General features: G+C 43.5%; 1 protein-coding gene across 2 annotated transcripts; it reads left to right on the top strand.

Moving 5' to 3' along the window:
• Nucleotides 1-36,577: 36,577 nt before the first annotated feature.
• RSPO2 (R-spondin 2) lies at nt 36,578-129,651 on the top strand. 2 transcript variants are annotated; one of them, XM_050941430.1, is made up of 4 exons: nt 36,578-36,762; nt 56,623-56,766; nt 60,864-61,052; nt 128,523-129,651. In XM_050941430.1, the coding sequence occupies exons 1-4, from the start codon at nt 36,681-36,683 to the stop codon at nt 128,630-128,632; spliced, it is 525 nt and encodes a 174-aa protein (XP_050797387.1). In that variant the 5' UTR covers nt 36,578-36,680; the 3' UTR covers nt 128,633-129,651. The 2 variants fall into 2 exon arrangements, with proteins under 2 accessions (XP_050797387.1, XP_050797386.1); XM_050941429.1 differs by having other exon boundaries at nt 36,586-36,762; nt 60,867-61,052.
• The last annotated feature ends 14,528 nt before the right edge of the window (nt 129,652-144,179 follow it).

Below are 144,179 nucleotides of genomic sequence, written 5' to 3'. Positions count from 1 at the left end.
AAGGTACTTAAAAAGACCCCAAAGATGTTCTAGCATTGATGGTTTACCATTATGTGGCATAGCAAAATTTTACTCAACCAGTTCTAAGGGTGTACATATGGAATCCATTAAAAACCTTCTTTTTTTGTGGTGTAATTCTGAATGGTTGTTTTATGCTACTTATTTAAAAAATGGATTGTAACCTCCACCACCAATTATTAAAAATCTACACATTGCATGTGCTTTATAAGATACAAACTCTGTCATCAGCACCTATAAACTTAACCTCTGTCCAGAAATGTACTTGTTAGAAAGTTACAATTCAGGAAAATTAACTGAGATAGGAAAGAAATCTGAGTCACATAACCTAGTCACTGATTCAGTCAAAGGCAGTATAGTGAGGCGGCCTGGTTCCCAGCCACCCGAGAGGAGGAAGAGCCCAGCCGGAGGCCGGACTGGGCGGAGCTAAAGAGCTCTGAGCCCGCCCCGCAAAGGGTCAGGCGCCGACCTGGAACTATAAAGGCCGGCCCTCAGAGCTCAGTTCAGCCCAAGCAGCTGGAGCAAGCAGACATCCCTCAGGGAGCTCGGGACTAGGAGACTCACGCAACCCAGGGTAGCCGCCCAGAGTGGCCGGAGCTTCCCCTCGCCCGCTACCCGGAGGAGCTGCCGGAGCTCCCCCAAGCCCGCTACCCGGAGGAGCTGCCGGACTTACCACCCAGCCCCAGCTGTGATGAACCCATGCACCTGGACCCTGTGGATGATGACCCCAGGATCCAGGTAGGCCCCGAGGGGGAGTCTGGAAGTAGCCCGGGGGCAGCCGACCCTAGTCTGGCTGCAGCACACCCTGAGCCAATGTCAGTGTGTTGTGACCAGGATCCCCACTGACACAGCAGCAGGCTGCCTGCCGCTGTTAGGGGCCTGGGCTGGGACGCAGAGGAGTGGGCGGGCCTGCATCCCCCCTGCCACCCCACTCAGGGGTGGCAGTCTCTCGCTTGTCCAACGCTCAGGCCCAGGAGCCTAGGCTTGTATACTGAACTGATTGCTCAGCCCCTGCCTGAGGGTCTGAGCCCTGAGCTGTCATCTGTTGCCTAGGTAGTGAGGCGGCCTGGCTCCCAGCCGCCCCAGAGAGGGGCAAACCCCAACCCTACAGGCAGACTTTCTAACCACTCTGGAATTTGGAGTAGAGGTGCTCCAACCATAACCTTCAAAAACAACTCCTCAAATACCACTTACATTTTAAAGTCATTGTTTGAAACACTTAACTATGCCTCAAACCCCATCCACTTCAGAATAAAGTGTGGCATGTATGTGTATTTTGTGTGTGAATGTGTCTGTGTATGTATTGTGACAAAGTTCCTCCTCTACCTTGGTGGGTCCTGCGCTTATTGGCAGATTTGCTCACCTCAGTGATCTCCCCCACAGTCTGGATCAACTCCTCCTGTGTCTGATCAGGAGTTGGGAGGTTTGGGGGGAACCCAGGCCCACCCTCTACTCCGGGTTCCAACCCAGGGCCCTGTGGATTTGCAGCTGTCTATAGTGCCTCTTGTAACAGCAGTGTGACAGCTACACCTCCCTGGGCTACTTCCCCAAGGCCGCCTCCAAACACCTTCTTTATCCTCACCACAGGTCCTTCCTCCTGGTGTCTGATAACGCTTGTACTCCTTAGTTCTCCAGCAGCACACCCTCTCCCTCTCCCTCTCCCTCTCAGCTCCTTGTGCCTTTTGCTCCCAGCTCCTCACATGCACTTCCTCTCCTCTGGCTCCTCCCCCATTTGACTGGAGTGAGCTCCTTTTAAAACCCAGGTGCCCTGATTAGCCTGCCTTGATTGGCTGCAGGTGTTCTAATCAGCCTGTCTGCCTTAATTGGTTCTAGCAAGTTCCTGATTACTCTAGTGCAGCCCCTGCTCTGGTCCCTCAGGGAGCAGAAGCCTGCTTCTCCTGGGGCCAGAGATCTCTCTTCTACCACTCTGCTGTAGAGGAAGGAGGGAGAGGGCTGCTGCTGCTGCTGTTCCTGCTGAGCGCTGGGCCCTCGCTGCTGCTGTTTCTGCTGCTGTTCCTGCTCCTGCTGCTTCCCTGGCTGGGCTAGACACCACCACCTACCCCTCTCTCTGCTGTCTGTTTGCTGGCTGGCTGGTGGTTCCCCCCCACCTCAGTTACTGCTGTTATTCCACCTACAGCCCCTTGGGGGGGGTGCTGGCCTGCTTCCCTGAGAGGAGGGGAGTGAGGGACCCCAGCTCTTGTTGCTAAGGACACCACCCTCTGAGCGGGGTCCCTCCTGCCTGGCCGCCAGACCACCACCACCTGGAGCTGCTGGGCCTACTGTGGATGTTGCTGGGGAGCTGTTGGTGCCCGGAGGAGGAGAGGAAGGAGAAGAGGACCGCCTACTGCTGGAGACAGTATGAAGACCACTGTGGAGGGGGCTTTTCTGGACTGAGTCTTTTTTCAAACTGTGCTCTTGTGGTGGGGGTTTGGACTGTGTCTGCTGGGGCACTGGGGGTGTGGCGTGGAGCCTGCCCCCAGTCCATCCATGTCCCCCTTCGCCCCCACCACCATCGTTGCCCCCTCCACCACCCCTGCAGGCTGTTTTCCTTCTGCTTTGGACTCCTGCCTCTGGGTCTGAGCTGCTCGCCTGGCTCACCACGCCCACTTCCACCATTTGGGCCTGCAGCAGCAGCAGCCACACATTGACTTTTTGGCACAAGTGCCTGTGGGTGCACCACGTCCCCCCTCATACTGGACTGACCCCCTCCCCTTTGCCACATTTGTCCACCCCACCTATTTCCCTCTGCTGCCTGATAGTTCTGCCCCGGTCCTGTAGCTGTCCCCGTGGTCCCTCTACCCCAATCTCAGCTCGCCCTTTCCCCCCACCCTGTGCTCCCCCAGCCCTGATCGGTTCCCCCCCATGCGCCCACGCCCCCTCTCAGGCGCTTGTGCCCTTCCCCATTTGGTTTCCCCTTGTTCACTGCACTCCCCCCTCTGCCGTTGCCCCCCGCTCCCCTAGTGCAACTGGAGGAGCCGAAACCCCCCTCTGGGTTGGTGCCCTGCAACAATCCTACCCTTAGTCCTTGGTTGCTCCCTACGCCCCTTTAGCCTTCCCCTTCTGGCGCCCTCCTCCCCTGCCTGCAGCCTAGCGGGGAAGGGTGGCCGCCTCCTCTTCTTCCCCTCCCCTCGCTGTTTGTCCCCCTCCCCGCTCTCGTTATGGCGGGGGATGCGGCGAGGGAGACCCCTCGCGATGCTCCCACTGCCCCTCCTCCACCTGCCCCCATGTCCACTGCCCAAGCCTCTACCTCGACCGCCGCTGCCGATCCACCTACCACCGCCCCTGCTGGGGCACCGGCGGCGGCGAGTACTGGGGAGACCTCCGTTGCTGCCACGTCTCTGGCCCCTTCTGATTCGGGGGGAGCCCCCCCCAGCCGGTGGGAAGGGTCGGGGTGGGAAGAAGGGTAAGGGCCCCGCTAGAAAGGCCAGGCCCTCCATGGCGGAGATTGCCCCTGCTGCCGCAGCCCCGCTACCGGCTGCGGCGTCCCTCCCCGCTGTTCCCTCCACCAGCTCTGCAGGTGTCCCTCCCCTGGCCCCCAGGGCGTACGCCCAGGTGGCGGCGGCCCCCCTGCCTGCCGCTGCTCCTCGGCCCGCCGCTTCCGCCAACATCTACAGCGGCCGGGGCCCCTTTCCCACTTTGACCAGGAAGCACGGCGTCCGTTGCCTCCTGGTGCCCGCCTCGCCCCACGTGGAGACCTACGTGCGGGCGTTGGCCAGGGTAGTGGGGCCCACGGCCATCGTGGCGGCCTCCAAAATGTACGGGAAGGTGGTCTTCTTCCTGGCATCGGAGGCTGCCGCCCAGGAGGCGGTAGAGACGGGCCTGGCGGTGGGGGGCGTGTTCGTCCCCTTGGAGCCGTTGGAAGACCTAGGGGTCCGCTTGATCTTGACCTCCGTCCCTCCCTTCCTGCCCAATGCCGCCCTGCTGCCCGCCCTTTCTGCCCTGGGACGCCCCATCTCTGTCATCAGCCCTCTCCCCTTGGGCTGCAAGGACCCCGCCCTCCGTCATGTTCTCTCGTCCGCCGGCAAGTGCAGCTTCAACTGCTGCCAGCGGCGCGTGGCGGGGAGGCACTCGAGGGGTCCTTTCTGGTCCCTTACCAGGGAGCCCACTACCGGGTGCATTACTCAACGGGGGAGGCCCGGTGCTACCTCTGCCGGGCGATGGGGCACATCCGGAGGGACTGTCCCTTGGCCCAGCACGGAGGAGCGTCCGGGACCCCCGAGCCCCGGCAAGGCGCCGGCCCTGTCATCGCCGGTCCCCCTAGCTGCCCGGCACCCGAAGCTGCCCCTCCTCCTCCTTCTCGGTCCACCTCTGTGGAGGAGGGTGTGGCGGGGGCTACCGCCGGACGTGGGAGAGGGCTCGTCCCAGGAGGAATCCTCCCCGGTTTCTGCTGTCCCACCACTGCCTCCCCGAGTCCCTGAGCCATTGCCCTTGCCCCCCCGAGCCGACCCGTTAGCCAGCCCCCGGATGATGCCATGGAGGGCTGGTCTTTAGTGCAGGGGAAGCGGGGCAAGCGGAAGGCTCGAGTTTCTTTACATCCTTCGGATTCGGAGGCCTCCCGGAAGAGCAGGAAGGGGGGCGCCGATGTCGAGTCTTCCGCCTTGTCCCCTGATGACTCCCAGTTTGTGGTGCCGGCTGGGGATGCCGTGGCAGCACCGGAAGGTGACACCGCCCCTCCTCCGGGGTCCCTTCCCATGGATGCCCCCGAGGGAGCCTCTCTCGCCCCCTTCCCACTTGGCGCCTCTGAGAGCGCCGCGGTGGGTATCGCCTCGGGTGCTGGCGGGGGAGGGCCCTGGGGTGGTGGACTGTGATCTCCCTCCCATCTACGCAGAAATTGAGGCCCTGGGTTTGACCCCGGTCACGCAGGGGGAGGACGACCCTCTGCCGGTGGGCCTCGATCTGGGCGACCTCACTACATCCCCCCTGTCCCCGGGTTCCCTTCCCCTACCCGCTGTTTCTGCTCCCACCTCTGAGGGTCCCCTGGAATCTTCCCTCGACTCGGCTGCGGGTGGCACTCTTTTGGTGGCTGCCGAGCCCCTTGGGGCGACGGCCAGTGCCCCGCTGCCGAGCCCCGCTTCCCAGGGTGTGTCCCTCTTGGGTGTGGAGGACCCGCCCTCCTTCCTCAGCGGGGACCCCATTGACCACCATCTCTCTCTGGATGCCGAGGCTGCCGCACGTGCCACAATGGCTGAGCCCGGCATCGTTAGGGGTCCCCTGCCCACTTCCCAGATCCTTGAGCCTGGCCAGGAGGAGCCACCTTCTGGCGTCTCACCTATGGAGGCTCCGGATCCTGCCTCTACCTCCTTCCCGGATTCTCTCCCTGATCCCCGCCCTACTGCTGTTGGCTCTGTCCTTGTCCCCCCCCACTTCCTGTGATGCCAGTGCCGCCCCTGGCAATACTTCCCAGGGAGCGGGTTCACTAGTTCTTTCCTGTCCCGACCCCCCAGGGGCTGCTGTTCTCCTTCCACTGCCCCTTCTTGAATCTGGGAGCGGGGCGGGTCGTGTGGCGTCAGTCCATCTGCTGCCACGTTGGGGATCTGCCCCCTGCCTACCCGCCTTGGTGGGCCACGGGGCTGTGACGGGGGCCCCACTGGGGGCCAGTCATCGATCAGTGACCCCCCCCCCCATGCGCTGAGGGAGGAGCTGCGGGAGTTCCTCGAGGACGTCCGTGGCTCCCGGAACAAAGTCCATCTTGCGCTCCAGCGGTGGGATTTCCATCAGGTCCTCCGGGCCGCGAGGGCCCTCATGGGGGAGGGTAAGAGGACCGGGAAGGAGGCCGCCGCGGCCTACCGGCGGGTCCGTGTCTTCCGTGACTCCTTACTCACCTTTGGGGTTGGTCACGGATTGCTGCGCGGCCTGCCGGAGGCCGTGGGCGTGTCTGCCAGCGAGGATCCCCCCCAGCCCTCCTCATGGCGCCGATCATCCTTGCCACCTTAAACACCCGAGGCTGTAGGATGGGTCTCCGCACGAGTCAGGTGCTCTCCTTCCTCCGGGAGGGGGGGTACTCTGTGGTTTTCCTGCAGGAGACCCATACGGATCCAGCCGCTGAAGCTAGCTGGCGGCTGGAGTGGGGGGACGAGGCCTACTTTAGCCACTTCTCTGTCTGCACGGCTGGAGTGGCGACCCTGTTCTCCCCCGACCTACGGCCCGAGGTGCTAGGGGTCGCCGAGGCTGTGCCGGGTCGCCTGCTGCACCTCCGGGTCCGCATGGAGGGGCTTGTAGTTAATCTCGTCAATGTTTACGCCCCGATATCGGCCCCGGAGAGGCTATGTTTTTATCAGCAGGCATCCGCCTTCCTCGGCTCCCTGGATCCTCGTGAGTGCCTGGTCCTGGGAGGGGATTTTAACACCACCCTCGAGGAACGGGACCGCTCAGGGACCGAGCAGTGCCCGGCAGCTGCGGACGTCCTCCGGGAGATTGTCGACCGCCACTCCCTGGTGGACGTCTGGCGCGACCACCACCCAGACGACGTCTCGACGTTCACCTTCGTCCGGGTGGAGGCCCATCGGTCGTGCCACTCCCGGCTGGACCGTATTTACCTGTCACGTTTCCACCTTTCATGGGCCCACTCCTCCAGCGTTCGGCCGGCCCCCTTTTCGGATCACCACCTTGCCACCGTGACGGCCTCTCTCTGCGCGGAGAGGCCGGGGCCGGCCTATTGGCACTTTAATAATAGTTTGCTGGAGGATGCGGGATTCGTGGCGTCCTTCCGGGAGTTCTGGCTGGCCTGGCGAGGGCAGAGGCGCGCCTTTTCCTCGGCGCGGCGGTGGTGGGATCTGGGGAAGGTGCGCGCCCGGCTCTTCTGCCGTGACTACACTAGGGGTGCCAGCCGACGGAGGGATGCGGCGATAGGGCAGTTGGAGCGGGAGGTCTTGGAGCTGGAGAGGCGTCTGGCCGTCAACCCCGAGGATCCATCCCTCTGCGGAGCGTGCCGGGAGAAGCGGGAGGAGCTCCGGGCCCTCGAAGACCATCGGGCCCGGGGTGCTTTTGTTCGATCCCGCATCCACCTCCTTCGGGAGATGGATCGCGGCTCCCGCTTCTTCTACGCCATGGAGAAAAGGAGGGGGGCCAAGAAGCACGTCACCTGCCTCCTGGCGGAGGACGGCACCCCCCTCACGGATCCGGCGGAGATGTGCCAGAGGGCCAGAGCCTTCTACGCCACTCTTTTCTCCCCGGATCCGACCGATCCTAACGCTTGCAGAGTGCTCTGGGACGAGCTCCCGATGGTCAGCACGGGCGACCGGGACCGGTTAGAGCTGCCTCTCACTCTGGCCGAGTTCTCGGAGGCCCTCCGTCACATGCCCACCAATAAATCTCCGGGCTTGGACGGGCTGACCGTGGAGTTCTACCGCGTGTTCTGGGACGTCCTCGGCCCAGACCTGGTCACCGTCTGGGCCGAGGCTTTGCATAGCGGGGTCCTCCCTCTCTCGTGCAGGCGAGCCGTGCTGGCCTTATTGCCGAAGAGGGGGGACCTCCGCGACTTACGGAATTGGCGTCCCGTCTCGCTCCTCAGTACGGACTACAAAATTGTTGCGAAGGCCATCTCGATGCGGCTAGGGTCCGTGCTGGCGGACATGGTCCATCCAGACCAGACCTACACCGTCCCGGGCCGCACCATCTTTGATAACTTGTATCTGGTCCGGGACCTTCTGGAATTGGGGTGTAGGGATGGTCTGTCGTTCGCCCTCCTGTCCCTGGATCAGGAGAAGGCGTTCGACCGGATGGATCACGGGTATCTCCTGGGCACTCTGCGAGCGTTCGGCTTCGGACCCCTGTTTGTGGGTTTTCTGCAGGTGCTGTACGCTTCTGCGGAGTGTCTGGTCAGGCTCAACTGGACCCTGACCGAGCCGGTCAGCTGCAGGCGGGGAGTGCGGCAGGGGTGCCCCCTCTCGGGCCAGCTGTACGCTCTGGCGATCGAGCCCTTCCTCTGTCTCCTCCGCAAGAGGTTGACGGGGTTGGTGCTTTGGGAGCTGGGGCTGCGGCTGGTCCTGTCGGCATACCCTGACGATGTGCTCCTCGTGGTCCAGGACCCGGGCGACTTGGCGCGGGTGGAGGCTTGCCAGGCTGTGTACTCGGCGGCCTCCTCCGCCCGGGTCAACTGGGTCAAGAGCTCTGGCCTGGTGGTCGGGGACGGGTGGCAGGCGAGCTCCCTCCCACCTGCGCTTCAGGCCATCCGGTGGAGCGCGGGTCCGCTGCTCTATCTCGGCGTTTACCTTTCTGCCACGCATCCGTCTCCGCCGGAGAACTGGCAGGATTTGCAGGGCAGGGTGACGGAGCGGCTCCGGAAATGGACAGGACTACTCCAGTGCCTCTCCCTTCAGGGGAGGGCACTGGTGCTTAATCAACTAGTCCTGTCCATGCTCTGGTACCGACTCAACACCCTGGTCCCGGCCCCGGGTTTCCTGGCCAACCTCCGGACGGTGATTCTGGAGTTCATTTGTCCAGGGATGCACTGGGTCTCTGCAGGGGTCCTCCACCTGCCCCTGGAGGAGGGGGGGCAGGGCCTGAAGTGCTTACGCGCTCAGGTCCATGTCTTCCGCCTCCAGGCCCTGCAGAGGCTCCTGGTTGGTGCGGGTAGTCCGGCGTGGAGCGTATTGGTGCACGCCTTCCTCCGCCGCTTCCGAGGGCTCCGATACGACCGGCAGCTCTTTTACCTCCATCCGAGAGGTCTTCCGCGAGACCTCTCCGGGCTGCCGGTCTTCTACCAAGACCTCCTCCGGACCTGGAAGCTCTTTTCAATGACCAGGTCCGTGGCGGCCACCGTGGGGGTTGACCTCCTCGCGGAGCCCCTGCTACACAATCCCCAGCTTCGTGTGCAGGTGGCAGAGTCCCCCACGGTATGCCAGAGGTTGGTCTCGGCGGGAGTCACCAGGGTCGGAGACCTCCTGGACTACGACCGGGGAGACTGGCTGGATCCCCTGACGCTCGCTCAGCGCATGGGGCTCTCCAGACCTCGTACTCCCCAGCGCGTACTTCAGGAGGTGAAGGCCGCTTTACTGCCCGCTGCTCGGGCTTACCTCGAGCGGGTCCTGCGAGAGGGCACGCCCCGCCCACCCTCCACCCCAGGCCCTGTGGACATTTTTATCGGGCCCCTGCCCTGTGGACCCAATCGGCCCCCTCACCCTTTCACTGCCAGCCGGCTGCATGATCTGCAGCCGGTTTTGTTCCAGACCGTGCCACGGAAACATCTGTACTCGCTTGTGCTCCATACCCTTCACTACCTCACCCTTGCGTCCCGCCCCGATACCAAATGGCAGGACCTCCTGCCGCCTCTCGAGGGTGAGGAGCCCCGGTGGGCCAGCTTGTACTCTGCCCTGGTCCCGAGGCCCGCCGGGGATATCAGTTGGCGGCTCCTTCACGGAGCCGTGAGCACAGGCATGTACTTGGCGCGGTTCACATCTGTCCCTAGCACCTGCCCTTTCTGTGGTGAGGAGACCTTGGCGCACGTTTATTTGGAGTGCGCCAGGTTGCAGCCCCTGTTCCGGCTCCTCCTGAATATTTTCCTGCGTTTTTGGTTGCACTTTTCCCCTCACCTTTTTATCTACACGCTCCCCATCCGTGGCCCCACGAAGTCACGGGATCTCCTTCTCAACCTCCTCTTGGCCCTGGCCAAACTGACCATCTACAACACCAGGGAGAGGAGGTTGGCCGACGGGATTTCCTGCGACTATAGGGCCTATTTCCGTTCCTCCGTCTGCTCACGCATCTGGGCAGAGTTCCTCTGGGCGGCGTCCACTGGCTCCCTTGACCCCTTCGAGGAGCAGTGGGCGTTGTCCGGGGTTCTCTGCTCTGTGTCCCCATCGGGTTCCCTTCGTTTAGCCCTATGACCTCACTCCCGATCCTGTTTTTTTCATTAGTTGTCCCCCGTAATTATTTGGCGTCCCAGAACTGTGGGTCCTCCCCTTAGGCTGGGGGGAGGCCCTTTAGAAGTGGGCGGGCTTTGCCCGCCCAGCCCTGCTGGATGCCAATAGGACCAGTATATTTGCCCTCTACCAGACTCCTGCACCCCACTGGCCTGGGTCTGTCATAGTATGTAATATGTGTATATATAGTATGCTTCTTTTCAAATTTTGCATTGCAAATATTTTGTATGACACTTTGCTGCTCCAGATATTACCTATGGGCATCCCAAATGGCCTATTGCTAAACTGACATTTTATGTGAAGAATTGTTGATGTTACTGAAACTTTTGGGGGGGGTTTGTAAACTTTTTTTATTCTACATTTTTCAAATCAAGCTTATGATCCCATGAACTATTTAGATTTGCCCAAAATGAAATGGCTCAATTTGGAATCCTGTGATTTTTCCTTTTCTATTTTTTGACCAGAACTAGTTCATGGCCTCTCAGCCAATCCTTGTGTAGCTAATCCTCCTGCCAGAATGAATAGGTTCAGTAATTCTTCAAGTGTACCTTCCACCCCTTACAAACCCATGTGTATGTTCACACCTCTGCACGTGAGTGCTACCCATTGCGAACCTCCTCCCTGCTGTGTGAAGAGTTTTGAAGCTAACATCCACCTAAATTTCTTCCTGTACCTTTCCTACAGTAGCGCCTGTACCCTTCGTGCATTAGTAACCTTGAGGAGAAATTGGCTCTTCCCTTGGTTTTAGTCTTCATCATTTTGACCAGAAAATCTGAAGGAGACTGTGGCTTTAGTTTGTGGCTGTAGTTCTGCCCCTGATATTTGCCGTGACAGTGGCAGGGAGCTCTCCTTCCCTCCCGGAGTGTCAATAGGCCCTCTTCACAAAAGTAGTAGGGGTAGCAGCAGAAAAAAACCCTGCTCCACCCCTGATTCTGAAGTGTATCTGATGGGGTTGGTGTTGGGGTTCCCCCAAAATAGTGGGTCTTGTCACCCCACCGATGCATGGGGCAATTCACACTTCTGGGAATTGCTATATCTGAATTACTCAAGCAGTTTTCACTGCATTGGGTCACATTTTCAAGCTTTTCTTCACAATTGGGAGGACTGGAAACTTAGTTTTCATTAAAAAAACAAAAAAAGGTTCTCATATTATCACATTAATCCTGGAGCCAGGGCTTTGAGAAAAAGGTAACATATTTCCAGACTCAGGATAAAAATGAGAGAGTTGACAACACTATCTCACACTCATCCCTTTAGCACTCATCCCCATTTGGATGGTAGCTGGAACTAATTAACCTATGAGGGCTGATCCCCACATGCATCTTCTTAGAAAGCTTGTTTGCTACTGGAGGGGAGGGAATGACACAGCTGAGAGTCAGAAAAGGTAGATGGAGCTCCCTTCTTCTCTTGGTGGGTTTTTTCTTTGGCCCCCATTCCTCACCCCCCTTAGAAGTCTGGTGATAAATTACTTAGTTTCTTCTCAACTCAGATTTAGAAATAGGATAGGCACTCCAGAAACAAACATCCTTTCATTCTTTGAGATGTTGGAGTTTAATACATACTCCCAGCTATTTTGTACACATATGTAAAACATTCTACCATTTTTATAACACTGATTACAAATAGCTCTGAAATAACTTCCATGCCTTTCAGCTATAGCCCTATAATTATTCATTATATCATCATTTTTATTACACTAAAAGTGAGTTTCCCCCCATGAATAACATTGTAGATGGGGTGTCTTTGCTCTCATTATTTCAGGGTTGTACAATGCTGCTATGCAGTTAGATCTTCTTTGTTTTTAGAGAAATGTGATGGAGTGAGACAACCATTCCATGAATGCCAGTAATTAGATACATGTAATTAGATTCATGTTTAAATAATGTGTGGGCAAAAAACCCTGCAGCTTCCTATCTTAATTCTTTTTTATTATCTTCATGTAATCTGAGTAGATTCTAACTGAAAATTCTCTGAGAATTTGGGTAGCTGGTTTTATAGCTAGAAGTTAGGCATAACTATACATATCTCTGACAATTCACCACTTCCTGTTATGTGTTTGGGACATAAAAGACAAGGAGGTTGGAATGATAATTTTTTTTATCAAAACTAATTCTGATTCTTCTCCCTGCCCCACAATATTTAAAATAAAAAAATCTAAGGAGGTTACACTAAACTAACAAACTACTTGTAATCTGGCACTAGTTTAGGACCTAATTTTAGGTGGCTGCATATATTAAATATTTATCTTGACTTTGTTCTTTTGATGAACTAATTAAACTTAAAAATGTACTACTATTTTTATTGAACATAAAGTGTGCAAATATAATATGAAGATGCAGAGACATGTTTTTAGCTTCAAAGTGCACTCACTGTAACTGTTTTAGTTCCAGAGCATCTGATTTAGATACTTGTGTGTTCACTTCTTATCTAAAGTGAAAGCATATTGTTTCGTACAAAATGCCATGTTTTTTAATGTTATTATCTGATCCTCATGCATTTGAACTTGGGTTTCAATGACAAAGACACAGTTGTTTGTCTGCTGATTGACTTTAACAAGAAGCTGGTGTTGTCTGGGCAACAGTGCCTCATTTCCTTTAATGTAACAGTACAGTAATGCTGAAATCACACACATCCAAAAATGCACTACCACCACCAAAAAGGGGGAGGGGGCAAAATATCTTATGTCATCAAAAACCAGAAATTTTCAAGAGAAACTGTACTAAACGTCAGTCTGAAAATAAATCATTTACTATTGTGGTTAACATGTTTTGAACATAATAAAGAGAAATGCAGTAAAAAAGAAGCTGTGTGGTATGGGCAGGCTAAAGATGGACAGTAGGAATTCAAATGAATGGAGTGAGTGCAGTGCAGTTTCTTGTTGAAATGTATGACAAAATGGAAGACTTCCTAAGCTGTTGTAAAGTAATTAACAACCATCCACATCCTCTACCCTGTATTTTACAGCAACTTTGAAAGTCTTCTGTTTTGTCAGGCCTTCAAATGAAAGCTGTATTCTTTGTGCCATAACCTGCATAATTACACTACTGGGAAGTATCAGCAAGGACCTGCCTACGCTCAGCTATAACTAGTCAAGGGAAGAGTATCGGAGGTAGCCGTGGTAGTCTGTAGCCACAGAAATAACAAGGAGTCCGGTGGCACCTTAAAGATGCATCTGAAGAAGTGAGGCTTTTTTCCCATGAAAGCTTATGCCCAAATAAATGTTAGTCTTTAAGGTGCCACCAGACTCCTTGTTGTTTCAGTCAGGGGAACTGGTTACAGTTTAAGCAAGTTGTAGTGTGGACAGGATGCAAGGGTGCCACACACATAAAGCTAAAACCTTACACTGTTGTAGATTTTAACCCAGGTATGAGGATATGGTTAGCATTTTAATTCAATCTCAGTCCAGGTGGCCACTGAAATCAGACTCTTCTATTAAAAAGAAGTATGTATTTTAAAGTAGTTTTGGAAAGTAAAATTCTCAGATGTACTACCTTCTAAATCTGGTTCTCTTCCTTCTACATAGTGGGCTCAGTTATTAACTAGTTACAACTTTAACAAGAAAAACAGCAATATTCTTTTTGCCCTGTTAAACCAAGTACCAGCTTCTATCTCTGCCCCAATTGCTAAAGGAAACCTTGTGGTTACTTCTGTATTTCTACTTGGTTCAGAAAATGTGTGTGTGCGTGTTTTATAACAAGGGATACTTCTTTCAAGGATCAAAATGTCCCTATGCAGTCCTTCATATTTCCAAATGTTTGACCAGCAAAGGCACATCAAAGCTTTCATATACTGCAAACTTTGACATTTGCAAAGATAATCCTGATCCCCTTTTCATACTAATCAGCTAGCAGCATTTATTTGACAGAAATGGTAACATAAAATTTGAACAATTGTCTTTCTTCACTAGAGTTAAAGCAGATCACTCTTTAAAGCCTTTTTTGTAAATCATGTTAGTGGAGATTCTGATGCTCTGATAAACTGAGCTCCAGAATTACTTAAAAAACACTTAGATTAGAATGTTCTGCCAAAATCTTTAATCATCGTATTCCAATCTTTGTGCAGTGGTATTAACCTCTTTATAAAATTCTAAATGTGTGAATAAGTGACTTGTTCTGCCTGGGTCTCCATCATTTTAAGATAAGTTTTATTTTGTTTTGAATCTTATTGATTTTTATATTTGCACTAGCTTGTTGATTGACTCTTATCTCTTGTTTAATTTCCAAGTATTTTTTCTGTATGATTTTAATAGTTAATCTGTCTTACTGATCACATAATTTTGTTGTTAAAAATGTTCTGTTATTGACTCAGAGAGGAAAGAGACAACACTGAAAAGTAAGAGCAGCCTAATATACTCCACATAAAATACAATACCAAACACTATGGCAGTTTCTATAAACTGTCAAAGTCTACACCAGGGTAAAGTTTATATTTGCAATAGGACTCCAGGGAATGTGGGGCATTTTTCTATCAACACTAAAAGAGTTTGAAAATGTGTTGAAATCTTATATGTATTGTATTTGTTTTGTCTAAATAGGAAAATGCTTCTGTGTGACCTATGCTTTCTTGATGTTCTCTAGAACTGACCCTACTGGTAGTTTTAAGTCTCCTGTGTTGATCTAAAGAGGTTTTTGAAGTGTTTTTTAGGAGCTCTGGTCTGACTTGTGTTTCACAGGGTTTGGAGGATTTTCTGTAAAGAGTGGCTAAAACAAGAATCTTTTCTATGGGGAGCCATAATTTTATGAGTTTTTTATATCTTGGAGTGTTAGTCTTTTTTTTAATAGAACAACAACAAAAAAAGACAACCGTTTAAAAGAGGGTTCATCTTTTATATGTATGTCCTTATAAATGCCCCACTTCAGGTGTGCATGAACCCCATGTGCCTTGGGCTGGATATTTTACATAGCAATGCCCATTTGGCCTGTGCATGCTCTCCACTCTGCCTTGTCCACTGCACTGTGGCTATACAGAGCTATGTGGGTGAACCAGCCTCGATTCCTTCTCAACTACCTCAGCCAAAGACAGATCCTCAGCAGTGTCCAAGTCGAGCATATACCTCAATTGCAGTTTTTCTCATAATTTTACTTAGCTTAGTTAGTTATAGTAGTAGAAGTTAGTTATAATTAGTAGTAGTTTAGTTAAAAAGTCGTAAGGACCATTGGTCTTTCTGTTTTTCCCTGCAAGGAACTTTAGATTGCTGGGAGGCTGGTATGCCTGACTCTCAGTTTTAAACGTTACCTTTCATGCTGAGAGACTATCCAGGTGAGCGACGGACACTCCAGGTGTGTCCATTGCCTTGGGGAGTCACATATCCCCCAAAGTGTAATTTTTGCCTGGCCTTAAAATTGAGATCCAGAAAGAACAAGGATATTAAATTGCACCTCCTTTTGATGGAGAGCCCCTTCTGTCCACCTTCTGATCTAGGCCATGGGACCCCTCCATACACTAGCCTTTGAACAAGTTGACCGCCTCAGCTATTTTGGTATAACACTACTCTAGAGCTTCAAGAATCTTCTCAAAAAGCTTGGGTTCCCCAGGTTGGGAATCTACCTCAAAGAAACCCTGGTCACCAGTTGAGACAACTACTTTGGCACCTGCTCATCATCAGCTGCAAATTCCTCAGGTACTGTGAGCACCAGTAAACCCAAGGATTCTAAGGGTTCCAGTGCAGGAAGATCTTTGATACCTTCGGGGGGTTGAGGTGACAAAGAGAAGATGACTACCTCCTCTAAGTCAGTACTGGTACCTCAGAAGACCAGACTAACATCTAGCAGACACTCTTTGGAGCACATAAAGCCTACAGTACTGTCCGCTCCCTCTGCCCACAATCACTTCTGCTCAGGTTTCTGCCTCAGTACCAACCACCATGTTGGTATCTCAGAAGTTTAGATTTTCAAGGGACCTTGCAGTAACAGAGATGACTGACATTCTTGGTACTAAGGACCCCCATGTCTCAGGACATTGACCTGATAGTCAGGGGCGGCTCTAGGCATTTTGCCACCCCAAGCACAGCAGGCAGGCTGCCTTTGGCGGCTTGCCTGCAGAGGGTCCACTGGTCCCATGGCTTCGACGGACCAAGCCGCAGGACCAGCAGACCCTCCGCAGGCACGCCCTTGGTGTGCTGGGGCCTGGAGCTGCCCCTGCTGATAGTGACAGGGTCCCCACCTTTTTCTACGGGTGCTCAATATGCTTCAAAGTGACTTTGAATATGATGATAGGGATTTCTCATTGGTCTTTGAAATTTCACTTCAGGACTCTGCTCCTCACTATTAGATGAGTATTTTTCCAGAGACTTCTAGAGGTATGAGCACTCTTCGGTGCCTCCACATATACCATATGGGCCATGTAGTGGCCTGTAGTTGTCCCTCCCTGTCATGCTCTGAGGGAGGCCACTGTGCCTCACTACAGGCCCCTTCGTTGGCCATAGTAGGATTCACGAGTGGCATGCTACCAACAATTCTATAGGACTCCTAGAATCACTCTTTGCCATGACAAGGGTAGACAGTCCTCCCCACCTTAGTCCTTTCTCTTAGAAAGTCCTCAACCACAAGAATATCCTTTCAAGGAGGAGGTGAGAGTGGACAAAGAGGTCACCCCGCTGACCAACATCTCTTCTTCATCCCCTGACAAAGCAGTCATGCCTCCCCCACCATCTCTGGCTGATGACTTCAAACAGTTCCAGGACCACATTAAAAGGCTAGCAGACTCCTTACAAATTACACTTGAGGAGGTTAAGGAGTCACAACACAAACTGCTAGATATTCACTACCTATTAATGAGGCTCTGTTGGATCCTGCAAAAGTAAATTGGCATACCCCAGCAACAGTACTGTCCACATTATCTCACATCGAAAGATTTGTTTTCTCATCCCTCTCCCAACTCTCTAGTTGTCGAGGCTGTAAATGAATGTGGAAGGCACACCAAATCAACTCCATATAATAAAGATCAGAAGTGTCTCGGTTTATTTGGTCACAAATCATATTCATCTGTGACTGTGCTGTTTAGAATTGCCAACTACCAGGTGTCAGGCATTGATGGTGGAATGTAATCACACCAACTGTTCAAAGTTCAGTTCATTTATTGAGCATCTACCACAAAAACAGAGGGACCAATTCCAGGCAATCATTACAGAGAGTTGGCTCCTTGCCAGAACATCTCTTCAGGCTTCTCTGTATGCCACTGACACAGCTGCTCACTTTATTTCTATGGCAATGGTCATGAGAAGGGCCTCTGGGCTTCACCTTTGAGGATTTCTGATGGAGGTCCTTCCCTTCAATGGCTTCAAACTGTTTGCGGAGAATACAGACATGTCTCTGCATACATTAAAAAATCCAAGGGCCACTTTGCGTTCTCTGAGAATTTACACAGCGGTGCATAAAAGGAAATTTAGTTAATCCCAGACAGCACAGATATCTCATTCTGCTCAATTCTCTGGCTTCCAGAGACTTTATGAACCTCAGTGAAAGAGGCAGAGGTTCCAGAAAAAGAGATCATCTGCTACACAGGCATTGACCTTGCAACTCATCATCAAAGCACCAATTTGGTAGTGTGGTCAAGATTCTGAATTACCTCTTGTCTTCATCTGACCAGCTGCAGTGGTTCATGTGCCTTCCTTGCTTTGTGGACTGCCTTTCTTACTTCCATCAAGCTTGGGAGCCTATCACCATGGACATATGGGTTTTGGAGATCATATCAGCAGGATACTCCATGTATTTTACCTCCCTCCCTTCGTGCCACTCCCTTCTCTATCCCTCTTCAGGAACTCCTCTCATGACCATCTTCTAAAGCAGGAAATAGACTCCTTCCTGAACTTAGGCATTGCAGAACCAGTTTTTGTACAACGTAGAGGGAAGGGGTTTAATTGCAGGTACTTCCTGGTTTTAAAAAAGAATGGTAAGTGGAGCCTGTTCTAGTTCTAAGGCTCCTCAACAGGTTTGTGAGGATACAGAAGCTCAAAATGGTAACACTTGCAGCAATAATACCATCATTGGATTTAGGGGATTGGTTCTTGGCCCTTGACCTACAAAATTCATATTTCCATATAGCGATCCGCACTTCCCACAAAAGGTTCTTATGTTTCATTCCAGGTCAAAACAACTTTCAATACAGAGTGCTTCTGTTCACTTGCTCTTCTGCTCCTAGTGCTTTCAAAGATTCTGTCAGTGGTAGCAGCTTACCTTTGCAGAAAAGGAATCCTAATATTCCCAAATATTGACAATTGGCTGCCAAAGGGATGCTCGTACCATGAGAACTCAGTGGCCACTCAGAAGTCCATAGAATGGGACTGCAGTTAAACATTCAGAAATCCACCTTGACCCTGGTACAAATATTGGCGGTCACAGGGACTTACCTTGATGCAGTTGTGGCCAAAGCCTACCTTCTAACACACAGGTTTACAGCCCTATTGAATTTAGTCACTACAGTCTAAATCAGCCCCAGAAATCAGTCTCCAGTTGTTGGGCCATATTGCAGCTGGAAATTTTATGATAAACCATGCAAAGTTGCGTGTGCGCTACCTCCTGGAGTGGCTCAGAACTGTTTATTTGCTAGGCAAACACAGCTTGAACAAACTACTCTCAGTTCCTACTGTCCTGAAGAAGTCTCTCAACTGGTGGAAAGACCCTCACAAGTGCCCTTGGCTCCACCATCTCTGATGAGATTAATAACAACAGATGCATCCCTGTTGGGATGGGTAGTGAATCTCAACAGTCACACTGCTCAAGGTAGGCTGTAGTATCCCAGATAACTCTACACATCAACTTGCTGGAACGTAAGGTGGTCAGGAATGTATGTCTCCATTTTATGCCATTGATTGGGGCAAATATGACAGACAATATGTTGTACATGTTTTATATCAACTATCAAGGGGGGGGTGAGTGCTCCCTCCCTCTGCATTGAAGCAGTGAGACTCTGGAATTGTTGAATGCAAAATCATATCAACATCTTAGTGGCTTATCTTCCGGGCATTCAAAACATCACTGCATCATCACTGCAGATACCCTCATCAGGTGTTTCTTTCAGGATCACAAGTGGAAACTAAATCCCATTATTCTTCACTACATATTTCAGTGTTGGGGCATCCCCAAGATAGAAGTGTTCACCAGAGCCAAAAACAAGAAGTACTCCTACTTCTGCTCAAGAGGTGGACTGGGTCTCCACTCCTTGGGAGGTGCCTTTATTGGATGTTGGGTCTGTATGCATTTGCTCTAGCTCCTCTAATATCCAACGTGCTATTCAAGATAAGAAAAGACCGGGCCAGAGTTATTCTGATGGTTCTTACGTGACCAAAACAGACATGATTTCCTTGCTTCATCAAGATGACTGCTTGTCAACTGATTGCTCTCTAGACCATCCCCATCTTCTCTCTCAGGATGTTTGTCAAATTCTTCACTCCAACCTCATTGTTCTTTGCCTCAAAGCATGGCTGATTGATGATTCACAGGGTTAGAATCAAGTTGTTCCGAGGAAATAAGAAGAATATTGTTAAGTAGAGTAGTCTACACATAATACTTACATAAAAAAGTAGAGGAGATTCAGCCACTGACGTGATCTAAGACACCTTTCACCTGTGTCCTCTTCACTGTCAGATACACTAGAGTACACCCTAGAATGGAAAAATTCAGGTTTGTCTTTGAATTCCATTAGGGTACATTTGACAGCCATTACAGCCTTCCATTTCCCGGTGGAGGGTTTTTCAGTGTTCGCTCATCCAATGAGGGTGAGGTTTCTCAAGGGACTGGGAAATCTTTTCAAACATCCTACCCCAGTTTAGGACCTCAACTGGGTGCTTAGATGCCTTATTAGACCTCTTTTTGAGCTAGTGACAACCTGTCCCCTTCTTGACTTATCTATAAAAATGACCTTCCTGATAGCCATTACTTTTGCTCAAAGAGTTGGGGAGACAGGGCTGTGATGGTATATTCCACCCTTCACAGTATTTTTCAAGGACAAGTTTACATTGTGACCATACCCCAATTCTTACTGAAGGTGTCCTTTGATTTCCACATTAAACTGTCTATTCATTTTCCAGTTTTCTTTCCTAACCACTCCTGACAAAGGAGGATGCAGTATTACACACACTTGATGTCAGAAGGGCATTCGCCTTTACTTGGACAGAACTAAGCCATTTGGAAAATCTCCACAATTGTTTGTATCTGTTGCAGACAGGTCTAAGGAATCTCCAGTTTCCAAGCAAAAATTCTCTAGATGGCTATCTGGCTGCATTACCTTTTGTTATCAGTCTCAAGCTCTGCAGCCTTCTTCTAGAGTCGTAACCTATTCAATGAGACCTTTTTCTACTTCAGTAGACTTTCTCAAGAACATTCCCATTGCTGAAATATGTAGAGCCTTAACTTGGACTTTCATACACACCTTTTCTGAATATTATGCGGTAATTCATGACAGCTTCTGGTGCTGTGTATAGCTCTACTGTACTGTCTTCAATTTTGGTCTCCGTTCTCGAGCTCCCCCTCCTTAGAGGATATTGCTGGATAGTCACCTGATATGGAGCACTCATAGGGACACTACTTGAAGAAGGAGATGTTACACACCATGTGCAGTAACAGTAGTTCTTTGAGATATGGTGCATCACTACATTCTCTCCTTCCCCTCTGCTTTGGAATTCTCTGTGATGGAGATTTGTGGTAGAGAAGGAACTGTGCACAGTTCTCCCATGCAGCTTTAGATAGCCATGGTGCAGAGCATGAGGCAGAGTAGAGTGCATGCGCTGTCTGAACACGCACTTCTACTTAAAATCTCCAATCAAAGGTGCATGAGGAGCATGTATTACTGATGTAGAGCACCCATAGGAACACACGTCTCTAAGAACTACAGTTACTGCACAGAGTATCCTATCCTTTTTATTTGGAACTGATGTCTAGTTCATTTTCTATATTTTAAGGTTTTACAAATTATTTAGGGCCTGAATGGGTGTATGCAAATACCATAACTGCATACAAAATTGCCATGTATAAGTGGCCAGCTAGAAGTATAACTAGCAATGTGCAGGTTTAAATAGCTGATTTACATGCACTCATGTATTAAGTTAGGTTCTAGAGTGGAGAATATGGCTGAATTACTATTAGATGTACTGAATGAGAAGCTTTTTCATTTGCATGTGTCCCCCTCCTGCTGAAGAAGGTATAGCTGCTTGCTGTTCTCCCAAAAACAAAATTTGTACTTCCATTAGTATCACAGAGTCAGTACAGCTATGATAAGATGAGTGGGAATCTCCCCACCACATATGTTATTAGAAGATTGTTGGCTGACAGGTCTCTTGCTGTCGGATGAAAGAATAGGGCTTGGCTTTTAGGTCCCAACTTGAATTTACAGATACAGTACAACCATGTCATACTGAGAATCACTTTTCTGAATATAACCTCATTTTCCAGGCAGCTTTAAAAGTGCATACAGATGCAAATAATTTTAAAAAGCTTTTTAAATGCTGTTAATGTCAAACTTATATGAAGGCCAAATAATATTATATTGTTTTATATTTTCAGGTTGCTGTGCAACCCTTCACTCTTTCTTACAACACCCTTGTGTGAGGGTCAAGTGAGGAAGCCAATGACAAGACTCTTACTTTACACTAGAGCAAATGAAACTGCAACTGAGTAGTCTGGCATCGTCTCCTTTTTAGCTATCTCTCGGAAAAGGTGTTTTGCTCCTTTTCCCTGGAGTATGCTATACTAATATTACTGTATAGTATTTCAAGATGGGAGATTTGACTGAAACATGCTTGAATCTCAACTGACATTTCAAGCTGACCTTCTTGGGTCCAAGAAGATTTAGTTAAATTTTCTCAGTTGTATGCCAGTATTTCACATTGCACACGTCCACACTTTCTGGATTTGGCCAGAATTTGAAGTATCAGGGTAACATAAGACAGCCTGTTCTCAGTTGGATTTTAGCCTAATATTGATGCCAAAGAGTCTTGGATAAGTCTGGATGAGCATTTTAACTTTTGGATGCATTGTTTGTTTGTTTTGACACTGTCGCTTTGTTGCTAGTGATATCATTAACAAGAGAGATGTGCCAAGACTGAGATGAAGCATAATCCTTAGTTTTAACGATTAAAGGACTAAATTGACACAGTAATTACGCAGATTGTTTTAATAGTAAGAATTTATTCAGCAGTTAAAAAAAAATATAACTTAACTACTGATCACCCACAACTGAGAAGGGGAAACTGAGAAACAGGTTAACTGATTTGTCCAAGGCCACAGAGGGAGTTGGTGTCAGAGTCAGGATTTCTGATTCCAAATCCCATGTCTAAAATTACTGGAGCACATTTCTTTCTTCTGTATAAAGACCATGTCCTTAGAGATGACACTTGTATTCTTGGGGAGTTGATGTTCAGGCCTTTATCTAGTCAATCCTGACAGAATGCAGAAGTGTCAAATATCAGCCAGGAGCTAGAATGAGATTAAGGGTCAAGAGAGTATATTTTAAAGCTTTTAAATACTTGATTGGATTTTTATGGAGTACAGGATTTCTGCAATAATCAATATTTAAATGTTGGAATCCTGTCAATTCTGCAGCTGTGAGCAAGATGTCTAGGACTTTTCATACTGGCTGATTTTAAATATTAATAAAACCTCTCTTTTAAACCTTGCCTCACTGTTAATTTCCCCTACTCCTTCCCAAAAGAGCTTTGTTATAAATCCTCTTCTCCCACGCACCACCATCCCCAAGAACCTTTTTCTTGAGGGGTGAGGAAGTGGTTTCATATTGGAAACAGATGCAAAAAAGCATCCCCGATGTAAAATGAGTCTAGCTTTCTCATTTTCAGTTTTGATGGTGATGGAAGCAGCAGAATTGTTAAACTAAATGGCAAGCCCCTAATGTTTAAAACTTCTGTGTGCAAAGTGACTAAATTAACTTAATACTGATTATGATTCTAGTTGCACAGTACCAGGGACGGCTCTAGCTTTTTTGCAACCCCAAGCACAGCAGGCAGGCTGCTTTTGGTGATGCACCTGCGGGAGGTCCACCAGTCCCACGGCTTCAGGGTACCCCCTGCCGAATTGCTGCCGAATCTGCGGGACCGGCGGACCTCCCGGAGGCAAGCCGCCAAAGGCAGCCTCACTGTCACCCTCACAGGGACTGGCAGTGTGTCCCCTGCGGCTTGCCACCCCAGGCACGTGGTTGGAGTGCTGGTGCCTGGAGCCGCCGCTGCACAGTACAGAATAAAAAGTGAAACAGAATGCTGTTCTGAAAACAACATTGTGATTTTAGAAATAAAGGAAGGTTGGGGGTCACTGGTGGAGAAGAGACATAGAAGAAATGTTAATTCTCAGAACAAAGTAAGATTTCGCTGCCAGTCAGAAATCAGTCATGGTCTGATACAAGGCTATAAAAATGACCATATTTTTCTTAGTGTACAGCATAAAGAGCTCCACTGGTACAAAATGCAAATGTAGCAACACAGAAGCTTAAATTAGATTTGAATTTTTGAGTACACTTATTTTATTTAGCAAGCAAATGTATTTCTTCAGAACTTTAAGCAGATATATCCCTACCTGGGATATATGGTTGCTTTACAGTATCTTATCAGTTGTCTCTGAGGAGAGTGGATGGGTGTGCAGATGGTCAGGCTGCAAGCAAACATGCAAGTTCTTCAGTTTCCTTTTTCACTCTCTTCTCTTCCTTGATTTTCCCCTATACACACCTGTCAGATCCTCTTCTCCCTGCCAACGTATTCTGAATCCCCATGCACACACTTTGGCAGATATGGCATTTTCCTGCATTATCCTGGACAAACCTTATTGAATTATGTTGAACCAAACTGAATTAAGTTTAACTATCTTGAGGTTTCATTGTATTAAAAATGCAAAGAGGACAGAACTAATGTAAACCCTGGGCAATATTATGAGCTTCAGAGGAGTTTTAAAACCATGAGCCAGACAACACTGAACTTGTAGCTTATTAGCAGGCATATAGGTTCTTTTATTGTTTTAATCTGATTTTGCTGTAATGCTTTTACTTTAAGAATAAACATGCTTGCTTAGGAAGAGCTGTGTGATACTTTATAACTGGGGGCAATTACGCCATTTATAGCCTCTGAGGAGAAGGAAAAGCAAGGCCTGCTTAGCCAGTCTGACTGGTTGGGGCTTTCGCAATGTAGGCAGGGAACAATGCCACCTGGAATAACCCCTATCGAGAGAGAGAGAGTGAGATTTTCTCCCCAAGAGGGGTGATGGCTGAGGAGCCCGGAGTCTAGACTGGAGCTGGACCATAAGGGGAAAAAAGCAGGTGCAGTTGCCCTGAACTGTAGCACACATGTTGGTTCTTCTCCAATGTATCTCTTCAGCCAGCACCAGCGTCACACAAGTCTGCAATGTAAGTTGGAGCTGGCCTACTTCTCCACTGTAGTCCACCTTCGAGCTGAACACGTGGTGTAAGCATCTTCAAGTGGCTCAGTTCACTTCCCTGCTGCTATGTCTAAAAGTAGTGTAAGACCTTCCTGTAACTTCAGTGGGGCGCTCCTGTGTTCCCATGCTAGATCAGAGGTTGGCAGTCTCTGGCACATGGCTTGTGTCAGGGTAAGCACCCTGGCGGGCCAGGCCAGTTTGTTTACCTGCCACATCTGCAGGTTCGGCCAATCACAGCTCTCACTGGCTGTGGTTCACCGCTCCAGGCCAATGGGGGTTGCGGGAAGCAGTGCAGGGACGTGCTGGCTGTGGCTTCCTGCCACCCCCGTTGGCCTGGAGCGGCAAACCACAGCCAGTGGGACCCGCGATCAGCCGAACCTGCAGACGCAGCATGTAAACAAACTGGCCCGGCCTGCCAGGGTACTTATCCTAGCGAGCCGTGTGCCAGAGATTGCCGACCCCTGATCTAGCATGGGAACACAGGAGCTCCCCACTGAAGTTTAATATCTAAATTAAGATACTATACCTCAGATAGGAAAAGGGAGACCTTGGCTTGATTATACCATAGTTGGATGATTCCAGAAAAACATGGCACCCAGCTCACTGTCAGGCATCATACCTTTTGTCATTTGAGCCACATTTCCTGCACCACTCATCCAGCAATCTATGGACAAGAAGTCCATCCTTCAAAAGAGCTTGGGTCAAAACCGCCACCAACTTGGCCATGAGATAGCGTAGACTTGTAGGATGGTAACTAAGGGCAGAACATGACCCACTGTTTTCAGAAATTGTGGCAAAAAAACCTGATAGTCCAGTACTATCCTCTCTGCTCTCACAGTTCATGTATTTTTTTGAATATAGTAGGATAAATTCTGACCCTAGGTACAGCCCTGCAATCACACTGAGTTTGTTAAATACCTATCTAAATCATTAAAAGTAGCAAATGAATTAGGTATATTTTAAACCTATTTTAACAATTAGTCATAGCTTAATGAGACTCTAAACTGATGCTAAAAATTAGGCTACAAAATTATCCATTAAACTTCAAAAATGACAAGTAACACTGACAAGGAATAGAACACTGCAAAGTTCCCAGTTTACATGCTGCTATGTTGCTTTGCCAAACACCAAGTTTCTTCGTGTACCTTTTCTATTTTTGTATTGTGAAGTGTGCCTTGATAGTTGATTTTTCTATAGAACAGAACTTCACTAATTCATGTACTTTATGATCTATACAGAAAATCTGGCATGCTCCCCACCACTTAAAAGTGGAGGTAATCACTAGTTACAGTGTTCCTAAAAATGTATGCTAGAGATCATTGACTAGTACAGTACCTCAAGAAGTATTATCAGAAATTACAGAGCGAGTTCTACTGATTAAAATAAATGAACAAAGTAAAGATCATGTTTTATCCTTGCTTTCTTGTTATGTTGTTCACGTACTCAAAATTCATATACTTTTGCAAAATAATAAATGTTTAAGGCTCAAGAAAAATTTGCAATTCTAGTTCAATACTTGGTTAACTCCTAATAATTTTTGTTTCCTTCATGTCTAAATTCTCACTTACTCACATAAGCTTTTTAGTAATAAGGGATCTGGCTGCAATTTTATTGCCAAATGTGTTTGGGAAAGGCATCATAAATTAGAAATAATGCTTTAAAGTTTATTCATCTGGGACAAATCCAAGCACCATATTTACATTTTGGTCTAAAATTAACTCATACTTTTTAATATGAAACAAAGTGAGGTGTGTGTTTAGTGAAAGTAAAGTATCTATGCTTCTTGACAAAATTCTTAACTTTTTAAATAGTTCTCATCTTTTGGAAAGGCACCATGTACTTCACCTAATTACTGGCAATAAAACTAAGTAAAGGATTTAAGACCTATGAGTATTACAGCTGGAGGAAACTATAATTAAGGCTGGCAAGACTCGTTTCCTTTAGGAAATAGGGACTTTAGATGACTTTTAAAAGGGAACAGTAATTATTTTTGTTCCTATTTAGCTTATATGTGTTAATAAATACATGTTTCTTAGTCTTGTACCTTGGAGTAAAGTAAATTGCAAATAGCGGCTCAATTAGTTTTCTAAAACATGCTATTTTAGATCAAAAGTACTTTTCTAATGGTAATTATAATTTCTTCTGACTGTGAGACTCAACGATGTTACATCCTTTAATTACGTTTTACTGCTGGTGATCATGAGAGGTAAGTAGTGCATTCAAGTTGATAGATATGGTTAAAAAGCAAACTAGTTCTAAGGAATGACACGTGTGTAGATGGTATTGTACTTCAAAGCAGCAATATTTGTTTTTAAGTGTGAAGGCTGGGAAGGCCAAAAGCACCCACTGTTGGCCTAACTCTGCTCCCATTGAAGTTGATTTGGTTCCATGCCCAATGGCAGTCACTGTTGTGGGGGAAGGGGTGTGCTACTGGATGTAATCTTGCTGCAGGTAGTTGGAGCCAGTCAACAGTCTCTGTATGCAGAAGCCGGCCAGGAACATCTGAATGGATGAGGAAATGAGAAGGTTCTCCCCTGGCAGGTACTTAATGTATGGAAAAGTTATAATTGTCCTATGCTGGGGTGGGCAAACTACAGCCCGCAGGGCACATCTGGCCCGCCAGCTGTTTTAATCCGTCCCTCGAACTCCTGCTGGGGAGCAGGGTCTGGGGCCATTCAGTGCGACTCCCAGAAACAGCAGCATATCCCCTCTCCAGCTCCTATGTGTAGGGGCAGCCAGGGGGCTCCAATTCACATGCTGCCCCTGCCCCAAGTGCCGCCCCCGCAGCTCCCATTGGCCAGGAACTGCAGCCAATGGGAGCTGCAGGGATGGTGCCTGCGGATAGAGCAGCGTGCAGCAGAGCTGCCTGGCCACGCCTCTGTGTAGGAGCCAGGGGCGGGGGGCATGCCACTGCTTCCAGGAGCTCAGCCCTGATCCCCCCCCGACCCCGCTCCGAACCCCTCGGTCCCAGCTCAGAGCACTCTCCTGCATCCCCAGCCACTCATTCCCAGAGCCTGCACCCCCAGGCGGAGCCCTCACTCCCCACCCCCGGTGCCCCCGCCCCAGCCCTGATCCCCCTCCTGCTTTCCAAACCCCTCAGTCCCAGTCCAGAGCACCCTCCTACACCCCAACCCCTCATCCCCAGCCCAGACCCCACACCCCAAGCCAGAGCCCTCACTCTCCCCATATATCCCCCTCTCTGCCCCAGCCCAGAGCCCACTCCTGTACCCTGAACTCCTCATTTCTGCCCCCCTGCCCTGCACCCCAACCCCAATTTAATGAGCATTCATGGCTCGCCATACAATTTCCATACCCAGATGTGGCCCTTGGGTCAAAAATTTTGCCCACCCCTATTTTATGCCATAGGGTTTTTGAACTATCATATAGATTCTGATAAGGGTTCTCTATCCCTGCTCTATAGAATGTGTTTTTTTTTTAAAAAAAAAACTATAGAAAGGATATCTGTATGTACTCAACTATTCAGGGGTTCTGAGTAACTTTTAGATAAAAAGCTGTTGGTAGGATATTTTCCATAAGGGTTGAAAAATGGAGGTGAGTGGTACTGGCAAAATTGGTGTTCCCTGAACCAAGCTCCTTTTCTCAGCTGCCAGGACTTTCAACCTTCTGTTTTAGATCATTCCCTTAATAAATCTGCAGCCTGAATAGATAGTAATTGTGGATAATAAATAGATAGTAAGTATGGATAATAAATCGTAAATACAGATACTAAGCTGGGAGGAGTTGCAAGTGCTTTGGAGGATAGGATTATAATTCAAAATGGTCAGGACAAACTGGAGAAATAGTCTGAAGTAAGTAGGATTTGTTTAGTCTGGAAAAGAGTACGTTTCTTGGCCCGTGCCGCTTTCAGCAGCTCCCATTGGCCTGGAGCAGTGAACCGCGGCCGGTGGGATCCGCAATTGGCCGGACCTGCGGACGCAGCAGGTAACAAACCAGCCCGGCCCACCAGGGGCTTTCTCTGTACAAGTGGTGTCCCAAGTTTGGCAAACACTTACTCATGCCATGACTGGACTAGATGATTTCTCGAGGTCCCTTCCAGTCCTATGATTCTGTAATAGCGTGACTTCTATTGGTGAGACGGTCCATGAAAATCAGTTGGCTTTCCAGCATATAAACTGACTAGTTATTCTCTGTGTATCAGCTTTGTAATCCAATGAACTTGCTTCAATTGTACCTAACTAGCATCATGTGCAGATTCACCATCAGTTAAAGTATAGTGAAAGTGAATTGTAACTTTTTCATGCACTTTCTTGCCTGTTCTCTCAGATAAGTTTTCAGTAAAGTGTCTTTAAAAAAACCAAACCAATAGGTTTTACACTGCCTGAGATGAAGCTATGGTTAAGCATTGTGCAACCTTTTTTCTGTAGGTATGTGGCAGTCTGACATGTTTTCCCCTTCTTTTTTGAGGCAGTTTTTCAAGAAGCGGAAAACAAAGGAACTGCTGCTTGTTAGTTTGCAGGTTTGTAAATTTTGGCACTTGGGTTATTTTCCACATTCAAGTTATCAGTATTTTCCCCAAACAGCACACAACTGTTTTGTAAAATGACTTTCCAGGTCACAAGTTACATTTTCAACCAAACTTATTTTGATGTGGCACCTGCTAATGCAGGGGTTCTCAAACTGCGGGTCATGAGGTTATTACGGAGGGGGTCCACAAGCTGTCAGCCTCCACCCCAAACCCTGCTTTGCCTCCAGCATTTATAGTGTTGTTAAATATATTTGAAAGTGTTTATAATTTATAAGGGGCAGGGGTTGCACTCAGAGGTTTGCTATGTGAAAAGGGGTCACCAGTAGAAAAGTTTGAGAACTGCTGTGCTAACGCCTCTGCAGTTAGCAGTCTGTCAGCATTTCCATCGGGAGTGGGCTGTCAAAAATATGCTCCCAGCCAACACCTGGCATGCAAATCTGCATCCAAGAACTATTAAATCAACAACAACAAAACCTAAAACACACTTGACAGCCTTGAAATTAAAAGAACACAGACAAAATTGGGAAATGTACTACTTTAAATATGTGCTGTGCTCCTGAAAGTCAGGAAATTGACAAATGTAATGTGTAAGGTGGATATTTTGGTGTGGGTTTTTATTGGTCACAGAAACTGCACTGTACCAAGTTCTAGAGTTACAGATGGATGGTTTTGGTAAATGTGGACGGTTTTATCTTTACTTCTTGGTTTTTTATTTATCTTTGACTATCAATTCAGCACGTCTGTGCTTTTATACATACTTTTATCCCTGTCTAAGCCTCTTGTTCAATAAGTCTTATTCTCCTAATTCATCATAACTTTTGGTAGCTCCAACACTCTTCTAGTTTGATACCTTCCTGACTTGCCAACTGGGCTCAGCACATAGCCCTAGTGCACCAGGAAGGCTTTGTATCAGGTGGGTCTGGGGTTAATGACTGTTGGAAGGTGATAGAAATCAGATGGTTATGGGAATTGTAGAGGCTGAAGACTGAGTTTAATGACTGCAGGAGGATGCTAAGCAGTGGGAAGCAGGGGTACAGAGTAAGTATGGGGGAGGTGCCCTCATCTCATGTTAGCTCCTCCCATTAATTTTCTCTCTGTGAGACACCTTGTGTCATCCTGGGCTGATGAATCTTCTCTGCACTGCCAGACTGCTGTTCCTGTCTGGAGAACTACAGAAGGGTTGCTGGTGGGAGGAAGCTGTTTGAGCAGTAGGACTGGTGGATCTGCTCACAATAGACCTTTCAGCACCCAGTCTCCCTGTCTCCTTGCCCCCTTATCAAAAATAAGTCTATGTGTATGTATGTTCATATACATATATAACTGGATTGTATTATAGCTCACAGATAAACAGAATTGTTAGCTAATTTCCCACTGCAAATCCAAATTCTGCCCTCCTTGAGACCCCTGCATCACTCCTGCAGGCAATGGGTTTGGAGGGAAATTGTTTATAAAGCACACTAGAAATTTTTCTTCAGAGCCCCACCTCCTCCATGCGTACACTTTCAACAGCCTATACAGTGAGCCTTATTCATTCCCAATCAAAGACCCATTTACATTTTGGAAAGCTTTAGGCTCAAATCCACTCCTCTCTGCAGGTGGAGGGACCTCATGAGCACATCCTTTTGCACAATCTTTAATGTAGTTAGCCTCACAAAATGCCTGTGAAGTGGGGCAGTGCTGTTATCCTCATTGTACAGTTGGGGACCTGAGGCACAGAAAGATTAGATTTGTCCAAGGTCACAGAGGAATTCTGTGGCAGAGCAGGGACTTGAACCCTTAACCACTGAGCCATCCACTCTCTCATGTGTAACTTTTATTTTAAAAATGGTTTATTTTTATTGTAAACTGAATTTGTATGCGGATTTAAAAAAAAATTTTCTGTTCCTTGCTCTTTTCTATCCTTTTAGGCATTGCTTCATAAGAGAATTTAATGAAAGAGTGAAGTATCATACATTGCTTTGTATGTCATACGTTGTTTTTTCATCTGAGTGTCATGGATCTTCACCTTTTCAGTTTTAATGTTTCAGATAATGTTTTTATCTTCAGCAGTTTGGGTGGATCTGGGTTTGGAGCTATGTTTTTGTTGGAATGCTGTTATTTTGGATCCCTGCAGTTTTCAAGGCTTGGAAAAGTTAAAACTTATAATAAAAGACAAAGTAAACACACTATCAAAGGGGGAAAAATAAATCTCTGTTTATTCACCTGCATGTTGGAGGTGCATCTATGCACAGCAGCAAGCGGAAATACTCTAGATATTAAATTGGCCAAAAATAAATTTGTTTAAATGCCTGAGACTTTGTTCTGATTGGATTTATGCCCCAGATTGTTACTGCAAACCAGCTTACATTGTGGCATGCAGCATATACGTGGGAGGGAGAGAGATAAGCATAGATAACGACAGACAGAATAAAGCTGTTAGTGCACGCGCCTGTGTGCGTGTAATTAAGAAATATGCTGTGACAGCCAGTGCATTTCTCGGTGATTATAGCATGTCTGTGATGTGGAAAGGCATGAGGCTGATGTCCAAGTGATTATAACCACCCAAGAAGTGCAATAATCCCCTAAAAAGTACATGGCCTGCAAAGTCCTATGGACAGGCTCCCTCCCCACCTTTAGGATTTTTGGGTCAATGAGATAAGTTGTTGGAGGGTAGGAGGTTGTTGGTTCACCTCCAAGCAGTAAGCATCACTTTTATTTAAGGCCTGAGTCTGGGGTGTGACATATTTCTCTGGAAGGAGACCTGCTGTCTCTGCTGTACTAGAAGTGCAGCCTGGCCACTTGCATCAGGGTCCATGTATACTTGACAAATCTAAATATGTAAGGGGACAGTTCTCTAAATGTACTGGGGAATTTGGGAACTACCGTGTCATCAGCTTTCCCTCTCCCTCTGCTCCACATTACTCTGCCTCTTTTTTTTCTGCCTCCACTTCTCCCCTGGCTGCTCTCAAGGGCTGGTGTTTTGTGGTTAGGTTCCCTCTTTATCCCCTTTCTTTCGACTGCCAGTTGGTAACAGAGCAGGCTCCTCCCCTTGTGGACAAGGGCCATGTTGATTTCCCAGCAAAGGAAATAATGTGGCTGCATGAACTATCAGAGGATGGGAGGAAGTTCAAAGTCACTCTGTTACTTTCCTTGCCACACAATGGTCCAGGGAACTGATGACAATAGGCTTTGTGGGATATAGCATAGCTGTGGGGCGGGGGGGGGGAGTGTGACTAACCTGGGAACATGGAACCTCTCTTTGGCTCTCTTCCAACCTTAACAATTAGTGAAGGCAACCTTCACAAATACTAGGGCAAGAAACTTTATCAGTGTTGCCAAGGCTTGTGATTTTTTTTGTATTTTTCATTAAAACCCCAGTTCCTGGAGTCATGTGATTAAGTGAGAATCTGTTTTTCTTGTGTTTTTTTTTTTAAAGGTACATTTTTAACTCAGATAAGTGTCTAGAAAAGCTTGAAAATAAAACCTAAATCCCCAAAGCCAGAAGGCAAATAAAAAGAACCAGCAGCAGGGTGGGTTCAAGTCCCTCATCTGTATCAGGCTAAATGCCCTAACCACTGGGCTATTGGCTACTCTCTGGTTTTGATCAGAAATTCCATTCTGGACCAGAGAAACGTTTCCTCAAAACAAATACACTTCCACAAAAACGTATCTATTTAAAAGATAATATCTCATGATTTTTTTGAGGTCTGACACATAGGGTACGTCTATATTACCCGCCAGATCGGTGGGTAATGTTCGATGTGTCGAGGATCAATTTATCGTGTCTCGTCTACACGTGATAAATTGATCCTCCAAATCGATGCCTGTACTCCACCTTGGCAGGAGGAGTAAGCGGAGTCGTCAACTCGCCGCCGTGAGGATGGCCAGGTAGGTCAAACTAGGATACTTTGACTTCAGCTATGCGAATAGCGTAGCTGAAGTTGTGTATCTTAGTTCGAACCCCCGCGTTAGTGTAGCCCAGGACACATAATTTTTTAATTCTTGGGGTAGTCATACTGTACGAATCTTTTGGGGCATTAAAGGAGACCATTATATACAAATTAATGATTATGAAGTCTTCCTTTTCACTGCAATATATACAGCATTATTTAGGAAGATAAGAAAAGATATGACATGAGCATAGGAAGGATATGACTCTATCTTCCTACTTGAAAGATTTTTCTTTTTCGGTCTGGCAAGTATTCTACCTTTCTCCTTTATATTGCCTCTTAACTCCCCCTTTCACATCCCCCTTTCACAACATATGAGTGGAGTGCTTCTTTTTGGTGCTATTTGGAAGTATGTGGGGGAGGGTAGAAGACAGTGAGGGAGGAATGTGGTGTGCAGATGTGGGAAGGTGAGAGTAAAGCTTATCGGCTACTGGTTCCAGGGCTGTAGGGTTTTTTTTCATCTATTGGTGAAGTCCACCATTGAACAATATCTATTAATCCTTCTTGTAGGATAAAAGTACCTAAGCACATTATGGCTGAGTGTGGGTATTTTTCATTTTAAAAAAATATGGCAATTTAATGTAATCCTCATGCTCCTGGCAAGTTGCCATCATAGTCTGCTGGGCTGAAAAACTTTTGACACCCCAAAAATCTTTTCCTTCTTTTGCATAATGTTTCTCTTTGTTTTCAGTAAGCCAGGTTTGAACTGGCAAATTTCAGTCAAGTCCTGTGGCCAATTTAATATTTAAAACAGACTTTTCAAGACATTCTCATTTCAGAAGCCTCTAAAGCCATCCTTCCTCTGCTAACCTGCTGTGTTGAATCAGTGCCTGGGAAATAATTTTGACAGAGGGTGGTGTTTTTTGTGCAGCTGGGGAGAGGCAGAGTGATGAAAGCTGGCATGGAGGTAGGAATGGTGCAATAAAGGCTTTTCAGAATCGCTTCTCCTAAGATGTGTAAGGAGTGGAGATTGAGAACAAGAGGAAGCAGATATCCACTTGGTCATGTGATGCCTTCTTTTGGCATTCAGGCAGGAACTGAGTTGCTAGATTTATTGCATCATAATTTTTATTGTAGAAAAAAGAACATAAATCTGATAAAGACACAGCAGTTGGTAGTGACCTAGAATTGTTACACTCAACGTTGTTTGCTGGCCCATGTGGAGATAAATTGGTTTCAGCCCCTTTAAGTAGTAATTAGCAAGGCTAAAAAAAGAATTTGAAGAACGATGACCCAAAGACTCAAAAAGAAACAGTGAAAATGTTTAAGTACATCAGAAGCAGGAAGTCTACTAAATAACAAGTGGGGCCAATGGATGATCAAGATGGTAAGGAAGAACTCAAGTGGGATAAGGCCATTGCAGAGAAACTAAACAAATTCTTTGCATTGGTCTGTGAGGGATGATTCCCCAACTTCAGTCATTCTTTTTAGGGGGACAAATCTGAGGAACTGTCCCAGATTGAGATGTCATTAGAGGAGGTTTTGGAACAAATTGATAAACAGTAATAAGGCACCAGGGCCAGATGGTATTCACCCAAGAGTTACGAAGGAACTCAAATGTGAAATTGCAGAACTACTGACTGTGGTATGTAACCTATCACTTAAATCAGCTTCTGTGCCCGATGATTAATGTGATGCTAATTTTTTAAAAAATACTCCAGAGGCAATCCTGGCAATTACAGGCTGGTAAGCCTAACTTCAGTACAAGGCAAATGGTTGAAACTCTAGTAAAGAACAGAATCATCAGACACATAGATGGACATGATTTCTTTGGGAAGAGTTAACATCATTTTTGTAAAGGGAAACCATGCATCACCAATCTACTAGAATTCCTTGAGGGGGTCAACAAGCATATGGACAAGGGGGATCCAGTGGATATAGTGTACTTATATTTTCAGAAAGCCTTTGACAAGGTCCCTCACCAAAGGCTCTTATGCAAAGTAAGCTGTCATGGGATAGGAGGGAAGGTCCTCTAATGGATCAGTAACTGTCTAAAAGACAGAAAATGAAGGGTAGGAATAAATTATCAGCTCTCAGAATGAAGAGAGGTAAATAGCTCTGTCTTCCTGGGGTCTTTACTGGACCAGTCCTATTCAACATGTTCATAAATGATCTGGAAAAAGGTGTAAACAGTGAGGTGGCAAAATTTGTAGATGATACAAAACTACTCAAGATAGTTAAATCCAAAGCAGACAGCAAAGAGTTACAAAGGCCCTCACAAAACTGGGTGACTGGGCAATAAAATGGGAGATGAAATTCAATGTTGATAAATGCAAAGTAATGCACATAGGAAAACATAATCCCAGTTATACATATGAAATGATGGGGTCTAAAGTACCTGTCACCACTCAAGAAAGAGATCTGCGAGTCATGGTGAATAGTTCTCTGAAAATATCCACTGAATGTGCAGTGGCAGTCAAAAAAGTGAAAAAATGTTGGGAATCACTACGAAAGAGATAGACAGTATGACAGATAATATATTGCCTCTATATAAACGCATACTATGCCAACATCTTGAATACTGCATGCAGATTTGGTTGCCCCATCTCAAAAAAGATATATTGGAATTGGAAAAGGTATAGAAAAGGGTAACAAAAATGATTGGGGTATGGAATGGCTGCCATATGAGGAGAGATTAGTAAGACTGGGACTTTTTAGCTTGGAAAAGACACGACTAAAGGGGGGGATATAATAAAGGTCTGTAAAATCATGACTTTTGTGTGGAGAAAGTAAATAAGGAAGTGTTATTTACTCCTTTTCATAACAGAAAAACTAGGGGTCACCAAATGAAATAAATAGGCAGCAGGTGTAAAACAAACAAAAGCAAGTACAGCTTCACATAATACACAGTCAACCTGTGGAACTCTTTGCCAGAGGATGTTTTGAAGGCCAAGACTGTAACAGAGTTCAAAAAAGAACTAGATAAGTTCATGGAGGATAGGTCCATCAATGCCTATTAACTAGGGCAGTTAGAGATGCTGTCCCTAGACTCTGTTTGCCAGAAGTTGGGAATGGGTGAGAGGGATGAATCACTTGATGATTACCTGTATTGTTCGTTTCCTCTGAAGCACCTGTCAGAAGAGAGGCTACTGGGTTAGATGGACTTTTGGTCTGACCCAGTATAGCCGTTATTATGTTCTTAGATATTCGTGACTCAAAAGCTCCATCACAACTGGCCACGAATTAAACTATTGTTGAGATTTTCATCAGAGAGACCAAGAAGTGACTTTACAGAAACCGCGCTACCTTTGTACCCCAAGAGTTGGTCTCTTCAAGCAAGACAGATATGTGGGGAAGCTTGCACTGCCATTGTCTGTACTGTATCTGTTGTCTAGATGGAGGACTTCTGTGCCCTCAATCTGGACGTTTCCATGAGTCATATAAATGCATGTCAGAACACTGGCATCTGTGTCCTTTTAAAAATATTTCATTGGCATTATAGCTAGATTTCTAGAGGAAATGGCACTTGCAGAAGTCCTGCAGGATGAACTCTGTGTGTGTCTGTTTCAGGATACCGGTCTTCTGCTGTGCACTACTGCTCTCATGGGCTTGCATGCTCAGGTTGAAGCTATATTGTGGTCCATGGATTTTACTTGTGCTACTGTGACTAATTTGATTTCTCTTGGACTCTAGTTGCATGTAAAATCATGCATTTCATTAATCTGGTGTGTAAGTTTATCAAATAGAATCACACACTAATGTAAAAAAATGGAGATTGCATTTCTAATAAGTATTACTTAGACAGACGCTTCATTTTCCACTGCAGATGTGTTAAAATCTGCACACTCTATTGTAAGTTTTTTTCCTTCCCAAACTACTTGTATTGATGCAGTAGATAAACAACATTTTTGTGTGTGTTTTCCAGCAAAACCATTTCCAAAACTATTAAAATTTATTGTTTTATTTTGCAGCTAGCTATGGACCAAATCCAATTTGCAAAGGTTGTTTGTCTTGCTCAAAGGATAATGGGTGCATCAGATGCCAGCATAAATTGTTTTTCTTTCTTCGACGAGAAGGAATGAGGCAATATGGAGAATGCTTGCATTCCTGCCCATCAGGGTACTATGGACTCCGAGCGCCAGATATGAACAGATGTTCAAGTAAGTTTCTGTTCTATCTTTATGACTGTTTTATTGATAGACCATAGTTCATTCATGGGTGACTCAATTTTTAAGATGATGTATTGCAAAATATAACAATGATATTTTCACAGATGTCTCAAGATCATCATAAACATTCTTTCCTAAAGGAATCCTCAGTTAACTCATACCAAGATGTACACCGTTCAGCACAATCACTGCACTGTTGCCCAGTGAATTATTACCGTTTTGTTCCCTTAGTTGGGGGATGAACAGAGAGAGAATGAGGTAATGTGGATCTAAACATTGCTCATCTTAATGAGCAACTTCTTAATACATTACATTTAAAAAGGACTAAGAATTAATTTAGTAATGCCTCATGTACTTTCTAGCCTAAGATATGTACATGTAGACTGGTGGGCAGAACAGATATAATATAATCATAAGACTATAAGAATAGTCATACTGGGTCAGACCAAAGGTCCATCCAGCCCAGTATCCTGTCTACCGACAGTGGCCAATGCCAGCTGCCCCAGAGGGAGTGAACCTAACCGGTAATGATCAAGAGATCTCTATCCTGCCATCCATCTCCACCCTCTGACAGACAGCTAGGGACACCATTCCTTACCCATCCTGGCTAATACCCATTAATGGAACAATCATATGACTGGAAGGGACCTTGAGAGGTCATGTCATCCAGAGCTCTGAGCTGAGGCAAGACCAAGTGTACCTAGATCATCCCTGACAGGTGTTTGTCTAACTTGTTCTTAAACCTCCAGTGATGGACTCCTCAGCCTCCTTTGGAGTCCTGTCATATGCCTAACTCTTATAGTTAGTTTTTCCTAATATCTAATGTAAATCTCTCTTGCTGCAGATTAAGCTGATTACTTTTTATCCTACCTTCAGTGGACATAAAGAACAATTGATCCCCATCCTTTTTATAACAGCCCTTAAAATATCTGAAGATGGTTGTCAGGTCCTGGCACAGTCTTCCTTTCTTAAGACTTAACATGCCCAATTTTTTTACATCTTTTCCTCACAAGTCAGGTTTTCTAAACCTTTCCTCATTTTTTTCTCTCTTCTGGACTCTCTCCAATTTGTTCATATCTTTCTTAAAGTGTGGCACATAGAACTAGTCACAGTGCTCCAGCAGAGGCATTATCAGTGCCAAGCAGAGAAGGACAATTACCTCCCATGTCTTAAGTACAACACTGCTATTAATACATTCCAGAATGATAGTAGGCTTTTTGCAACTGTGTCGTGTTGTTGACTCATATTCAATTTGTAATCCACTATAAAACTCAGATCCTTTTCAGCATTACTACTGCCTAGATGTGTTCCCCCAGACTGATAGCAAACCATTGATAACTGCAAGTATAGTCTTTGTATATTCAGCTTATAGTGATTTCATCTCATTCACATTTCCCACGTTTGCTTATGAGGCTGTCATGTGGGACTATGTCAAATGCTGTACTAAAATCAAGATATATCACATCTACAGCCTCCCCCCATCCACTAGGCCAGTAACCCTGTCAAGGAAGAAAATTAGGTTAGTTTGCTATGATTTGTTCTTGACAAATCCATGTTAGCTATTATTTAAACCCTATTATCCTCTAGGTGCTTACACATTTTTTGCTTAATAATTTGTTCCACTATCTTTTCCTATATCAGAGTTAGGATAACTGGTCTATATTTCCCTGGGTCCTCTCCCCCACTCCTTTTTAAAGATAGGGGTGTCCTTTTTCTCCTCCCTGCTATTTGTTCCCACACAAAATTCAGGTGACTGAACCCTCACTCCAGACTTGTCACAACATGTGAGTGTTGCTACTTTAATAAAACAGAGGTACCATTTATTTAAAAAAAAGGCTTTAACATTTAGTTACTGTTTTGTTTGAGATTTTGCAGCCCACTGTTATACAACACGATTCAGATTTATGTGTTTGGGCTTGGAAACACCAGTGTATTTTAAATACATGGGCACAAGTAATTGCACCGCTATCTGCTAGTTGTGGTTATTCATGTAGATTCTCTATATGCTTATGCCAGGCTGTTATACAGTCTGGCCATCAAGTCTGTCAATGTGTACATTGATCCCACTACTGCCTTGTGTTTTTGATTCTGTCAGATTTCTGTCTAACCAGAATTAGGTCACCAAACCACTAAGAAAAACCTTTTGTGCTTCTTGAAATGAGATTGTCACCAAGTACGTGGCACTCGTCCCTTAGAGCTGAACTAATGCAGCGGTATGGTGTCGAGGTCCACTATGCTTGTAGAATGTGGTGCTATCTTTCAGGTGAGACAAAAACCCAAGGTCCACCTGAGGTCATTCTGTGGCACTTTTCACAAGAATAGAAGCATTAACTGCTTTGGCCAGATTCCAACTCATGAAATGACATTCTGCCTGTTCTTCTAAATTCCCTGTGCTGTTTCAGTTGGATATGTTATTTTTCACTTCTTGCTCCCAACTGTTATGTAATGTTGCTGAGTGCTGCCTAATATTTACCATGTGGCTACATGGAGGATTAAATGATCCCAGTGTATATCTAATATATCCCTTTTATAAAGTGTGTTGGGATCTTGGCCTTCATTTGCATAGTTTAATTGTGAACTCAGCAACTTGTCCGCTTTAAATCTTTTTTTATTTAAACTGGGGCTGTAAAAATGTGTCCATTTTGTTCAAAAACCATTTCCATTGTGGTTATGGGAAATATGTCCTAACATAACTGTTAGGCATGTAAGTTTGTTTCCCAGCAGTAACGTAATAGCAAGGACTTTCTTGAGTTAGGTAAGGGTTAATATGTCTGTCATTCAATACTTTCTTCAAGGAAAAAAAAATGTTTGTGGGTAGAGTACGGCGTGAGAAATTACTTGAACTTCCTTCCACTACATGATGTACACAAGGTAATTTTTAGCTGTGGCAATGTTCTTAATCCTGAATTAAGGGGCAGATTCTTCAAAAGCACAAATGTAAATTAAGTGCCTGACTTCCACTGATATTCATTGACAGTTGGACACCCGCAGTGGTGCTGGAACAACTTATATAGTGGGGGTGCTGCAAGCCATGAAACAAAACTATAAATCCTGTATATGATGGAAACCACTTCAAGCCAGCGGGTGCTGCTGCACCCCCATCACCCCTAGTTCCAGCAGCCCCGGGCACTCAACTGCCCTTTTGTACCTTTGAAAAATCTTTCCCTTGAGATTAATGATGCAGCTGTATTTGAAGACCAATTCTGGTTCCTCTCAAGTGATTTCTGTGCAAAGATTATGTTAAAGAAAATCACCAACTGATTTATATTTATGTCCCAGCTTTGTCTTTGTTTGGTGATCCTGTGACATACATAGAGACATAGCTAGCAATTGTATTCTTTAGAGGTATTCAAAGTAAGGTAAGATAAATAAGAAAAAGTATAAAATTCTTCTTACTTCATGTAGGATGTACTTTCTGAGTCTATCACCTCTTGGTTTTATTGCTCAGATAGTATTTTCTCAGTTAAAAATATCAAAAATGCAGGCTAGGTTAAAATCCCTTGTGGGAGTTTCAGGGGTTGATTTGTATTAGTTAAAATGATTTCTGTCCTATTGTCTTTATAGGCACAAAAGCAATTTAATATTTTATTATTGGAACATTTGCCCATTTGTGCTAGAGGAGCAATAGAGCATATTTTTATAGAAAATGTTGACATTGTTTTAAAAGCATCAGTATTGCCAAACATAACACTGTAAATGCCACAGCCAAATGTAACAGCTCCAAAATTATGAATGTTGTGAATTTCAAACTAATTTTCTTTGCTAGATGCAACTGATTTATGCATTTTGAACTTGGAAGGCTATTTTAAAATTTTTCTGGTCACAGTGAGTCGTGTAATTCAAGGATGGTTTGTGTACAGGAATGGACACAGTTTCTGGTGGCGGGGAGACAACTAATCTCACTTTAAAGTGACATGAATTCTTTCTTGAATATTTGAGGTATGAATGAACAATATATTGAGGAAATAAAGCTGAATGGTTCTGTGTAATCTTTGCTGTAGAAAAGGAAATACCCAAGAGAGGAATGATGTTTTGTTTTTCTCCCTAGCCTCTGAATAGAAGAATCTCAGAAGGAAATAAGCTCCCAGGAAAGTCTACTATTTGTACTGGGGAATAAAATGAAACCCATCACCTAAGTTTATTGGTTCTACATTAGGCTGACTAAGACAAGCCCCTCCTGAATCTTTTAATTTAACCTGTGCCTAAACTGACCTTTGCCATTCCCTTTTTGGAATTTACAAGAGTGTGGTGACTCACCATTCTCTTCACCTTTGACTAGGTACTCAGACTATTACATAACTCCTCTTTCCATCTCATAAGTCAGGTTCCTTCTCACCAAGGTGCAAATAGCAGCATCCCCAAAGTTGTCATCGTCAGAGTGTAGGGCTACTGCATCTGTATTTCCTCTCCTTGGTTCACCAAAGACACACTGTAGGTCCCCACTTCCTTAGCCGTCACCTCTCTTGGTCAGAAACCTGCATCTCTCTCCCTCCTGATGGGTTTTTCCCCTCATGAACAGATCCTCGCCTACATTGTAATATCCCCAGCAAGCCAGATGGTCTGAACAGGTCACCATCTGCACTTCACTTTCTCTTTGAAGGCTATAAACAGCTGTAAATGCCAGCAGTTAGAAGTTACCATACAGCTCTTTATAAGCTAGTACATTTAATCTTAAGGTGAAAGCATTACCAAGAAAACATTTTATATATATATAATAGTTCCTATGTACATGATAAAAGCTTACCAGAGGTCATCCATCAGTCTTATGGGCCCTCAGTAGGCCAAAGGTCTTTCAGCCCCTACCAGGAAGCACTGGCTTCCCCCCTTGAACAGAAGGTCCTGTCCGTTTGCTAGATCAGGAAGAAGGCCCTGAATTAGTTTAAAGTCAGGCTGTTTATCCAAAAATCCTTTCTTTGTCTGTTGGGCTCTGGAGAATCCTGTTTGAACTGGTATGTGCACACCTCTCCAGGTGATAGTACTTCCCTGGAGCAGTTATAATGTGAGTGAATTTGTCTAATCATCAGCCTCTCTCCCTCCCTTCCCCCCACACCAATTCTAAGTTCCTGGAGGACCTGTGGTCACTCTCCCTGTCACAGGGTCCACTTACCCTATGTGGCTGCATCTGGAGATTAGCCCTGCCCTGTCTGACACTCCCTTCCTTCATTCACGCAGCAGCTCCCCTTGCTCTCTAGGTGTAGCAGTACTTCCTCTTCATGGCCTGGCCTTCCAGCAAAGTCACTATACAGTTTTCCTTTTGTGGGATAACAAAGTCTCCCCTGACAAGCTGTCTGGGTGCCATTCCAGGCAGTCTTCCATGTCAAGACTGTGCCATTTTCTCAGTGACTGGTAGGGGAAGCCAGACCCACTTTCTGCAGCCAAGATCTCCACTGTCTCAATCCCCTCTGCCATTTACCTGGGCTTCTTCCTATTTTGCCTTCTGTGGGCTTTCTGCTCCACCTCTTCCCCCCCTGCCCCCGGGGTAAACCCCCCATCAGGATCAGAATCACAGGGCTTCTTCTCCCCTGCCCCATGGGTTTCCTCCTCTCCTGATTAGGCCCAGGGAGTGACTGCAAATTTCAACCCTGCAGCCCTCTTCTGCTCTCACCTTCAGGCTTTATACAAGCCCTGCCTACTCCTACTCAGATGGGCTCCATCTTCAGTTAGTGCTTGTCAGTCAAGTCTGCCTCGTCCCTATGATGCAGCCTACATACCCTTTCTGAGACACTTCACCCCATTCAGGGGTGGTGTGTTGTGAACACTCCATCAGACCTCCTCACTGAATTATGTACAATCCTTAGCCCACAATGATTCATACATTTAATATAGAAAGATCTCCCAAAGATATTGCAGGATATTTCCATATCTGTCACAATCAGTCCCATCTGCCTTATATAAAAATAATGTTTAGCACAGAGTAGACATTAACGAGCAATCACAAAATAAACAAGTGTTTAATAAACATATCTAGTTAATTTACTATATTAAGAAATGCCTCCCAGTATGAGCTTGTGTTGCAAAATATCAAAACTTTACTTCAAATAGAACAGCTAAGTTTCTTGGCTAATGCTTATATAGAATAGCCCATGGGATGCTATACTAAATTCTCCTGAAATCTATATAGCAACTACAACTCCTAGCAAGACATCAGCAGATGCAGTGACTAGTGGAGGAAGCAGTCAACTTGAAATTAACTCAGTGTTTTTTAAGTTTGTAAAAAGTAGTTTTAGGTACTTTTGTTATTGTTGCCTTTAATTCAAAAAAATGGCTTTTAATTTAAAAACTGAAAAGAGGCGAGTCTAGTATGTGGTCTAAAAAGTATTTGGGATTTTGAAAATAAAATTTAACTGCCAGGAATCTGAGGTTTAGATAAAATCTACTTTGCAGGCGCCTTATTTTTTTCCCCAACAAAGGATGATAAGCATTTGGACATGTCCTTCTTATTTTGTAACTTATTGGCCTAACTCTGTATCATTTCAGTAGGGCTGCCATAGATCTGTCTCGAAGCTAAAAATCCTGGCAATGATTTAAATTAAGATTCCTGAATCTGTAGTCAATTTAGATTTAAGAAGACCATTGTATATTTGTAAAATACTAATTTATGTCTGAAAAGATACTTATTGTGGCTTGGCAAGTATTTAAAAGATGCCTATTAATAATGAATCCATGTTTTAACATAATAGAGCTATATTACTAAGTGTTAAAGAATTCTCACAATGGCAAAATTCTCATTCTTCTAAAGCTCTCCCAGTGAAGCAGTAGGTCCATTTTAATCCCCAGAAACTGATGTATCCACTGGGTTTGCACATTCTTCAACAAGAGACTGCTGTACAGCCCATAGGGTGTTTAGATTTGTATCTTGAAGAAAGAGCTGCAGGTGCCTAAGCCATTTTTACTTAACAGTTTAAATAGACCCCCAGCTTTTAAAATTTTTAGCCTGAGGTTTAAGTTAAGCTGGGAGCTTCAGCCTCTGACCTCCTTTCTGTTCACTAAACTTTCCGGTTCTCATTTAGCTCCTTGCTCTTTGCAGTTTATTTTTTGTTCATTTCCGTCTCCCTCCAAAACCAGCCAGAGCTCACAGCCCTCTTCCCTTTCTTGTCCTCTCTCCCTTCCCAAAGCTACACTACTTAATCTTCCTCCATCCCCCTCATCAGCTTCTCCTTCATTCCCCAATTTCTTGTCGGTCTGGGCTAGTCTACATTAGAAGCGCAACATAGGCGCAACTGCACCAATGCATCTGCGCTGCTGTAGCGTGTCTGGTGAAGATGCTATGTGCTGATGAAAGAGGGTTTTGTGGTATGGGAGAGGGCTCAGAGTTAGGGCAGAGGGTTGGGGTATGAGGGGGAATAAGGCCTCCTGCTAGGGTGTGTGTGATCTGGGGTTGGGCCAGGGATGAGGGTTTTGGGGTGAAGGAGAGGGATCTGAACTGGGGCTGGGGGCTGTGGGGTGCCAACTCTGGCAGGGAGTTTGTGTGTGGGAGGGAATTCAGGGCTGGAGCAGGGGGTTGTGGTGCGGGAGGAGGTGAGGAGTGCAGGCTCTGGGTGGCACTTAACTCAGGCAGCTCCCAGAAGTAGCTGGCATGTCCCGCTGGCCAGCCCCATAGCTCCCATTGGCTGTGGCTCCTGGCCCATGGGAGCTGCGGTGCCACCACTTGGGGCAGATGCAGCGTGCGGTGCCCCTGTGGACACCTCTGTGCCTAGTAACTGGACACCCCAGCCACTTCCAGGAGCTGCGCAGAACCAGGACAGGCAGGAAACCTGCCTTAGCTCTGCTGCACCACCGAGCAGACTTTTAGCAGCCTGGTCAGTAGCACTGACTGGAGCCGCCAGGGTCCATTTTCGACCAGGTGTTCCAGTTGAAAACCAGACACCTGGGAACTTTAGCTACAGCTTAAGTACAGGCCACCACACTTGGGTCTGGAAAGTCTGCAAATAGTATCCCACAGTCCTCTGAGCTGTACTTCCCAGCCCTTCAATTCCAAAACTCATCATTTGCTTCCCAGGAACAGGAAGCAAACTCCTGGTTGAAATGCAGCTGCTTGGCATTTAGCCCTTCATTTCCACGTGGCCTGCTCAATTGGAAAAATAATGAGTGCTTGGAATTAAGTTAGAGAAAATGATCACCAAAACACAGACTCCACGCACTGGGATCTGGAATTAACTTAAGATCTGAATTTGTATTTGAATGTCTCCTCTCTTGATTCAGTCTTAAAAAACGACAAACATTATCAGTCCCTTAATGCTTGTTGTCTTTTAAAAGCAGACTTAGCATTTTAGTATTAGAGACAGGAAGACAAAATAGATCGGAAAAATTTATTAGTAGCACTTTGGTTCCTCTGTTTGTTTAGTACTCTTGAATGCCACTGTAATTTGAGCATGATTTGCTAATACAGCCTTTGCTCATCACAATTTTTTAATGCCCCATTTATGTAATTGTCTATGAATATTAATTTTATCCTCCTTGGATTTACTTTCTGGCCTTCAAATAAACTGACACTGAAAATTTAGGTCAGTGTTAATGGGATTATGAAGGCTGAACTCTAATATTTTATAACCAGGATCTAAGGATATTTCTCACAGCAGCAGATCAATTTGTCCTAAAGCAGTCATATATGGAACAGAATGAAACTTGTCAGGAAACACTATCCCCTTTGAAAAAAATGATGAATTTTGATATGCAAAGGACTGTGGATAAAATTTTCAAAAACACCATAGTCCCATTTTTTAGAAGTGACTTGGGCACTTAGGAGCATAAATCTCACTGACAGGACTTTGGTTCCTAAATCACGTAGCAGGTTTTGAAATTTTACCTTGTGACAGTACTACAAAGTTAGACGGTCTTAAGTTTCTGTATACAAGCTCTTCCCTGATTGTGATTTTATCTTCCCTTCTGCTGGTTCTTCCCTTTTGAAAAAGGAGAGAATTCTGATCTAATGAGATGAGTCAGAGTCTCTGCTCTTATAAATGGGTGAAACACCATTGAGGTCAATGAAACTATGCCTATTTATACCAACAGAGAATCTGGTCCTTTAACTCCTAGAACCCTCTGAGGTGGGAAGGACCCAGGGCTTGGGCTGCAGACTGGGCCGGGAGGCCTACACTGCAATTAAACAGCCCCCCGGCCGAGCTCCATGAGCCTGAATCAGCTGGCATGGGATAACCATTTTTAATTGCAATATAGACATACCACTGGAATTCCAGGTCCTTGCAGTTCTGTCATGATGAATTAAGAGATTGCATAATGTGATTTGACCGCACATTGGAGAAGTTTGAAGTGGTGATTTTTTTCCCTTTTTAAGTGTGATTTTTTTTTAAAAAAAAAATTCTGCTCTGTAAATTAAAATATCAGCTTTTACGAAGGGAGAAGTTTTCTAACTTTGTTTTGCCTAAGCAATGGGGTACTCCAGGAAGAGGTAGGGAACCACTTGATCCTTTGAGGAGCCAGAAGGGAGTGCTAGTGCACAAGCTAGGGAAGGTGTACTGCAGTGGAGCACTCCTCTTACAGAGTCTTAGGGGACCTCTTCTCAAACATCAGACAGACTGCTCACCCAAGTTCCTGAGAAGCACCTCAAAGGATTAAGTGGCTCCCTACCTCTTCCTCCTCCTGTACACAGCTCCCCATACCCCACGTAGTCCCACCTCACCTCCATGCCCGCCATTCCCTCTAGCTCTGGCTCACAGGGCTCCGGCTGTGGGGCTATTACATTGCTGTGTAGACTTCTGGGCTTCAGTGCCCACCCCACAGGGTCCCAGGGCCCAGGATCCAGCTCAAGCCTGGAAGTCTACACTGCACTGAAAACAGCCTCGGAGCCTGAGTCCTGCAAGCTGGAGTCAGCCGGCCTGGGCCAGCCATGGGTTTTTCTTTGCTGTGTAGACACACCTCAATTCTCCTCCAACTAGGCTATCCTGCCACTCTTCTCCCCTGCCACTTTCCCTCTGCTCCTGCTCCTCACACCCCCCATGGACTTGTCGCGTTTGTGCTCCTACTCTTCCCAGCTCTAGTACCCCTCAGGCAGTTGTCTTTCTGTGTCTGGAAGCCCACAGTTGAGATCATTTTCCATTGACTTCTGTGGCAAAAATTATGAAAAATGTAAATACCTTGCCTTCCCAGCTTTATTTAGAAAGGCTCCTATGTCAGAGATCTTAAAACTGAGTTCTCTAAGTTTGTGTGATCTTTTAGCCTGTGGGATCAGAGGAACTCTTGAACCAAAAATGCTAAATTTGGCAGAAGCTTTGCAATTAGATCCTGGTCCCTGCTCAGGCCCTTTGCTTGATTACTGGAATAGACTAAGATATCATCTGGATATGCCACTACAAACTGGTCTAGGATATCTTGAAAAATGTTGTTGATCAGATGCTGGAAAGTGGCAGCAGCACTGGTGAGTCCAAAGGGCATTACCGAAGTTTCAAAGTGTCCATACTTTGTTCTAAAGGCTGTCTTCCACTCATCTCCCTCCCTGATTCAAACTAGATTATGTGCTCTTCTAAGGTCCAGTTAATACCTATCCAGGAGCAGTGAGATTAATGGTAAGGGGTACTAGTTATATTTAGTTATTTGGTGCAGTACCCAGTACTCAGTGCTTAATTTGTAATGAAAGGAGTGCCAGGACTCAAGCAATTTTTTTTACATTCATAACTGATGCAGCAAGCCCAGAGGTGCTGGGGCTATGAACTGCCAACCCTAGAGGTGCTGGGGCTCAGCCCTGGCACAAATTAAGCACTATGTAGTCTTTTTCTTCTTCACCAAAAGTACAGAAGAGGTACAGCAGCAGCTGAAACCTTTTGCTAGGTTTTCCTGGAGGTACTCTCTTAACATTGCTAACTCTGCTTCAGACCTTGGTTCTGGGCTAAAGGTCAATAGGGCAATTGTTAACACAATGCAGGGGTATTGAGTCTGTTTCATTTTTTAAAGGTATCATGATAGTGTTGGTATTTTACAGTAAGATTTGATTTATTGTGCAGGGATGGAGTTTCTAGGTCCAACAGGGTTGCTGCCATGTTCAGGGAACATCTGGGTTACAGGAATGGAACCCTCTGGCTTTATTTCTAGGGTTTCAAGTTCTTGAACGAGAAGGGAATTGTCCCTATGGAAGCTTGATGGAAAGGCAGTAACTCATTGAGACCACAGAATATGGGGATTGTGAAGAATAAGCTGCAGTGACCCTAAAAAGTCCAAGGTGAAATGTTAGGAGGAAATAATGTTAAACTGTAGGACTTTGAGGTGATCTCCAGTCACCACTTCCAGTGGTGCGGTCTCTGTGTAACCAGGCCTGATGCCAGTTGAGACTCATGTACTCTTTCTACCAGGTCTGGTTACCCTTGGGTTATATTGAGAGACTGATGGCCCAGCCCACAAAAAAATCCATAAAATTGTCCCCTGTTCCTAAATCAGTCAAGGCCCATTCTATTGGAAAGTCCTGCTCTAACTGCACAATCTGCAACTGCAGTGGAGATGGAGATATGGAAATGGATGAGAAATTCTTGAGTTAGCATAATTTTGGGGTTTCTCCCTCATGGTACCCAGACTTGACTGGGTGTGGTGTTAGCCTCTTCCCTGTCATCAGGTTAGTAGGGGAATTGAAAGGACACTTACATACTGCATGCCCTGCTCCTCCACAACAGAAGCAGAGGTTCTCCTGTCTTCCTAGTCTCATTCACTTGGGGATAGGCAGGGCCATTATATGTCAGCTGGTATGGACTCTACCCAGGGAAGACTCGCTTGGCCCTGAGCTTTGGCTAAATGCTGGAAGTGGATGGTCTCCTCCTTTGTTCCAGTTGTTGGTCGTGCAGTCTGGTTTCTATCTGGATACAGGGGTCCATGAAGGTCTATAAACTGGTGGGGTGTGTTTGTCAGTGGGACCATCTGTGCCAGCTTGTCTTTTAATTCTTTGCAAAGCCTGAGCCAAAACTGATGGAGGAGTGCTGCATCATTACAGATGATATTTATGGCCAAATGTCTGAATGGGATGACATAGGAAGAGGCTGACCCCAGGGTTTGCTGAAGCTTTCAGAAGGCAGTCTCTGCCATGTGGGCTTTGTGAGGGTGATTGAAAACACTGGCAAACGTTTGTAAGAATGAGTCCCAGTTGGTCAATACTAAGTGATTCTGTTCTAAAAAAGCAAGAGGCCCATGCCAGGACCTTCCCAGTAAGCAAGCTCAGTACTAACCACACTTTAACTTGGTCTGTGATGTACACCTGGGGCTGGAGCATAAACAGGAGTCTGCACTGGGTAAAGAACCCATTACTCCTGAGGGCATTCTGCACCAAAAAAAATATTAAAAATTCTGCACACAGTATTTTAAAATTCTGCAAATTTTATTTGTCAAATAAATGTGGAGGCATGGCATTGGGGAGCACAGGCTACTGGCTGCACAGGGGTGGGAGATCACTATACAGCTCCCCCCCACCTCCCAGACATGGACTCAGCAGTGAGGCTGCACCTAACCCTGACACAACACAAGGACTGGGCCTGCCACAGAAACACCCCAGGATCCTGCTCCTCCATGCCAAGTGCAGCTGGTGAGGCCAGGCAGGCTCAGCAAGGCAGGATCCAAGTGTGGAGGGGCTTAGTGTGGGAGGATCTAGGTATGAGTGGAGAGGGTTCTGTGTGGGCCAATCTGGGTGAAGGTGGTTGGGGCTCAGTGGAGGGGTCTGGGTGTAGGGAACTTAGTGGGGGGGCAGATGCTGGGGGAGTGGGGCTCAGTGGGGTGGGGATCCAGGTGAAGCTGATTGGGGCTTGGTAAGGTGGGGATCTGGGTGCAGGTGGCTTGTTGGGGTGGTCCAGGTGCAGGAGGAGTGGGGCTTGTTGGAGGGGAGTCTGGATGCAGGGAAGGGAGTGAGGCTTGGTGGAAGGGTCTGGGTATGAGGGGGTCTGGATGCATGCGAGTTGGGCGGATGGGGGAGCAGCTCCCTGAACAGTGATCCCTCCCCCTTCAGCTGAGGAGTGATGGGTGCAGGAAGCGTAGGATGGGGGGCAGTTTGCAGAGCTTCCTACAGCCAGGGGAGAAATCTGGGGGTGGGTTTGACACAACCTCGGATGTCATGCAGGGGAAGAGGAAGTCCCATCCTCCCCAGCCCAGGCAGGATTAGCAGCTGAGCCTGTTGTAGGGTATGAGGCACCAGCCATGTCTTTCCCCATCTTGCCCTCTGCCCTACAGTGATTTACCTCTCTGCCGGCTGCCCTGGACACCCAAAACATACTGCTGGGGAGGGTCCTATGATCACTCTTGTGGCTTCCCTTTGCTTCTCATCAGAAAGTCATTTTTCTGCAGAGAAGCAAAGAAATCTGCAGGGGACATTACTTCTGAGCATGCACAGTAGCGTAGAATTCCCCTATGAGTAACCCATGAAAATTACTGAGGGTGCCATCATATCTGTCTGGCAAAGGAACTCTGGGGCCTATCTCCTGAGCTGGTGTCATAAGAGATGATGAGTGATTACCCACAGCTGGTCTGAGTACTGTGGCTTGCTCCTGAAAGGAATGATTTCCCATCTGCAAATGTCATACTGGATTCCTCAGTTTCTAGTTCTCTGCCTGGAGGGCAGTGATTTGCATCTGAGGGCTCACAGGGCCCTGGGATGATGGCAGGATGGGAGCCCCACTAGTGTCCATAGTTGGTCTGGGGGCTCAATAATGAGTCCCAGAGAAGACCAAGGTTGGTCTGAGCAAGCTGTCAGGGCCCATAATGTGGGCTGTCTGACAAAGTGGTTGGATCCAGGAGTAGAGTCCCACCAAGGGTCAAAGCCAGAGTCAGTCAGAAGCCATGCTAAGCGTCTAAGACAGAAACAGCAAGTACGGTCAGGGCTAGGAAGCAGGACAACGCATGGTGACAAGAACTGGGATGAGGTGTGGTAGTAGGAGCAAGATGAGACAGCAAGAACAAGGAGCAGATGAGGAAGATGGGAATTGGTCTCAGAGGTCTGAGCAGCAACAGGTCTAGCAACTAGTTACTCAGACAAGGGATGGGACAGGAACAGGAAGCTTTATACCCACTGGTGCCCAATCAGCAGTCTTCTGTTAGTCATTTGAGCCTACTGAGTCAGTGAGTGTAGCTTCTGGTGGTTGGGTATTAACAGCAATTCCTTTATCATGAGCCAGTGCAGTGGATAAGGCTCATGCTTGGTGGGCCTGGGTTCAAGACCTCTAGTAGCTGACTTGTGTAGAGGATGTGCTGTGGCTGCATCAAGGATGAGGAGTGGTCACTGTGCACTACTCTCTGGTGGTCCTTGGCTGCTGATGGCCCTTTTGGGGTATTATAAATTATGGTGAGGATTTCACCCCAGCAATCCTAAGGCTCATGGGAGTGTACTGTGCTGAGTGGCAGTGTGACACAGCTGAGTATCTGGGTCTTAGAACTCTTAAAATAGTGCAGAAATGTTTTTTTCATTATCTTTCTCCCCCCCCCCGCCCGCCCAAATTGAATCTGGACGAGGTTACATGGTAAGAGTCTGGTAATCAGAATCAGTCATCTTCATCAGAAAAAAAAAGAATATGAACTGCTCTAAATGGAAATCTCAATTCACCCTTAACTATGGAGCTGCTACCGGTGCCTTCATAATATAATTATAACATTGGGACTTTGTGGTAATACAATAAAACAAAAACTCAAACCAACCAAACAAAAAACCCAACAAATCTGAACTGCCAAAAAAGGGAAAAGAAAGGATGGAAATAAGATAGGAGTTTTGAATTATGATCCAGAAACCAAAATAGAATAGAATTATTAATTTATTTTTTAAACGTGCTCTTTGCATATGTTCTGTTAAACCAAACCAGGCAAGGTTTTAAGGGAGTTTCCATAAAGTCAGGTGAAGTGAAAATTCATCTAGCAAGAATATAACACTTTTATCAAAGGGTGCTTTTAGCAAGTGATTTTTCATTTAAAACAACAGTACATAAATGAGTCATAATTTTAAGGCCAGAAGGAACCACCAGATCATCTAGAAATGAAATCAACTTCAAAACATGTTGTTCCCTCCCCGTTTTGGAAGTAAATAATTAATGCATTATTTCAAGTGTACATTTGCGTCACTTGGATGTGAGGGAGGGTCACATGATGCTAATTTCTTTTCATGTTCTGTTTTGCACCTCATCATTGGACTAAATTATTTGGAAAAACCTTGATGTCTTTTCAAACTGTCTTGCGTGGGTGGGCAAGAAGCAAATGTTTTTATGAATATTTAAACATACTGGACATTTGATTCAAGCATTGCAATTAATGAAATATTTGCAATGCATGTTGACTATAACAAACGTGCATTGCAATTAACTGTTGCAGGACTATCACCAAAGCAAGTCACCTTATGGCCCCATCTTGAAAGTGCTTGCTAACCTGGGAGAGAGTTTGCAGGGTCAGGCTCTTAATTTGCTATCCACATGCATTGTAGATTAAGTATTAAGGGCCTGGTCCTTAACCCAGACAAAATTCGTGCCATTATTAGTTAAATAAATATTTCTGTTATCTTCCAACCAAGGATCTCAGTTTCTTCTGTGGACATGAAGCAATTTAAGTTGACTTTAACAGGAGTTTTGCCTGAGTAAGAACTGTGGAAATCTATTTCCTGCAGGGAGTAGCTAACTCAGGATCAGGGTTGATGGGTGGAAGCTGAAACATGTTCTCACTGGCCATCACTTCCTAGCCTTCTCCCCATGCACAGATGCTGGGCCCCTAGGAGATCCATTCAGGCATAAAAGTAGAGGAAATGATACAGCAGACAGCTAACTAGCCCCTTTTTGGCAACTAAATTTTGGGTAAGCACCCAAACCTTTGGGCTTTATCTAAACAAAGGATCTGAATGTCATTTTGAGGCTCCCCTGGGACTAGTACTAACAGCAGACTACGCACATAGAAAGACTGAATGGTCAGGGGTTGGGGGTTAGCCTGGGATCTGGAAGACCTATGTTCAATTTCCTGTTCTGCCACAGACTCCCTGTGTGACCTTGGGAAAATCACTTAGTCTCTCAGGGTTCCAGCTGTACAATGGGGAGATGCACTTCCTTACTTCACAAGGATATTGTGAGGATAAATACGTGAAAAGATTTTGAGCATCTCAGATACTACGGTAACGGGAGCCATGAGGCTATGTCTACACTGAGTTATGGATGTGATTCCTCTGCCCATGTACGCATACTTATGCTAGCTCTCATTTAGCTAGTTTGGGGATACATAGTAGTGCAGCCAGGGTAGTGTGGGAAGTGGCAGTGGATGCATGTCTGAGCTGTGCCAAGTATATATCCATGGGTTTCAGGCAAGTTTTACTTGGCATGGCTCAGGCGTACCGCCGCTACCACCACCAGTGCTACCGTAGCTACACTGCTATTTATACACACACTAGCTTTATGAGAGCTAGCATGAGTTTGTGTACACAAGCAGGGGAATCACACCCCTAGTTTATAGTGTAGACATAGCCTAAGATAGATAGAGCCTGAAGAGCCGTTGCTTCCACGTGGCAGCTATATTATTACATATAGTATGTTGAAGACCTCAGTAAGCTAATTCTGAGCTCTGCATATTTAACCTTAGGGGGGGCTGGAGTTCACTTCATTTCCTGTCTCCAGTGGCTTAAAGAAAATAATCCAACTCCCATAGAAAGTAGCTGGAGACCCAGAGATCAGTCTCCAAGGATTTTCAGCAAGGATTGTACAGGGTCAGCCTCCCCATATTCAAGTCCCAAAAGGAACTAAAGAAATAATTTAATTAAATAACATTATAAAATCTTATGATAAACAAATACAAATCTAATGTTTACAGCATGACATGGCTATTTTATAATCCACAGACATTACTTTCACAGCAAAGAGTCCTGTGGCACCTTATAGACTAACAGAAGTTTTGGATGCATGCTTCCGACGAAGTGGGTATTCACTCACAAAAGCTCATGCTCCAAAACTTCTGTTAGTCTGCAAGGTGCCACAGGACTCTTCGCTGCTTTTACAGATCCAGACTAACATGGCTATCCCTCTGATACATTACTTTCACCGTTATACATGCTCACCTCAGTCCCAGTTAGAGTCTTTGATCACCAAATCTATACAGTATGCTGAGTCTAAAACAACGTCTTCCCTCCACTTGCTTGTAGGAACCTTCAGCTGGAATCCCTGCAGACTCTTCCTCTGGTGAAATCACTGCTGCCAGTCAGCTAACTAACCAATCACTCAGTTAAGTTTATAGATTTAAAGAAAACCCTGTTTCAAGAAAATACAAAACTTTCCCCATTACTGCATTTAAAGAAAAGTTGGTGAATCAGACTACTTGAGACAATTTAACTAGAACAGTTTGGCTAAAATCAAAACAACATTCAAAGCATCCAATTAAAATACAAGTTATTTTCCCCTTCCAGTTTCCCCTTGCTATAATTAGCATTGTCCATGCTTCCCTATTAGAGGGTTAACAATATCACTAACCTGCTGCAAAATGCTTCACAGTCTGACCCCAGCAACAGGGAACCAAAACTACCACACCCAATTCCAGAAGCTTCTGGATATGGAGTGCTAAATCTGTCTAGCAACAATGGCCTAGACACAACTCACTCTTACTTCCCCCAAATGGGTCTCTTAAAGAGATATTTCCCTATTAGGCACCTGGGTTACACATAATCACAAAGGGGTCCCAAAGATCAAATTACTTTTCCTGTGAAAACTGCCTACATTATAGTTCAATGTCACAATAGAGAGTTGCTGTAAAATACCTTGTGTTTCCCTAACTGCTGCAGAAGATAAAATGTCTCATCAATTTAAGTGGCTCTACTGTAACTTTTGGCCCTCTAAGGTTTAAGAATAAATACTAAAGTCCTTGTATTTAAAGAATTTATAAACTTGCAAAGTTCTTAGAGGAATTTACAAATAGCTATTTCAGAAGTACCACACTGGATCAACTTGCTCCTTTGGAAAGAGTGAAAAAGAAATGCATGACATAAGTAACCACAAAAACTAATACAATGTTGCATAAAATGAATTCCAAATGCTTTCTGATGTAACTTCAGACGCTAAGGATGGATATATTGATGCAATTTATATATTTTAAAAAGGAATAAAATATTTCAAATAATATTCATGATTTATAATGTGTGTGACTCTTATTTTATCAATGGATTTTTCTGTTATATTTTGAACATTTTGCCCTGGCGTGTGTGTGTGTTGAGACTTTGCTAATCAAAATCTTGCAGAAACAGCAATACTATTATATTTAATTATTCCATAACATAGCCTTTTAAGTATCCCTAGTTTTCAGACCTCTGTGTGTGTTTGTGTAGATCTAAATTTCTCTCTCTCTAAATCACCTATCCCTCTTTTCATGCGTGATGGCTCATTTACAAACCAAGAAGTTATATTCCTGTTTTATATACTAACTCAATGTCTGACTTGTCTATCTTAAAGGTTTTCATGGTGACTGATTTCTGAATGTTTACCTTTCCTTTTTCAAGTAATAAACACCCATAATCATCATTTTAGTAATAGCTCTACTATCTGTATCAGAAAGCTAATATTCTAAAGGTCCAGTGAAAGTTTAGGAAGCACAAGAAGTGGAAGATTGGCCCCCAGATGTGTTACTTTAGGAAGCAGAAGCCTCATCCCTTCCAGCATCCTGCTCTGTGCATAGGACTGGATTAGAGTCCTTGGAATGACGGAGAGTCTATACTTTGTCTTAGCTTATATCTCCTCAGCAAAATTAGGTTTAGTTACCTTTTTCCTATTTAAAACAGAGTGCGTGACTCATATATAAACTGGGTCATATGATGTCTTATAAACAGAAGGCTGAGAAACAATTTCTTGAGACCTTAACAGATTGGTCCTTGAACATTGCTTCTGGAACACACAAGAGCAGTAGACCTAAGTAACACAAAGGCATCAGCTTGATATGTAACTATAGCTGAGTAGTCAGTAAAAACAACCAGTATAGAATAGTTTCAGCATCCTCAGCACAGATAGCACTGTGACTCTATATTTTAGAAATGGGGAGAAAAATCTAGTCAGCAACTGAGGATATAAATCAAAATCCTGAGATGCCACATGGAAGCTACTTACACATGCTGTAGAAGAGATATATGGCATGTATATTACTAACAAAAAGAGAAGCAGAAAGTCAAGATACTGGGTGCTAAATTCTATTTGCAAATAAAATCTGGAAGAACTATGTATCTGTACCATAGCATATGGATTCATATGTGAGTTTAGAAATCAAACATAGCATAAGAAATCATTCTCAGGTGGCTGCAAATATTCTGTTCATGGTCAACTAATGGAAATTATTTAGACACTATATGCAATGATAGGCAATAATGATATATGTTAGCACATTATCTGTTCTTCTTTCTCTAAATATCTCCCTCTCCCCCTTTTCTCCCACAAATGTGTTTAAATACAAGTGTGTATGTGTGTATGGGGAGGGGAACCACAACAAAATATAGTTCTATTAAACCCAATGTTATCCCACACAGGAGGATAATCAACTCCAAAGTTGCACTTTTAAAAATTTTTATTGTACCTACTGTTTAACATCTAAGGCAAGAGAAAAAATAGATATTTCAACTTCTTTTTGCATTTGGCAGCACTTTGTGCATAAGCAACTTCACAATTTCCACTGTTGAGTCAGTTTCTGTTGTTTGGGTGTATCTTTAATACAGCAAGAGGGAAGGGAAAATATCTATTTTTTAAAAACAGGAAAATGTAGTTCTAGAATCACAGAAAATAGGGTTCTGGGGCAAATGTGGTAGCCAAAGGTAATTTTTTTTTTTAAATACTGGGTGGATTTCAGTTTGACGGCATCTCTTTTGTTTAACTCTTCTATTTTTGCTATTTAATTGCTTTCATGTTTGGCCTTATTCTAACTGAAAACTTTTAAAATATGTCTCAGGATGCAGAATAGAAAACTGCGACTCTTGCTTTAGCAGAGACTTTTGCACCAAATGCAAAGCTGGCTTTTACTTACACAGAGGCCGTTGTTTTGAAGAATGCCCTGATGGATTTGCATCCTTAGAGGAAACTATGGAATGTGTGGGTAAGTGTCTTTGCACAACTCTATCGTAGCAGTTATTTTAATATCTGTATCTTTATGAAATGCCTGCTCGATTTATTCTGCACTTCTGATTCTAAAATGTCTTATAAATTGGGATATAAATTTAAAATAGTCTTGTGTTGACATTTTGAATTCTCTAGATATTAAAGTGGACAAGTTCAAGTAATTACATCGTACAATATTTTTTCTTGCTAACATTGGTGTATATATACTAGATGAAACTACTAATGTAATCCAGCTGTCTTTTTTTATCTCATTAAATTAGTCACTGTTCTCAGAAAAACATCACTCTCTCTAACATTGTAACTTTCTGTAGATTTTTAAACAGAGTTTGGTCCATTTTGTTACATCACTATCATCAGGGTCTTATACCTTGGCTTTTTAAAAACCTCATTCTCCTGAAAACTTATAAATCAGGCCTTTAAATTAAATATATAATATAATATAATATAATTAATATAATTAATTAATTATAATTAATTATGGGGTTGGTGCACTCCTAAGTCTACCCACACAATATCTGTTGTCCAGCCATAGGGCTGGCTGAGTTCATACTGAGCAGGGAATTTTAACTCTGAATTCATTCAGCTTTTTCTGAAGCCCTCTTTCTTTCCCATGTCACATGAGTAGAGGGCAGGATGGGAGCAGAGAGGATTTGTCTTTCCAGCTTCTAGTCCTTGCTGGGTGGCCCTAGTAGTGCTGCTAATCCCAGTGTGTTCTCTCTGCCTCTCCCCTGTATCCCCAAGATGTCAAAGGGAAAACTAGGAGCACATGAAACCTGGCAGGAGGTTACTCCTGTGAGGCCCGACAGCCAAGAGGAAATGTACATGTGCTTCTACATCCACACTCACAGGTCACCTGGGCTAGGATTAAAGGACAGATATAGGAAAACTGAATTCACCTCACCATCTCCCAATGTCTGAATCACTCCCATCTGCAAGAGTACAGTGAGTACTAATTGCAGATTCTGTAAAGCTACTGAACTGGATTACTACCATTGCTTTGGATTTACTTCAGAAAGGGAGTGATTCCCAATTTAAAACTTATAAAGTTTATAAAACTGAGCCAGCATTGCTGACGCCTGAATGAATCTCATGATATTTGATATTTTTGTTAAAGCTCCAGCTCGTAATGTGAGGCGCTGTCTCCTGATAGTCATGCCTAGTGGTCACAGCAGAGGTTGAAGCCAGATGTCAGGGCGGGCCCGGCCTGAGGGTAGCGCTGGAACCGAGATGCGAGGACAGGCTGGGGTCAGAACCAAGATCATAGTCTGTAGACAAGCCAGAAGTAGTACTGTAGCCAGAGTCCAGCTGCAAGCCAGAGGTTGAAGCTGGATGGTTAGAAACCAAATCAGTACTACACCTCGAGTTCAGATACAGGCCAAAAGTCACAGCTGGTGAGAGTCAGAGTCCCATGGGGTCAGGAGGTGTAGGCAAGGCCTGGAGCAAGGTCAGAGCAGGGCAAGGATAAGACTGGAACAGGGCTTGGGCCAGGTTGGGGCAGGAGCAGGCTGAGAGAATCTGATACACTGGGAGATAGCAAGAGGGTTCCTGGACAGGTAATGCTGTTGTACAGACTGATCTACAGCTCTGGCAGGACTGGGAAAATATCAGAACCTGGGGGGTCATCTGACCCAGGCTCCACTCAGGGATAGGTTGCTGCCACATGCTTGATGGCTGAGTCACTGCAGGCTCTGGGAGGGGTAAGTCAGTAAAGCTGGGTTGTTGCTGTATGCCGGCATGCTCACTACAGTTCTGTTGGAGGGGAACCCATTGAGGCTCTGAGGATGGGCAGGTGTGCAGCATAAGAGGGAGGAGGCACCAGACCCAGGCATCAAGTAATGACAAGGGATAGCAAAAGAAAAAACGGATGGCAGTGAAGGTCACAGGCAGGGTCAGCTCCAGGCATCAGCGCAGCAAGCTGGTGCTTGGGACAACCCATGGAAGAGGGCATCGCCGCCGAAGACCCGGACGTAATTCGGTGGCAGGTCCCTCAGCCCCTCTCAGAGGGAAGGACTGGCCGCCGAATTGCTGCCGAAGAATGGAGCCGTGCAATAGAGCAGCCGCCAAACTGCTGCCGATAGTGGTTTGTTTGTTTTTTCCCCATGATCGCTGCTTGGGGTGACAAAAAAGCTGGAGCTGGCCCTGGTCACAGGGATGAAATCTGGGATCCAAAGGGAGAAACCAAGCAGAGAACCTCGGATGGCACTCACTGCTTCTCCAGGGAGCCAGTGGACACAGCCCAGAGGAACTTTGTCTGGAGATGTGACTTGAAAAAGGATCAGAAATAGGCTTCCAGTCGCAAAGCCCCTCCTTCCCCCAATCCAGTTTCCTCTTCCTGGTGTGGGAGAGGGCCACCTTGGCCAGCACCAGGAAGAGGTTGATGAATTCATAGGATCACAGACAGGGTGTGTATAAAACAAGACATGTGGGGAAAAGTGCAGCCAGAACTTAAGGAGGTTTTGGAGGAGCTGGATGAAGGGCTTCTCCAGTCTGATGCACCCTTATAAATGTGCACCAGGGTCTCCCTCTCACTGCAGAAGGGTCAGGTGTCAAGGGAGGAGATGGTGAACTGTTCCAGGTACACATTTGTGCTCACAGCTCCATGAAGGAGCCACCAACTAATATCCCCAGCGGGCCAGGGGATCAGAGTGGAATATTTACCCTCCTGGGGTGGTAGGAGTTCCCTCCAACTGGTGTCAGGGTGGAACGTGAGGGCAAGGAAATGCAGGGTGTGGAGCACTAGTGCATACTGATGTTTCCTGAGGGCGATTCAGAGGCAGACTGGCTGCATGTTGTTCAGGTGGTATGTCAGGGGTGGCTGGGGAGGTGTGCAGGGCAGAGGCCTGATGGTGAGGTGCAGGTAGGGAGTATCCTCCTGCAGGACTTGAGGAAAGTGTGATAGGTGGGCAGTAAGGCTGCACATACCTCCTGGAGCACATGATGGGGAACACAAGGGTGGTGAGTCCCATGCACTGGCTGAGCACTAGGGAGTCCACCGACTCCCTTCAGTCATAGTCCAGGAGGTCTCTGATCCTGGTGGTACTAGCCAGGACCAACCTCCGGTGCACCGAGGGGGACTCCACCACCTGCACACCAAGCAGGATGTTGTGTAGCAGGGGGTCTGCAAGAAGGTTCTCCTCCTCAGTGGCTGCCACAGACCTGATCGTTGATATGTTGGAGAGGCAGCTGAGTGAGCAGCCCTGGTTTGGTTGTGGATTTGCCTCACACCTGGAATCATGTCTTGTGAGACTCTGATTTTATTTGAAAAACTGAACCTTTATGACTGAGGAAAACATGAACCTAAAGGCTCAAAAAACATGAACACATGAAGAGAACCCAGCATTTTAATTACATTATTTTTTTTCATGATTTTTAAGCTAGTCTCATGATGGGGGCGGGCAGGAAGGCTGACTCATTCTTTATGAATGGTTGGCATTGACAATGCTACTATACCTATGCTTTTGTGGATTAACCATATAGTTTTGTGTTTTATTTCTTCTGTCCTTTTCCAACTCCTTATCTTGATTCTTTAATTCATTTATTCATTCTGCTAATAACACTATGTGAACCACACTCTCAGAATGTGCTCACCAAGCAAAGTTTCAAAAGACCATTCTTTTTGGTACAAACACTACTTTGTACACTGCTTGAGTAGAAGACACAGATTGTAACTTCTGGATGAACATTTTTAGTTTCAAAGGATAAACAGCCTAAAAATACAAGTTAGAATCTTCTGGATACAATAGTATCAAATATAAAACAGGCACCAGTTGATGAGAGAATTGTTACAAAGCCATGAAAATAATGAAAGCCATGTAGAGGGAATTGTTACAAAGAATCTGTGGTTGGCTAGTTGTTGTTTGTGTCAGTGTTTAGGACAATTCATGTTTCTGACACAATTGCCTTGTAAAAACTGCAAACTAAGATCATAATCTGAAATTTCACCAAACAATAAATTTTACAAGCAATAACTTCTAATTCAATACTCTTGCTAATTAGAGTTGCCATGTATTGTGAAAGAAAGATACACAGATACAGACAAAGCCCACTAATTTATGACCTGTTTTGCTTTATCAGAAGGCTGTGAAGTGGGTCCCTGGAGTGAATGGGGAACTTGCAGCAGAAATAACAAAACCTGTGGATTTAAATGGGGTTTGGAAACAAGAACAAGGCAAATTGTGAAAAAGCCGGCAAAGGACACAATACCTTGCCCAACCATTGCAGAGTCCAGAAGATGTAAAATGGCTGTGAGGCACTGTCCAGGAGGTAAGAACGCTCCCCGCAAAACAATTTTATGGGCCTTTTCTAATTTAAGTCCCATTTATAACTGGGAAAACAGAGCTATATAGTCCAAACAAGAGAGAAAATCCTGCCCTTACTCTATCTTCTGCAGTTATGCATGGGCAAAAAGGCAATAGAACCACACTACTGCACACAGAGCCAGTCCACTGGGGGGCAGGGGTGTGTATATGCAATCTATAGTGGCACTTTTGCTTCTCCCACCACACAGGGCCAGTGCAATGAAGTTTCGCACCCTAGGCAAAACTTCCACCTTGCGCCCCCCGCTCCTCATTCCCAGCCCTGCAGCAGCTCCTCGCCCCCCATTTGGCCTGAGGCGCCCGCCCTGTGGCAGCCCCACCCCAGGGGAGCTGGGCAGCACCTCCCCACCCTAGCTCACCTCTGCTCCGTGTCCTCCCCGAGCATGCTGCCCCCGCTCTAATTCTCCTCCCCTCCCAGGCTTGCGGTGCCAAACAGCTGATTGGTGCTGCAAGCTTGAGAGGCAGGAGAAGTGGAGCAGCGACTGCGTGCTCGGGGAGGAACCGCTGTAAAAAAAAAATTAGGGGCACCGCTTTTTGGCTTCCCCAAACCTTGGCACCCTAGGCAACCACCTAATTTGCCTTAATGGTAGCACTGGCCCTGCCCCCACACTCCTACCTATCTCATCCTAAAGGTTTAAAATTTCTCTCTTGATGCAGCGTCTTCATTTATTGTATGTACAACACATACAATATGTTTATGCACCAGGTAAAAATGTTCAGCTCTTTAAACCACATTAAACAAAACTACTAGCTACCCTATGTCTTTTTTTAAAAAGTCAGGGCATACTGAACAAGTCAAGCATTATTGCTTAGATTTAGCTAATTTTATCTTTTACCACCCTCATTTATGGCTGATTGTTAACCTATTCTGTTAGTAAACCATGAAACTCAATACGTTATATCTATGCCTGACAACAGCGCTTTATGTGATCCAAATTTTGAATAGATAGAAATATATATACTACTTGAAACTCTACTTTGCTTGTAAATCTAAGCATTATTTTTACACAAAGTTAAAATAAGGGAATTTTGATCCACTGTTTACCGGGAGGAAATGTGAGGCAAATCATTTTTACTTTCAATATAATAAATCAGTAATATCTGACGAATAGCCAATGCATATTGTCATATCAGTACAATATTTTATACCAATATACCTGTTTATCAGGTGGTTAAATACTTGTCACCCTATAGTGTTCATTCCAAACTACTAATGTTTTGTTTACACAACTAGCAGCAGAACACTCTTTCCTTTGGAAAATAATTGGATACCATTTTGTCAGCAATTTAAATGTAGCCCAAACAAGAAGAAATGATAAAGACTCCTGATACTGCTTTAAAATTAGTTGTACTATACTTTAACATACATCCAGTATTAATCTTTTTTATTATTTATGTGTTTATCTACAATTTGTAAAGCCCTGCATTTGTTTCAGAGTTGGACTTTCCATTTTCCATGACTTTTTGAAGAGTAATTAGCTGACACATTAAGAAAGGGGAAAACTTTGGATGAATATCAGGAAAAAAAAAACATTCTGGGAGTAAGATCTGTTATGGTGTGGAGTGATGAAAGCCCTGCCTCCTGAGACATTTAAACTAAACAGGGGGGAAAAACTACTAGGAAATGCACTGGGGAGCAGTTCTGCATTGGTGGATATTTGGGCGGGGCGGGGAGGGAGGGAAAGAGGAGGCAGGCAGAATCAGAGGTTGAATTGGGCTGATTCATGGTAGGTCAGTGAGCTGGTATTTTTTCCTGGATGCTGCCATCTTGTGCCCCAGAGTCTATTCTTGCTAAGTCTTTAATGGTCCTCTATAACTTTCAGAATGCAAACGACATATCATGTTTGCTTGCATTTCCAGACAGCCTGAACTAATAGATGAGATCTGTAAACTGGCCTGTTTATTTCAGTAATGTGCTAATTCTGAGGTCCAAAAGTGATAACGATGAGAGCTGATTTCTTAACTATTTTTCTGCTGGTACAAAATAAAGGAAGGGGATGATCACATTATGAAGATCTGTACACTGTACTTTGAGTTACTTCTTGTTTTGAGGCCTCCTTTTGGTGTTTCTGGTGGATGGAAGTTAGTTTATAGGTTGGAGTTTGGGAGAATACTAGATATTTTTTCTCCAGTTCAGACTCTAGATAGGACAGATACAACCTTATAGGTTTCCACCCCAAGCCCTTCCCCCGTGTGATTTGAGACCCAGGGGTGAAGTTGTGTATGCAGACAGGAATTCATGCATGTAATGTCCAGTTATGCAAGGATGCAAGAACAAGTTGCATAGTGGGGGTGCTGGGAAGCATTGAACAAAACTGTAAACCCTGTATATGATGAAAAACACTTCAAGCCAAAGGGTGCAGCAGGACTCTCAGCACCCCTAGTTCCATCCCCTATACAGTTATGTTGAGAGTTCCCTGAAAATGGATTTTTACAGGTGTATTTTCAGTTAAATTCCTGATAATTTGGTCCATAGAATCTGCTATTGACCCACAGTATTCATATGGGTGCATTAGTGCAGAAGCAACCTCATTTCAGAAATGTTTAATATCTGGGTCTATAACTTTTGTCTGTCTGAGTTTTAAAAGAATGTGAGAAACCTTGTCTAGGCATCCAGCCCATGGATTTGATCCTTCGTCTCCTCTGTGTGACAGGAATCCTGAGGCAGGAGCTGACCCAGTACCCTATCACTTAAATCTCCACAATAAAGATTAATTGGGACCTAAATAGAGGATCAATTAACACCTGCAGCCAGAGTTGAAGGACTAATTAGAGGGAGAAGCAGCCCCAGCAGCTGGGAACAGATAAATAGAGAGGAGGGAAGCCCTGAAAGGGGTAGAGACGCTGAAGGAAGGTAGGGCTGGCTGCTGCTGCCACCTTTACCCCAGAAGCAAGAGGGGGAGCTGGTTGGGATGTGTAAATATGTAGACAGCACTACAAGTAATGGCTTGCTAGAACAGTATAATAAAACACAATGGTGATGGAAGTGGCCTGGAGTGAGTGTGGTCTGTATCTAAGGCAAGAAAGAGTCACAGAGGACCCCCCCACCATGGCACTATTTAAATGTAAGGCAGCTATGACTCATACTGAGTCAAGAAATTCATGGATCATGCCCAAGTTAAATTCTTTGATAACATATTGAAGATTTTATTCACTAGTCAGTGGTTCTAAACCTTTCCAGATTACTGTATCCTTGAAGCCTGTGCCCCACCATGCAGGGCTGAAACATGTAACTTAGCTTTGTGGGGCCTCCTGTGGTGTGGTTGCCACCCCCTAATGCCAGACCTGCACTTGTGACCTCCCCCCCAGGTTGAGAAACATTGATCTGGATGAGTTGATGTACCTCTTGGAAGACTTCTGTGTGCCCCCCTGGGCTACACATACCCTTGGTTGAGAACCCCTGCACTAGGTGACCAAGAAATATACTGTAGGCAAATGCAAGAGTTCCATTCAGTGTGGGAGGCCTGCAGTATTGACTGTGGTTGTGAAACCCTACTATTTCCAAGCAGCTTATAGCTACTCAATATAGCTGCTATCTCTTGGCCTCCCACTTCATGGAGATTCCTGCTTGCCTTCCCAGAGTCTCAGGATTAAAGGCTCATCCTGAAGGTTTTCCTTCCCTGAACGGTTTTGTACAGAGTGCTTATGATAAGTGAATCCTGGTGTGTGATCCTATAGAACTCTGGACAGTGTTGAAAAGTACCCTCTCTCTCAAGAGACAGTGGATGGAAGGATGTGGCCTTTTCTCTGTCCAACATGAGTTCAGCTCCAAAGTTGAATCTGACTCTTTGCTGTGTCTTTTATATTTTAACTGTTTGCACAATAGTAGTTGCAGTGTTTGTCTACATAGAATACCAGGGTTGGAAGGGACCTAAGGAGGTCATCTAGTCCAACTTGCTGCTCAAAGTAGGACCAATCACCAGACAGATTTTTGCCCCAGATCCATAAATGGCCCCCTTAAGGATTGAACTCACAACCCTGGGTTTAGTAGGCCAATGCTCAAACCACTGAGCTATCCCTCCCCCCAAGTTGGAAAGTTATTGTGCAGCAAGCCAGGGTGTGAATCTATAGTGCACAAGCTTGCTGCACCAGAATGTTCCATTTGGACATTGCTGCATCACACTGAAAGTCCCAGTGTGGGCATACTGTGCCTTCAAGTAGTAATATGCTAAGCTTCACTTTAGCACTTTTACTGAGTTGCAGCAGTGTTCACATGGAACTTTACTGTGTGGTAGGCTGTTGCACTGTAGATTCACACCCTGGCTTGTCGTGCAGTAACTTGCCATGGAGATAAGTGCTAAGGTACCACTATTTGATCATATTTTAGTATGTTAGATGATTGGTCACCAGAAATGTTTAATCCAACTGTAATATTTTGGGAAGCATGAGATCAAGTACAGTCTGGCTTGGAGAGAATAGAGTCAGTGCTCTTTGCAAATATGGCATTGTCCTAATGTTACACATGTTCTGAGTTTTTAACTTGGGGAAATAAAGGAAGCTGTAAGGGAAATAATATTTAGTGACTTTAAGAATCATAATCTCTGTAAATATCTGTTAAGAGGGTTTGATAATAAAACCTTTCTTGTAATGTTCTGAGTGTATAAACTCACAGCAACATGTGGGATAAGTATTAGATTATATAACTAAAGACAGTTGTAGATTGTGATGGATTAAACTGAGAACAGGAAATAAGGATATTTTTGGTGAAATAGGGTCAAGTAAATGTGCTTTTGACATATGTTTTCTATTTCTGTACATTTAGTTTACATTTCAGTTACTATTTATGTGGTCTGTATTGTACATGATAACTTCAGAAGCATTTTTTTCTGATTTTATAGATCCTTGCAGGAGTAGTAGAGTTGCATTTACCTTTCCTATTAACTACTTCAGTTCCATATTTATGATTACCTGGGATGTTACCCATCTGTCTGTATGGCTATGCAACACATATAACTTCTGAAGAACCCTTCATCTCTTCCTCAGTGTTTGCAGATATAGGCTGGGCTGCAAGTAAGAGATGGTTTCACAAAGGGCCTCAGTTCTTTCCTGCTTTAAAGTAGGGTGATACACTAATGACTTCAAACAGGTTATCTGATAATATTTTGATTGTCTGTTCTATAGATTAAACTATTATTTCCAATTGGAAATGTCACATTTGTATTCTGCTAAATGGTCTATATATTACCCTGTTGCATTGGTGTAACATGTCTCATAGGATCACAGGAGTTACAGATGAGAAAGATTATTCAGTTCATTCAGTCCACCCTTCTGCCAATGCCAAGCTGTTGTCTACAGTAAACTTTTTACTGTTTCATCTAATCTAACTATTAAGGGTCCCAAGTGCTGTGACTTCCACAGATCCCTAGTTAGAAATATTCCACTGGCAAATATTTGGAAGTTCTCTCTCAAATTCAGCGTAAATGTTCCCTTTCATCCAATTAGTCATACTTCTGTCCCCTGTGTACCTCTGTAAATTATTACTCTCCTTCCTTAATGTTTACACCCTCCATATATTTGTAGACTGTTCTCACATCCCCCATTAATCATTGCTTGGCAAGCTAATCTTTCATTGTAAGTCAGTCCCTCCAACCTTTGAACATGTTTGTTGTTGCTCTCAGAACTCCTTCCAGTTTGTCTGTATCATTATAGAAACAATGACTGCCATTTTGTGACTAATTATTCTGTAGGCGAGAAAGGAGACAGGCCCAAGGGATGAGTGTCATATTAAACTCCTGAGCTTTAAGGGGAAAACTCCAAAGTTTGAAGGGGGAGGAAGTTGTCTCTGTGACATAGATGGATAATTGGAGGGAGGAGGACTTCAACTTCTGCGCTGTTTGAGTTGGATTTTGGAAACTGGTTTTCCAGTTATCTCAGAATTTCAAAGACAGTGGAATAGTATGGGTATAACTTGAGGGTATCTGGCCTGCAGAACCTTAGTTATTGGCTGTGAAGCATTAGGAAGTAAAAACCCACCTTGACTTTCATATCTCAGATTGCATTTTCACAGCTGATAGAAAAAAAAAAGTCGTTTGTAACCTGAGCATGCTTTATATGGAAAGTGTCAAGAATTAACAAACGGACAGCTCATGATTCCATGTTTACAAAGGTAATTTTCAGAGGAAAACTATATATTGGTGTCTATGAAGATATTGCCTCTATATTTAACAGCTTCTAATTATCCTTCAATAATAATATAACTCTTATAGAAACAACTCCATTTCTTCCATGAGTACAAATCTAGATATCTTTGTTTTCATATTTGCAGTGATATTTTGTGTGAGAAAGTTTGTGGTAAAATAATTTGACTTTCACTCAACAAATTAGTCATGGGTAGAGCTGGTCAGAATTTTCTTCCATAGAAAATTTCAATGCGAAAAATGGAAAATTAATTTATTTGAAAACTTTCCAGGAAGTTGACTTCATCAAAAATTGGAAGTGTTCCATTGAGCGAATCCAAATGAAATATTTCAGTTTGTTGAACCAAATAAGTGTTTTGTTTCAGGGCAGTTTGACATTAATCTCTCTACCTGAACTTCTGCGGTGCCTCCTGGGAATTGTATTTCTTGTCTCATGCCCCCATTCTCTCACAAGGACTGCGCTCCTTTTTGGGACTACATCACCCATTATTCACCACAGTCTCCCTTGTTGCTGACTCATTGCAATGCATCATGAGGGTCACACGGCTGTGGTGCGTCGTAAGAGTTCTAGTCTAGCCCAGTGAGCCCCAGGCACGTAGAGTGGAACAGAGTTCTGAGGCACCAGAACTACATCTGTCAGGAGGCACTGGCAGTTCTGGAGAACACAGTGCAATATTGAACTGAGCTGAAATGAAACATTTCAATTCAGGAAAGTCAGACTATTTAATTTCAACTGAAACATCAAAATGAAATGTGTTGTCTGTCACATCCCAGTTGTCCTTCAAAAAACAGTTTATGGAAATTTTTTGATCAGCCCTATTCAGAAGTGTCTTTAAATGATATTGATAAAAAGATAAGTGGCTGTTTAGCTGATTTAGTTAAATACCTTTCCAGCTACTCTGGAATCTTAAGAGCTAATGGTCCTGGATGTCATCCAGTATCAGATTTTTCTTGGGAAGAAAACATTTTAACAGGATTAATAAGTTCAGCTGAACAGGGCTATAGCTCTGGCTATTACAGAGCTCCCAGATGGTTCTGTTCTGGCTACACCATGAAATAAGAGTTCTGATGTGTCTTTGCCAACAGATGACTCTGAGTGTAATCGAAGCTCAACCATTTTTCAGGTGGCAGAATATATCTGATGATTAAAGTTTAATATATGCAGATAAGGCATTTTATTGTGGTATCATTACTTAACATGTAAAATTCACAATTTTTAAAGGTTTACTATCTACCTTATTCTAAAAGCAGACATTTAGAATGAAATATTGCCGTTTGATTAAGTATATTTTATTGGGACAGCTGTAACAAGTATTTGGAAACTTCTGTAATGTCTTCAGCCACATTCTGATTATTTGAGTGGTTAGTTCTTAAGGAGAAATAGTTAGCAGCATCTATTTAAGTCACGTTATTGGCATGTGGAATTACTGCTTTAGATTCACTTTTCAATTAAATATGTTCCTGTTATTTAGGAAAACAGTTTTGAAATGCCATGTGTGTTTCAACAGTTTTGTAGTGTGGATCTGCACCTTCCTAGGTAGAGACAGAGTTACATCAAGAAAAAAAAAAGTTACACCAAATGTTAGTTGTACATCAACACTTACTGTTACCCCAAGAACACACTCAAGAATCCCAGAGTAACCCTCCTATTGCTGACTTCTGGGTTCCCAAGATGTTGATCTATTAATTTGTTCCTGCAAGGTGAAATGAGGGGGCCTCCTTACTAGAATTGCCAGGGTTTACCAAGGATCTCCGTATGTCCTTCAGGAAACTCCCCAGAACAGACTAGATCTGTTCACCCCAGGACACGGATACAGCCCTCCGCTCAAAGGATTGACACCTAGGCAGTACTTTTCCAAAACAAAGTATTTTCTTTCCTAATGCAATTAATCTAAGCCTAAATTTAAACATAAATCCCTTAGCACAAGTGTACAAATTAAACTACCCAAGATCCGTAATGTCATAGTTGGAATGGTTTAAGGGATTATATTCTCCACATATCAGTCCTATGCAGGACACTGACAGCAATCTTAATAAACTCTAAACTTTATTCATAGTAACGTAAACATACACACCACAGACACTCATTTTTATTATCCAAAGCATATACATTAATTAACCCTATTTCTATCCTAGATCCTATTACCATGGGTTCTCAAACTTCACTGAACCGCGATCCCCTTCTGACAACAACAATTACTAAACAGGGCCGGCTCTAGGTTTTTTGCCGCCCCAAGCAAAAAAGAAAAAACAAAACAAAACCCAAAAGTGCTGCCCCTTGAAAAATGCTGCCCCAAGCATATGCTTGGAATGCTGGTGCCTAGAGTCAGCCCTGTTACTAAATGACCACAGGACGAGGGACCGAAGCCTGAACCCACTCACGCGCTGCTGCCCCAGGAGGGTGGGCCAAAGCCAAAGCCCAGTGGCTTCAGTGCCAGTTGTGGGGACCTGTAAACTGAGCCCCAGGACTGTGGGGCTCAGACTTTGGTCTTAGGCCCCAGCAACTCTAATACCAGCTCTGGCAACCCCATTAAAATGGGGTTGCGACCCACTTTCGAGTCCCAACCCACAGTTTGAGAACCATTGTCCTATACTATAGGTAACATGTTTACTCTCTGTAGGCTTCTCTTTGCTCTGTCTAAGGTTCTTTCTTCTCTCTCTCAGCAGCACTGCTGCTGTCACCCTGCAGTTGCTTCTGCTTCTGCTGCTTCTTCTGATTCCTTTGCTCTTTTAGGTTCTTTCTGGTTCTCCTGTTCCTGACTTGACTGACTTTTGCTTGCTTGGTCTGTTCTGATTGGCTTGTTTGCCAATCCTAGTATGAGCATACCTGTTGTCCAATCACCATCAGACTCTCTCTGATTGGTCTATAAGTATGGACCAATCATAAATGCTAAGTCTAACTGTCAAATAAAGACTTAGTATTATGGGATGTTTACTATGGGGTCTGGGGACTCTTACCTAGTTTTGGACTGAGCATGTCTGGCTGACCCCTCACTTCAGTTTTGGAGTGACCGTTACCTGACCTCAGTCCTTACTCTGCCTCCCAACGCACCAGCCATAGGCCAAACTGCTTGAAACTGCCAATTCACTGTCCTTGGCTATGTGCCAACATTATATGCACACTTAAATTACCAAACTTTTAAACTATAAACCATCACCTTATTTCTTTTAGCATATATGCTTAATTGTTAACTTGTGCACCTTATTGTCAGAGTCTACTCCTGCCACTTCATTTTTTAAAACCAATTTTAGCTAATTTTATTTCAGTTCTTCCCCTATTTTCAGTTAATAGTGGCAAAGCAATGTTTTCAGTACTGTGCTTAAGAAACAAAATACAGCAGCTCAAAATCCTTTTGTATCATTACAGGGTCTCCTACACTCCCCCTCCCACCCAAAGTACCCAATAGCATTATTGGGTGATGGTTTCTGAACAAGAAAAGAGAGCATATCTTCTCTTGTATTTTTGGATGAATAGCTTACTGTATTGCTGCACCTCTGACAAGTGATAGTAGATGTCTAGGGTCTTTCAGACTGGCTTCCAGTGGAGGAGGAAATGGTGATACATATTCTTAGGACTTGTCTGGACTTAAAACAGTACTGCTGCACCACTTCTGTGGAGATGCTGATTAGGCTGATGGCAGGGCTTCTCCTGTCAGCAGTGGCATTCCACCTTCCCAAGAGGCTGTAGATGGGAGAACTTTCCTGTTGACCTAACACTATCTATATTGAGGATTAGGTTGTTTTATCTGTGTCACTTAGATTAATAGATTCACAGATTCTAGGACTGGAAGGGACCTCGAGAGGCCATCGAATCCAGTGTTCTGCCCTCATGGCAGGACCAAATAGTGTCCAGACCAGGGGTCTCAAACACGCGGCCTCATGTTGCCCTTGTGGTCATTTGAGTTTGAGACCCTTGGTCTAGACCATCCCTGATAGACATTTATCTTAGGTCTGTGGAGTTTTCATTCCCCTGAGTGATATAGTTATACTGAATTAATTTCCTAGTGTAGGTCAGGCCTAAGAGTAACTAGTTTTATTTACACACCGTACATCAGTCCTGGAACAGAGGTGGGTAGACAGCATATAGGGCAATCCCTTCTTTCAGGAATCTCGGTACAACACCAATACCCAGTTCCCAGAGAGTAACTGCCTCAAGACTTGACCAAGACAGAGAGCACACCTGCCGCTTGCACACCCTGCTTTCAAAGATCTTTGAAGACTATGCATAAATATCTGCCATATAGTTACATTGGTGGTAATACAAAAAGCTTTCAAGAAGATTGCAAGTGTAGTGGTGTAGGCTAGTAAATGATGTGTGTAAGAACAGTCCTATTTTAATGAGAAATGCAAAGGTTTTTGCTCCTGCCTCACCAGGCTTCATCATTTTAGAATCTGACCAGGAATTGTGACTAGTATTGTATCTTGCACATGTTAAATCTTACTCCACATGACTAGATGCTCTTCTGAAAACTGTGGCAGCATTGCAGGGAGGAGGGCTCCCCTTGATATTGCAACCAGGTTCTAATTGGTCACAGGAGTTTAAAGGGAATTTCTGACAAGTCTAATTGCAGGGAGCATCTCTTTATGCTGTGTTTATATTCCCCCTTCCCAGAGAATGGATTTGGGAGATCCTTACAGTGGAAAACCAGTCTCCTTGATGTGTTCCAATCTATAGTGTATTCTGTAGAAAGCTCTCTTAAGTTTATGTGCATTCTAGACTGAAAGAATCCTGAAGCTTTTCTGTGTTGACTTTTGCTGCTATCTGATAGCTTTCTGTTTAGAACTCTGGCTACAGAAACTTTGGCTGGGGGAAGCCTGATAAGACAACAATCTATCCAGATTCCTTCTGTTCTAGGTTCTACTGCTCTGGCCATTCCATCATATTGATGCTAGGTAATAAAGAATAGAAATATGTTTAACAGTTCTTGTGTAAAGCTAAACTCCAAAAATACACAAAATGCCAATTAGCAGCTAGACCTCCACTAACGAGAACCAAACTCAAATTTTTTTTTAAAAAAAAGTAGGTCTAAATTTACTGGGTATACGATCCATTATTTGGTCTATTAATTTAATAATCTCTGGTGAAGGCCACAAATTAGTAGTTCCAAAATCCTTCTATAATAGCTGAAGAGTATGTACCCTATATATCTCTAGCTTACAATATGTTTTAAGGACAATAGACTGACTAAGAAAATATTTTTAAGAACAGTTCAGATATTGTAGAGATACAGGTCATAAATTGTATATTAATTTTAAAGTTGCTTTGATTTATTTAAAAAAAATCCAACCTCAAATAGGAATCCAGTCTAACTTGTTCAGAATTTTAGAAACGTAAGGGTTCCATTCCATTATTTAAACCACGCCTTAGACGTCCATAGCACATCACAGGCAAAAGACAATGATCCTGCTTTGAGGAGATTACCATATAAGTTGAGATATGTGTTAATGGTGTAGGTTGTGAGAGAGTTAAGATTTTCAGCAATAAACTTATGCTGTTGTTTTGGTTGGTAATGCATGTGTTCTGAAGATTTCAGAACATTTTTCTGGTGCTGTTACTAAGTTAAAACTAGAGTTTATGGGTCTCATCAGCATTGTAAGTGGAAATGTGTACATGGAGTTGCAATAACATAGCCTAGATGTCTACTATCGTTTCAATATTGGAATGTGGGATCAGTGGACCAAGTCTGGACGTTTTCTGAGTTTTTTAAAAATGCTTCTGAACACAAATCTGATCCAGGTATGAGCCATGTATACATTTATACCTATAACTAGTTAGAGGGTGAAAACAGAGAATGTAGCTCTGAGTAGTGGCAATTTTGAATACTTGATTTGTATATGTAGAGGTATCACTTCTCAGACTTGCCCCCATAACTTTATGGGTGCCAACTGCATCCAGAAACAGGGAGGTCTGGCTTTAGCATGGCTGAAAATATACGCCATAATTTTCAAATACAGAGCATGATGCAAAGAAGCATGCTGGTTTTTAAGAGGCAGAAAGGAAGTACCAATTCAGCAGCAGCAGATAGTCTTTAAGAAGTAGACTCCACCAAAGACACTTTGCATTTTACAAGTGAATTCAGATTGGTTGGGACTGAAATTATAATGAGCAAATAAATATTTGGCTATTTTAGCAATGCTCATTCTGAACAGTTTGAGCAGGAACTAACAAGTGGGAGCAAGAAGGGACAAAATGAGGCTATCCTGGAGAGTTTCCAGAAAACAAGATTTTTTTAGTATGGCTTAACCAATAAAGCCTGGCATGCTTGTTAGTGCATTTAGTTCGGGAACATGCTTTTGTCAGATGCTAAATCTGATTATCTGGACTATCAGCATATCAACATCTGCTTTAAATGGAGAACGTTGTACTAAGTTTTAAAATGTGTTTCTTCTCTTTGCTAAAAGATAAAGTTTAGGAATGATAATAGTGCTGACTGCTACAGAGAAACAGCCACTAAAAAGAGTCTACAGTTTCTCCCCCTGGCACGGGAAATGCCTGCTCTTGGATTATGAGGGTTTTGAATTAAGTCACAAATAAATACTATACAGCTATGTTGTTTGTAGTCTCCATTTCAGCATTCAGCTTCAAAAAGAGCATAGATATTCCTATTTCTGTAGGATCACGATGGGCAATCTGTAGTGTCACTCTACCAGTCTTCAACACTGAAATATTTTCCTGTGTATTATGCACAGGATTAATCCTTATTCTGCATACGCACCAGTTTAATGTGTGCCCCATTTGTAAAAAGTGAACAGCTAAATTATAGGGAAAATAATGCAGCAAAGAATCCTGTGGCACCTTATAGACTAACAGACGTTTTGGAGCATGAGCTTTCATGGGTGAATACCCACCATGCTCCAAAACGTCTGTTAGTCTATAAGGTGCCACAGGCTTCTTTGCTGCTTTTGCAGATCCAGACTAACACAGCTACCCCTCTGATACCAGGGAAAATAATGTTGTTCTTCACTTTTGCAGTAAGGTAGCAAAGTGCACAGTAAATTATAAATCTCATTTTCATGACTGTGGTGTGAATTGTGGAAGGGGCTTTGAACTCTGCAAACTTAATATTTCAGTTTGTTTAATATTTTTCTTGAAGTTCTTCAGTGCATTTGAAGAGCAATATTGGAGCCCTTCTCTAGCAAACTGAACGCCTGACAGGGTTGATCCATAAATTGATCAGCATTGCAGTGCTGAATTTTTAGGCAACAGGCCACCTAGAGGAATCCATAGCCCTGAGTTGGATGCCCAGACTCCTTATACAATGCATTGGGAGAGGTAGGCATCTTATGGATTCTAAGAAGCCAACAAATTGCGGAGGGAGCTGTCTTACCTAGACAATAGGAAATGCTGAGCAGATGGGTGTGGTCAAAGCCCCACCCCCTCAAAGGCACCTCCCTTCACTCAGGATTCATAGCTGTGAGCCTTCTTCTGGAATTAAGTGCCTAAATCAGGTCAGCATTGGTGCTGCCAACCTCCTTTCTTATACTCTTTCTTATACCCAATAGCCCCATGGTTGGAGTTCTTACCCAGGCTGTGAGAGACTCAGGTTCAAATCACCACTCTGCCTTAGAAAGAGCAGGGACATGAACCTAGGTCTTTCACCTCTCCGGTGAGTTACCTAATTAATGGGCTATTTATGGTGAACTTTGATGTCCTACTCTAAAGTTGCCCTTATACTTAACATGTTTCTGTTGACTCTGGATAACAATGGTTCTGGAGCTAATCTCAGGTACAGATTAACCAGTGTACCTGCAACGCACTTGACATTGTGGGCCCTGTTCAGGGGGACCCCTGAACACCTGGCTGATTATAGCCAGCATAGCTGTTTTTCCCTCTGTGATGCTAGTTGCAATGTGCCAGGTTGGTTTTCACTGGTAAATTACAACAGGAACTCATCTCCTCCCACTCCCTGGCCTATTGCAGCTGACAGTCATTGCTGCATGCAAAGGCACTGGTGGCTGCTTCCACTACTGTGTGAAGGCCACATGGCCACTGGGAGCACTGCTGCATGGCACCCAGGTCCCGCTCCATGTGCAAGATCCTCAGCATGCTGATGCAGTGGTGGACACTCCTGCCCTTCTCTGCACTGGAAAGCCATATGGAGTTGGGGCTTACCAGCAGGGAGGAGTAAGGAGGAGGAACCAAGGTGGAGAGGTGCTCCCTGAACTGAGGCTCCTGGAAGGGGGTGGCTTTAGGGAGTCATGGCTCAGGGAAGAGGTCAGGCTGGTGAGGAGGCAGTGGCCAGTTTTTCTATCTCTTGGAGGTGGCAACCCTTCTTGGGTCCTGACCAGGTTTGGCTTGGTCACTACCCTGAGTCATGACTTATGATGAGGGAGCTGGGTGGGCCACACTTCAGAGAGTAGCACTGCAACCTGGCACTTGGGATCACAGCGTCACTCAGGTTTGGCACCCTAGGCAGATGCACAGGCAGTTTGCTGAGCAAAGACCCATCTGTCCAGGGCACCAATGTCCTGGATGGCCACGGCAGTCAGAGCCATGTAAGAGCAGGGGGGCTTCTGGAATGGGTCTGGTTTCTCAGGTCTCTTTTCATGGTTCAGCTCATTCTTGGCTCATTCTGCCTCCTTGCTGGGATTGGTGTCATTAGCTATCAGAGCCAGAGTGTTCTCTTCAGGGTCCAGGTAGCTGGCCATTATGGTACCCGAAAACACCCTTCTTCCAAAGGGGAAGCTTTCCTGCTTTCTTGGCTTCTGAAGTTCAATCTCACAATCAGTGTCTCAGAGTCAGTCCCTTATTTGTATTGGTCTGGATCAAACTTGTGTCCAGAACCAGCTGAGACTCAGTGGCCCTTTGTCAGTGTCTTTGTGAGGGGCTTGAGGTCAGATTTCTGGGCCCAGGTCAGCACTAGAGGTCAGAACATGTCAGGGTTCCGGGTCCTGATTGAGGCTCAGAATCCAAGGTAGAACCAAAGTCAATGCCAAGAGTTCAGGAGAAGAAGTTGGTTGTGGCAGCTTGCAAGGATCTGCATTGTTGCCTGGACATTTCCTGGTATGCCCTGTGAGCTTCTGTGGGTCCCACGGGCCAATCAAGAACCAGATGTCCTGATTTTATAGGGATAGTCCCTATTTTTGGGTCTTTTTCTTATATAGGCTCCTATTACTCCCTACCCCAATCCCGATTTTTCACATTTGCTGTCTGGTCACCCTATCCCTCCGTCGCTTGCTCTCCCCCACCCCCACTCATTTTCACCGGGCTGGGGTGGGAGTTGGGGTGAGGGAGGGGGTGAGGGCTCTAGCTGGCGGCGTGGGATCTGGTGTGGGACCAGAAATAAGGGGTTTGGGGTGCAGAAGGAGGCTTTGGGCTGGGGCTGAAGGGTTTGGAGTGTGGCAGGGGATGCGTGCTCTGAGAGGGAGTTTGGTTGCAGGAGAGGGTTCCAAGCTGTGGCAGGAGGTTGGGGTGCAAGATGGGGTGGGGGCTCTGGGGTGGGGCTGAGGGATTTGGAGTGCAGGAGGAGGCTCCGGGCTGGGGCAGGGGGTTGGGGTGTGGGAGGGGACTGGAGTAGGGGGTAGGGGTGTGGGTTTCGGGCAGCGCTTACCTCAGGCAGCTTCTGGAAGCTGCTGGCATGTCCCTGTACCTCCTTTAGCCTATCTGGCAGGTAAATATCTTGCGACACCAGTTACAACAATGCCATACAAATACCTGTTCTCACTTTCAGGTGACATTGTAAACAAGAAGCGGGCGGCATTATCTCCTGAAAATGTAAAAAAAACTTGTTTGTCTAGGTGATTGGTTGAACAAGAAGTAGGACTGAGTAGACTAGTAGACCTAAAAGTTTTGCATTGTTTTATTTTTGAATGCAGTTATTTTTTGTACAGAATTCTACATTTGTAAGTTGAACTTTCATGATAAAGAGATTGCACTTCAGTACTTGTATTAGGTGAAGTGAAAAATATTATTTTTGTTTGGGTTAGCTGTGCTCCTAGTGTGCTGTATATTTTATTTGGCAATAGACTTGTGGGATTTTACCTTTATTATCTAACTTCCTCTTCAGGTCAATTCTGGGAAAGACTGTTATAAATGCCAGTCTGCAGAGCTATAATTCCTCACAAAGTTCTTACTTGCAAGTAAAGATGAGTGACACTTCTTTTATAGGAAAAAATAAGCATGGCTAATGGTTGGATCACATCTAAATGATAAGGCTATAGGGAAAAGAAGGATCTGCTCTGGCACAACAGTCTATCCACCACCTCCAGGGGTGGCTCCAGGCACCAGCACGCCAAGCGCATGCCTAGGACGGCAAGCCATGGGGGGAGCTCTGCCGGTCGCCGTGAGGGCGGCAGGCAGGTTGCCTTTGGCGGCATGCCTGCAAAAGGTCCGCTGGTCCCGCAGCTTCGGTGGACCTCCCGCAGGCTGCCTCTGAATTCGCAGGACCTGGGACCTCCCGCAGGCAAGTTGCCGAAGGCAGCCTGCCTGCCGTGCTTGAGGCAGCAAAATACCTAGAGCCACCCTGACCACCTCTTTTCTCTTTTGTGTTGATGACCCTCATTAATTGCATAATCTACCATAGGATTGATTAATCACAGAGCAGGTGATGACTGCAGTAATTAATTGATGTTATGGGGCTTTATGAAATAGCAATGTTAGAATGTTAATAAAATGAATGGCCTCTTTAAAGAGAAATAGCTGTGACCATGTTTCTTTTTCTACTAGATTTGTTCTGAGGGCTTTGTGTATTACAATCAGCCTCAATAACTGTAATTATTCATCAGAAAGGAATATGTCTATTCAGTGTATGTCTTGATGGCCAAAATCCTGCCTTCTGTGAGCGGAAGGGAGCCAAGCCAGAAGTAAAGTGTGCCCCAGAGCCATCCTGTTTGTTCAGGGCAGGTTTTTATTATTGTCCATTAATTATTTGTACTACTGTAACACTTAGGAGCCCTAGTCATCGACCAAGACCCCATTATGCTAGGTTCTGTATAAACATAGCACAAAAAAATGGTCCCTGCCTTAAAGAACTCACAATCTAAGTATAAGACAAGACATGACAGATGGATACAGACAGACAAATGGAGGAGCACAAAAAACAATGAGACAATATTCATCAGTATGATAGGCAGGCTGTGGTCTCAGCACACCAACAGTCTCGGTGTTGTCAATTTTTTTCTAGGCATAATTGAAAATGAGCATTTTAAGGAGGGTTTTGAAGGCAAATACTATATTAGTTTTGAAGATGTTTATGGGAAGCTCTTCCCAAGAATGAGGGACAGCATGTGAGAAAGCACAAAGGTGTTTGCTGGAAAATTTAAAGCATGGGGAATGGAGGCTGGTATTGCAGGTCAATTGGAAATCAGTGTTGGCATCTCAAATAGTGAATGAGAGGTGTAAGGTAAGTAGGATGGGGATAGGCCATGAAAGAGAAGAGAAGTAGTCTGTTTGACACAGTAAAGAAGGGAGAGCCTGTGAAGGGATGCAAAAAGAGGGATGATGTGGTCAAAGTGATGGGCAAGGAGAAAGATCTTTGCAGCAGCCTTCTAAATGGATAGAGTAGGACAAGGTTGCATTTAAGAGCAGAGAAAAGGATGTTGCAGTAATTGAGACATGAGATTATGAAAATTTAGACAAGGGTTTAGTTGTGTGGATGGATAGAAAAGGTCATATGTTAGAGGTGTTATGAAGAAAAAAATCTGAAGATTTAGACATAGCCTGGATGTGAACACCTAGAGAGAGGTCCAAGTCAAAGACAATGCCCAGGTTATTGGCCTGAGTGACAGACAGGATGGTGGTTTTGTCAAAATCAAGAAAGGAATTTTGGGGGAAGATAAGGAGCTTTGTTTTATCCATGTTATGCTTGAGCTGATGGCTAGACATCCGTGAGGAGATGTCAGAGAAACAGACTGAGATTTTAGTCTGGGAATACAGAAACAGGCATGGAGCAGAGAGAGGTAGATCTGTGAGTTATCCACATAGAGACTGTGGCTGAATTTGGGTTTGAAGATGAGATTACCCAGAGATAGGTGTAGAAGAGAAAAGATGGGAACCAAAGACAGAATGTGGAACCCCCAATGAAAACTGGAGGGGGATTGAGGCACATCCATTGAAGAACATGCTGAAGAAGTGATTGGAGAGGTAGGAGAAGAACCAGGAGATGACAAAGTCATGGAAGCCACAGAAGGACAAGATTTCAAGAAGAATAGCATGGTTGACAGGGTTAAAGACAACTGATAGGTCAAGGAGGATGAGGATGTAGTAGTGGTTGAGTTTTGGCCAGGAAGAGATCAGAGACTTCGGTGAGAGATGTTTCAGTGGAGCACAAGAGACAGAAATCAGACTGGAGAATGTGTAGAAAACAAATGGAGGGGATAAACTCCAGACAGTGATTGTAAACAGAATGTTTAATGAGCTTAGAAATAAAAGAGAGAAGGGAAATGGAGCGCTAGTTGGAGAGGCAAGTGGGATCCAGTGTGTGTGTGTGTGTGTGTGTTTTTTAAGGTAGGAGTATCTAAAGCATGTCTGTATGGGGAGAGAACAGTTAGGGAGAAGAGTAAGGGGAGGGGATGAGTATGGGAGCAAGGGAGATTAGCACATAAAAAACTTTCTCTAAGATCATATCTACCACTTTTCCCCAAACTGCTCCTGCTCCTGGAGAGATTTCAAGCTTCAGTGGATTATTTCAGCTCTGCTCCTGATTATATGAGCTACCTATGCCCATTCAGGAGATAATAAACAATTATCAGCAAAAGCTTAGGGTTTGTCTACACAAATATTTAGTTTGCAGTGCGCTGCACTAGCTTGCTGCATACTAACTGTCTGTGTGCACACTGCTGATTCTCATTAGTAGTTCATAAGTGTGTTTTAATCTAATCTATTTCAAACTGGGGTAGACCAAAACGAACTAATGCACAGCAGTAGGGCCCACATGGACAGTTAGCAATGGCAAGCTAAGATTCACACCCCAACTTGCCACAAACTAAATGTTAATGTAGACAAATCCATAGTTTCAAATAGCAAGTATTGGATAATAGCAGTTCACTGTTTGTAATCAATCCATTCTCTTCTGCTCCTTCCTACTCCATCTCTCCATTCCATTCCCAAATCAGAATAATTTCAAATAGTGAATAAATTCATCACAATCACTCCTGGTCATGAACTTTCTGCAGCAGAAAGAGATTAAGACCTTCTTTGCAGTTAACATTTTGCAGCTTTAACTATGCTGGCACAGTAAAATGGCAAGACTCCCTAGTTTAGCTGTAGTTACACCAGAAGTGCTTACACTGGTGTAGGTTATTCCAGTTCAGTGAAGTGAAATAAACTGTACCTGCATAAATCCTTTTTATACTGGTATTACTGCCTCTAATGTAAAGCTTTTTCAGGCAAAAAATCACACACCTAACAAACAGCTATGGCAGTAAAATTTGTTAAATGTAGACCAGACTTGAGTTCCCTGAATAAATCAGTTGCTTAGACCTAGTAGATACTCAGCAGTTGTAAACATCTCACTCCAGTGATTATTCCTTTTGTAGTTCCAATGATCATGTAACTCAATTTTCTGCAAAGAGTATGGTTATAACCAGGGCCAGCTCTTAGGGCAACAGGATTTGGGAGGGCGGCAGACTGCTCTGGTGGACCTCCCGCAGGCATGCCTGTGGACGGTCCGCTGGTCCCGCAGCTCCGGTGGAGCATCTGCAGGCACGCCTGCGGCAGGTCCACCGGAGCCACAGGACCAGCGGACCGTCCACAGCGACGCCTGCGGCAGGTCCACCGGAGCCATGAAACCAGCGGACTGTCCGCAGGAACGCCTGCGGGAGGTCCACCGGAGCTGCGGGACTGACGAGCCGGCCCTGCGCCTAGGGTGCCAAAAACCCTCGCGCCGCTCCTGGTTATAACAAATTCATTGACTAAACCCCATCAAATTCTTACATTACTTTACTTACAAGGTAGCAAAGGTTCTGACCTCTAGAGTTCACCCTGAATGATATCAATGGATGTACTTTTGCAGCAAGTGGTAGCGGTCCTCTGAATGACTTTTTGTTGTTTTTCTTCAGTGGTAACTGCCTCCCAAAAAGTTTCTTGACAACATATGAGCAGATTGTAGCCATATGAGCAAGCACTAGTGATATTATTTACCCTATCAGGATGATTCAGCAACTGCAATCTATGTGCTGTTTTATTTCATTTCAGTGTGATAAATCTTGAACTTTGCTATTGTCAAAGGAGCAGCAATGAAATACAAGCAGTAAAAAAAGTGCCAACCCAGTATATATATAAGCACATCTTTTCCTTCCTTCCTTCCTTCCAAATGTAAATAAACTTTCTGTTCCCTTATTTAATTAAAAAAATTTAAGTAATGAATATTTTGGTGGGAGAATTGTCCCACAGCTACTTAAAAAATTAAAAAGCTATCTGTGTTATTAAGAACATATGTTGCCATTATTGTATCTTACACCAGATAACTTCTCTTCCCATGTGTGGTTCTTTAAGTGCACTGTATTTCTGAATTAGAGTGAGTATCATGTGATGCACGGGTTGTTATGGGAGTTATCTGTTTTTAATAAATAACTGGATAACGTACCACAATGAACATCCTCAAATGGCCAGAACATGAGTTAGAGCCATCTTGGGCAATTATGCAGTTTAGGATCATTTAAAAATGTTGAAAGAGAGCCAGATGCTAATCCTCATTGAAATACTAGTACTGAAAACAGTTATAGTCGATCTTTGTGTGAATTACACTTCTCAGTAGAAGGGATCTGCATGTATTTTGTTGAACATAACCTTACTCGGTACCTTCAGGTTGTCACCTTTTGACTATTCTGTACCAGTAGATCCCTCTATGTAAGGAAAGCATGCACTCATTTCTGATTCACAACCAGGTAGTCACTCACATCATTTTACATGCCTCGGACAAGAAGATGGAGGTGAAGTTCTCTCTGAAAGCGTCAGATGGTTCCTTTCTCTCCCAACTAGAGCAGTCATTTCAGAGAAACCAGCAAACATACAGAAAAATCTAGATTAGACCTAGATTTCTCCTTTTGAAAAGGTCTGCCAACCACAGTTCAATGTATGTATAATTTATCAGCACATGACTCCAGTTCAAAACTGCCTTCTTTCAGGCCACAGGCCTGTGGCACACCACCCTCTTGGGAGGAATGCTGTCCCTTTTCCCAGAGCCTGGATTCGTTGTACCTAATTGTCTTTAAAGGTTTGGAATGTGCACAAAGATCCTGATTAAGGGGAATATACATATTGCATCCCCAGTTTACACAGATACTATTCATTATCCTAGATTTAGTACAGTGGCAACATCCAAGTACATTGGCAATATGAAAAAAACAATTAGCCCTAAATAATTGGCCCACTCCGAACACAGCATCTGAATGTCAGACCTCTCCAAATTTCATTCGCAGTCCCCTGGCTGTTTGGTCCGGGAACTCTTATCTTTTTAATGATTTTGCTCTCACTGGCCATCACCTGAAATCGAGAAATGCCACCTAGATCCAGTTAGGACTGGTCTGGCCAATTATGGGCAAAAGGGCATCTTCAAAGTAGCAGGCATTTGTATAGTTAATATCACAGCACTATATGCAGTAAAGGACTGCTACATGCACTAAGAAAGAGAGAAAAAACATTCACAGAAAAAATGTTGTCACACCAATAAAAATAAATATGGCTGAATTATGACAACTTTACCTTAACATATTATTTATGTCAATGGTGTCCATCATTTGGCCCTCAAGGGTGACTGTTAAGAAGAAAACTCATATATGCTTATGAATTGAGAATACGTTCCCTGAGCTATGTCCTACAGCTTTTAAACTGAACCTGACTCCCCAGTTACTTCCCAGACCACCCCAGGCCAATCCTCATCTGAACTGAAAGCACTCAGAGTAGCGACACTTCTTCCTCCCTGGCAATGCAGCAGGGGAGGGAGACAGTAGTTCTGGTTTCTCCATTGCCTGGTTCCCTACTGGGCAGCAGAAGCCCCAGAGAAACCAGGATAGGAGCTTCATGTGCTCTGATGGAGTTTAGAGGAGCATCTAGCAAAGGATGGCTTCCCCTCCACACCCTGTGGCGACTCAAGAGAATAGGAGACGCTGAGAACCAGCAACCAGTCATGGCTCCAGTTGTGTCTTTAGCTCTTTAAACAACATTAGGAATATGAAGAAGCCACCCAGGCACAGCTGGGTCCCAAATAACCATGTTCACTTGCTGTAAACAAATATGCAAGGCTTAGCTATACACATACTTCTTTTCTGACAGCTTCTAAACCATAGAATACAGTGAGCACCACTAGGGGGCTCTCACAAACTATTTAAAAGTCTATACCCTTTCCTATGCAATACACTCCCAGTTCTCTGCTCCAGCCCAAGTTAAATCAGCCTGGGGGATGCTCTAACTTGTGTCAGCCAGCTATGGTTCCCAAGGGACTTTACACTAGCTGGGTATAGCTGAAGCAAAGGTTACTCTCATCCCCCCCCAACCCCTCCCCCCTGTGTGTCAGAGGCTGTGGAAAAGGAGGAAGAGGAGTCAGCAATGCAGGCCCTGCACCCACTGGGAACTCCCACATGCTGGGGTATGCCCAGCAAGGGATTTGCAGGTGGTTTCTGTTCCCATTTCACCTCCTAGCAGTGCAGAGAATCTGCTCCTAAGTATCAGTTGTGGCCCCTTGACCTTTCTGAAATAACATGTTCATCCCTCACATTCAAAAGGTTGGACATCACTGATTTATATAGTATCATAGTTGTGCCCAGTACTTCAGAGGTGAGCAAAGCATGACCTTTCCCTGACATGCTTAAATTCCAGGTTAAATCCAAAGCATTACAAACATGACTGCAGACAATGGTAGCAAAGGAGTTGGGAGGCAACTTGTGAGGGGCGGCAATGGGAAGAATACTATTCATGAATAATATAGTTTGTCTGCTGAGTGGTGATCGTGTGCGTTGTTTAATCAGCATATCTCTTGATTTTCAGCTTCTCCTTAGAAAGAGACATGTTCTAATAACTTTCTGGGGCATGATCTTTGAAAAGCTTCATTTAACTTTAGCTCCTAAAGATACAGTGCGAAAATTAGTGCTAATGTGTAAGGTGACATAACTTAGACCTGTGCACACAGTCCTCCCTCCACTTACTCCACTCTATGGATATTCACTCTGTTGAATGTAAGAGGGTCTAAATAGGTGCTCGGAAAAGGTATAAACTAAAGTCACCCATCCTATTTTAACTTATGCTATATTACATCATCTTTTGCCATCTTGGCTTTAGCTAAATCTACTCAGACTTTTTTGCATACAGTGAATAGGCATAAGGAAGTCTGAGTTCAAGGGAAAGCCTAACTCAGGGAATGTTTATATGATGAGTTAGTGTGTAGCAAGCTGAAGTGTATATGTACAGTGCTCCATGTGGACCCTATTGCTGTGCACTGCAAGTTCCGTAGTGTGTTTTGTATAGGTCAGAGTGCACTAGGAAACTTCTGATGTGCCACAGTATGGTCCACATGGATGGTTAGTGCACAGCAGACTGGAGCGCTGTAGATTTACATCCTTGCTTGCCACAAACTTACTTGCAGTATAGACTAGCCCTTACATTGCCTTACAAATCACCTCTGAATTTGACCCCACAATTTTATATCTTGCAGACCTGTTCTCTGTCATCCTCGTAAACTATAACAATAGCAGCCAATTTAATTAGTAATGCTAATTAACTTACTCAAATGGTAGAAAAATGCTTCCCTTTAAATCTTTTCTGTTGCAGTGCTTGGTTATATCCATTAACACAATTGACTTGGCTGCTCCGTGCAAATTCATTTGTCAATGTTCTACCTTTTTCCTTGCGCAATGTATTGGTTTCTTGATGACATACTTTGACATGCTTAACTCTATCAGAAACATAAGACTGATAAATCCTGAGAGCCCCATATGAAGTCAGACTGTTGGATGGCAGACAAGCATGCAGATATCTAGTTGCAAAGCTGCAGCAACAGTAGGACACTAATGTGAGTAGTTGTGTTATGGAGTGTCAGATTTATTGAGAACTTTGTTTAAGAAGTTCAAACAAGGGGCATGACTTTCAAGCACCCATATTTGAGCTGTTTCACCACGTGGCATAAAGATCACTGATATTACAAGCTCATTAATACCATATGATAATATCATGGTGGATATAACAGCAAATGCACTATTAAAATGATGGTCAATTCAAATTGTTCTACTTATCCTTCAGATATAGATGTGTACATTTTGAACTTGATGTTAACAGTGCTATATATTTACAAGCATGTTCATTATTGTTTCAGCACAATTGAAACAATTTTGTGACTATCAAACTTTTTGATTTGTTTCATTGCTTCTAAAGCTGCCCGATGAAATCTTGTCTTCTGACTGGCTGTAAATTTCTATGCAAGTGTCAAGTAGCTTTGATGAGATCTATCATAATTATTGTTAAGCTAGACTTTATTTGGTTTTAATACTATGTTATCTTCCATATTGAGACAATTACTACATTTAGCTGCTGCTGGAGATAACAAATGTCTAAAGAGCTTTTAAAACAAAGATAATTAAAATACAATATACCACAATTATGGTTAAATTCCAGATTTATATTCTTGCTCTGAATTTATGGACCAGATTGTTTTTCTACCTTCTGTTTTACCATCTGTTCCTTATAATACTTAAATAGGGAAACACTACTTTCATGCAGCCTTGCAAAAGAAAATCCGCAATTGGAGAAAAACAGGGAGTGATTTTAATAACTGATTAAGTATATGGAAGAGGCAAGTGCTCAAACTAAGGTTTTACAACACTGTCATATTTGTAGGACTATGGAATGGATCAAAATCTTAGTTACAACAGAAGAAAGGAGAGTGATTGTCTTTGATCATTGCTGCCCTGCAGAGAAGCTTCTTGGCCATATGGTATGACTTTTGTTAGAAAAGATATGCTGAGAAAGAGCCTGTAGAGATAACAGAATCATAGAATATCAGGGTTAGAAGGGACCTCAGGAGGTCATCTAGTCCAGTCCCTGCTCAAAGCAGGACCAATCCCCAACTAAATCATCCCAGCCAGGGCTTTCTGTTCCCAAGCCTGACCTTAAAAACCTCGAAGGAAGGAGATTCCACCACATCCTTAGGTAACCCATTCCAGTGCTTCACCACCCTCTCAGTGAAAAAGTTTTTCCTAATATCCAACTTAAACCTCCCTCACTGCAACTTGAGACCATTGCTCCTTGTTCTGTCATCTGGTACCACTGAGAACAGTCTAGATCCATCCCCTTTGGAACCCCCTTTCAGGTAGTTGAAAGCAGCTATCAAATCCCCCCTCATTCTTCTCTTCTGCAGACTAAACAATCCCAGTTCCCTCAGCCTCTCCTCAGAAGTCATGTGCTTCAGCCCCTTAATCATTTTCGTTGCCCTCCGCTGGACTCTTTCCATTTTTTCCACATCCTTCTTGTAGCGTGGGGCCCAAAACTGGACACAGTGCTCCAGATGATGCCTCATCAATGTCAAATAGAGGGGAATGATCATGTCCCTTGATCTGCTGGCAATGCCCCTACTTATACAGCCCAAAATGCTGTTAGCCTTCTTGGCAACAAGGGCACATTGTTGACTCAGATCCAGCTTCTCATCTACTGTAACCCCTAGGCCCTTGTCTGCAGAACTGCTGCCTAGCCATTGGTCCCTAGTCTGTAGCAGTGCATGCGATTCTTCCGTCCTAAGTGCAGGACTCAGCACTTGTCCTTGTTGAACCTCATCAGGTTTCTTTTGGTTCAATCCTCTAATTTGTCTAGGTCCCTCTGTATGCTTTCCCTACCTTTCAGCGTGTCTACCACTCCTCCCAGTTTAGAGTCATCTGCAAACTTGCTGAGGGCTCAGTCCATGCCATCCTCCAGATCATTAATGAAGACCCAGCACACCATGGATAAGGTAAATGCAAGACTTTCTTTATTTCTTGTTTATACAGATTCTTATCTCCTTGTTCTGTGCTACCTAGTGGCAACTATAAACATTCACAACTAACAAGGACAGATACAATGTCAGTTGCCTAAAAGAATTCTACTAGTTACACATCCAGAGTGGATGACTGAAGGTTTCAGGTCCAAAGAAAGAAAGCATGAGAGAGCAGATTTTGAAACAAAGTGAGCTATCTGAAAAACAACAGACTTCATTGCTCTCACAATACAAATGGCTGAAATTCCAGTGGAATGGCCAGTGAAATAAAGATTCAATTTCTGGTAACAACTGGAAATGATTCATATAGATATGTGATCCCCTGCAATACTAATCAACAGGCCCTATAAGTTTCAATACTCAGGTTTCAGTTCATGACCATCTCTCCACAGCACTTTTCCAAACTGCCATGGCAGTTTGCATGAGGGCAGTAGTAATATCTTTCTCGAGTGGAGTGAAGCTGAGGGATGGAGGAAGATGGGAGAAGAATGGATGGAAAATTCCTGTGAAATAAGAAGAACAGGAAACTTTTTCCCCAACTGATCCCATGTAAAAGGGAGAAGAGTTTATCACTTCTGCAGAGCACTGTCAGCAGTAGATCCAGCCCAAAAAGGAGAAACATATTGCATGCAAATTTTCAACATGCTAACGAGATTTAATTTCCCTTGAGATTTTTATTAAATTATTTTTCTTTTTCTGTTAAAAAGTTGAAAAAGAAAAATCTGGAATTGTTTACAAAATTGTTTTGAAAAAATTCATTTTCATAGGGGACTTTCTCCCCACCACCACATTTTCTAATTCCTCAAATCTTTTTCCAGGGAGGGGGGAAGTGTTTGTGTTGGGAAGGGGGAGTTTAAAGTGAGATAGGCTCTCTCTCTTCCTCTTCTTCTTTTCCAAAATGTTGTTGAAAAGTTTCCAAGAAAATAAAAAAGTTTTAATTTTTTTAAAAGCTCATGAAAGATACTTACCCTTTTTGATTGGCTCAGATAATGACAGAGCTGTGCAGAAGAAAAAGGGTGTTCTCTATAAGTAAGAAGAGCCATTCCCTTTGACCAAAGTTGCTATAGGTCCAACTATGCATGTAACCACATGGTCAACAGCAGTGAATGATCAGTAGTCCAGTCCAAGCACCTTGCCTAAATGTGGGTGAAGCCAGACTAATAATGTTTACCCCTGGTCTTGTGGAACTTTTTTGGTGCATTTACTTCCATTTTGACCAAAAGTTTCTGTTGTGAACTTTGGTCACTATTTGTTCAATTCTAGATTAGATCTTTACTTTTCTAGCGGAGAGCTTTTTTTGAACATCTTTATCAAAAGGAGATAAATGATTTATAGTTCATTTTACAGTGTGATAAATTATGCCCAAAATGATCAAATCAGCCAAAGTTTATAAAATGTACACAGTGTTCCTCAGCTGTTGTGTATCGACATAGTTCCATTGACCTATATGTTGTGTAGAGCTAATGAGCCTGCTTTGCTTCTTGTGTATATTGTGGTAAATCAGGAGTAAACATGTGGGTCATTGAAGATATACACATGTAAAACTGATGTGGTTGATGTGAGTGAGCCCAGTACACAGTACTGAATTTTCTCAAAGCAACTTGATCACATTTTAGTTATTTGTTTGTTTTTTGGTCAAAAACATGTGGTTCTTAGAAATTTGTTAAATTTTGGCTCCTACCTGGAAGTCCATAATCTAACTACAACCCTTTCACTTTACTGGTCTGATTCTGGAAACTGTTCCTTTTCTGGAGAAGATCATTCAAGAAGAAATGTTAACCATGTCAACTCTCTCTTTGAATACCTCCATTGGCTCCCTCTTCTCTATCATATCAAACATAAGCTACTTCACCTTCAAGGCCCTTATGACCTATCCCGACCTTACCTATAATCTCTAATTCAAAACGGAATGGTCAGCTCCAGCCTCTGATCGCCCAATGATACCTGCCTCTATCTCTCACTTCTTAAACTTTCAAATAAGCACCTTCATGCTTTCTCACATGCTGCCCCTGATGCTTGAGAGAAGCTTCCTGTAAAGTTTTACAAAACTACCACATTATCTTCCTTTAAATCCCTCCATAAAACTCTCCTTTGCCATGAAGACTTCAAAACACTTGGCAACGGTTAGGCTTCTGCAGTGCTGAGATCACCTCTTGTCAGACTGACCAATATTGTCTTATTTCCTTGTGCTCCCTCATCTATCTGCCTGTATCCATCTGTTGTCGCTTGTCTTATACTTATATTGTAAGCTCCTTGGGGCAGGGACTGTCATTTTGTTCTGTGTTGGTACAGCACCTAGCATAATGGGGTCCTGGTCTGTGGCTGGGGCTCTGAGGTGTGACAATAATGCAAATAATAAGTAATCACAGCTCAGACATCACATTGATGGAATAAGGACCTAAATGGAATAGAATTGCTGGGGTTACAGTATAATCGACTATATGACGAAGTGTGCTTTGGGGTTGGAAGATGACTTATTTTAAAGGGAACATATTTTGTTATTAGAAAATTACCCAAGTCAGCACCTCCACGTTGTCTTTCAAAACTCTTAAAACAGGATATGGAATTTGTCAGGATGTGTATGCTTCTTTTTTTTGTTGTTATTATTTTTGAGTGGGTTTTTTTTGCATTCAGTAAAACTTAATCTAGTTATGCAGTTAATTACAGACTTTCTAGAATTGTCTAGTATGTGGTAAGGATGTCATGCCAATACACCAAGAATATATAGACAAAAGAGGGTGATATGGGACAATTTAACTCTTTTGTATATATTACCCACTATAAAGCATCATTTTCCACTAATTGTCAGAATCTAGGAAGAAATTAGTCAGGGTGTGGCACTTAGGACAATATGGGATTAGTGCTATGTGAAACGTTTGTGCCACTAGCCAGAATGTCAATGATTTATTATAGAGACATTGTTTGCCTGGATATGCAAAACCCAAACATCATCATAGTCACACTACTTTATCTACTACAGCAGGGGGCAAATTCTGTAGCTCTTTGTGAAACTTTTTTCTTGTGAAACTTCATTTTGACTTGGTTGCTAAAGTAAATAAGGCTGGGCCTGGCAGGCTTCATAAGCCTAGACTGGATAAAATAGGAAGAAAACTTGAGGGAGGTGAGCCCTCTACGAACACTCATAGAATGACTGAACCACTTATTTTAAAATGCTGTTAGGCTTCTGGGAGTTACTATAGCCTAGATCAATAGAAAGGGACGTAGGTGTTACAACACCTAACTTTTAGGCACCTAGAAAATCAATGGAATCCACCAAGTCTGGGCTAGGTTCCCTATACCAGGCCTGGGGAGAGATCAGCATCTTAGAATGCAATGAACAAAAGCCAGCAGATGAGGTGGGAAGCTGCCTAAGCTAGCCATTGGCAATGTGAATGAGAGGGGTGTCCTAAGCCCTACCTCTTTCACAGAGAACTGCTCTCCTGGAGTCAGGAGGTTTACATGCCTAAGCATTCTTGCAAGACCTACTGAGGCTTCCATTATAAATTTTAGGCCAGTGGTAAGAACACTTATCTGGGATGTGGGAGTCCCAGGTTCAATTCCCCACTCTGCCTGAGGGGAAGATGGAATTTCATCAGCAGTTTCCCACCTTTTAGGAGATTGCCCTAACAACCCAGTTATAGAGTCATTCTCTCTAGCGTAATGACTCTTTAGTCCAAAGAGGAACAGCTTCAACAAGAGAGACTCCCATATTAGAGCATCCTATAGCCTGGTGACTAGGGTACTTTTCTGAAAGTTGAGAGACCCCTGTTCAAATTTCTTCTTCCCATCAGGCAAAGTGGGGAATTGAACTTGGGTCTCCTATATCCCAGATGAGTGCACTAACCACTATAAGTATGAAGGAATAAGGTTTTGCATTTTGAATGGGTCCCAATCTGATAGGTGTGCTCTGAGCATGACTACCAGCTCAGGGCAAGGTAGGCAGGAAAATGTCTATCTCCATCTTATTTGAGGATATGACTGGGGCTTAGGCATGAGACAGGTATCTGGACACCTAGAAAGAGGTGCTGTGTGCATGACCCAGTGGTAGAAACTTAGGCACTCAGGTATCTTTTACAGTAAAAATTTAGGCAATGAGTGAGTCTGGGCACTTACAGGTTAGGTGGCAGCCGAGTAGCAGTTTTGTGGAACACAGTGTAGCCTAAAACTGGGACGTAGGCATCAGAATCTGAAATCCCTTTGTGGATCTGGCCAGTGTGCTTACATCAAAGCAGCCTGCCATCAAAAAGGATACACTCTTCCAGAGTTTGGTGGGAGGAGGGGGCTCTTTACAAAATAAGGGTCTACTTGAGGATAGTAGCGGAATGTCCCAGCTGTTGCTAATTCTTATGATTTTAATATTTGGTAATATCATGAATCTTGTGATAGTCGGTATTTTTCTTAAAGCTGCAGGAATCAGGTTATTACTTGAGGATGTCAGTTTCCATTTTTTTTTAAAGAAAGAAGTTGCCAACCCTAATGGCTGCAGACAAAGGCTTGAGAACATGAACCCTAAATACTCCAACAATAAAACATATATTATTTTTAAAAGTCTCATGATTTTCGAGCCAATCTCATCATGTTTGAATTCTTGGGGTTGTCAGTACAGTACCCCAATATCCAACTCTAAAGGATAGGCTTATTTAAATATGTTCTGGTATACAGCCTTCAAGGTTTGCCAGACTTCCATGTCTCAATTAGGTACATGCTTAATTTTACTCACACGAAACTCCTATTAACTTCAGTGTGTGAACATGCTGTATGTGTTTTGTGGAGAAGAAAATTTCATCTTGTAGGATTGTCAGTTTGGCATGTTTCCTAAAAACTAAAAATTATGATGTTTTTTAAAGTTATAACTATAACTAGCTACAGTCAGCAGCGGAAAATCAAGAGTTATTAGTGAAAGAAGAACATTTCAATGAAACAGTCTAGCATGCTAATTTGAGAAGATTAGACATTCATATTCTAGCATAGACTCTGGGGATGTGCTAGCGCAGTGCATTGTGACAAGCTAAATGGTTGGTAATTTACTTAGTCAGTTCCTGTCAGCAGTTTCATCTGAGTTGGATAGGTATAATTGTGTCTTAGAGAAGCCCCCCAATGCGGTTAGGACAGAACCAAACTTTCCCCAATCCATCATTAGCTACAATTTCCTGCTACAGATAAAAATGTTTCTGCTTCCAGTATATATTTGTGTTCTGCTAATAGTAAAGTAACTTGCTGTAAAAACACATTAAGTATAGTCCCAGTTTTCAAAGTTAATTTGATTTAAACTGTGACACTACATAATTATCCTATTAGCTTTGTGTGTGCATGAATGTGGCATTCAGTCGAGCAATGTTAATATGAAAACATTCACACTATAAAAGGCCCTTCAATACTCAACTGTGCCACCCAGCCACCAAGTTTATTGGATTTTGAAAGCAAACGCTTCATGAATGTTTAACGATGCAGAGTATTTTCATGGGGAAAGTGTGGGAGGTTTAACGTTTCTGAACCATTTTGCAGAAAATGAAGTGAAAACCATTACTGCTGTTGGCCATTGACTCAATAATAACTTGGAGACAAAAATTGTTTATGTTTGGCAGAAGTTAATGCCAAACAAGATCTATAATCTCGTCTTTGCTAACAAACATATTTCCCCTTTAAAAGAGGAGCTAAAATGTCCTTACTATGATCTTACACTTTCAAAGATAAGGTACTTTGTCTAGGTTGGAATTTTGTTGTGTTTTCCTGCCAAATCTCTTTAAATAATAATAATAATAATCAGATCTGGATCTCTCCAGCTTGAAGCTTCATACAGTGTTTATTACAGTCTCGCTTTATTTTGAAAAGGAAAAACAGCAGGAAATTGAGTATTTAATCATGTATATAATGTTAAAATTTGGAAACTTTTTTGTTTGAATTACTATAGTTTAGGAGCCAGCATTTATTAGTGTTTTGATTTTTATAACTTTCATCACATTTGGCTCAGACTTGTGAACTTAGGTTTCTTTGTTTGTTTGTGTTTAAATTCTTTCCAATTAGGTTTGCTGACTCCTACAGTTATCTTTTTAGTTTATACCTAAGCCTATCATTGTGTCATCTTCAGAGTTAGTGTTTCATTTGGGAGAGGTTGGAACAACAGTCGTTGGATGTATTTCCAGGTCTGCAAATGTTCAGCACTGTTTTCTAGATCAGAAAGATACTTATATCTAAAATAATGTGAACCTTCTGATTTATTTGATGATTATTGTTGTTGTTGTTGTTATATTTTGGTAGTGCCAGATTTTCAACAGTGCTGTGCAGCGCCCATTGCTCAAAATGGGAGCTAGTGGGTGCTAAGCACTTCTGAAAATCTGGCCAAAAAACTTTTCCAACAATTTTTTTTCTGTGTTTTAACCTTTACCATTGAAAATGAATCCTTTTCAAGTAAAATAACATCTCTTAAAATCTTAGGGGGACATTTTCCAGTGCCTAATTGCATTTAGTGGGTCTAGAGCTCCTAAATCCCTCAGGTGCATTTGAAAATCTTCCCCTTAGTCTTTCCCCTGTTCTCTCCAAAATCATAGAACTTTGTAGCTCTGCTTCTGTCCAAATGTTTTATGCAGAATAATAGCCTGAAGATTAATTAAGGACTCGCAGTTGCAATCACTTACTTGCTATGAGTACTCCCACTTAATCAGGCTCTAAATTTGTACTGAATTTGAGGCATTCTGTTAGGTATTGTAAAACCTTAATAATCTTCTGTTATAGTCATTAATCTAAATGATACAGGCTAATCCTGTGGTCATTCGTGATGAGTGACTCACATTATCTATTAGAATAAACCCTCGACATTTGAGTGTTTATCCAAAAGTCTTTGGTCTAGGAAATAGACTGGAAACCACTTGAGAACAAACTTTATTGCACAATTGCTGATACTTCCTGGATCAGTGAAAACATACTTGATTTATTTAGTTTTATTTTTAGATGTGTTTCTTACCAAATATAGATGGGAGTGAGCTAGGAGAGAAAGAAAGGTTCTATGCATTGCAGCCATCTGTGACTTCCATAGCAGGTGGGAACCCAGAAGCACTCCCTGGAGACTAATGTTAGTGAGGGTCTCAGTCATGGAGATTAGCCATCTTCCCTTTGACACAGTCTCAGAAAGAACCAGAGGTTGGCACTGAGGAATAACAGAATGGAAGTGAGTGGGGAGAGACCAAAGAAGCAATCAGATTAAGAAAAGGGGGGATAAGTTGGTTTGATACCATCTACCTCTGTGAGGGTCTGTGTTTCAGACAAATTTTCGTGGTCAGTGGTAGAGATAGTCAGGAAGTGGGGTTGTGAGGGAAGGGATCTGCACAAGTTTTGTCCTATTTTCAGTTGAGGAAAAAACATTTCAACAGATTTTCTGACCATAATTAACCAGTGGTAGCCAACACTCCCTATAGACCTAAGTGAATTGGTAGCACAAACCCTTGATCTTTGCAGGAGAGTCATCAAACAAGAAGCCTCTGTATCTGTATATAATTATATTACTCAGTATGCAGCTATTTTTCTAAATGTCAAAATGTGGCTAGTAAATAACCCTAAAACTCAATTTTAACATTAATACAATAAAGTAGTTTTTAAAGAGAATAATATTGGCTGGAGAAAAGACAGCTCTGTTGTGCACACTGACCATTTTTGTGAAGATATTTCCCCTCCACTTACTCTTCAACTTCCCCACCCCCTCCATTTTTTGACCTAGTTCTCTAACATAGCCACAGACACATACAATATGTTGTTTAAAGTCACTTGAGGGGAAAAAAGCATGGCACTATTTATTAATGTCTCTTTATGCTCAATTTGTCATTGTTCTATTAAGATATGTTCTGGCATTTTTTTTTTTTACAATCTAGGGTACATTTAGAACACCTGTACAGAGAGAGACTAGTTGGAGACTCTTTTTAAGGGAATTATGGTCAGTATGTGCTACAAATGGGACTTGCAGGTAAAGCACCACATTCCAATAGCTTTACTAATAACTGCCGAATGCCTCCAATAGCTGTGCTTAGCAATATATTTCAAAAAGCCTTACTGGCCTTTATCTTCTAAACAAGTGGGTTAAATAGATTTCAGGCTATCATCTTTTTAAGGGGGTGACAGAAAAGGTAACCTAAATTCACCTAATCGTAAACAACCTACGGCCCTTCCCCTCTTCATTTTCTCCCATATGGCTTTAAAACTCCTAGCATATTTTTAAAAAATTGTATCTTGAAATCCCAACATCTCCCGTGAGCCTCCTCTTTCGTACTCCTCTGGAGTATCTCTCCCTATTTCTCCGCATCTGCATCTGTGTCTCTCCCATCTTTGCTCCTTTTTTTGCTCCCTATGTATGTCCACTCATTTCTATTCTCATGGCTTCCGATTCTGTCACTTTTAAAAGGGATGGAGCCATGTGGCCCCTTTGCCTTCCCTGTGCTGGCAGGCAGGGGGGCCTCAGGGGAGGGGGCAGAGAGGTAGAAGTAGTGGACGGGGGTGGCCTTGGAGAGGGGGTGGAGAGGAACAAGCAGTATGCGAGGAGGTGGGGTTGGGGGAAGGGGTAGAGAGGGCCTATGGAGAGGGGGCAGAGAGAGAGGAGCGCGCAGTGGGCAAGTGGGAGCCTCGAGGGAAGAGGCAGAGCGAGAGTGGGAAGAGGTGGAAAAAGGGCAGGGCCACAAGGGGAAGAGGCTGAATGGGAGTGGGGCCATGGTCTGTGTGGAGATGGCCACCCCATTTCTTGGGAGCTTCCAGTGGTGGGAGGTGGGCAGCATGTTTAGGGAGGCTGAGCCTCCCCAAGCCTGTTATACCTGCTGTCCATGGTATTGCTAACTAAATTCCTGTGACCTTGTGTTGTTTAGACAAACTAAAAGCAGGACAACCCCTCCTCCTGACATCATGGATATTCAAGCATGACAACTTGCCTGCTAATGCTATTTCCCTCACTTTCTCTCCACCCCACCATGATACCTTTGCAGTGACTGTCCTTAATCTTAATCCCCTTCATAATTATAAATTTGCCCAGAACCTGAAAAGGTTCATTCAGTCTGGAAACTTCAGCTTTCCAGTGTTCAAAATTCTTCAATGCACTTTCCTGCTATACCTGTTTCTAAAGAACCCTAAATTGCAAGGTCTTCAGAATGATAATTGCAACTGAAAGTTTTAATCTATATTTGTTTTACAAATAGGCACTGTGTGTAAATTCTCGTTTCTCAAATATTTACCATGTCCCCTCTCCCCATCTTCATTTGTGTGTAATTTCACAGCTCAGCAGAATGAATGATTTGGCTGCATTATACTCATCGAAACATCTGCAATAAACCATTCATGTTAGCATCTGAACAATGGCTAATTGAATGGCCAAGCCTTGACTTAAAATATGAATTTCTTCTTTTCTGACCTTATCAAAGCAATGGAAATAAATTTTCATCTTCCCTTCCCAAGTACAGAGCCCTTCTTTTAGAAGGTCACTCTGTGCTACCAGTTGATTTATGGAGCATTACTATTTAAAAAATGGAGAATCTGTAAATATGTGTGTGACAGACTGACAATATCCTGAAATATCCCCAACAAACCTTATGTAATTAAGATAAACTTTTTTGAATTAAGTTAAAACTTATTGAATTAGGGTTAATACCTTTAGGGTACAGTGTGTAAAAATGCAATTGTGTATGTGGTGTTGTGGCATCATATGTACCTTCTCTAATAGAGAGGGAGGGATGCTAATGAACTTCTTCCATTATCAGCCTTTGAAGCCACCACTTGGGGAGATATGCATATACTAGTTCAAAGACCAACAGAAAAAGAGAAGACTTTTGGATAAAAACCTGGTGCCATGGTTTTCTGGGGCTGCAATCCAGACCAGTGAAGGGTTGTATCACTTCTTACCATGTAGCCTTAAGTGCCTCACAATGCTTTGCCACTATAATTTCCAGCCTGGGATGCTTACAATCAGAAACAAACATACAGATTCTACCCCAAGTGTCTGTGTGCTATGCAGCCAGCCCTGATTCAGCAGCTCTGACCCCAGCAGCCTATCTACAGCCCATAGTCCCACTCTGGCTTCCATCAGACTTGGCTACAACCAGAAAGGTAACCCCAACACACTCCCAATCCCAAATTTTCCCCAAACTAAGTGCTCTGTAATGTCCAGCCTGCTCCTGGACAGTGCAGAGAAATAATAAGGTTTGTTTGTTCCTTTAAAGCAGGGGTTCCCAAACTTGCTTCACGGCTTGTTCAGGGTAAGCCCCTGGTGGGCCACGAGACACTTTGCTTACCCGAGCGTCCGCAGGTACAGCCACTCACAGCTCCCGGTGGCCACAGTTCACCTGGCTTCCTACAGGTCCCATTGGCCGGGAATGGCGAACCGCAGCCACCAGTTCAATGGTTTCTCTCAGCAGTCATTCTACTTCCTAGCCATGGCTGACTTTTTCCTAGTCAGAACCTTCCACAGAAGTAAAGATGCTGGCTTCCCTTGTCTTTCTAAAGAAAGATCTTTGCCTAAGCAGGTTTCTCACCTATATTTAGTCTTCAGAGACTTCAATCTCCCCTTAGTTGAAGGATCCATCTTACTCAGCTGTCACAAGTTCTGACCTCTTGCAGGGGCGACTCCAGGCCCCAGCACGCCAAGCGCATGCTTGGGGCGGCAAGCCGCGGGGGGCGCTCTGCTGGTGCCACGAGAGCAGCAGGCAGGCTGCTTCTGGCGGCTTGCCTGCAGAGGGTCCGCTGGTCTCGTGGCTTCGGTGGGCTTCCCACAGGCAAACCGCCGGAGGCAGCCTGCCTGCCGTGCTTGGAGCGGCAAAATCCCTAGAACCGCCCCTGCCTCTTGTTTCTAATGATGGATTACAAAGATAACTTCTGTCTTTGTTATATCTTCCAAAATTCAATGATTTTTTCTCAAAAGGCAGGATGACCTCATACTGTTCTTCCCATCCTCTGGACTTCCCATCCCCTTGCTGATTTCTGTGTAAATGGGGCTTCCATTATTTTTGGTTACACCTTGCTTAATCTCATTGGAGATGTAGATAGCTGCCTTCTCTCCTGTCTGGGAAGTAACCTGTTTCTTCCTGTGGGTCACAGACTTTAAAAGCATAAGATCATTAAGAACCCATGTTTCCTCATATAGTGTTAATACATACTAATAATATATAATATCATTCACAGTGATATTTTTCACCAGTGTGTCATTAATTTTCCAAAAAATCTGACTCTATACATTTTGTAATCCAGTAATAGTGTATACAATCAGTTGGTTCAATTTGCCTGTTGCTTGAGATTTGCCTCCCCAACCCCATCATTATAGACCAAACTTCTCTCTCCTGCTGGGGCATAGATGACATGCTGTCTCTTCCACCACTTGTTAGTTCTGTATCTTTATCTGATATGTAAACATGCCTTCATTGCTTCTGCCTGACAACTGGGCTGCTGGTCAGAGAAGCAAACACATTCCTTTGCCTAGGGCAGATCTGTTTACCAACTCCCTTTAAACACACTATACTCATAATTCTAGCACAATCCATAACTATTAAGACACACTATGAATACATCATGCAAAAGTATTAATGATCAGTGAGTTATTAGTTTCAAATAATATCTCACAAGGTCTATTTTATACAAAGATTATTACAATAGGGTGTAGGGTGTGAATATAGGGATGCTGAGAGTCACACCTGATATTTAAACTGACTCAGGTCCAGCAAACAGGCAGGATCCCTGGTCTAATCCTTAGGGGGAGGATTGGAAGGAATTGGCCTACTGAGACCTCATGAAACTTTTCTTTTTCTTTGTGCTTTTTCTGAGATGAAGCTCTGATGAACTTGTAACCACAAAGAAATCCCTAGGGGTAGGGGGATGCCTGGTAAGCTTATTAGCAGGCCTATAGGTTTTCTTTTATTGTTTATTCTTAAGGTAAAATGCATTACAGAAAAAAAGTATTATAAAGTAGCCTTGCTTAGGAAAAAACTGCAGCGCAATCACTCTGTTATTAGTCTCTGAAGAGAAACAAGTAAGTTTGTTTAGGCCAACTGACTTAGCTGGAAATACACAGTGAAGGCAGGGAACTGTGCAGCCTGGAAATACCCTGGTCAGAAGGGAGAAAGATATGGGTCTCCACCCAGAAAGACAACAGCTGGAAAGTTGCAAGCTGCGACCTTGCTGAACCACAGGGGAAATATAGGTGTAGTTGCCTTGAACTGTGATAAAGTGATTTATGGAACAAGGTTCTATCATCTGTCCAGTCACTCTTTCTGACAGGAAAGCCTCCTCACACATCGGTCTTTTGGAAATAACATTCCAGGCCTGATTTTTCAAGATACTTGAGGCTGCACACAAAAATATACATACAGTTCCCACAAATGTGCACACAAATCAGACATGTTGTACAATTTGCACATGTAGTTGTGGCATTTGGGTATTTAAATTCATGTGTGTATATACACACACAGTTTTGGATGAGGATCCTGGTACAGGAGGTTTTGAAAAATCAGCCTTTATGTATGGACAGGTGGCATGTGGCTTAGAATGCTAGCCTGTTGCTTCTACAAATCAGAGTTGTTTGGTTGGCTGTGGGAAACAAAATGTTCTTTGTTTCAGCTGGAGATCTCTTTTACAGCCAATCTCAGCATAGCTTTTAATCCTGGCTCAGCCAAATGGAGGCTTTCTTTTGGCTCACCTGATAGAGCAGTTGCCAGTGCAAGTTTGCTTATAGCGATGTGCAAAACTCATGTACAGCATGTTCAGGATGGGGAGATTCTGTTAGTAATTACTGAAGTCTGATCTACTGTCTGACTATTTGAACTTTTGAAACCTTAACTTCCTCAGCTTTTGACAGAGCTCGAGAATAAATCAGCTTTTTAAAAATGGTAACACATTTTTGTTGCCAAATGAAATGTCATACTGAATCCCTTGTAAAACAATATTTTTGGAGAAAAAATGAGATCAGGGCCAGATAAAAACAAGTTATTTACAATTCAGATTATGGATTAATATCAGTCCAGTATAGTGCTATTAAAAATAAAATATAACAAAACCCCTTTATAATCTGTTTCCTTGTTCAAATAGTTCTAGCTAGTTCAGTGATAGTTTTAGCTTCTGTTCTTGGAATATTTCTAGATCTACAGTCCCATTACAGTGGCGCCACTTAGCACAAATACAGTGACGGTTTTGCCAGTTTTTCTATGATAAACCTTTTTTCCAGGAATTCATACATAATCATAAAAATTCTCTTGGAGCTGAAGCTTCGCATATGAGGAATTCACAAGGATTTTCTTGTGATTTTTTTTTTTGTATCCAAATGTACAAAATTAAATCAGGCTGATCATTTAAGTGAGGCGTATTTAAAAATAATCTATTGGTAAAAGTTCATAGAATTGCGTTGGATGGAGATGGATAAGACCACAGCCATCTAATATAAGCACACACATACCCTGCCAATGAATGATTGTTTTGAAGACGATGGTTTGTTGCTCTTCGATCACAAAGGGCTCCAAATTGCATGTGCGTGTGTGTGTTGGGTGGAATCATGAGATTTGGAAAGCAATTAGTAATTTAATAAGGTCAAATTTCTTTTGGTATTCTGAAAAATATACAAATGGCCAAGACCTTTTCCTTTGAAAAGCAGGTCCTATGTCTATAAAGCTTTAACTGGCTTAAATAACTAGTAACTTAAAAATAGATATGACGTATTTTTAGACTTATTAAAATTTATTCTGGTACACCGTATGTGTATTTTATATTTGTTGAAACCAAGTATTTTTCAGAGCTTTGTAATTTGACATCAATAACTACTGCAGTATTGTTTTGAAAGGACTCCCAGTGCTAAAATAGTTGCAAACCCCAATCTGTTTGTTTTTTTCCATTTTCCTAATAGTTTGCATATGTTAGTTTTAATATCAAACATTTCAGTGAAAAGAAAAATATGAATCCGAGCAACTAGTAACTCCCTAATAACAGACCTATGGGAAAAATTAATTGAAGGAAGTTATTGTAATGAGATGGAGATTTCCACAATTTTAACAAAGAACAAGTGTAATATTGAGAGTCACAAAGTAACACTGTTACAAATAGTCTTACAGGCTATGTTAAACTGACAGTTTATAGTATAGAGTATAGACAGTCGCTGGGAGGAATGCTTATTTTTAGTTGTGGTACAATTCTTTTAAAAGTTGTGTATTTCACATGTAAAATATGTCTACTGCTTTAGCCTCACTGACTGAATCATTTCTTAGGTGCAGAACCTGTAGTGCCTACAGGTTATACATACATGAGGTAAAATAAAAGATTGCTTGGTGTTAAAAGACCCGTGAGTGCAGTAAAAGCCTAAGACAATAATTGGCGAGGAGTAAGAAGTAAGCTAGAATCTAGCTGCCCAGAATGAAAACTGGGAAGATATGAACCTTCCTGAGGAGTGGAACAAATTCAAGCAGCACACAGAGGTCATTTTCAAGGGTTTCCTGAAGTCCACAGATGATGAAGGGGAAATACTGTTATCTACCAATCCAGATTGGAGAGAAAAAAAGAGGCATTAATAATATTTGTTAAAGTATTTCAGCAGAAGAGAAAGAAGACTTAACTGCATATTACAATTAATTTGTTGAATATGTCACCCAAAAATTGACCCAGCGGTCACACAATATTAATTTTATAAGAAAGTCCAAGAGAACACAAACCACTTTTGATAAAATTAAAGATGCTGGATAAGAATTATGCATTTACTAACATAATGAAATGATTAGAGTTTAGTACAAATTCATTACAAGTCTGTGAGTAGCTGATAATCACAGAGCTGAGCTTGATTTAAATAAAGCAGTACAAAATGGCATAAACCCAGCTAGAATCTATGGCCAGTGTTTTTACATTTGGATGCCTAAATTTAGACTGCTAAGTCCATATTTTATTTCAAAGGTTCTGAGCACCCCTGGCTTCCACCAGAGTCATAAAAAACCTACACAACTGATTTTTTTCAAACCTGCCTCATCCCTTAGAATTCAATTAAATTTACAGAGCAAGCTATGTTTAATGTTTCTAAGTCAGCTTTTGAGCTTATGCAAGGGCACCATTTCTGATTGGAACAATGTGTGGTCAGTAGGAACTGTGACACCTTTGAAACTGAGACCTAAATATAAATTCAGGGGCCTAACTGTAGTTTGAACATTTTGACCAATGTCTAAAAGGAAGCAGTATATGGAGTTGCAAAACCTCACCAACCTGTCAGCCACCCACAAAACTGAAAATATTTGATGCATGAAGAAGACTATAAACCTGTAACCAAAGGGAGAACATGAGAATAATACACAAGTCAGATGACTTTTCAGCTGAAGAGTAGATATGTTTCAAAAGTAAAAGAGAGAGAAATCCTTATGTAAATGATGTGCATCCCAAAGTGTACCGCATGAGTGAGAGGCTATGCTGTAGGACAGAGGAGGTTTTGGCAGAAGCAGTCATCCATGCAAGGACAAGAGTAGCAACAGTTCCAGTTGTCTCTGACCAAGTGTTCAAAGAGATTGGGAAGAAATCTCTCCAGGTTAAGATTAAATGGATAATGGTGCATAAGAGAATGTAATCTCCACAAAAGTTAAAGCCCTCAACCTCCTCACTCCAGTATGCAGCAGTTCTATGCTTATGGATATGACCTACTGTATGTGTAAAGTACATGCACTCCAATATGTAAAGGCAACAAGAATATAAAATATAGAGTAACATTTTTAGACATACAGGCACCTGTTTTCAGATCTTTAACTGATCAAATTGGAGCTGGCATGTTCCCCACTGACATTACCAGTATCAAAATAGCACCTGCTAAGACCTAGTGAAACAATACAAAGACGTATCTAATACATTTTGTTCCTATCGAACAAAAGACTAATGTGGCAGCCACTATAGGTCCCATTAGCACATTCTCCATGAGAAATTTCAGTAGCAGTTGACACAAGAGATTTTGAGATTGGAAAATGCAGGTGTAGTTGTCTCTGTAGATGATCCTACAGAATGGATAAATTCCATAGTGAAAAAACCACATACAGGACAGGAGGAATTGTGCCTAGAACCAGGGCTGGCGCTTCCATTTAGGTGACCTAGGCGGTCGCCTAGGGCATCAGGATTTGAGGGGGTGGCATTTTGCTGCCCTTGGTGGAAATTCGGCGGTGGGGGGTCCTGCGGTCTGGGTCTTGGGTGGCAATTCGGCAGCGAGGGGTCTTTCCGTGCTCCTGGTCTTTGGGACACTTCAGCGGCAGGTCCCGGAGCGAGTGAAGGACCCGCCGCAGAATTGCCACTGAAGACCTGGAGCACGGAAGGACCCCCTGCTGCTGAATTGCCGCTGACCGGGAGCGCGGAAGGACCCCTGCCTAGGGTGCCAAAAACCCTGGTGCCGCTCCTGCGTAGAATCATGAGACCCAATTAGGCAAGCAAGCAATAACTTTTGATGATGTAATTAGTAAAGTGTTCTCTCCGTGGACACCGTGTTAATTCATGAAATGTCAGTGCCACTGCCTTACTCTTATAAATCTATTCTCCTTATCCCTGTGTGACATCGCCTCAAACATTATATAGTACATTTTTTTGCTGTAGAACTTTTAAGCAAGTGCAACTGGCAGCTTACCTTCATCTCTCCAAATATGGCAATTCAGTGTTCTGGCTGGCCACCAGAACTATGGGATTTTTTTAATATGTGTATATAGAAAACCAACATGATTTTCCCTGCATGCCTGGGCCTCTTTGATTCAACCTCTGCTTGTTTTCATTGTGAAGGATCGTCTCGTTTTCCTACATTAATTTTCTTTCTGTGTTCATGGTAAAATAAACATGTAGGGCTTGCTTTGCCTTAGTCCCAGCACCTATCAGGCAGCTGCATTACTGGAACCATTTGCCACAGGGGGAGATCAGGCAGCAGCAGTGGTACTGCCCACCTTCAGATATTCCACTGGGGAGAGCAGTGTCAGAGCTAGATTTTCTGCTGGTGTAAACTGGCATTGCTCCACTGAAGTCAGTGGAGTTACACCAATTTACACTAGTTGAGGACCTGATATAAACCTCTGGAGCCCTGGTGTACCTCCAGCACAGCTCTACAGATGCCAGGATACCTCTCTCTCTCTCTGTGGCTGGCCCTGCCCACTCTGTGGCCAGGTCCTCAGTCTCCAGTGTAATGAGGACTGTGTATGACTTGTGTCACTGCACTCCCATTCTGGGCAGGCTTTCCATCACTGCAGAGCCTTCAAGTCGACTTGTAGAGTGCCTCTGGCCCACAGAATGGTGTCATGTTAACTGTTGGTTTCAGGACTATAGGATGCAAACTGGTTTGGTATCAGTGCTGTAGGCTTGGTTTGGTAACAGATGCTGTAGGCGCTAACTGTTCTTCATTTTTATGCTGATGTCACCTTGAAGTACAGAAGTCCACCAGAACTCTCCCAAAGTCAGGGGCTGCTGTCTCCATTAGAATGTGACTGTATCTGGGGGAGGAGAAGGGAAAGGTGTGTATTGTTTAAAGAAGGTTCCCCATGGAATTTTTTAATCTGGGCTCTTAAGGCCTAGGAAAGCATAGCAAATGCTGAATCAGTATATAAAACCTAAGATTTTACTGTTATAAGAATAAAGATATTACTAGGTTTTTGAATGAATGATATAACAAACTGATAATTATCCTCTTCTGTGTTTCTAATTATGAATTTTATATCTGCATCTGGTTTTTAAGTACATCTGTAACTTCCAGTGGGGAAGATCCTTTTATGGCAAGTGGCCTTTTTAGCTGCGTGTTCTGTTTATTTCATTTTTTTGTCTTGGTCTTTTAAAGCTCCATGAAATTTTTTCAGTGTTATAAGTTCAGAAATATTTTTAAATGTTTATACAGAAAAAGTCTTAACATTTCAATTGTTTAATTTAGACTGAATGTTTGGTTCAGGGCTAGAGGTGAAGGTACCACATTTCTTACCAATTTATATTGGGGAATTAGAAAACAATAAAATAAACTTGTCCACCACAGAATTATTATTAGATACCATGTTATTTTGGTTTATATACCTAATGCAGTCGTGCTAACCCTATCAAAAGCACGTTTACTATGTCTCTTGTCACATATATGACACGTCATTCTTGCTTCTAAGGACTGATCTAAACATACAAGTGGTACAGACTTAACTAAAATTGGTTTAAAAACTGAGGTTCAGACTCCATCTAAAATCAGTTTCCAAATGGTTTATATGATTTTACTTCATGTTGGTAATTTTATCCACTGAGGTTTGCACCAATTTAATTGTATCCATTTAAAATAATATCTTTAGTAAAACCAGTGAAAGTTTCTGTGTAGGCGAGGCCTTAGTTCATTGTAATGTAGAAGCTCCTCTCTGGAACTACAAACTATTCTCCTTTCACACTTCACTTTCTAGATCTCGGCTTTTGTGGATAAAGGGAATAATAAGTCTCGTTTCTGTATTTTTGTTCTGTAAGCTCAAATTGCAGACAAGTTTTTGTTTATTTTTGTTTGCATAACATTTTGAGTGTACAATTTGTTACAGCATATACAGGTAGCACATTAGAGCAATATGTAGTTAGTGCATGCTGTAGATAAACTGGAGTTTCACTCTGTCCTACCACCTTTTTTTTGTCAGTGGTCCCTAATTTACCCAAACAAAATTCCTTTCGGGCTAAATTGTCCACGCTTGGTTTCAACACACAGATACATTTATTTCGTGCAAAAGCATAGGCAAAATCATCTGAGTTACTTCTGGATTAATAATGACCTATTGTTGGGGGTGGGGTGGCTGTGTGCCCCAGGCCGGCAGTACCGCTTAGTGGTGATACTCTAGACTGTATCGTCTAATGGCAAGAGTCCAGGGCCACTTTGCCTAGCAGCTATGGTACACAATAGTGTCACCCATGGGTGAGAGTCCAAGGGCTGCTTTCTGCCTACTGACTTCAGTCTACAATAGCGTTACCCAGGGACAAGAGTCTAAGGCAACTTTACCTAGTGGCTTCAGTCCACAATAGTGTCACCCAATGACAAGTCAATGGCCGCTCTGCTTATTGGCTATAGTGCAAGGTGGGTAGGGAAACTTGGAGTCACCCTACTCCACTGGGCTCCAACCCAGGACCCTTCAAAACAGTGGTCTATATACGTGGTCTACAGTCTATTACCCTTACTCGTGTTCCCTGGTTATCTTCCTGACCTTGTTTCTGTACCTCTGTCGGCTTCACAGCTCTATCTTGTCATCCCTTCTGGCTTCCTCCCAAGGTTGTCTCCAGACCCCCTGTGGGACCGCCATCACCCTTAGTTCCCACAGTCAAAGGGCTTCCAGTGGCTTGGCATGAGGCTCAGTCCCGGTGGGTTGGAGTCCCAGCAGCTTCTCAGCAGGAGTCTGCTGCATCCAATTGCTCTCTTCCCCAGTCAGCCCACACTGAGCTGAGCTGCTCCCTTTTGAATGCTCCCTCCAGTGGAAGCATGCCCAACAGAGGTGAGAGGGCATGGCTTCCTATGTCCAGAGCAGCTCCTTACCCCTTGCCTCACCAGTGCAGGGTCTGTACACCCTGGTACACCTATATATATATGAAAAATGGTTTCTTCTAGCAATTCTGTGCGCAAACAACTAAAATTTCTGAAATTAGAAAGTTCAAATCTGCCTTTTTTATAGATTATTTTTTGTATTTACCACTGTACAATATCAGTAAATTACACATAAATTATTTGGTTTTCAATGTACTGTTTGTTGTTTAATCAACAAACTTGGAAAAACCCAATGATTTTAGATAATATGGATACAATGAGCCTCAGATAAAAACAATCTGGTTTCAGCTGATTTCAAGGCAAATAGTGCCAGATCAAGGAACTCAAAGGTATTAATGCAAATATAAAGTTTGGAAAATCAAGCATTCATTATAGAGTTAAGGTTGGAAAGCTTAGACATAACTCTGTGCAACGTGCTCATGCCTTAAAATATGATCCCTTAACACAAAAGCAGCAGTCTGGCCTGCCATCCTCAGCGAGTGGCAATGCTTACAATTAAAACACTTGCTAATGGATTAGTTTGGTCCAGATACTGTAGGACTGTCAGAGATCCCAGAGCTACTGGGAACATTGGAAATGCTTCATAAACTCCCCAGGCCCATGTCCACTATGTATGTGTTATTAATGAAAAGGAGCTCCATTGGTCTGGAGTTCCTTGTGAAAGCATGGGAAAGAAAATTACCATAGCCGTTAAAAGAGCCCCAGTGGTAGAGCATGTTATGGAAAATTAAAATGCTTCTAATGCAGCAAAAGATTCTTTTCAGAGGGTATTGAACACCACAGAGTCTTTTCAAAATTGGATCTTGTCTTCTTATATTTGTTGGTGCTGTAATAAAGAAAAAAGAACCCTGATGCATCAGCTTTGGGAATGTCCCACAGGCAGGCAGCAGTGGAAGGAGGTGAACACAAGAGTGAAAACAGTGCTTGACGTCAGCAGACAAACCTCAGCTGAAAATTATATCTGAGATTATGTACCACAAAACCCACAAAAACTTTCATTCTTGAAGATCGCAATGGCTTAGAGTGGTTCCTCCCTGTTGGCGTCAGAGGGAGGCCACTCCGCCTTGCTATGCCACCTAACTGTTGAGGGTGGATCAACAGGGGATTAGTACTGTAAATCAGTAAGGAGTCTATAGCCAACCCTCTAGCTGGGGTAAGCAAAAAACACAACCAGTCTTAGCCCTCTGGGCGGGGCCAAGTAATACTAAGCAGTCAGGCTCAAGTCCTCTGGATGGGGCAGAGCAGAGACAGTCTGTGACCCAGCTCCTTGGGGGAGACAGCAAACGAATGCAGGCTGTCCAGCCTAAGGTGGGTAGGCTGTCACTCCAGTGGTGGGGTTGACAGCGGAAGGTAGGGGGACCCAAGCCCAACCTATTCCACTGGGTCCCAGCCCAGGGTCCTAACAGTGTTGGGGAATCCCACCACTGGGTCAGCGGGGATCCTGCCAAAACACACTGACTGTGGCTTCAGCAAACACAACTGGAGTAATGTCTGGTTTCCCTGGGCTACTTCATACCCCTACCTGGTCATGGGGCTTTGTCACTCACAGGCCTTTCAAAAAAAAAAAAAAAAAGGAGCTGGTTTTACAGTCTGCCGTACTTGACAGTCAATTACTGTGGGCCTCAAACCTAGGCCCATGGGGTTGCTAAGTAAGAGCCCTACTGTCAGTGCTGCAAGTGCAGAAGAGGGAACTGCAGCTAATACCCCACCACTGGAGGTTACACCAGCAGATTCAGTGGGGTCAGATGACTAGCAGCAGACTGTGACTGGACATCACCAGGTATAAAAATTCCTGTTCCTGACCTACCCCTTGTCTGAGCAACTAGTTGATAGGCCTGTTGCTGCCTAGACCATGGAGTCCAAGTCTCTTCTTCCTTGCCTGATTCCTGCTGCTTCACCTTGCTCCCTTTTCCCAGTACTACATATTGTCCCACGCACAGTACCATGCCTTGTTCCTGTTTTAGCTTCCTCACCCTGAACCAAGTTGCTGACTTTGGCTTGATACTTGGGAGTGATTTCTGACTCTGTTTGCCTTAATAGTGTGACTTCTGACTCTGACCCCACTCTTGTCCATTGATTTCATTTCTGACTCTGGCTTGACTCATGGCATGACCTCTGACTGTGATCCTGATTCCACACCCAGCTCTGCCCACTGTACTTCTGGCCCTGTTACAGGCCTTGATGTTGACTATGACCAACGGATGCATTTTTAGAGGTAGTTAAATCCTATCTATAGCAAGTCCGTGATCCGGTCCCACTGAAGTCAACAAGAGCTTTACCATTGACTTCAGTAGACACAGAATCAAGTCCTAGGTGCCAAGTGGTGGATTCAACATTAGCTAACAATACTTATTTTCATCATTGAGATTTGACCATACAAGAAACAGGTTGTAGAGTGTTTTTTTCCATGCAAACTGTTCAACCAAATATTGTTCAAATATTAAATACAAAAATCCATAAGCAAGTCTGAAGAAAATTGGTTTAGTAGTTTGAGTTATGACAAATGTTTTAAAGTGATGATGAATGTTTTTAAAGTTGAATGGGCCAGACGTTGAGGTGGCCTCCACAGACATTGTCTCAGTGCCAGATGCACTCATGGACTGAGGGCCAGAAGTACAGCAAAGCTCTAGGCTCAGGGCATATGAAAATACAAATAGGCTTAATGCTACTTCTTTTTAAAGTAAAGCAAAATAGCTGCTGGCTATACAAACTCTTTTCCTTTTCCTGTTCTAGCTTAATCTGTAGTGCAACATCAGTCACTGTCCAGTATGTTAACCTCAAAATGTACCTCTGCGTTGTTTAAAACAGAAGTTATGTGGTGTTTTAATACACACTGAAATGGAGTCATGTATTGATTCAGCTTTTATGCAGTGTTGTTGTAGCTGTGTTTGGTCCCAGAATATCAGAGAGAAAAGATGGGAGAAGTAATATCTTTTATTGGACCAACTTCTGTTGGTGAGAGCGAGAAGCTTTTCAGGTCCTGAAGAAGAGCTCTGCGTAGCTCAAAAGCTTCTCTCTCTCACCAACAGAAGTTGATCCAATAAAAGATATTTCCTCACCCACCTTCTCTCTCTAATATTCAGATTTTAGTGAAGCAATGTGTTTTGGGTAAGGAAAATTTAGATTTTTAAACAGTTCCCTGTGGTACTGTAACTCACCCCCCCCTCCAAGCCTAGTCACTGCTTCCCCTGTCTCTCTCCACACTGTATGTGTGTAGAGTGGAGAGATGGCATCACCGAGGGGCTGTTAGTTGCCTCTTCCACACCCCCTCTACATAGAGATCTGCGGCAATGATGGGGCTTTCACAATCCAGTAAAGCATGTAAGCATTTGCATCGTTTTAAGCATGTGAGTGACCACTGAGCTTGGAAAAGAGATGACTAAGGCTTGGCTAGACTGGCGTTTACAGCACTGCAACTTTGTTCCTCAGGGGTGTGAAAAAACACCCCCCTGAGCGCAGCAAGTTACAGCGCTGCAAAGCGCCAGTGTAAACAGTGCCCCAGTGCTGGGAGCACAGCTCCCAGCGCTGTAAGCTAATCCCCACAGGGAGGTGGAGTACCTGCAGCGCTGGGAGACCTCTCTCCCAGCGCTGGCACTGCGACCACACTCACACTTCAAAGACACTAACAGGATTCAAAAAAGAACTAGATAAATTCATGGAGGATAGGTCCATCAATGGCTATTAGCCAGGATAGGCAGGGATGGTGTCCCTAGCCTGTGTTTGCCAGAAGCTGGCAATGGGCGACAGGGGATGGAACACTTGATGATTACCTGTTCTGTTCATTCCCTCTGGGGCATCTGGCATTGGCCACTGTCGGAAGACAGGATATTGGTGTTAGATGGACCTTTGATCTGAGCCAGTATAGCTGTTCTTATGTTCTTACATGCTTAAGCACTTTGCTGGATCAGGACATATGTCAGCAGGGTCATGGGACAACAGTGCTGGCACTAGCTCACTTCACACACTATGCTCCCCCAGGGTGCAAAGTAGAGTTAGTACTGTCGGCATGGTGTCATGAGAAGATGCCAAGTATAGCGCCTGTCCCCCACAGTTCCTCCCTCCCCCACTTCCTCCCATTATGCCCCCTCATGTGGTTTGTGTTTACATGTTTTTCATGGCAAAAAAACAAAGCCTGTAAAGCTGGCCCAGACAGAGTTAATGGGACACAGTCAAGTAGTGTGTGCTCCTAACTTAACTGAATTTAAAGTAGTTCTACTCGGATATAGTATATCTTACAGTCAGACTGTTTAATCCACATCCCGTTGTGGAGAGTTTTGAAAAGCGCTCAGTATCCATAGTTTATTATTATTATTATTTCTTTGGGATCTCTTTGCTGGCTGTACTGGAGCAGACAACAAAGCTATTCTCAAAGCTGTGCTAGTATTATTGATGATACGAGTGCACAAACAAATGTTTTGGCAAGGTAAAATGCTGCATACATTTCAGTAGGGTTTTTTTGTTGTTTTGTTTTGTTAAACTGTCCATGTGATCTTCAGCTTAATTTGAAACAGTGAAAAATCAACACTTGCCACTGGAGAGAAAGAGAGGCCTGGTCTACACTACGCGTTTAAACCGATTTTAGCAGTGTTAAACCGATTTAACGCTGTACCCGTCCAGACTACGAGGCCTTTATATCGATATAAAGGGCTCTTTAAATCAGTTTCTGTACTCCTCCCCAACGAGAGGAGTAGCGCTAAAATCGGTATTACCATATCGCATTAGGGTTAGTGTGGCCGCAAGTCGACGGTATTGGCCTCCGGGTGGTATCCCACAGTGCACCACTGTGACCGCTCTGGACAGCAATCTGAACTTGGATGCAGTGGCCAGGTAAACAGGAAAAGCCCCGCGAACTTTTGAATTTCATTTCCTGTTTGCCCAGCGTGGAGCTCTGATCAGCACAGGTGGCGATGCAGTCCCAAATCGAAAAAGAGCTCCAGCATGGACCGTACGGGAGATATTGGATCTGATCGCTGTATGGGGAGACTAATCTGTTCTATCAGAGCTCCGTTACAGAAGATGAAATGCCAAAGCGTTTGAAAAAAATCTCCAGGCTACACAGTGTTGCGTGACAAGCGTAACGGAAAGCCAAAGAATCAAATGGACGGTCATGGAGAGAGGGAGGGGGGACTGAGGACTCCAGCTATCCCACAGTCCACAGCAGTCTCCGAAAAGTATTTGCATTCTTGGCTGAGCTCCCAATGCCTGCAGGTTCAAACACATTGTCCGGCGTGGTTCAGGGTATAGCTCGTCAATGTACCCCCTCCCCCCTACGTGAAAGAAAAGGGAAAAAAATCGTTTCTTGACTCTTTTTAATGTCACCCTATGTGTACTGAATGCTCCTGGTAGATGCGATGCTGCGGCAGTAAAGAGCAGTATCCGCTCTTCTTCACTCCCCAGTGGCAGACTGTACGATATGCTTGATAGCTGCTGAATACCCCTGGCTGGCCTCAGGTGAGGCCGGCCGGGGGGGGCACCTGGGTAAAAATAGGAATGATTCCTGGTCATTCCCAGTAGATGGTACAGAACGGCTGGTAATCGTCTTCATCATAGCAACTGGTGGCTGAGCTTCAGTCAGCCCCCTCCCTTTCATGTGTAAAGAAAAGATTCTGTACTGCCTGGACTATCATAGCAGTGGGATGCTGGGCTCCTCTCCCCCACACCGCTTAATGTCCTGCCTGGACTGTCATAGTAGCGGGATGCTGGGCTCCCCTCCCCTCTCCTGTCCTGCCTGGACTATCACAACAGCTGGAGGCTGCCTCCCCCTCATTTTATCTCACTAACAAGTCAGTGTTTCTTATTCCTGCATTCTTTATAACTTCATGACACAAATGGGAAGGACACTGCCATGGTAGCCCAGGAAGGTTGGGGAGGAGGGAAGCAACGGGTGGGGTTGTTGCAGGGGCAACCCCCGTGAATGGCATGCAGCTCATCATTTCTCCGGGATCTGACACGGAGCAGCTGTGCTCTCTGGCTCTCTGATACACTTGTTCTCTAGTACACTTGCCCCATATTCTAGGCAGGACTGACTCTATTTTTAGATACCATAAACGAGGGATTAACTCGGGGAGTCATTCCCATTTTTGCCTTTGCGCCCCCTGCCGACCTCAGCCAGGGGCACTCATGATAGCAGCGGATGGTACAGAACGACAGATAGCCATCATCTCATTGCCAATTTACAATGGCAGCGGACGGTACAGAATGACTGATTACCGTCTGTGCTATCATGCAAAAGCAAATGAATGCTGCTGTGTAGCGCTGCAGTATCGCCTCTGTCAGTGGCATCCAGTACACATACGGTGACAGTAAAAAAAAGCTGCACGGGCTCCATGGTTGCCGTGCTATGGTGTCTGCCAGGGCAATCCAGGGAAAAAGGGTTCGAAATGATTGTCTGCCGTTGCTTTCCCGGAGGAAGGAATGAGTGACGACATTTACCGAGAACCTACCCACAGTGCGACGCTCCAGAAATCGACACTAGCCTCGGACCATGGACGTACACCACCGAATTAATATGCTTAGTGTGGCCGCTTGCGCTCGACTTTATACAAAACCGGTTTATGTAAAATCGGAATAATCCCGTAGTGTAGACGTACCCAGAGAAAGCTATAGGGACAGAAATGTCGTTTTCCAGCTTCTGAGAGAGAGAGAGCGTGTATACATTTCTATTATTTTAGTGATGTGATTAGAAGCAAGTATAACAGCACTGGTCAGAATGTGGAATGCCATGAGTACCAATATGGCTAGCCATTTAGTAGCTCATAGCTCCCTCAAAGAAGTTTGTCTAGGTGAAGTACCTCTCTTGTAAGTCAGAGAGAAAGCTCTGCTAATACACTGGACAACAAAGCCATATAGCATCTACTTTTTGAGTTATCAGCTTATCCTTTAAATCCAAGCTGGCAGCGGCCCCAGATGATTTATCACCTGAGTATTCACTAATCATTATTGTCAGAATAAGGGCAAATACTCAATTGCTCTGTATTGTGTGCAATATTTTGGTGTTAGAAGACTTCCTAGTTTTGTAAAAACTCCAAAGCCATTTTACTACTGGCAGCATGAGACCCCCAGCATATGTCCCCCAGGCTGGAAAACTCATGGACGGGTTGTTGTGTTTTTTTTGTTTGTTTTATACATTATAGACAGATGCTTAAGGAGCAGCTCATCCTGTTTTCTAATCTGATGTCATAGTCAGTAACATCCTTAGTATCCTGGACCAATACCCTGTCATGTGCTTGATCATTTAGAAGTTTGGTCTTTAAATATTTCAGGTCTTGTGCTTCTGAATTGCCCATGAGACTAAAACAGATAATGGTATCTTTGATTTAGTGTGCCAGCCAGTCAAATTTTGCCAACTCTATTCTTCAGACATATTTTGTAACCAGTGATTTAACATTCCAGTTGTATGAATCCACTCACCAGATTTCTGTAATACCAGCTATGCCATTTTTTCTCATACATAAGCTCTTCTGATTATTACCCAAGCTCCAAGCACTGGTAAATAGGCAATTAACTTTTCTCTTCATGTTTTGTGATTCTTTGATTCATTATGTTCATAACACCTTGAGTGTGAGTTATATTTCTGTGTTTGCCCCCTTAACATCTCCCTTCTCTGTTGTTAGTTTAATTCAGGGGTCGGCAACCTCTGGCACACGGCTCGCCAGGGTAAGCACTCTGGCGGGCTGGGCCAGTTTGTTTATCTGCCGTGTCAGTAGGTTCGGCCGACTGCAGCTCCCACTGGCCACGGTTCGCCATCCCAAGCCAATGGGGGCGGCAGGAAGCCATGGCCAGCACATCCCTCGCCCGCTTCACTTCCCGCCGCCCCCATTGGTTTGGGATGGTGAACTGCGGCCAGTGGGAGCCGCGTTTGGCCGAATCTGCTGATGCGGCAGGTAAACAAACTGGCCCAGCCCTCCACAATGCTTACCCTGGCGAGCCGCATGGCAGAGATTGCCGACCCCTTGTTTAATGTCTTTCTGACTAGTTTAACTAGTCGGTCATCCGGAAGATCTCTTGCTACTGACCTAGATGCCATGTAAACTGTACAGCCCCATCTCCAAGGTGATCCAATGTTACACAGAACCAAACCTCTCCGTTTTACATCAACCTAGCCAACCATTCTCCTCCACTACTTTCTGCCAGCTCTCTTCCCTTGCTCATGAACCAAAAAGTAGCTGCAAATTGAAGTCCCAAACATTCCTCCCCTGCATTTCACTTCTGGCATCCCAGAAGTCTTCAACAATCTGTGAAGTGTCACTTGAAGCTGTGGCATTAGTATCATCCATGGTGTCTTGCTTGTTTTGCCTTTAGAATCCCACCAACGTTGTAGTCAAGCCCCTTGTTGGTGCTCCAGGAGGAAAGCATGCCACCCTGCTGCCTTTTCGGCCATTGTAGAGTGTTCTATCCACTCTCCTTAATACACAGGCCTTGCTGACGATTGTGTTTTCTTTATTACGGTCTGTCTCTTGAGAACACTTGAGGTCCTTGTGGAATGAGCTGAGCAGCTATGTTTAGGTATGGACCCTGAAGTTCTCTGTTGTTTTCCTTCAGCTGAGGCCTAACAGACATTATCTGTGGCTGCCATGCTGAGTAGCAGATTTGTTACCTCTGGCTGTGTAGAATTCCTCATGGTTCTCTCTGTCCTGGGGGTCCCAGACTACCTATCATCATCTCTATTTCTTAGAGGATTTGATTAATAGATGGGTATCTGATGACCTTGACAACCCTTCAGTGGCAAATCTCATGCAATATCTGTACAAACTTCTGATAAGTTCTGGGGATGAGCTGGTGGCTGTAGCACATATGGATACCAATGACCAAGAGATGGGTAGGAGAGGGATCCTGGAAACTAAATTTAAATTATTAGGATAAAAAGCTTTGCCCTGGAACTCCTATACTAGCTTTCTCTAGTTTCATGTGCAGGGTCAGCTAGATGGGAGGAGCTTGGGTCTCAATAAATGGATAAAAGATGGTATAAAGAGCTGTGCTTTAAATTTTATTAGGCACAGGGAAAATTTGAGGGGAGAGAACCTGTACGGATATATGGGTTCAAACTTAACCACAGTGCTGATATAAAAATTTAGCAAGGATCGACTAATGTTCTGACTGGAAGTCCATTATATCCATCAGTGACATTTTAACCCGGAAAAAATCTTTAATGTGTTTCATCTGACCATACTGAAATATAAATTTGTGCATCCTCTCAGATACAATCCATGTCACTTATATGAACAATTTAAAAAAGACTGGGTAATGCTGTGCACCAATAGTCTTGATGAAGTTAATAATTTAACTCCTAGCTGAGCTAAAGAAGTGGTCTTCAACATTAGATAATTGGTAAATATTAAGTGTTCCATTGTTACAACAGCAGCATTCCTGATGGATAATACTTTGTTTTAGTTTCCAAGGACTTGATTCTGCCACCCTTACTCACACTGAATTTTAATAGGATTACTTGTATATCAAAGTGCTGTTCACTGTAAGGGTGGCAGAATTGATCCCCGAACATTTCTGCTGCTTCACTAATAAAGTTGTGGGAATAAAGTAGGTGTGTTTATTGTGTTCTTGATCAAGGCTCTTAAAAGGAATTTTAAAAATTTGCAGCTAAATAGCACTTTGGAAAATAAAAATTGGCTGCAAAATGGTACCTTCCCAACATAATTCGAGTATGTGAGAGGCCCTTAATGGAACATAATCCAATTTCTAGTGCCGGAATTAAATCTTGCAGGCGCCACAAATCATTCGTATCGTAATAGAAAAATGTTTTTTCTTTGCAACGTATAAAGAAATGAAAAGTAAAGTCAGTAAAATAGGTAAGGAGAAGGGAAGATGGAAGAGAAGTGGAGAGCCTGTTTTGAAATATTAAGCAGATTCTAAGCCAGAACACCAGATCTGAGTCCACTCCAGTTTTGGGGAAGTTCAGAACCAAACTTCAGAACATTATCAAATAAAGCCATATCTGAGCACAGGTAATATGTATATACACATAGTTATAATCTGTGTATGAACATATTGTTCATTACTTTCAAATTTGTTTTTATACTTCTATTATTTATAGGCTTAGTGATAGGAAATTGACTTTTGACTGTTCTAAATCGTTGTCTTGGTTTCCATGATCTCCCCTCTGAAACTGGATGGTCAACACAAATTGTTGTTAAAGTGATTATTCTTTTTGTGTTAGGGGAACTCTTGTGATCAGCCCTCTCATTTAGATGCTTGTAGGTATCTTAACAGATACATAATGGTAGATGCAACAGCAGACCCCTCCTGGTTCAACAGCTCTTCCACCTCTGTCTCACATCCTATAAAACTTTCAGTTTAACACTGAACTATTTTGTTATATAACATTCAAATGTCATTTCTTAGGTGTCATTTTGATCATCGGTTTGGGGGGAAACAGATGCAGGAGCTAAGGCCAAAATTTTGCATCAGAGTTACCTAAGTTGGGAACATAAATCCACCTGTGAACACCTAAGGAAAAGTGGCCTGATTTTCAGATCGGTAGAGCCTACAGTTCTTTTCAAAATCAGGCCATTTTGTTAGGTACCTAACTCTATGCATCCAAACTAGAGAATTTTGTCTAGGGCCCCAGTCCTGCAAATGATTTACTTTAAGAGTATTCCTGATTGAATTAAGTGGGATTTCTTATGTGAATGAATGTTTGCAGAGGCCTATATGACTTGCCTTGGGAGGCATTGTATTTTAGTGGATTAGACCTAGAACTGGTCACTGGAGACTTGTATTCCAGACCTGGTTCTGACTTGCTGTGTATCACCAGGCATGTTACTTGAAGTCTGAATTTATTTAAACACTTGTGAATTGGGGATACTGATTTGACAAGTGTTGTAAAGTGCTGTATGAAGTGGCAGTATTAAGGCTTGTTAGTAGCAATCAGGGATAGAATTCCGGACATCCTGATTCTTAATGCTTAATCCTCTAGACCATATGGCTTTGGGGGCAGCATCGTTTCCTCCTCCAGCTTTTAAGCATTCACAAGTGTGGAATTTTTCTAAGCAAAAGTGGATTTTTTTAATTTAAAAAATAACCCACTCAGAGAGTGACAAATAAGTTACAAAAACTAGCACTAAGAAGTGTTAAAAGATCACCTCAAACTCAAAAACAGACAAATTGAAAAAGGAAAAAAAACTTTGCAGTACAAATGTTTTGCCTGGCTCTGCTTATGGAGGGCCTGAACTTACATTGTGCTGAGTGCCCTCAACGAGTGAGCTGAGTGTGATCAGCACCTTGCAGGATCAGGTTGAGCCCTCAGCACCTCGTGCATGATGATATCCATAATACAGGATGTTTAATTCTGATTGAACCTGCAACAGACGTCTGTATTGACTGCAGTGGAGTTACTCGTGATTTTACACCACCACAAGGAAAAGGAGAATCAGGCTCAACATTTCTTAGATTATCTTGCTTCTCAGTTAAACACCTACTTTGACTGTGATTTTTCTGAGAAGTTTTGTAGCACTTTACAGCTGACAGACTCTCTCCCCCTTCTTTCTGCTTCTTCCATGATCCTCTTTGTGTGAGGTCCTTATTTTTAATCTTATTTTGTAAAATGAGTCAGTTGGCTTCTATTCAAGGCAGAGTAAGTGGCTGCTTCTGCAAAGAAAATTAGTATTCTTGTTTGGAAGGGTGAAAGTAAATTAATAACTGGCAGGGGAGACAAGTCTACAATTAGTATCACCACTGCCCTCTACTGTGCATGGTGCAAAACACATTGTGTATAAAGTTTCCCTTAAGCTCTCCCTACCAAGACTCTTATTGTCAGTGAACTTTGTACAGCTTTGGTTTCCTTATCTTGCTGTAAGCTCAACCAGGGAAGATCCACTGAGATATCTTTTGTTTGATTTTTTTTGTTTTTGCTACTTGTAAACTATATTATTTCTGTAGGACTTAGTACTCCCTAAACAGACATCTTCTGAAGATTTTTCAGAGTTAGCCAGAAGGGAAGTTTCATTGATAGATTTTTATAGGTCTTGCTTCCAGTTTCATGTAGAAGGTTCTTTCTAGATAGGTTTTCATGGGCCAAAAGGAAAGTGGATGCCTACTTTGAGAGGAGCAGGAAATGGCAAAAGTCTGTCTTCAATTTACTTCTTCCCTTTTCCCCTTAGATAAAAAAAAATCAGTATTTTATTTTTTACTGGATGTGGCTCAAAGTAAAAAGAATCCCTTACCCAGTCTGTAGGGCTGGTATGCAGAAATTTGGAACAGCTGGAATATTTGTTTCTCCTGATAATTCTTTGTTCTTCTATATCACCTTAACCAGAGTAGCTGGTGAACTGTGCTGTATAAAACACCTTAGTTAGAATGAGAGATGGTAGCTCAAAGTATTAACAGATATATGATTGTCTGTCAGTGTTCCTGTTTACTATACCTTTATTATACCCGTATACATATTATATTTTTCATATGTAAAATGTAGTCATTTGTCCAAGTCATGCAATGAGTCACTAAGGGTATATCAACACAGCAAAGAAAAACCCACAGCTGGCCCATGCCAGCTGACTAGGGCTCTTGAGGCCCAAACTGTGGGGCTGTTTCACTGCTGTGTAGACTTCCACCATTTTTTGTGGCTGGTGGGAGCTGGGGAGAGAGGTCTTGGTGTAATTTTTCAGTTATTTAAAACAGCAAAAAAAACCCAAAAAATCCATTTATGCAGTTTCATATTGACACTCGGATTATCAGCAGGGTTGGAACTTTTAGATCCACCACACAGATCTCAGCCACTTCAGCTAATGGAGTACCTGATAGCAGTAGTAGGTTGTCATCATCGTGTGAACCATCACTGGAGGGGGATCAAACACATACTTTGCCAGGAGGGGTTACGGATATTTTGTGTCAGCATCACGATGGTGAAACTCAGAAATCTTGGGATCCATTCCAGGCTCTGAAGGCAGTGGGAATTCTTATCTTTCAATCTTCATGTGTTTGTGATACTCCTTTCGGTGGAACTTGCCTCCACTGCATTGCACTGGCAGTGTGTTAATCCAATTTAGCACCCAGGATTTATCTTTGTATGTGTTTGTACAGCCAGGGCCGGCTCCAGTCACCAGCTAAGGAAGCAGGTGCTTGGGGTGGCCAATACAAAGAGGCAGCACTCGTCCAGTACCGGGGCGGCCCGTCTGAGTCTTCGGCAGGAATTCGGCGGCAGATCCCTCTCTTCCTCTTTGAGTTGCTGCTGAAGTGCTGCTGAAGAGGAGGAGAGGGAGTGAAGGACCCACCACCGAAAAATGGAGAGGCACTATTGAGCTGCCACCGTAGTACCTCTGATTGGCTGGCTTTTTTTTTTTGTTTGTTTGTTTTTTCACCGCTTGGGGCGGCAGAAAACCTGGAGCCGGCCCTGTGTACAGCACCCAGTACAGCAGACCTCTTATACTGATGGGTCCTTCAGTCAATGATGCAATCGGAATATGAAATAATTATAAAGTTTGCCTAGTTCCTTTCCTGTGCCTCTTCTTGGTAGCCATCTTGCATTCTCTCTACAAGCCTGGTTTTGTGTATTGAGCATTCTGGTGGTGATAGCACCTAGACTAGGGCACTACTGTACATTTCATAACACAGCCGAGCATTGCGAGTGCTGGCCAGCGCTCAAATGACTCACTGTGGAATTACTGGCTCCTGACACCTAGCTATATCCCTAAATCTACACCAGAACATGGAAAGTTGCTACTAATTCCTGCAACTTCTTAACCCTGCTGAGAGTACTAGGAAATGAATTGCCTTTGGAGAGCAATAAGATTTACACATCAGTTTCCCTTTTTATATGTATGTGTAATAGTTTTTATATATATATAAAAAACTATCTGTGGTCAATTTGACTGTTTGGCTTGCTTGACTGTTCTCCATTATCTCTGGCCTTTTTTTAAGTGAATGTTTATAATGTCTAGAGGATGCAAACTGTAAATCAAATGTAGATATCTAAGCATCCAAGCTTTTAGACATGATAGTGCCAAGTTTTAGGCACTACCATGCCAATCCAGCCTCTTCAAAAATGTTCTCTTGGCACGTTTCTTTCAATTTTTGTTCTCGCTAGTTATTCTGTGGCCAAAAGGGCTAATGCAATTTTTAGATGGATAAACAGCATAAATCTTGTGTTAGAAGTACTGAGGCTATTTTACCTCTGTATTTGGTACTGGTGCAACCACTGCTGGAATATTGTGTCCAGTTCTGGTATCCACAATTAAAGAAGGTTGATAAATTGGAGAGGGTTCAAAAGAGCCATGAGAATGATTGAAGGATTAGGAAACATGCCTTATAATGAGAGACTCCATTTAGATTAACAAAGAGAGGACTAGGGGGTGACTTGATTACAGTTTATAAGTACCTACATGGGGAATAAATATTCAACAATGGGCTCTTCAATGTAGCAGAGAAAGGTATAACACGGTCCAATGGCTGCAAATTGAAGCTAGACAAATTCAGACTGAAATAAGGTGTAAATTGTTAACAGTGAGAGTATTTAACCATTGGAACAACCTACCAAGAGTAATGGTGGATTATCTATTACTGGAAATTTTGAAATCAAGATTGCATGATTTTCTAAAAGATCTGCTAGAATTATTTTGTGGAAGTTCTATGGCCTGTGATAGACAGGAAATCTGACTAGATGATCACAATGGTCCCTTCTGGCTGTGGAATCTGTGGATCTCCAACTTCTCTGCTTTCCCTATTGCTTTTCCATTGTTGTTGATAGCTGATTGTAGTTGATACTGCACTCAAACAACATTATTTGAATGGAACAACCACTTCCTGCTCATCATACAAAGGACATACTGCCCCAAGTGGGAGAATGACAGGAGTGATTTACAAATGTAAAAGCACTGAACCCCCAAAAGCAGAATTGAGACCGAGGGAAAGATCAGGAGGAATATATTTAGAAAGTTCTGCCTCATGCCCCAGCCACTATTGTTTTAACTTAATACTCATAGCTGCTGATATGTGAAACCTCTGAATATGTAAATATGTGGATGGGAGTGGGAAGAATAGGGTTGCACCTTCATGCCCTATTGATACAGCAATATATTGAAATAGAATTTTAAATTCTAAATATTAAAGAAACAGCAAGGGCAATTTAAATATTTTCCATATATATTATATAAAAGAAAAAACAACAACAAAAAAAAACAGTTGGCAGATTTTGGCACCGCCAACATAATAATAATCTGAGAACCAAATCATGCATACTAGAAATTAAATTGTAGTCACAGTCGTCGGCATTATGCTTTAGTATTGTAAATATTTACTGCCCTCTTGTGGAGAAGAGCTGTATTTTATCAATCTAGAGAAGCCAGAAATGGAGAAATCCTATCACATCGCATCCATCTTTCTGTTTAGGCAGAATATACAGTTATTCCCCAGATAGAGCATGGATCAGATACTAAACTGATACTACGTGTCGTAACAGCCGTGGAATTAACCAGAGTATAATAGCTCTACGAGAGTAGTTTCTTGATAACATTGTTAATGTATAAAATATGCTTATCTCAGGCTCTGAGGACATGGCAGGTGGTGAAACCCTCGAGCAGGGTACTGAGCGCAATATGTCTTGCATGGGAGTGTGCAGCAGTAACTACAGGACTACAGATGGTCAGATGGTCAACAATAAAATCCTGATTCATAAATGAAAGTGCTAGATTAGGTCTGATGCTTTGTGGGGCCATTATTCCCCAGTATAGGGTCAGCAGCTGCATATTCGTGAACAGGTTTGTGAATATTAGTTCCAAGAATGATTTGTCCAGAAATACATGCTGAAAGTGCATTATTCACTGTTTGTTACTGACCTGCCGATTGGTTTGTCATCCAAGCAGGGGGCAGAAGCAGTACACTGCAAACTGAGTGACCGGCCACACACTATGAATAACTCATACTGTATAATTAGTGAACAGTTCGTAAAGAACACTAAAAATTACTAGCTCAGACAGCCTTGGCTAGTATTTCTAAATAACAAATACATTAGTAGAAAAGAAGGATTGATTCATGTATAATTTGGCACTAAACAAAAAAGCAAAATTTTAGGGCTGTCAAGCGATGAAAAAAATTAATCACGATTAAAAAAAATGAATCATGATTAATCATGCGATTAATCACACTGTTAATAATAAAATACCATTTATTTAAATATTTTTGCATGTTTTCTAATTTTCAAATATATTGATTTCAATTACAACACAGAATACAAAATGTACAGTGCTCACTTTATATTTATTTTTATTACAAATATTTGCAATGTAAAAAACAAAAGAAATAGTATTTTTCAATTCACCTCATACAAGTACTGTAGTGCAATCTCTTTATAATGAAAGTTGAACTTACAGATGTAAAATTATGTACAAAAAATAACTGCATTAAAAAATAAAACAATGTAAAACTTTTGAACCTACAAGTCCACTCTATCCTACTTCAGCCAATCACCCAGACAAACAATTTTGGTTACAATTTGCAGGAGATAATGGTGCCCACATCAGGCGTTCTCATAGCAGTTGTAGCCGGCATCGCAAAATATTTACGTGCCAGAGTAGCTAAAGATTCATACGTCCCTTCATGCTTCAACTACCATTTCAGAATATATGTTTCCATGCTGATGATGGGTTCTAATAAATAACGATCCAAAGCAGAGCGTACTGATGCATGTTCATTTTCATCATCTGAGTCAGATGCCATCAGCAGAAGGTTGATTTTCTTTTTTGATGGTTCGGGTTCTGTAGTTTCCGCATTGGAGTGTTGCTCATTTAAGACATTTGAAAGCATTCTCCACACCTTGTCCCTCTCAGATTTTGGAAATCACTTCAGATTCTCAAATCTTGAGTTGAGTGCTGTATCTATCCTTAGAAATCTCACATTGGTACCTTCTTTGCATTTGTCAAATCTGCTGTGAAAGTGTTCTTAAAATGAACATGTGCTGGGTCATCACCCGAGAATGCTATAACATGAAATTTATGGCAGAATGCGGGTAAAACAGAACAGGAGACAAACAATTCTCCCCCAAGTAGTTCAGTCACAAATTTAATTAAAATATTAATTTTTAACGAGCATTAACAGCATGGAAGCATATCCTCTGGGATGGTAGCTGAAGCATGAAGAGGAATGAAGAGGCATATGAATGTTTAGCACGTAAATACCTTGCAATGCCAGCTACAAAAGTGCCATGTGAACACCTGTTCTCACTTTCAGGTGACATTGTAATTAAGAAGCAGTCAGCAGTATCTCCCGTAAATGTAAACACACTTGTTTGTCTTAGCAATTGGCTGAATAAGAAGTAGGACTGAGTGGACTTGTAGGTTCTAAAGTTTTACATTGGAGTTTTTTTGAGTGCAGTTATGTAACAAACAAAAAAAAATTACATTTGTAAGTTACACTTTCACTATAAAGAGATTGCACTACAGTACTTGTATGAAGTGAATTGAAAAATACTATTTGTTTTGTTTATAATTTTTACAATGCAAATATTTGTAATAAAAAATAATATAAAGCAAGCACTGTACACTTTGTATTATGTATTGTAATAGAGATCAATATATTTGAAAATGTAGAAAAACATACAAAAATATATAATACATTTCAATTGGTATTCCATTGTTTAACAGTGTGATTAATCACAATTAATTTTTTAATCGCAGTTAATTTTTTAAAATTAATCGCATGAGTTAACTGCGATTAATCAACAGCCCTATTAAATTTATAACTAATATTAATCATAACAAAGTTTGACCAGCTGTACAAAAGGCCACTGGCTGGCTTCTCAGGTAATACTTTTTCAAAATTACCTCTGCAAAAAATGGTAATGTAGAGTGATGCAAACTATACAGAACAATATTTTTCAAATAGGTATGCTTTGTAAAACATGCTTCTCATAGTGAATAACAATACAGAGAATCTAGCTCAGTTTCAGAGTTTCCTAGGCTCTGTGCACCAGCCTCTATAAATCATCAAAAGAATTTCTAAAAGTTCTGTTCAAAGCTTTGTTGGAAAGTCCCTGTAACAAAGCTTGGAAACTCAATGCTTCATCAGTGAGGATAAATCAGGATTAAGTGGCTACCGGAGAAAATGTTACAATACCAATTGCAGTCTTACAATACCAATCCATTTTTGAAAAGTGTTTAAATAAATGTACACACACACACACACAGTCTAGGTGATCCTGTCTTTGCTTTATGCAGTTTAATTTGTTGTTCACTCTAATCCCAGTGGTGTAATGCATCACAAACTTTCAAGGAGAATTTGACCATAGTAATAAAATAATTACTGAAGATTAGTCTTGATAAGGAGGCAGCTATCTTGGAAAGCTGAAGCAATGGCTATGGCTATATGCCAAATGACAGGCACAGTTGTTATTACTAGAAATAGTGAATTGCCTCTTAAAGAGCAGAGCCGGCCATAGATCCCAGGCTGCTGTGCCAAACGACTTGCGTGCTTGAATTCTCTCTGAGAAAGATGGTTTATAAACAGTGTGGATCAGATTTAGTATCTGAGCTATTGTCACTTTCAGTCTCATGCAGTGACACCATAAACTAAGATGGATAGTGGTGCCTTGGAGCCAAGTTGGGAGAACATTGCAGTGTTTACACACTAGCTGGTTTGGAGAGTGGTGTGGGGCCACGCTCCCACATAGGGAATGTTGAGGGGGATTGTACCAGGCTCCCCATCTTGAGAAGGATGCAGGCTATAGCACCCTTTAGGGAAGCTGAACCATTCTCTAGACAGGTGCAGCTCGTTTCTGCCACTCTGAAGTGTGGTGCTGAGTAGGGGTTGGGACAACAACGCTCCTCCTCCTCCTCACCCCATTTGGGTGTGTGTATCGGGGGATGCTAAAGGTCCATGTCGTTTCCTGAGTTCAGAGACTCCTCTTGCCCTCTCTCCTATGTAGCCTCATGAGGGCCTGCCACAATCCAGCCTTTAGCCATTTCTCTCTGTTTAGTGTGCTGGGCAATCAGTATGTAATGTATCCTGGGTAAAATCTAACACTCACTTCAGCAGGCCCCAGGAACCCCAGCCCCTGGAGCCAGTTTTATTCCACTCTGATGGAAGGGGCTTGGATTGAAGGGGGCTCTAGCAGCTCAGGTCCTTGCTCAGAGGCACACAATAGACAAGAGCAGGACATGAGTGGGGCTGTATGAGGGTTGTTGACAGAGTATATTCACTGCTGTTTCACATCCTCCCTCTGCACCAGGGTTACCTCACCCACACAGTTGAAGAAATCGCTCCAGTGCAGTGGCCGGGCCTCTCCCCGACTATGCTGGGGAAAATGCCTTTTCATCCTTCCCCCTACATGTCTCTCTGGTGCCCGCAAGCTAATTGGTTGGCTGAGATTTGACATTTTGTGCTTGTGTGCAGATCTACTTCCTCTACTATACATACAAAACCATAACACTCTGCAATGGAACAGTCTGTAGGAAAATGTAAGGTAGTTCCTTCTCTTCTTCTTAGCATACATTTGCTGACAAAGTAAACACCCTAAGATAAGTCTGAATTTAATTAAATTTTGTGTGCACGGAGGCATTGGCACCACACTTTCTTTGAACTCTGTAGCCTTCACATTCAGTACTTTTTTCACTAGTCTCTAAGAATTACATTCTGGGGACAAAACGAGCTAGCCAAAAGAATGCCTTTTAAATTACCAAGTGCTCTTCATCTGAAATTGTAAATGGACTTTGGGGCTATGCGTGTGCAGACAGCACACAGAACTGATGTTTTCCCAAGAGAATGTCTGTCCATTGCACTAGGTCAAAAAGGTAATGTGTGATTTGTGGAGGGCCAGCATAGCATTACATGGGGGGCATTCCAGAGCTGCTAACTCTCTTTCCTTGACTCAACCCTCTCCTTTCCAACCTGCAGGAGTTACTTCTGCTCTAGGGCTGTTTCCAAAAGGAAAACAGTAAAACTTTTTGTCAAGATCACTGTGTTTTTAATAGACTAACTGAATCCCATCAAAATACTTGAAATGGTCTTTGTCGCTGCTCTGTACAATGATATAGACTCACGGAAATCTGTTATATTTCATTGCTTCTTCACCATGGGGTATCATATTCACAGAGCACACTAGCAATGTGATTTGTAAGGGGAAACTGTGGTAGAATGCCGAAACAAGTGGATACAGAGTAGTCTTTCCTCTGTCATTTTAGCAGTGAGTTTCAGAGTTTACAGTGAAAAAGTTTACAGCTTTTACTGAATTAACACTCCATGCAGCATTCTGTTTACTTCTTTGGAGGGGAAGATAAAGAAAACAAGATGTGATGGTGAGCACATATTATACTGAGTGGTGTATGCACTCGTCCCACCAAAGTGATAAAATAGTCAGGTACTGATCAGCTTCATTGGAAAAACTCCATGAATGCACACCCTGCTCTTCTGACTAGCAGCTTTATCACCCCTTTCAAAATTGCTTCTCTCCATTTACCAGTTAATAAATGAACTGCTCCAAGATTCAAAAACTATTTTGAACATGTAAAGTATGAGGAAAAAATACAATACACAACTGTTTAAACATCACTGTTTTGATCCCTGGATCATACCAATATAATTGCATGAGAAAATTTTGGTATGATATAGACATTTTTATAACTAAAACCATCTTTGTTTTAATGCAATTTAGTGTCAACTTTTTCATCCTTCTGACCTCATTAGATGTGCCTGGGCATTAGATACAGTGTTACTAATTTGTTTTAACTTGAAAGCTGCTCCGGTTAATGATTAGTTGGACTAAGGTTTTACTGTGTAAGATTAACTAGGCTTAAGGATGGCAAAATGCCATTGTAGCATTAATGCCAGACTTTAATGGGAAGCAGAAGTAAACTCCTAGGACTCTGATTATTTTAATGTGGGACCACAGTTGTGCTCTCATTATCTTAATGGCCTGTTATATTTTAAAAAATAAAAATAAATATTCTTCTCCCCATCAACTCCTAATGATGATTACACTGAATGGTATAATGCTCAAGAATAGATATAGTCTTAAAATCATATGTACATTAGATATATAACCCTAAATGCTTTCCTTTTGAACCATATCCTTTATCTAAAGTCTTATAATCAAATGGAGAAAATGTTTCATACCTTCTCATTGTGTCTGCCTTCATTTTACAAACCATATGAAATCAAGATAAGATCATACTGACAAACTTCTCTACTGCTAAAGAATACTCACTCTCTCTCTCTCCTTATATTTTACTATTTTTTATATTATAGAACACTTTGATTTTTCTCCACTCTCATCCTCTTAAGTGAATTTAGTACTCCTGAAAGGTGCTGGGTTCACAGATCTAGAGACTGAAATCCTCTCTTTTTCCACAGATCATATACAGCAGTATAAATTTTTCCTATACTCCTCACACGGCATATCTCAATAGGACCTGGAGGCTTCCATCTAAAGGCCTATTCCTTCGTACCTAAAAGCACATTAAGCACATGTGTAAGGCCCTGACTGAAGAAAGCATCTGTATTCAGGACTACACTTAAATACCTGCTTAAGAGTTGGGTTATTCTCGCACCACACTGAACAATTGCCATTCTGGTGACTAACATACTAACACAGTAGCTGTGGGTATGTCTACACGGCAAAAACAAAGTCACACAGTGATTCTCAGAGCCTGGGTCAACTGACTTGGGCTTGTAGGGTTTGTACCACAGGGCTAAAAGTAGCTATGTAGACATTCCAGAAAGGGGTGTGGATCTCAGCCCAAGCAGGAACTTCTGATACTGATATTTTTAGCCCCAAATCAGTTCACTTGGCTCTGAAATATGCTGCCACAGGGCTTTCTTCCTTTTCTTCAGTGTAGATGTACCCTGTGTTAGCATTGCTACTCAGTACATATTTTCCTAGCAGCTTCTGGAACAATTTTTGTATTCTCTCAAAAACACAACATAACCCTTTACCTAAAGATTGTTTGTTTTGTTTTTGTGCTTTTTTTTCCAATTAGGAAGGAGGACAGTAAAAACAAAGGACAAGAGAAAGAAGAAAAAGAATTTAATGGAAAGGGCTCAGAAGCAGCACAGCATCTTCCTAGCTACAGACAGAGCTAGCCAGTAAAGACGTTTTTGTTTGTTATATATATATTTTTTTCTATTTTGCAAAGTGCACAAAAGCTGCTATATGCTCCTGCATATGGATGCACTGCAATTCAGCTGCTTTGACAGTATTGGTTGCAAATAACTTGTGAAAAATGTCCACAAGTTTGTTTGTGTTATTTATACTTTTTATTTTTTGAACCTGAAGACTCCAAAGGCCGGAGTGCACTGAGTTGAATCAGTGGAAGTGGCGCCGAAGTGTGTCAAAGACTTTGCATTCAGTGCCTGGGAAATGGAAATGACCAATGTGTTAACATAAAAGTGCAACAGGAAAGAAGGCTGCAAATCACCATTAGATAATGGACTTGTGCATATTTATATAAAAGAGGAGGTCTGGGTGGTGTAGGTACTCTTGCATTTATGGCCTTTATTTCTCATATTTGTACATTTCAAGAGTAAATGTATATGAATATCTGCTTAGTGTTAATATGCATTATTCTCTGCACCATTCTCTGAACCTACTGCATTGAATCAGTTGTATAATAAAATTGCTTTAATAAGATATACCACAGGAGTTACTGCTTAATGTTCTAGGAGCACAATAGTCCTCATGTGTACATATTATGCTGTCTATGTATAAATAAACTTATTTACTGTACATTTGTGCTTTCATTCTTATGTGTAACAAGCTATGTATGTTTAAAGTTATGTCACTTTGGTTCCAGTAATTCCTAAACATAGTCCAGTAAACACTTTTTACTATGTTTTGAATGTTTTTACAGTTTATCATTAATTTTAAGGAAAACAGATTGGTTTCTCATTTGTCAAGGCATTTTCACATAGCTAAACTAGCTTGTGTCGGCCTCAGAACACAGTGTCAGGTTTGGAATATACATGCCTAGTTCTTTCAGTAAAACTCAAGTCTCTTCAGTTACAATGTAACTTTACCTTGGGCCTGAGCTGAAATGTTGGTGTTGCTTCTCACAGAAAGAAATCTGACATCTAAGGCCCAGTCTACACTGGGTGGGAGGGGAGAATCGATCTAAGTTACGCAACTTCAGCTACGTGAATAACGTAGCTGAAGTTGACGTACTTAGATTGATTTACTGCGGTGTCTTCACTGCGGTGAGTCAACTGCTGCTGCTCCCCCATCGAATCGGCCTGCGCCTCTCGCCAAGCTGGAGTACAGGAGTCGACGGGCGAGTGCTCGGGGATCGATTTATCACAACTAGACCAGATGCGATAAATCAATCCCCGCTGGATTGATCGCTGCCAGCGGATCTGGCCGGTAGTGAAGATGTACCCAAAGAGTTAAGGTGAATTATGGTGGTGACAGATGTTCAGGGAAACAAGATTGTGAATGGCGAATTATATAAACAACTCTCATTATCCATCACAAGAGTTGTATGCATAGATCCCTTCATATTGTGAACAGTACTTTACCCCATCAGTCCTAACAATGATTACTTCAAAATCCTAGCCTTACTGGTTAGCAAAAGAGGCCTTTATAATGGGGATTAGAAAACAAATTGCCACCAAACATTATAAATTAGATAATTTGTAGGTGAAGGGGAGTCATTTCCTGGCACTGGCACTCAGTTCAGGAATTTGTAGCACGTTTCAACCTTGCAGTGCATCTGGATCTGTTTGTTTATTGCAGATCCCCATTTAGCAAAGGAGAAATCACAAAGGATATATTTCAGTAGTCGTGCGTTATCGGGCCAGTATTCCAAGTGAAGGTGTTTGAAGGTCTGCCTTGGAAAAGTCTGCACTAAAATTGCTGCCTGCCTTCACTTGCGGATGTTACTCTGGCTCTAGAATTAAGAATGTATGTGCATCATGACCTTAAGAACTAGAGAAAATATAAAGCAAAGAAAAAAGACTTTGGCAACTATGTCTTTAGAAAATAAAACTTAGTGTTAGTTTTAGGTTTACTGATTCTACTCTTCACAAATAAACTATGAAAGAAAAGTATGAACAAACAGAGATATTGTATCCATGCTTAGCTTTCTAGGAGTATTTTTACTACAAGAAATATACAGTATTAAGCCATATATGAATGTTGTATGAAACTTCTGACAGATTTTCACTTAATCCTGAAGTTCTCAACTCTTTTCATTCTAGAGTATGTTCCTATTTAGCTTGAACAAGTTACATATAGTACCTTATTGTTGAGACTAATAAAATTTTTCTATTCCTGGGATGTTGTTTTGGGCATTAAATAGCTGACCTAGAAAATGTAGCTGCCTATTTTGATTGTTGGTTGTCATGTTTGGTTATAGATGCAGTGAACACCTGAGCAGAATTCCACTGGCAGAGATTACAAATATTTTATTAGCCATGTCATGAAATTTATTCTACAAAATACAATAAAACTTTATAGTCAACCTCTGAGTAAAATATGTTGATCCTTTTTTAGTTAAAAGAATGAATTTCCTATTAATGGAATCCAGAAAAAATATTCAAAGAGGTTTTGTGAGTAGATATGTGTTTGTCAATGGAAGCTGAATAATTAAGAGATTTTTAAACCAAATAATATTTTGTCAGTTATTTAAGTAGTATTATAAATGGGCCTGGCACCTTAAAGCAGATTCTGTATGCTAAACATAAGCTAAAGAACAATTCTCCTTTCCCAGCAATCTTATACTCAAAATGCACCTGTAGAGTGCAGATAACACATAGAACAATGTCCCAGATTCAGGACAGCATTTAAGCATGGGCTTAAGTACATCCCTTTTCAGGACTCATTGACTTCAACAGGATTTATGTACATGTTTAACTTTAATCACACCATTAAGTGCTGTCCTGAATAGAGATGCATTCTTGAATTGGGTCTGTCACCCTTTCTGCAGTGGCTCACTACTCTCAGAAACAGGGCAGAGATCCCAAACTGGTGATTCTATAATTAGTTTTACCAAGCCAGTAACAAATGTGAATTCCTGGGTCACTATAACAGTCTTACCCTGGAGTCACAGTCAGTCCCCTTAGACTCTCCAGTCTATCTTACCACATTCAGGTTGCTTCCAGTCCCAAGAGACCAGTCATTTAGCCTCAGATCAATTGGTGCCCAGTTTGGTTTTACACCAAAGACAGCGCCTGTAGCCAATCCTATAACAAACTATTTAAAGGTTCATTAACTAGGACAAAGAAATTAGAGTTATTTACAGGTTAAAGCAAGCTAACATATATACACGAGTTACCATCTAAATCCTCAGAGTGACAGTTATAGTGATCTGTCCATTTAAAGTGTCTGTCAGGGCAGACTCAGGAGGCAGCCCCTGGAAATCTCTGGCTCAGAGTCTCTGGCCCTTCAGAGGTCAAACAGCCAAAAAGATTAAAACTTTTCCTGGGGCTTTGTTTTATTTCTTTCATTCAGCTTCCAAGCCAAAAGACAAGCTTGCTTGTACATAGCATTGCCCAGGTGTGATAATAAGGCCATTAACCAATCCTTTGTATTGCGCTGATCCTTGATGACCCTTTTGATTTTGATAGTCCTTTTGGATGGGCAGTGTGGACAATTCCTGTGCCTAGGTTCACAAGTTCAGAGCAAACATTTTCACAGTTATAAAGCAAAACTTACATATTTTCTTATTGTATGGAATACAGACATTGCAAGTGAGATTAAGGCATACAGCAATCTACAAGCATTTCATAGAGTATAAACACTAAATACAGTCTTGTAAGACTAATATCTATTTTGAGCAAACTAACATACAGATGAACTGGCCTGGTCTCCAGCTATAAGTTTGTTAGTCCTTAGCTTACGTTTGCAGCCACGGCAACAGCTGGCATCTGGCCTTCCATGGTCACAGGGTCCAGTGTGAAGAAAGTGGCCAGATGCTCAACTATAGAAGAGGAGGCCTTGGGATGGTTGACTGCTTTGTCCTTCCTGGTCCTATGGTGAGTCTTCTCTGTGCCAGGCCAGGCCCCAGTACAGATCAGACCTGCCTAAGGTTGCAAGACTTCAGAACAGCCTACAGTTACATAAACATTTTTTAAAAGTTAACCTGAAGTCGTTCTCTGACCTCAGCTGTTGCACTTAATTCTGATCACAACAGAACTGATTCAAAACCCACTGAAGTCAATAGGATTGTTTCCAGTGGCTTCAGCAGGCTTTGGATCAGGCCCACTGTGTACTTGTCTCTTCCACTACCTGGGGAAAGCCCCGATATCTATGGCTTCTCTTGGCCAACCGCTGTTGGGCCTTCTCCAGAGCTCCACAGTTCCAACTAGCAGATGGTAAGAGAACACTCACCTGGTGAGATAGAGTCCATCTCAAAGCACCAAGGAAGAGAAGAGTAAGGGGGGATTTGATAGCAGCCTTCAACTGCTTGAAGGGGGGTTCCAAAGAGGCTGGAGCTAGGCTGTTCTCAGTGGTGGCAGATGACAGGACAAGAAGCAATGGTCTCAAGTTGCAGTGGGGGAGGTCTAGGTTGGATATTAGAAAACATTATTTTACTAGGAGGGTGGTGAAGCACTGGAATGGGTTAGCTAGGGAGGTTGTGGAATCTCCATCCTTAGAGGTTTTTAAGGCTCGGCTTGACAAAGCCCCAGCTGGGATGATTTAGTTGCTATTGGTCCTGCTTTAAGCAGGGGATTGGACTAGATGACCTCCTGAGTTCTCTTCCAACACTAATCTTCTATGATTCTTTGATTCTATGAAACCATGCAGCCCTCTTCCCTGCCGTTTTTGTCTAGATAGTTCACTTTTACTTGGTGTTTACTCTGACTGAGATGTTTATCAGTTTCCTGCTGAGAAACTGACTAAAAAGCTGGTCAGGTGCACTATTGATGTAAGCAGGGTTTGAATGACCTCTCCCCTGACATCTAGTGATGAGTTGGGGGAAAAGATTTCAAGAGCAGACTTTTCATGCATACAGCGCCTACTCTGCCTAGGTGCACGGCAGCTGGAGCTGCTTTGTCAAAATGGTCACTTTTTGGCTAGTTTTGGGTTACAAATCACTCTAGTGTCTGAATGCAGGGGTAATGGGATGCTGTTATACTTATTGCAGGAGTCGAGGGCCGCAGATGTGTACTTACCATGCCCTAATTGAACAGGTTCACCCTGAACCTCACTTGCTAATCAGAGGGTAAGGATGCCAAATCACAGTGAAGGGGTGTGTGTGTGTGAGTGAGTGAAAGTCCTGGAACCAACTGCACTATAGAGTAGGTCTAAGGGCTAAGCATTAGACCTTGGGTGGGGATAGTGTTGCAGTGAAAGAAACTGCCCTGGCAGTGAGGTTCTCCACTATCTGCTGAAATCACTGAAAGCTAGGTCAGGTGGTGGAACCCCAGAAAGTGATGTGACAGAGGCGGCAGCAGCAGTGGCACAGAGACAGTGGTAGCCACCCCACAATTCAAAATTTTAGTAAAAAGGTTAATGGAAATTTCAAGGTTCAGAAGATTTTTACCAACTCCAATGTTAGGGTTAGTGGTTCAGCTTTCTTTGTTGCCACATAATAAAATAAAATTAGGATTTTAATTAGACAGCATTTGAATGTCTAACTTATTTTAATATTTGAATGTCTAACTTATTTTAACTAGTACATAGGTCTTCACTGTGAATCTGAAGAGATTTTGTCATTCAAAATGCTCTTTATTTTTCTTTTTCTTTCTGTTTTTCAGGAAACTCTGTATGTGTGTCTGAATTGAATTCCTCTTTCATTGCCACTGGTGTAAATCCAGAATGACTCCAGCTACTTCATTGGAGTCATTCTGGATTTACACCAGGGTAAATGAGAGCAGGATTTATCCTCCTGATGTGACCTGCAAACCAATTTGCATGTATTGACTAATTCTTCACTAATGGACCTACACTGTGCCTGTAATTGAATTGTTCATGTCAGCTGCCCCCCAGGAGTGAAACAACTGACCTGGCAGCTATTAGAGTAATCTGATCCCCGTGACACTTGCAGTGTAGACTTACTCTAAGGCCATGGCTACGCTAACAGCTGTACAGCGCTGGGAGTTACAACTGTCTTCGTACAGCTGTGTAGGGAAAGCACTGTAGTGCGGCCACACTGACAGCTACCAGCGTTGCAGTGTGGCCACATTTGCAGCATTTCCAGCGCCGCTGGGAGTGGTGCATTGTGGGTAGCTATCCCACAGAGCACCTCGTCCCATTTTGGCGCCGTGGGTTGCGGGAAGGGGACTGAAGTGTGCGGGTCATTCCGCTTCCTGTCGCAACGCCCCATGGTGCATCGCTTCACATCCCAGCAGTCACAGTTTTTCCGTCCACGTTTGGCGCCATTGTGAGTCTCTGTGCAGCACGATTTCTGTGGGAAATGGAGCCCGAGCTGCCGAAGACTTTGCTGATGACTGTCGCCAGCACATCACGTTTGGCAGTTGAGCTATTCCTTCAGCTCCAAAATGACAGTGAGGAGTCCAACGATGATATCGAGTCACCTGACGCGTGTGACACTAAATTGCTTGTGGCATTCACAGAAATGCTCAGCACCATGGAATGCCGCTTTTGGGCTCGGGAAACAAGCACTGAGTGGTGGGATCACATGGTCATGGAAGTCTGGGATGACAAGCAGTGGCTGCAGAACTTTTGGATGAGACGTGTGAGGAGCTCGCCCCCACCCTGCGGAGCAAGGACACGAGATTGAGAGCTGCTCTGCCGGTGGAGAAGCAGGTGACTATTGCAGTCTGGAAGCTGGCAACTCCAGACAGCTACCGACCGGTGGCGAATCAGTTTGGAGTGGGAAAGTTGACCGTTGGAATCGTGTTGATGCAAGTTTGCAGGGCCATTAATCGCATCCTGCTAAGAAGAACCGTGACTCTGGGGAACGTGCAGGACATTCAGGATGGCTTTGCACAAATGAGTTTCCCTAACTGTGGAGGCGCAATAGATGGGACGCATATTCCTATTCTGGCACCACCCCACCTGGCATCTGAGTACATTAATCAGAAGGGGTATTTCTCTATGGTTCTCCAGGCGCTTGTGGATCACCGTGGGTGTTTCATTGACATTAACACAGGCTGGCCTGGAAAGGTGCATGATGCACGCATCTTTCAGAACATTGGCCTGTTCAGGAAGCTGCAGGCCGGGACTTTTTTCCCAGACTGGAAGATCACAGTAGAGGACGTCGAAATGCCCATTGTGATCCTTGGAGACCCCACTTACCCGTTAATGCCTTGGCTCATGAAACCGTATACAGGGAAGCTTGACAGGAGCAAGGACCGGTTCAACTACAGGCCGAGCCGGTGCCGAATGACTGTGGAGTGTGCTTTTGGCCATTTAAAAGGGCGCGGGCGATCTCTGTACAGGAAGCTAGACTTGAGGGAAAGCAGCATCCCTGCGGTTATATCCGCGCGCTGCACCCTCCATAATATTTGTGAAGGGAAGGGTGAAACATTCAGTCAGGAATGGACCTCCGAGGTTCAATGCCTGGAGGCTGAATTTGCACAGCCAGAGAGCAGGGCTACTAGAGAGGCCCAGCACAGGGCTACAAGGATTAGGGATGCCTTGAGGGAGGAATTTGAGGCTGAAAACCAACAGTAATGTTTGGTGCCTTGCACGGGAGTGAAGTGCAGTGGTTACAATAGTAGGAGTCTGTTTTTCCTAGAATGATTTTCAGTGCATGCTTCTTTCCTGGGCTATGGTATCTTTCATTTTCTGCAATAATAAAGACTGTTTTCAAAGCCAAGAATTCATTTATTGAAAAGAAAATAACTTTCTTGACAGACACACAACATTTTGGGAACCTAAAAGGGCAGGGGGGTGGGGTGGTGAACTGTACAGTCACAGGTTTGAATATGTCCTGTCTGGAGTGCTGTGCAATGATTGCTGCACTTCAGGATGAAAATACTGCATGGTGAGGGGGGTTGAGTGCAGAGGGTAAGGGTCGTAGTTCTCAGGGCTGGTTGGTGAACATACAGGTGTTGGGGGCAGCTGGTGGTGGTAAGAACCTGGATGCTGGGGAAGCGGGTTTGGAGCTGTCATTGGGGCACAAGGGAAAGAGCTTTGGGACGGGGCGGGGCCGGCATGGTAGTGCTCTGCCTGCATGGCTACGAGTGACTGGATACAGTCCGTTTGGAGCGCCAGGATGCTTATCAGCTGCTTTATGCTTTTCTTCTTAGCCGCTGCATTTCTCTGGCGGAGCATGCTTTCCCTTTGTCTCCAGTCCTGCAGCTTTTTACTCTCTCTGGCAGAGTGATCCATAACTGCTTTAAGCATGTCCTCTTTGCTTTTTCGTGGCTTTTTCCTGAGGTTCTGTAGCCTCTGCCCAGTGGATGATACACGCAGTCCAGTAGTCAAGGACACTGTTGAAAGACAAAAATGGGAACAGTTAAAACAGGACACAGGCTGCACTGTTTATAATCCTACCCAGACAGTTATTTGCACACAGTGAAGGAGTTAACGGTCTTCACTTTAGCATACTTTTCCCATACCAAACAGAGCACACCTAACCCACAGGAGGCAGGAAATGGTGAGTAATGATTGCTTCTGGGATGTGTAGGGGTCTCTGTGCGTTGGGGAGAGCAAAATGCTGCAGGGGGCACCTACACTGAACACTCTCCCACCATTTTCCACAGGAGTTAATCCTGGAAGATGTCTCGCTGCTGCGGGTAACCTGGGAAGAGCGGGAGGGTCTTCTACAGCAATGCGGATTCCGCCCTGGCCCCTATGCAGCTTGCCTGTGTGCAGCAATGGTCCCCCCCCACCCCTCGCTGCACAGTGGTGCGGACGCGTTAGCCTGACTGGGACAAGGACCACAGTGGCTCTCCCTATAAACTTGCACAAGCGCATTGCCCACGCTCTGGCAGAAACTTTTGAAGAGATTACCGAGGCCGATTACTGCGACGTGATAGACCACATCAATGGGCTATTCCACATCTAGGCATGCATGCAGCCCAACCCCCCACTCCTCTCCCGAAAGATTTGCATCCTGAAATTAAAAGCTGCTTACTGGGAACCCGCTCCTCTGCTTGTCCTTCTCCAACTAGTTCCAGCTGCTGCGACTGGCTACCCTCCTCCTGGCTTGAGAAGAGCTCCTGGCTGCATGCCTCCTGGGACTCCAGGGTGTCTCCCCCCACTGCAGTACCCTCACTCTCGGTTTCCTCAACCCCCTCCCTTTTCCCCTCCTCTCCCCCCCGCTCTGAAGTGTCCATCGTGGTCGTCGGATTGGCCGTGGGGTCACCCCCAAGTCTCGCGTCCAGATCCTTGTAAAAACGGCAGGTTGTGGGGGCAGCACCTGAGCGGTGGTTTCCCTCGTGGGCTTTGCAGTAGGCACTCCGCAGCTCCTTTACTTTAACCCTGCACTGCACCGCGTCCCAGTCGAGGCCCCTTTCCAGCATGGCCCTTGAGATCTGCCCATAGGTATCATAATTCCTACATCTGGAGCGCAGCTGTGACTGCACAGCTTCCTCACCAAAAACACTGATGAGGTCCAGCAACTCGCCATTGCTCCATGCTGGGGCTTGTTTGCCGCGTGGAGGCATGGTCACCTGGAAAGATTCACTGATTGATTGCACTCCACACCTGGCTGAGCAAACAGGAAGGGGATTTTTAAAATTCCCCAGGGCATTTAAAGGGCAGGTCACCTGAGGCCAGGGCAGTAGAGTGCGAACTGATGAGCAGAGTGGCTGAATAGGCATTATGGGATACCTCCTAATACCCTGGAGGCCAATTACAGCGCTTTTGGTGGCCACACTGGCAGAGCAGCGCTGCATCACCAGGGCTGCAATCCTTATACCCCAAGCAGAGCAGGAGTACAGCCAGCTCTGCAATAAGGGTTATGCAGCACTGTATGTGCCCTGCAAGTGTGGACTGTGAGGAAGTTGCAGCACTGGTGGTGGGTTTACAGCGCTGCAACTCTCCAGTGTAGCCAAGGCCTAAGAGACATGAAGGCCAGTGTTTAAAGAGCAGAATCACAGAAAATGACTGCACAAATAACATTGTGGGGCTTGTGTTTGTTTCTCATTCTTTTCATTATGCAAATTGACTCAATTTACAAGTATTTTTTCTCTTTTTCTAACTGTCAAGCCTGTAAATTTAGTTTGAGCTCAGATCAAGTTGGGATCTTTCTTTCTCCCGCACCATCACTTATAATAAAGGTTCTCCGGGCCAAATTATGGCCTCTGTTATATCTGTGCAACCTCTTAGTTTCCAAGTGTTGCATTCAGTGACTCCTCTGCAACCCTAGTGCTTTTGCCTGGGTTATACAAGTGTGACTGATTGGAACTTAATAAATGAGTTGAATACGTCCCCAGAGGATGGATCTGGTGAATCAGAAGATGCAGTTTTTTTCATAGTCATTTTTCCATATAGAACCATAGGTTTCAGTAAATGAAGCAATTATCCAAGCAAAGGCAACCTGGCAGTAGCATGAGGCAGAACTACACATCCACATAAACAGATGAAAAAGGGAGAGTTGTGAGGAGAAAACCAAGAGTTTTCCTCTGCTTTGTGCTCTGTACAGGCTTCCCATTTGCTTCTCAGTGAACTCTAAGGTATTTGCCTTCATCTGTAAAGCTCCATATGGTTTAGGACCAGTCCACACCAAAGACCATGCCTTTCTCTCTTGGTACCATCAAGATAGCTGAGGAGCTCCAGTTAGCAGTAGCTAGATTTTAATTCAGCGCCCCCTCTCCACCTGGGTACCTTCTTTAATGCCAATCTGCTTACAGGTTTTGATGGACAGGTCTGGGCTCTTCTGGATCCCGCCACCCACTCAGCAGAGTGTATCTTCTTTATTTTTTCCAATGAATTCATTTGCCAGTGCCTCCACCCGGCATTGCCCCTTCCTGGCAGGATCACCAGGGCAGCTTGGGAGGAAAATTCTAAACACAGAGTAATCCCCATTTACTTACAGATAGTTGGAGACTTCCAAGAAATAACACAAACACATACAATATATTCAACACAATAATTATATTAAACAGGAGACAAATATAACAGGGTAAAACACTATTTTTAGGATCACTGATGCCCATGCTGATAATACTCGTGACTTTCCCCAGTCACGTGACTTGATGTAGCAAATGTAAGATTAGTGACCCATTGGTACAAGTACTTTGTTGGGGCCCTTGATGACCTATGACCACAAAATTCTTCTCTGCAGTGGTTTAGCAGTGTGACTGACTGGATTCAGTACAGCTCAAAGGACTCACAAGTGGGAGAAGGTGGTAAATCCCTCCACAGGTTTAATATGCAACATGTTATAAAATCCCCAAACCCTTACTGCCTAGCTTGAGGACTCAGTTCAGAGAGTAGGGAGTCCCCAAAACAAATTCCCTGACTGACTAAAAGATGGATTCCTCAGTCACTGCAGAGGGTCTGATCTCTGCTGGCAGGGATCCTCTTCGGGCAGGAATCAAACTGCTTAAGTCCCAGGATTTCCCCTCTCCACAAAGGGGTACAGGGCTCAAGGTGCAGATTACATAACTGTACTAAAATCCAAACTGTAGTCTCCTAGCCCAGAGTCCAGGCACACCTACAGCAGGCAGCAGCCCTGGACTAGCAGCAGAGCGGAGCTGACCATGTGGTGACTAGTCTCACCTAGGGAGCTGGAGGGCTAACTCAGCCTGGCTGGGGAAGTTTCCCAGCAAAACTCTACAAATTTGGAATCATCAGTAGAGAAGGAAAAGCCCAGCTGAGGGATCTTGTTTTCAGGTCCCTAGAGGCCAGTTCTCTGGGGGAACCCTGCATGCAGGTCTGAGACTCACCAGCTCCCCACACAACCAGTCCTGCCCTTGCCCTGACTGGCTCCAGACTGACTCAGAAATGGCTTCTTCCCTTTCCTGAACTCTCTGGGAAGGGCATCTCACTCCCTATTGATTGCCGGACAGACTCTGAGTCTACCTTGGCTCCCCATCCCTACCAGGGACAGTGTGCCTCTCCCTGAGCTGCCAGCAGACAGAGCCCCAGGAATGTAGGTAATCTCCTTGGGGGTTACATTAACTTGAGAGTTGATGGCAAGATCTGAAGGACTGTTCTCTGCCCTAATGGAAAAGCCCTGGAGAATTTAACTGGGATGAAGCCAATAGGAATCAACAGAATGTGTTCTTAAAATATAAACATGATAGCCTTTCTATGTTTTTGCACGATCCTGTAGAAATCAGTGGCAAATTGCTATAGAATTCTATTCTATTCTTTCTTTCTCTTCCTGCAACCCTCAGGTGCATCAGGTATCTACCAGTTTCCTCCATTTATTTTGGTCTTGTGCTGGTCTGTTCAGACTTCTGAGTGTCATGTTAATAGATTTGCCTTTTTCTCTATTGTTCTGTGTAGTGTTTCTCTAGATCACGCTCTTTTTCTCTTCCCAAGTTGTGTCAATATTATCATATGACATGGAAGTTGTGTTGGTGGCATCCTTAAAGCATGCCCTAAATATGTCCATTGTCACCTTACCATGTCTGATGCTTCAGGTTGGTTTGCTGTACTCAGAATTTCTGTTGTTGCAAGAAACTCTTTCCAATGGACTCTGAAAATCTTCTTCAGCCTGCATTTACTTTGGAATGAGTTGATCTTTTTGTGAATTTCTGTTATAGATTTCCCTAGCTTTCTTCCATAACGGATGAAAGACATGATACCAGTGTTGAAAATGTGTATTTTCTTTCAGTGCCAATCATTCTACTTTTCCAAATGTTTTCAAGTTTGTGAAAGTTGTTTGCTGCATTGATTTCATTCCTCAACATGTAGCATGGTGTCATCATCCTTGCCCATCACACTCTCTAGATAGGTAAAACAGAACACTAAAGGACGCTTCCAAAATGTATCGAATGGTTATCAGTCCCTGTTAAATTCTATAGGGATCGCTCATAAGGGTGTGGGACTTGGTCTCAATCCAAAAGATACCAAAGCTTTCATGAAATGGTACAAGGCTTATCTTCTCAGCCACATATGTATTTGACCTTGGCCTAAAATTAGGGAGGGTTTTCTAGCTAGAATATTGGGGTGGCTTATAGGTTGTTGTTGCTGACAAATGTGAGAGAGACAATGATTGGTTGGTATGTTGTTTTAGAGGATGTTATGTGGCCAGAAACTGTGGCACAATAAACTGTTATGCTCTGCTCTCCTTACTGCTCCCTCCAGCTCCTTCTCCCAATTACTATATGTTTCCCTTTATGGAGTCCCTGTACTTGGTACAGTCACTCATGCCTCTGCCAAGTACCCCCTCTCTTCTTCAGGTCCCATCTTATTGGCCACTTTCCCATGAATTCTTCTTCCACTGACTCTTCTCACCCTTGTGTAGATGCTGAGTTGTCCCATGTTTTTTCCTGTCTTTTAGATTGTAAGCTCTTTGGAGCAGGGGCAGCTCTTAGGGCACTTTTGTGTGGATAGTCAGTGTGCCGCAAGCTGGGGTGTAAATCTTGCTATTGGGACATCACTTGCTAATGGGACATCTGGACCCTGCTACGGCACACGAAGTTCTATTTGGAAGAGCAGTAGATCAAAGCACACTGTGGAACTTTTAGTGTGCGGTAGCAGGTCCAGATGACCTGCTAGTAAGTGGTGCCCTGGAGCACTGTAGATTTGCACTCCAGCTTGCCATGAACTAACTCTCAGTCTTGACAAGGCCTTAGTCTATGTTTTGTGAAGCTCTCTGCGCAGTTAGGGTTGTATGTAAATGCTGAGTGGCAATATTAAAATACCTGGAGTAAAATGCCGAGGATTCAGAACTGTATTTCTTCTTCCTTTAAATAGGAGCTGCAAACACTAACAAGTTAATGGAAAGGTTGCTTCATTGAGCTATTGCTTCTATAGCCCTCTCTCCATGCTCTGCCAAAAAGCTATTTTGTAAATTTCTGGAGCCATTCTTAGTGAATCAGTATGGCACCTTATGCTAATAGTGTAACATGAAGATTATTTTTCCTTCCCTCCTCCCCACCCCTAGTTCTCCCTAGGACCATAATTCAAGGAACTCCCATGAGCAGTGTGTGCAGATGCTTCTTAGCACATAGCTGACTCACAGATGTTTTGGCTTGTATTTTCTAGGTAGGCAGCCAGCCACTCTGGAGGAAATCCAGCTGTAATGCAGAGAGAGACTAGAAGTGGTGCACATATGGTGAAGAAATGTATTAATTCTCACTAGCTCTCTGGTCAGCATCATTTTTTGAGGTGTGATGTAAAAAGAAAGAGCAGATGTGGAATCTGGGAAATGTCTAGCTTCATCCTTTTAAAAGTGAGACCTTTGACAATAAATGCACCAAACAGAATCCCCATGTCTGTAGAAATAACACCAGCACCACTGAACAAGTGCTCTGAATATGTACAGGAGGTGGTGCATTCAGTTAGAGAACAGCATTTTCTACCGTAAATAGCCATAGCGGTAACTTCAAATTTCCATTTCCCTATTCTAAATAGCTATTTAACAGGTATAGATACAAATGAAGTTTTCCTTTATGTTGAGGCTGCCTGAACAGAAGACTAAAGATGCAACTACATACTAAAAATATGAGGGTTACAATCTACCTAGGAGCGTAGGATGCACCTATCATCATGGTCACTGGGTGACCAACAGCTTCCTGATGCTTCTGTCAGTGCAACTATTGCTTTTCAATTAGTCTAGTCTGTCTGGGCTCCCTGATGGAGGAGGGAGACATTGGATCTGGCAAAAGGAGGGAAGGATGCTGTTACCTGGGGACTCCTGAGTATGAGACAACTGTTCTGATATGATTTAAGACCACATTTATGCTGATTCTAGCTCTGCTGCCCTTGAGTTATAGACCCAGCACATACTCCTTCCTCTCAAACATACTTCTCATCCTGACCCTACTCTGTTCTCAGAGTTATGTCTACAGTGCTGCAGCTGTGCTGTAGTGACAGAGCACACACCCTTTCTATGTGGATGGAAGGAGTTTTGCCATTGATGTAGTTAATCCATCTCTCCAGGAGGCGTTAGCTATGTTGATGGAAGAATTCCATCAAAGTAGGTGTGTGTACACCAAGGGCTGGGTCAACCTAACTATGGCGCTCAGGGTGTGACATTTTTCACAGCCCCGAATGATGTAGTTAGGAGGATCTAATTTTTTAAGTGTAGACCAGGCCTTAGCAAGGAAGTGTTTTATCAGCTTGACTGTACCTGCATCTCTTTTAGTTTCAAATTGATTTTGAAGAATGTTTCCTTGCAAGCATTGCAAATGAGGAAGAAGAGAGTAGAGCACTGGAGGAGATGTGCTTTCAATGGCCTGCATTTCTAAACAACTGGGCTGTTATACTCTGATGCAGCTGTAGGTTATCTAAGATTGGTGGACTCATTCTTAGTAAAGAGACTTATGTGCATTCCAGCCTCAATTATTGTTTCTCCATGGTTAAGTCCAAATAAGACAGGAGGGGGCAAAGTCATGTAGCCAGCATGTGTGTTCCTTAAATTGATAGCAGGATGCAAGTTGGGAGGGGTCTGAGGAAGGCGCCAGGCAGAAGTTCTATAATGAAGTAGAGTGGGAAGAACATACCTGCGTGCTTTAGGAATTACACTGTTTTCCTTTAAATCAAGGTCCTTGTTCAATGTTGGAAGAAATTCATTATTTTTGGTCATGTCAAGCTCACAATGGGAGCTCCTTCCCTTAAGCTCATGTTTTAGCGAGCTTTATTTCTGCAACTGCATCTCATTCCTTTG

This window comes from Gopherus flavomarginatus, chromosome 2 (genome assembly GCF_025201925.1).
Source record: "Gopherus flavomarginatus isolate rGopFla2 chromosome 2, rGopFla2.mat.asm, whole genome shotgun sequence".
Lineage (NCBI taxonomy): Eukaryota > Metazoa > Chordata > Testudines > Testudinidae > Gopherus > Gopherus flavomarginatus.
This window is presented reverse-complemented; position numbering and strand designations above follow the sequence as displayed.

What these genes read in the sequence shown, in the direction of transcription:
- RSPO2 (XM_050941430.1), top strand. Translation starts at nt 36,681, where the DNA reads ATGAGGCAATATGGAGAATGCTTGCATTCCTGCCCATCAGGGTACTAT. An exon ending in GGAAACTATGGAATGTGTGG is followed by an intron (nt 56,767 to 60,863) that starts GTAAGTGTCTTT and finishes TTGCTTTATCAG; the next exon opens with AAGGCTGTGAAGTGGGTCCC. An exon ending in TGTGAGGCACTGTCCAGGAG is followed by an intron (nt 61,053 to 128,522) that starts GTAAGAACGCTC and finishes TTTTCCAATTAG; the next exon opens with GAAGGAGGACAGTAAAAACA.